The 131,146-nt window shown below is 37.3% G+C and overlaps 3 protein-coding genes across 3 annotated transcripts; 1 reads left to right on the top strand and 2 right to left on the bottom strand.

Annotated features, from left to right (window-relative positions):
• Nucleotides 1–815: 815 nt before the first annotated feature.
• Nucleotides 816–1,872, bottom strand: LOC149156799 (protein TRAUCO-like). The gene has a single exon (XM_089444872.1). The coding sequence runs from the start codon at nucleotides 1,848–1,850 to the stop codon at nucleotides 816–818; it is 1,035 nt and encodes a 344-aa protein (XP_089300998.1). The 5' UTR covers nucleotides 1,851–1,872.
• A 14,026-nt stretch (nucleotides 1,873–15,898) lies between these two features.
• LOC149156798 (protein TRAUCO-like) lies at nucleotides 15,899–76,127 on the bottom strand. The gene is made up of 4 exons (XM_089444871.1): nucleotides 75,884–76,127; nucleotides 75,125–75,844; nucleotides 60,926–61,223; nucleotides 15,899–16,034 (listed from the first exon to the last, which is right to left on the bottom strand). Exons 1-4 carry the CDS (start codon nucleotides 76,125–76,127, stop codon nucleotides 15,899–15,901), a joined length of 1,398 nt encoding a protein of 465 aa, XP_089300997.1.
• A 36,967-nt stretch (nucleotides 76,128–113,094) lies between these two features.
• LOC149156797 (zinc finger protein ZAT9-like) lies at nucleotides 113,095–114,009 on the top strand. Its single transcript, XM_089444870.1, has one exon. The coding sequence runs from the start codon at nucleotides 113,095–113,097 to the stop codon at nucleotides 114,007–114,009; it is 915 nt and encodes a 304-aa protein (XP_089300996.1).
• Nucleotides 114,010–131,146: the final 17,137 nt, after the last annotated feature.

Below are 131,146 nucleotides of genomic sequence, written 5' to 3'. Positions count from 1 at the left end.
AACAAATATTTAGGTTGACAATACGCAAGATAGTGAAGGCGGATATGCAAAACATAAAGAAATATGTAGTGGAAAGTACAAAGGTGGTGAATGTGAAATCATCCTAGGATAAAGGGGAAATGATTGTCCAAATAAACAACCATGAAGAGAACACGAGAAGAAACATAATTATTAAAGGGGTCAAGGACAATGAGAAAAATGAATGTTACTTGGACATATCGTTAGGGCATAGAGACAAAATTTTACCTCATAGAAACACATGACAAGAGGGTTCAAACACCTTGTTTGAAGGACACTGGAAGATGGCAGTGTGGAACGAGGCAGCAGGGAATGGCAAAGGCATGGGTATCATGGTTTTAATAAGGGAGAAAGAAAATAGTCTCATTCAATTAGGAAAAAAAACTCAAATAAACAATTCATTTAGTTTAAATTATTTTAAACTATATGAGCAAAATTACGCTCAATAAATGCAGATAACACTAAAATTGTTTTTATTTATTTCCATATTACGCCGGTCTTAACAACATTTTTTAATATTAAGCGGCAGATTTTATAGAAAGGGCGATGGAATTAACAGCAGTTAAATACGAGTGCTAGTGCATACACTGAAACAAAGGGCATTCTATATTTTCGCCATGAATTCTGAAGTCTTCATACCCAGGGTGGGAGGAGAAAAGTAAAGCAAATATATGTATAACAGCGGTAAAAAGAATAGAAGTGTGCGCAATTCAAAAAAATGACCGTCTATATATTTAGTGCATGAACTGCGAAACAGAAAAATATTTAGTGCATGAGCTGCATGGACTGAAATAAAGTCAAAGATATGGGAACTGGAACATACCAGGCACCACCTGTGGTGCTTCGTCTACTGCATTGCTGTGATGATCAAACTCACTGCCATTGGGCAAATTAATATAAAACCCAATAACGTCACCCTCCACGTAAGGTCCATCCCCATAGGGCTCTCTGATAGCCTTATGAACTTTAGTGCCATCAACATCTCTGTAGGCATAGCTATTCCCATCATAACCCAGAGGAGTGTCAACATCTCCTTTCTCTGTAGACCATCCCAATCTGGTATGCCCAGTTTGACCGAGGTAAACAACCGTGATCTCGAAATACCATGCCCCCTCCACCACACCCCTAGTAGCCCTCACCGTTCTGTATCCTTTAGAACTCCCTGCAATCAGTCTATCTTTACTCAGCTCAATCTTTTCTGCCTTGTGGATCTTTGACAGACAAATACTCATGTTTGGGTTGTCATCCTCATCATCAAGCAGCCTGGTGGCGGGAGTTATGAGAGTAGTATCTTTTGCTGCGGGATTGACATTAACCCTGTTCTTCTTACCCGACTTCCTGGATGCTGATCTGGTCCGGGCATTAGTGTTTCTCCTTTTGGGCTTTTTAATAACAGTATCTGCCCCCCCCATTGGAGCCCGTAATTTCCTCTTCTGTGCCGCCCTGCTTGATGTTCTGTGCCGCCCTGCCTGATGATCAAATGCCCGTGACTCTGAGGCGTTCTCCTTATGCCCACTTTCGTCGCTCTGCTCCTCTTCTCCTTTCATGCCTTCACTTTCGTCGCTCTGCTCCTCTTCTCCTTTCATGCCTTCGTGTTCACTTGGGCCATGGTCTTCCTCATTTGGGTATTCGAATTCTTCCTCTCCTCCAACACCGACTTGGCAATTGGTCCTGTCCCCAGAAGTATCATGATCAAGGGGATGTTTCTGCTGTTCTGTAGATACATCCAACCCCTCATCATACTCCTCTTCCTCCTCGTTGTCCGAGATCTCAATTGCATTCCAGTATGAACTTCCTTCATTGTTGTGATAGGATGGACGATGAGGATCCATTGAGCCGTGAGCTGAGTATGCAATCACGTAGCAATCCAGTAGCAATCAGCTATCAATCACGTAGCAATCCAACAGGGTTTATATTTCTATTGAGCCGTGAGCTAGAGTATGCAATCACGTAGCAATCCAACAGAGTTTATATTTCTATTGCCTTTCCCTGCCTTATATCTATCCGCGGCAAAATTAATTTGGGGGGAGAAAATGGCATTGCGGACCCACTTGGCCAAGGCTGGCCGACTTGACGAATATGTGATCAAACCTGACCTTTTAAAACGGCATGTGAAGGGCATTTCCGGCACACTGCCGTTGTAGTACAGGTTTACGGGATTGCGTTCACTTGTGGAGATGAACTAATTTGCTACATTCCAGATTTAGAGGTAAACTAATTGGGCTTTCTTTTTTATGAGTAGGGGTAATTTTGTAAGTGTTAAACATAATTGGTTTACCATGACCAAATCAATTGTAACTTGAAAAGGTGTAAGTGATAGAATAGAATCTAACTTACAAATATTTTGATTTTTAGTTCTCTAAATTAAATAATAAATCAATTAATAATTATTTTATTAATTTATATAAATTAAGTTGCTCTTTTGGAAATGGTGTATATTTATATAAATTAAGTTGCTCTTTTGGAAATGGTGTAAGTGATATATGTAAATTCTTAAGAGGTATAAAAATATAAATATTTTAATTTTATTAGTTTAAAATTAAAATAATTATTTTTGAAAATGGTGTAAAAATGGAGTATACCAGAAAATTGTTTTCATTTGGGTAAGAATTTACTCTATAACGATTTAAAATTTAGGAAGTATCTATAGAGGTTGAGGAATTGCCCAGACTGTAAAAGTGTTTGGAATCCGCGTAAAAAAAATTTAACAAATTCAAAAACCTCTAGGAACCCAAAATCTTGAAGTTTGACAGCTGTAACCTGGATTTACAAAAATCCCTTCTCGATTTTATCAAAATCTTACCAGGGAAAAAATAGTTTCGTTAGACTATGGCCAAAAGTTACACTTATTTTGGTAGGAGTAAAAATTTGTCTCCTTACTCTAGGTAACTCAAAATGGCGTGGTTTTCCTTTTTATAACCGTGTCAATCAATCTTAGAGAATACCATTCATAAATATGTTATATTGGGTTTTACCATTTTGTTAAAAAAAACACAACAATAATAATAATAAATTTAACAAGTTGTTGTGAAATGATTATAAATATTTTAATTTTATTAGTTTAAAATTAAAATTATTTATTGACCCAAGAGTGCTCTCCAATCCAATATGGTAGAGATATTGTCAACAAATGTCTTGTATAACATTTTGTCTAAGTCAAATTACATAAAAATAAAAAAATAAATTAAACTAAAAGATTAATATAATGTAATGTAAACATTTTACTTTGTCAAATTAAAGAAATAAATAATAAAAATAAAAATAAAAAAACTCATGGTATTAAGAACCTATGGTATTCATGTGGAATATAGCCCATTTAAAGGTTCGCATCTCAAGAGATTTGACCCCTCAGGGTCCTATGGTATTCATGTGGAATATAGCCCATTTAAAGGGGCGCATCTCAAGGGATTTGACCCCTCACGGTGTTTGGTAGATCGGAGTGAAGATGAACCTAGGTTGGTGTAATGTAATGTCCTGGGAACATTTACCTCGGTTAAAATAAAATAAAAATAATTCTATCTTAAAATAAAAATTCTACCTTATCATTTTTATTAATTTATGTTGGGTAGTTAAGGTAAACTTGATTTGGTGAGTTACTAGTGGGTTGGGTTTATGAGAACCCATGGTATTGATCCATGGTAATCACTTGGAATATATCATATTTAAAGGGCTGAATGAAACCAACCTAGATATTATCATTTTTATTAATTTATGTTGGGTAGTTAAGGTAAACTTGATTTGGTGAGTTACTAGTGGTTTGAGTTTATGAGAACCCATGGTATTGATCCATGGTAATCACATGGAATATATCATATTTAAAGGGTTGAATGAAACCAGCCTAGATATTATCATTTTTATTAATTTATGTTGGGTAGTTAAGGTAAACTTGATTTGGTCCACTTACTAGTGGTTTTCGAGCTTCGGGAAGGGTGAGTGGAGGAGCTCAGCTTATGTGTCAATGTCACGCCCCTACACCTGCGGTAGTCTTCCAACCGCTTGTAGCGAGGTGCGGCATCACCGAACGCTTTCTTTTTAACAATACTAACATTCGTGGACTACGCCTACTCCAACATTAACATACTTAGTTTGTGTTTCGCAACCAAGTAAAAGCATTATCCTTTATACTTAATGAAGCCCATACTCATTCATTATCCATATGCAATTAACCGAGAACATCAACAATTGCAAACAAGTATAAAGGGGAGGGCAACTCCCCGTAATGTGAGTCTACCTGACAATTTTATTAAGAATATCAGATTTACAACACAAGTGTGTCTTGGCCGAACCAAGTCTCACACTTAACCAAATTTTACAATAGATAGGCAACCTGCCTTTTACAATACATGTGCACCCTTGCACGAAGGGAGGTGCTCACCCGAGCCACCTATCTCTCTCTATCAAGTCCTGCACATAACTCTAACCTCGGCACGCTTGTCTCACCCAAACCGGCACCTAGAAGTCCAAAACTGCACCTTAGAAGTTCCACGCATGAGATATGCGTAGCCTTCTTTTACCCCTGCGCAGTTTTACCCCTTATGCGTATGAGTGAATGTTTGTTGTACGAAGTTGAGTTGTTGAAATGAGCCTTGCGCCCCCTATATATATACGCAAGTCTTGTTGGTAATGTGGGGTGTGCGGCCTCAAGGCCGACCCCCTAAAAGTCATAACAATGTGCCCACAATCCATATTGCAAGTCGGCTTGCAATCTTTTGTTGCAACGCATATAACTCAGTTTAGCATTCCAAGTGCTTCGCATTTGTTCCAACCTTCGTCGCATAGTGGCGCCCTTCCGTCGCATTTCTGCACGCCCGTCGCACCAACGCGCGCCCGTCGCTCCCGGCACCCAACCGTGCCAAGTTTGCGAAGGCTTTACAGTCAGGGTCGAGAGTGGAGGAAAATCATAGACTATTGTCCAATTCCTTTACAATATTATGCGTGCAAGTGGGTTGGTTGTTTGATTGTTTAGGTGTTGGGGAGGGGGGGGGTAGCTCATCAAAATGGAACTGGTGTAAGGGAGTGGAGCAATGAGTCTCGCAAATTTCTAATAGATGATTGTTTGGGGGGCAGGGGGCTCTTCAAAATGGGACTAGATGAAGCATATTAAGAGGTGGATAGTTTTTGCGCCAATGGATTTTTATGTACCTAGTTCATGGACGTTCTAAGTCGTTTGATCCTTTGTGATTTGTGTCGATCTCGGAGCACAACATATCACATTTAATGGTTTTTATATGAGGGAAAAGGAGAGGGTGGTGGAAGGTTCTAAAGTCACATAGAGCTTCAGCTATGGTGGTAGGGAACAATGTGTGGGTAGTTGAGGTCCTGACTCTCTTATAGAATGTTTGATTGGGAGGTTTGTAGCAAAAGTATTCAGTTTGGCATCTTTCAGGAGATGGATGGAGAATTATTGGGTTCTTGTTTTAGGTTATTCACCATTATTCTATATTCCCACTCGAGGAGAGTTCTACGTGGTATTACGTTTGGAGGAAGAGTTATTGAATATCCTTAATCGAGACTAGATATGGCGGAATTTTGGCCCTATTATGCAAAGGTGGCGCCTAGAATTTGATTTGCTTCATGAACCATTGTCGACACATAGAGTTTGGGTTATCTTGCCCCGATTTACCATGATTTTTTGGTCAACAAACGTGCTAGAAGCCATCAAGAATAGGTTGAGTCTTTTTGTTGGTATTGAGGAAGATTGTCTTACGAAGATTGATTGACATTGCACATGGATAAATATAGAGGTTGACCTTTGGGAAGGGTCAGTGGAGGAGCTTAATCTTATGTGTCAAGGTCGAGAGTGGAGGAAAATCATAAACTATTGTCCAATTCCTTTCCAATATTATGTGTGCAAGTGGGTTGGTTGTTGGATTGTTTGGTTGGGAGGTGGGCTCATCAAAATGGAACTGGTGTAAGGGAGTGGAGCAATGTGTTTCCCAAATTTCTAATAGATGATTGTTTGGGGGCGGGGGGGCTCTTTAAAATGGCACTGGATGAAGCATATTATGAGGTGGACATTTTGTGAGCCAATGGATTTTTTTGTACCATAGAAGACCTAGTTGATGCACGTTCTAAGACGTTTGATCCTTTGAGATTCGTGTTGATCCCGGAGCACACCATATCACATTTACTGGTTTTTATATGAGGGAAAAGGAGAGGGTGGTGAAAGGTTCTAAAGTCACGTAGAGCTTCAACTATGGTGGTAGGGAACAATATTGGGGTAGTTGAGGTCTTGACTCTCTTATAACATGGTTTGATTGGGAGGTTTGTAGCAAAAGTATTTAGTTTGGCATCTTTCAAGAGATGGATGGAGAATTATTGGGTTCTTTTTTTAGGTTATTCACCAATTTTCTATATTCTCACGGGGGGAGGGTTCTACGTGGTATTACATTTGGAGGAAGAGTTATTGAATATCCTTAATCAGGACTAGATATGGGAGAATTTTGGCCCTATTATGCAAAGGTGGAGCCTAGAATTTGATTTGCTTTGTGAACCATTGTCAACACATAGAGTTTGGGTTATCTTGCCCGATTTCCCATGATGTTTTGGTCAGTGAATGTGCTAGAAGCCATCAAGAATAGGTTGATTATTTTTGTTGGTCTTGAGGAAGTTTGTCTTACGAAGATTGATTGACATTGCACATGGATAAATATAGAGGTTGACCTCTAGGAAGGGTCAGTGGAGGAGCTCAATCTTATGTGTCAGGGTCGAGAGTGGAGGAAAATCATAGACTATTTGACGCAGAGATAAACCTGCAAACCCAGAATCTCAACTCTGTTTTCCATATACATTTTACATCTACAATCACTGCCTCAAATAACGCTCAAGCCAGGCAATTTCAACCCTCTCAATTGAGGAAGATTTTCAATTTTCACATTCACCCTCAAATAAGGATTTAAATAAATCCAATTAATTCGAATGAAAATTAATTACGAACCAAACTGAAATACCATTAACCTTCAACTCTGCATTGAGCGCTGCAGCTCAACATTTTACATTTCATAGAAATCAAACCAAATTATCATTCTAATGTTCCCAAAAAACTAAGGATCTGTTTCCGTCCTTCTCTTCAATGCGCCCAATGCATTCACACCACAATACTCACCTTGTGCTGATAGCGCTCAACCGGCGTCTGATGGATTCAATTCTCAATCAGATTCCGTTCACAATTCAACTTAGGACTCTTCTGTAGAGTCTAAATTCCCCACGATTTTCCTGTACAAAAATCGACCTTCAAAACCAATCTTTCTCAACCTTCAGATTATAAATCGACATTCAGATACCGATTTGAACAATTATATGAATTGTGTCAAATAGACAGAGTCCTTTTTGCAAAGCTTATATCCAGCAATCTCAAGCTGTGACACTTGCTTCTGCCCTTCAAGGAAACGCAGATTTCATCGATCCTAAAGTTGCCAACGCATTTGAATCTCCAGATCCGATTCGATGACTAACCTTCCGCTGAATTAAAACATTCCAACTCTGACATACACTGCTATAATATCAACTACTGTTCTACGCGCTCCAAGCTCTATTCGTCCACTGATATATCAATTCGGCGGTCCCGAATCTCAGTTATATAATAGATATATATATCTATTCACAATGCTTCTGACGCGATTTTAATACACTCATCACACTCCAATTACCATTCCTCTCACAGCTACTCCAAATCTGATCGATCCGATATAAAACACGCATCTATTGAACGCCACCTATTCAAACATGTTGACACTGTAATTAAATCCGATGCGATTCATTCACAATTGACAATCACATAATTTAATGCCACGATTCTTGACAATTCAGTTGCTCCGATCCGATTTATCGGAGATCATCAATCGGATCTTTTGCAAGGTGTTTTCACTTCCAGTGCCAAACTTCTGATCTGATCCAAATCGCATCGGAGATTTTCAGAGTTTAACATCACTTAACTGTTCCTCGACTCCACATCGCCAATGCGAATTCGCCGAGCCGATGCAAATTTCAAAGCCAACATATGTATTAATTCCAGTCTGGTCAGAAACCCCACATCCACCGCAAGTTTGATGTCCTATAGATGAATGGTTTCCTAAAAAAGAATGTCACCAAATGAAAACCTGATAAGACTTGTTCTTGTCTATGACAGGATTTGATGCCAAGACGCTAAATATTTGATTCGACAAATGCATTTCTTCCAACATGCAACGCAGATAGCAACACAAGTAAATGGGAATTCCGCTAAATTGTGAGCAGGCGCATGCTCACCTTTGAGTGGCTGCAACGATTATGGGCTGATGACTAATAGAATGGGGCTGATGCGTGATAGAATTATTTTGGAAATGGGGACCTATGGTCGACGAAGATGTGCAGTTTGCTAAGAACTGCACGGAGGAAAGTCGAGCAGTCCCGCCATGACCATCTAAAAAACAATCTGAAAACCTTCACATCAATTTATCAAATTCCACGACGCATCATATAAAAAGACACACGATATTTATTTTATGCACAATACACAAAAGAACAGAGTCTCGCAATCGCCTCTATTACATAAGAATGAACTCTGTATATAATTTAGCTTACACAGTCTCCTCTAAAATGAGCTTTTGCTCCACACCAACTCACACTCACTATCTGAAACTTAACTTTCACGAAGCAAAATCTCTTCGTTTATTACAACTTTCTCTCCTTAACTCTCTAACAAATCGGTACATAATCTTCTAATTTTAAAGATTCTAACAAATAAACTCTCCTATTTATTGGCGCTCACCCACACCTGTTATAACAAATCTTATCAATAAGATAGACACACTTATTACAATAATAACTAATTATTTGTGAAATCGACCTCCTCAGTAAACTGGATTTTAACACACAGTAATGTAATTCACCCTGTGAAGCCACAACATGTGACCATTCCATCACATTGCTGGCTGGGTCTAGATGCTCCTGCATCACTATTGTCTAATTTCTGTCCAATATTATGCGTGCAAGTGGGTTGGTTGTTTGATTGAAAAGTGCAACTATAATTCTCGGGATCTCAAAGCCACAAAAATATTTGGGTATGGAAATCTCTAGCTCTAGTGGTCATAGGTTTCTCATGAGGAGTCGAGTTTGGTCTTGAATCCATCAAACAAAGTGGATGCAAGCACCTCTCCATTAGCAACGTCAAATAATGGCATGAAGCTTGGAATCCTGTCAGGCTCTAAGATTGTCCTAATTTTTTCCACCTAACCCTATTTCATCCTCTGTTTTACAAGCAAAAAAAAGACCTTCGTGTACATAATTTGGGTTTTTATTGTTGTAATAATAAGGATATGGATATGGAATTGCGTATCTTTAAAAAAAGGTTAGTAGATTGATATTTTATGATTAAATGTTGCATTTGATGTTATCTTGTGGTCTTTTCATCTTTTATAAGCCTTTAATTTATTATGAACTGCATGTACTAAAATAGGAGACATGTATTCTGGTCATGGGATTACTGCACTAGGATTTGGAGCATGGACTATTGAGTAAAGAGTTAGATGCCAGTGAAGTAAGTTGTCAAGAGATTTTCATGGATTCTGAGAAAGACAAAGCATGCTCATCTCTCTTGGCCTTCAACAATGAAATCTCAAATTACAACCTCTTTTCCAAACGAACCCAGCTCAATTTGGAAATGAATCACAGTGATCAGTAGCAATTGTTCTAAGATCTATTGTTAGGAGGATTGTTATACTAGTTTTCTATTTTTTTCTCTCTTGTACAGGCTTGAATACAACCATGATAATAATTGAGAATGTCAATCACTTTGTATCGCCCAGATCTATTTGGAGCCAACTGACTGAACTCGTAATGTATTGAGACTAAGGTTTTATTAATACAAAGAGCATCAATGTCAAGTTCCTTTTCTATTTTGATTCGATCTTGTTAATTATTTGTGCAACTCTGTAGTTTAGCTTCTCTTCCACAAGGGCACGAGTGGGTTGGTCAGGGCCCGACCAATCTTGCTCGTTGACCCTTCGATAGTTAGCAATGTGTGGTTTGCCTTTCATTTTGATATGATATCGTGGTGTGCAAGCATATAGATCTTGTGGAGTGTCTTTTGGAAGACTGTTATGGTATCTGTGTGTCACTTAAAAAAAAAAAAACTTAATTTTCCTCAATTTATTAAGAGTGCGTGGTTTGAAGTATAGTTAACCCAGATTTGGTAAAAATACTATGTTTTCTAAATAATTCTCCAGCAATGCAGACATTTGAATTCCATTGCACATAATTTTTTTATTTTCTAACTCTTGATTTATACTTTAAATATCTGGTTATATCCTCTCTCTTTTTGGAACGTTAAGGCTTGGAGGTCTATACAAACTAGGGTTTGATTTTGGATCTAAAAACTTTGATACCTAAACCTGTGTTTTATTTATATACCCATATGTATTTTGTGCTATGAGAATCGAACATTCAAGTGGCTCTTACATGTTTTGAATGCTCTGATAAATTGAAGTAAATTGGTTCTTTGGGGTTTTGATTAAAAGCTTGAACGATTGGATATGAGTGTTTGGGTAGGGTTACTCTCTTAAAACTTCTTTGTTTGTCTTGAATATTTAACAAAGGGTAACTCGATCTAATGTTGTGCTAAAAAGAAAACAACATTGAAGCCATCAAATATCAGGGTTTTGTGTTGATGCGAGATATGTCAAACTTCACTATGTGTTAGTGCAGGATTAGGTCTTTGGTATCTTCTTTGCTTGAAGAATTGTTTACTGGTATTGTGTTGCATTGTTTTGAAACAAAACGGAGTCGTGATACAGGTGAATGTTTGAATGTCCCCATCACTAAAGATTAAAGAGTGCGATTCCACCTTTTATTTGGTATCATTAGAGGAACATGGCATGTTTTATATTGAGACTTGTTTAATTGATGCATGAGTGAAATTTTGTGTCATGGTATGAGTTGGTGTTAAAGGTCTTGGTTGAAGAAACAATATTTAGTTCATGATTATTTGTTTTCAAGAACTTGGTTTCCATTTCGATTAAATTGGTTTCTTTCATAGATATTGTTTTAAGCATAAGTTATGACTCTTTGATTTGGGTTATCCTTTTGGTTTGTGAAGGTGAAGCAAAGTGATGTTATCTGCCATGTGTGCTTCCTAAAACACATCAAGGTTGTTATATTTATGAATACACAATGCATGAAGGAGAAGTGTGAAAAGATTGGTAAGAACTGAGTGAAAATTCAGAAAATATAGGAATCAGAACAAAGAAAAAGCGAAACTTTAGGTAGTGCAGGAATGCTTTTGTAAGCCTGTATGAATCTTTTCAACCACTCATTTGATTTATTAAGTTAAGGCTTATGTTCTTTTGGATTCTTCTTGTTCATTTTGCAATCTTAGTTGTTTGAGGATCTTGTGAATGAAGTAAGTGGTATTCAGATTGACTAAGGTGTTTTCAATAAGGTTTCCATTGAAAGTAGTGTATGAATCACAAAATATAATTCTTATTTGTTTTCTTCAGGTCTTAGAATATTGGTGATTTGGTTTGGAGGTAGGATTGGTTTTCTTTTAGGTTTGGTCAGAGTCTCTTGGCATTAATTGTGTTGTGCCTCGATGTGTACGACCCTTGGTTTGACAAGTAAGTGTTGAGGCTTGTAGGAAACAATCTTAACACCCAACATTTTGGCATTGTTGTCATGGAGGCGCTTGGAGAGGTTGTAGTAAATTCTTGTTGAATTTCTTTTCATCAATAGAGGTGAGTTCTACATTGTTTTTGCTGTAAGTGCGTGCTCTTGTTGTTAAGTACTCAAGGAAGGGTAATTCTTTTTGGATTGTTATAGGTACATTTTTGAGATAGTTGCAGAATTGAAATTGGGCTTGATTTCTTTTGCTAACAAGTGCTTTTACAATTTTGAAATTTTGTGATTTTATTTTTCTTTTAAAAAAAACATGAATGGCTAGAAGGGGTAGAGGTCCAAAACCCAAGAAGGGTAGAGGAAATATTGATAATATGGAAAACTTTTCTTCTCACGGTGGGCCTTCTGTTGTAGGTAAAAACTCCAGGCATACGTAGACCAATGAGGCTGGTTCTTTACACCTAGAATTTGGTGACAATAGTTCACGGGTATCACAACCAGTGGCAGGGAAGAAGGTGATTTTTTCAACTGAAAGGTTAGATTTAAAACACATTCAACCTTCACATTTTATGAGGGATAGTTTGCTTGGAGGAAAGAGGATAGAAAATTGTGAGGATGTCAATGGTAAAGGAGTTGGTAAAAACCAGCCACAGGAAGGACAATCCACCCTTGGATTTCCAATTGTGGACCCTGATACAATGATGCAAATGAAGAATATCCCACCATTAGTTCTTCCTCATTTTCATGGTAAGGTACATGAAGACCCCAACGCTTTTCTCTTTGAATTTGACATATTATGTAGGAGTTATGCCTATTCATTAGATGTCCAAAAATTGAAGCTTTTCCCCGTTACCCTTAATGACTCAACTCTACGTTGGTTTATGGGGTTAGGGGGTGTTGCACCTATTTTGTCACAAGTCCAAGGAAGCAGTGGTACAATTTTTTTTCAAAGTTCAAGATCATCAGCCAACCATTTCTTATATCATTGTAAACCCAATTTCTGCAAGTTGTAATGTAAATCACGCTAGTATGATTGTTTAATTATGTAACAACCTTGGTAAGCCTATGTTTGGTGACAAATTTCATCCTAGGAGGTTTTTTAACCTCACTGATTACCTATGTTTCTAAACACGGGTAATCGAAATAGTTTTTCCCTCCAACTTAAACCACAAATCTAGTGTGAAATTTGTTGACAAGGTCTTAGGTGAGTCCTAGTGTTTAGTTGAGTCTTGTGTAAAAGTGATTTGGGAATAATTCAAGTTATTTAGATAAATTACTTTATTACAAATGACTTGGTCTACTACATCATATTGTGTCACAAAATTGGGTAATTATTTGAGGGTCTATAACGAGCAAGTACTCCCCCTTTGAGGGTTTCAATTGTAATATTTGATGTAAAAAATATTTAATGCATGGTCCTTCATACTTAGACACTATGGATAAAATATTTGAGGGTGGAAAATTAATTAATCCCCTCGTGTGTCAATTAATTGATTTTTCTAGAAAAAATTAAATAAAATCATAATCCAGAGAATTAATTAATTTAGAGTCAAAAATTAAATTTGAGAAATTAATTTCTTCAAGTGGAAAATGACCAAAAAGTTTGTGGGTCATGAAGACGTCAATTTTTGAAAATCCCCCGTAAGGCAAAAATGGAGTTTTTAAGAAAAATTAAGCCCTTGGACCTTGATGGTTAAGTCAAAGTCAAAATTTTGAGGGAATTAATCCAAAATATTTTTTGAATTAATAAAAAAATGTTTTAATGAGAAATTCAAAAATTCCTCAAAAATAAGTATTTTCGATGGCAGAGATTAAAATTTGATCAAATATGATTTGAATTTGAAACTACCTGTGATGCTTGACAAGGTATTCAATTCAGTAAACATACATGTTTAAGTGATGTACATGTCTTGTAATTAGAAACAAATGAGTTTTTCAGCTGTTTATGACACTTTTATGTGTAGTAGAATTAATTCATTTCTCTGTTTAACATACTAAAACAGATTTGTTCAGGAAAATAACTCAAACACAGGTGCAAAATAAGTTGATAATGCAGTTCACCCCTCTTGGGCTACATCTGTCGGGTCCAAGGCTCCCAAATGGGCATGTCCTTGATTTGATTAAAAGCTCAAAATGATTGTACAGATGAATACAAGCCTCTACAGATGAAATAGGCTGTAAAAATGGATTCAAAACACTCAAATACTTCAGGATTGACTACTGGTTCACCTCCAATGGGTACTTGCAACCCAATGCAGCTCTCACAATGCCGGGCCCTAGTGGCTCCGAAAACTTCCACGGAGAAAATACACCTGCAAACGACCTCTGATTGCCCTCTCACCTGTGACAATGGCTTTAGAATCCTCTGAATACTCAAAATCAAAAAAAAAAATCGTCCAAAAAGGACTTTCCTAGCCAAAGTTATGGCTCATTGAAGATTTCCTCCAGTTTGGCCTAGAATAACTCTAGCTAACTATAGTGGAAGTTTAGTTAGCAACGCCAATTATGGTGGGACCGCCCAAATTTGGCGATATGCCAAGAATCCCGCCAACAAACCGCGTGTTTGACTGACTGTTGAGTTATGGCGCATGTGACCGTTTGATGGTTTGGCGGTTTGTGCCTCGGATTCCGTGCAAGCTGTTTGGTTAACAGGCGGTGGTGCTGTTAACTCCGCATTTAAATAGAAAATGTGACCATGTATAACACAAGCCGTGACCGTTGATTGTTGTGCTGGCAGTTAGGAGTTTAGGCCTCGGTTCTGCGCGCTATGGTCATATCCGTGCGGGCTGGCCCTTAGGGGCAGGCCCCCTTGGGCTCCGCCCTTAACTAAATTCAAACTTTAACATAATTTTGTTCCGCACCTTAAACAAGCCCCGTGCTCATGGTTCAACGGTAAAGCGTGGGAGTGTTATAACGCAGATCGCATGTTCAAGCCTCTTCGTTGCGAAGATTTTAATGCATGCTCAAAAATTGAGCTGATGTCATGATGATGTCACAAGACCACGTAGTGGCCTCCGAGCCTGCCACGTGGTAGCCTTCCATTCGCTGCCCAAAATTCTAGTGTTATTGGGAAATTCTTCTTTTTGGCATAACTTCCTCATACAGAGATCGTTTTTCGAACCGTTCACGGCACCAGAATTAGGAGGATGAGATCTATCCAGTCGTTCAGGTTCGACACAGTTTTGAACACTTTGAAATTTGAGCTATCACTGAAGTCCTAGATCAATATCTGATCAAAATATTTATCGACTATTGAGATTATTTTGACTAGGATCTATCCAACTAGCCATTATTTTCCACTTGGAGGATTTATCTATAAATTAGAAGTCATTCACTTCTCAAATCACAATGATAGTAGCTATGATCTGATGTAATTTTGTAACGTTGGTGTGAAGTCACTATTCTATTGAGAACATTTGAAATTCATAATAAAAGACTTTGGGGTTCATTTCATGGTGTCTTTGACTCATTGATCTGTGGTACATGTTGGGTATGTGCTTTCCTATATCGTGCTTCAATATTACATGAATTGTTATTTCATTTGTAGATGACAAGAACATTTTATCAGTAAGTTTTGAGTTTATCTTAGGTGATCTAATTCATTGTATGATCTAAAAATTTTCTCTTAAGAAATATATAGAATTTTTAGGTTCCTTGGCCCTTGGGCTCCAAGTTCACAAACTGTGGGCACATGTCAACCTTCTTTGGGTTTCAAGAAATTTATATGGTTTTCTTACTTCACTAAGGTTGTTATTAACATTTATATTTCGAAATCCATCAAGGTGGTGTTATTATCATAAAAATTATTCTTCAAAAAACTTTCAACCATTGTCTATTTGTATATTTGTAAAATAATTTCTTCTAACTCTTATTTGCAGCTAATTGGGGTTTGGGGTTTATTTTTCAAATTTTCTATGTATTGGGATTTTGGGTACTTGTAATTTCATTTGTGCAGGTGAGATTCAAGAGGATTTGTGAGGTTGGAGATAGATCTAGGCCCTTGAGGGTAACATCCAATCTCTAGAGATTTTTGCAGGGCCAACATCAAAGGAAATTGGACAAAATTGCAGATCTAGCCTACTTACCCCTGCCACTGCCTTCTTCTTTCTTCCTCCCTGGGTCGTGGGACTGATTTGGCCTCTTCGGGCTAGCCCTGGCCCCTTCTTCCTCTGTAGTGGGAAATTTTGGGCCATGTGGACTTGGTCACAAGCCTAAATGATTCCCCTTCTCTTTCCCCAGAAGTATCGGACTAAGATGACTAGTGATCAAGGGGATGTTTCCCAAGTTGTTTCTATTGTTCTGCAGAATCATCCAACCTCTCATCATCCTCTTCTTCATACTCCTCTTCCTCGTCATCCGAGATCTCAATTACATTCCAGTATTCAACAGCCTCCTTTGGTTGGACACATTTCCATGGACTTAAGAACCTATGGTATTCATATGGAATATAGCCCATTTAAAGGGGGAAATTAAACGATCCTAGATCCATCTTAACTACAAATCTACCAAGTGCCTAGAGGGATCAAGTTTGTTGTCGAGATAGATAAAATATTTTTTCACTCTAAAAATGTTTGCATCTTAAGGGATTTAATCCCTCTAGGTGTTTGGTAGATCGCGAGTGAAGATGGACCTAGGTTGGTGTAATCTAATGTCGTGGAAACATTTACCTCGGTCAAAATAAAATAAAAATAATCCTATGTTAAAATAAAAATTATACCTTATCATTTTTATTAATTTATGTTGGGTAGTTAGTCAAAATTTTAGGAAGAAATTTTGCACAAAGGAAACGCTGGATGCTGCCGCTGTCCTATCCAACGCTGCCCCTGCTGACCTAGCTGCTGCTGCCCCTGTAGATCCTTCCCTCAGTAGCCTCCTGCTGCTGAGGCCAATCAGACCATGCAACCTTTTGAGGAGGGAGATCCCCACTCTTCTACGTAGCCAGGGATTGAAGAAAATGCAGAAGACTTTGCATCTCTGATCACAGAGAATGGAGCTCCAAGGAATAGACCATTAATCAATAGATTTGTAAAGAAACTCGAAAGTATCCCAGATATTTCTCTCCCTCCATCACTTCCAAGAAGAGCAACCATCTCTGTGGCAGAACGCGGACTTGTTGGATAGTTCACAGGGCTATGGCCTTCACCCAAATTAGTGCAAAAATGGGTGGAAAGAAACTAGAACACAAACACACAGGGGAAGATAGCAATTCAATTTTTTGGAAGGGGATACTACACCTTTCTCTTTGAAACAAAGGAGGATAGAGATTTGATATTTAGAAATGGACCTTACGTCATGGACTCCAGAGGTTTATACCTGAACAGATGGACACGAGAATTTGATCCGGAGATGGATGTCCCAAACGTTGTGCCTGTGTGGGTCAGGCTCCTGCATCTTCTTCTTCATTGCTGGGGAGACGAATCTGTGAAGGCTATAGGAAACACAATGGGCAAATATATTGACAGATGTGAGAGAAAAGACAACATGAATGCATGCACAATAATATGTGTGGAAGTAGATCTCGGAAAAGGCCTCCCAGAAGAAATAAAGATCAAGATTGACCAGTGAACACACATTTAACAGCTGGACTATGAGCAAATACCATTTAAATGCAAGGTATGTCACGAGTATGGTCATTTTGCAAATAGGTGTCTTAAAAAAGTAGAGCATGAAAATGTAGAAGAGTAAGAACCTACATGGGAACAAGTGAAAACGAAAAAACCTACCAATAAGCAGAAAAAATCAAATGTGTATTAGTCCCAAGAAGCAAATTAAACAACCTCTCAGCCTCCAGCGAAGGTTACTCCTCCTGATCACACAACTCCGAATCCTTTTGAGCCACTAGAAGACTCCTTTGATCCACCCTCTCCCAGATCCCCTCCCTCAAACCCTACCTCTTTAGCTCTCATATCCACCCCCAACCCTATATCCTCCCCACCTCCTCCCTCAGTGGACCGCATTCTAACTAGAAACAAAGCCAAAGAAATCCCCCAAGCTGGGGATAAGCGAAAAAAAGTGGGAAGGAAATCCAATAAAGAAATCAAAGATGAGGCAACAGCTAAAGAAATGGCCCTAGGAACGTAATAGCCAATGGATTCATTCCTTGGGAAACAAACATGAAGTCATGAAAAAACTCAGCAAAGAGGAAAGGGAGGATCACACCAACACAACAGTAAATAATGATAGTGGTCTCTTGGAATTGTCACAGCATTGACACCTTCTTCAAAGTCAATGCAGCTAGAGACATTTTAGTCAAGGAACAACCAAACATATATATGATCAAAGAGACCAAACTAAACAAGCAAGAAAATAAAAAAATGATTCAAAAACTAAAAAATTATGAAGAAGTAGCATTAGGAGCCACAAGAGCATCAGGAGGAATCAACACTATTTGGGATAAAAGAAAATGGGAACTAATGACCCAAAAAATCAGCAGACACTGGATTAGAACAGAGTTGAGGAATCTCAAAACAAAATAACAATATAGCATCTAAAATGTGTATTCTCCAAATCAATCTACAGAGAAAGAACGATGCTGGAAATTAGTTAAAGAAGAAATAGCAGAGAGACAAAGTGAGCACTTAATTCTGAGAGGAGACTTAAATCTGGTAAGGAATACAGAAGAAATATTTGGTGGAATCTTCCACAACGATCCATCAAGAGAAGCTCTTGAAGGAATAATAGAAGAACACAAATTAATAGACATTCCGCCAAGCAATGGAAAATACACTTGGAACAACAAAAGAATTGGAAAAAACAACATAAAAGAAAGGTTGGACAAAATTCTTATTCATGAAAGCATAGTAGCTGCTTACACTCTTTTGAAAACTAAAATTGTTCACAACTCAGCTTCAAATCACAAGCCGGTGGTGCTAACCTTGGGGAAACTGGAAAATCAAGGACCCCTTCCCTTTAGATATAATTCAATTTGGGACAGTAAGGAAGATTTTGACAAACAAATAAAGGACAACTAGAAACAAAGTGTCACAAGATCTCCCCAGTATGTTTGGGAAACTAAGCTAAAGAACCTAAGGATACACCTAAAAAATTGGGCAAGAGAAATGATATTTGAGACAAAGCCAGGAAAATCGAATTGCAAAAAAAATGGAATCTCCACCCTGATAAGGCAATAGGTCCAGATGGGTTCACAATGGCCTTTTACAAACAACATTGGGAAATTATAAAAAAGGACCTAATGAGAATGCTCAAAAATGCTTTCTAGAAAAAAAAAGATTGGAGGAAATACTAAATCCTCCTTCCTAGCCCTCATTCCCAAAGAACCCAATCCTACAACTTTTAACAGATATAGGGCAATCTCCCTTTACAACTCGTCTTATAAGATACTTACCAAAATCCTAGCAAATAGAATGAAAAAATTACTTCCGAAAATAATTTCAGAGAACCAAAGAAGATTTGTCCCCAAGAAAAAAATCACAGACAATGTGATAATTGTACAAGAGGATATCCACAACAGTATCCAAAGAAAGGAGAGAGGAATGATTGTTAAGTTAGATATGGCTAATGCTTTTGATAGAGTTAACCATAACTTTCTTGCAGCAGCTCTCACAAAGTTTGGATTTTCAATAAATTTCATAGAGATTATCCAGGCATGTATATCAAATCCTTGGATAGCTCCTTTAATCAATGGTCGGCCCAGTAAATTCTTCCAAAGCACACAAGGGCTAAGGAAATGCTATTAGATTTCTCCATTCTTGTACATCATCATGGCTGAATCGCCGAGCGCTATGTTAGAAAATCAGAGAAAAGAGAAAAAAATAACAGGGATCCAAATATCGAGAGGAGTCAAAGATATAAACCACTCCCTCTTTACAGATGATACCCTTCTCATAGGCGGGGCATCCTGCATTATTGCAACACGATTCAAAAACGTCTTGGATGAATTTCTCCTAGCCTCAGGAGGAAATTTAAACAACTTCAAATGCAAAATTTATTGTTGGAATACCCCAACAACAACAATGCAGTGTATCTCACAAATTTTGGAAATACCCCTACAAATAAATTGGAGGCACTTCACTTATCTTGGGCTGCCCTTAGCAAAGGAAGTGATAAAATCAGGAGTTTGGAACAGGCAAGTGGAGAGAATGAGGGGAAAAATTCAGAATTGGGGAGTGATGTGGCTCAACCTGGTAGGAAAAGTGTCACTGATTAAAGCACTTCTCTCGGCCTTGCCTATATATCAGTACGCAATAATTATGGCTCTGGCAAGCGCCCACAAGCAAATGGAACTGATAATTAGAAGCTTCCTCTGGCAAGGAGGAAAACAAGATAATAAAAAATTTAGCCTTGTTAAATGGGAGCAAGTTACTCTTCCCTATGAAAAAGGAGGTGTAGCAATAAGACTGGCAGGACTAATGAACATTTCCCTAGGGACAAAAATTATCTGGAGAATGATAAATGGGAAAGACCACTAGTGGGGAAAAGTACTAACAATGAAATACTTGAATGGTCATAGAACAAAGCTGCTCACTGATACTATTCTAGACAGGCCATACACCCAAATTTGGAAATTGGTTAAAAGGATAATTCCTCTTATTAGGGATCAAATATCCAAAAATCGAGGGAATGGAAAAACAATTTCTATTTGTGAGGATAGAATAATGGGGAAAAACCCCTTAAATCAGAAACAAAATTTAAGGGGCCTTCAGAGATGGATGGAAGAGCAAAGTTTTAACACACTTTATTCTATTTCGGATTGGGATCAAAATAACTGGGTTAGATGGAAAAAGTTGGCCACTCCACCAAGACTAAAAAGTCAGTGGGAAATTTTAAAAGTCCATTTTGCTTGGGCCGCGCCCATCAACATAGAAGAGCAGGATGACTTTGTTTGGGACCCAAATGGAGGGGATTACACAATGAAATCGGGGTACAATCTCCTCCAGAAACTTCACAATCAAAATGACTGGAGTCTTTGGAAGGCAGCTTGGAATTCAGAGAGTCTGCCCAAAATTAAATTCTTCAACTGGACCCTTCTCAAAGGTAAAATTGTTACCTCTAAAAATAAAAATAAAAATTAAAAAAATGAATACAAGGGCCCTCAAAATGATTCATGTGTCAAAAGGAGGAAGAAACTATCCACGAGAGAGTGCTAGAAATAGGCAACAAGTCCTTTGGAAATAAACATAAATCCAACAAACCACTTGACAATTCTTCATAAAAACTGGGATAAAAGCTACCCATATACAAAGAAAAAAAGGCAGCAACAAAAAGGATATGGAAATGTCTCCCTTCAATCCTATGTTGGCAAATTTGGTTAGCCCGAAACAAATGCATTTTCAAAGAACAAAAGCCAAATCTAGGCAAGATCTTAGCAAAAACTTGGAGCCAAGTTGCAGAGATAATTAGTACAAATGGAATCTAAAAAATGGACCAGAATAATTTACAACAAGAAGAGAAAGACTAGTACAGTAAAGAAATGTTAGAAAACAAAGCAAAAGTAGTAGTTACAACAAATAATAAAGAATTCCACACAAAAAAGACTTGAAAATTAAGATTGGAGGACAAAGAATTTGCAGAACGGATAAAAGAACAGAAGAGAAACATTCTCTTTTTTGATAGAGCTACAAAAAATAAGCTAGGAAAAGGAAGGGCAGGAGGAGTTATACTAGACCCAAATGGACAAAAAATAATAACCTATGAATGGAGCCTGGGAGAAATGACAAACAACAGGGCTGAAGCATACAAACTTCTCCTAGGCACAAGGCTTTCAAACAAAAATGCATTTAAGAACCCTATAATAATATGGGATTCTGCTATCATAATAGCCGCTCTGGATGCCAATAGAGACTTCAAAAGCATAGGCATCAATAAAATCTATCAAAGGATCAGAGCAAGTTTTGAAAGTCTGGGAAATATAACCTTAAAGCAAGTCCTGAGAAACCAAAATAAGGATGCTGATAGCCATGCCAACAAAGCAATTGAGACCAGTTGGCATAGTCAAAGAGAACAATGAAGTTTATCAAGAAATTATCCCTTGACCCCCTCACCTAGTATGAAGAACGAGAATGTATACCATGATCCACATGTATCTATGCAGGCTCCCTCGCAACCTGAGACAGTTTGGCAATCAACAGCAACAGGTTTCTTCACAACAGAGACCAATAATTCAAGACCAGAAACAACAAATCAATGAAGAAATTCCGCAAAGTAGGAGTGAGGAGACAGATGAAGAATCATCGCACAGGTACCGTGGGATTCTGGAGATCAATGGCTGAGGATTGACTTCATTTGCAGCGGAAGAGGATCTCGGAAATGCCGTCGCATCCGTCGATGGTGGCAGATCAATGGCCATCGGGCACTTTCTTGCACGAGACTTAAACAAAAAGAAAAGGCGGGATTTTAAACCGGAATGGTATTTCAAGCAGAGTTTCAGTGGTGAATGGTTTTAGGAGGGAACCGCCCGATTCCACTCATTGATGGACACGTATAATGAGGGTGGTGTGAGAATACCACCTCTTCGGGCGGGTACTCTTTGCGTGATTTGCCCACCCAAAATTCTTGCCAGCTCTTGGATCTATCATGTGTGGATCGACAATGGTAGTGTGACGTGCAAGTTGTTTGACTGGTCATATCTGATGGAGGATTTTCTACGATGGAGATCGAGTCTTATAAAGGTAAGCTTTTAAGGTCACGCGAAGGCTTCGGAAAAGAGGAAATCATTATTTACCGTGTATTGTGTATATGCCGACTTTTCAAGGACAATGGTTTTTGACTTTATCCGCCTTTTCAAAATTTAAGTGCAGGTTTGGTCCCCGCGCGAGGCTTTTGGAGTTCAAGTCATTTTTTGGAAAGTTAACCGACATCTTAGAACCACGATAACAGCTCATTAGTTTTTAATTTTATGGAGTCTGGGCGGAAAACGTAGTTGTGGGGACTGGGCTCCCATTTACGCACTACTTTTGAACCTGCCTTCCTCTAATTGTTCAAGGAATTAGCTTCTTTCCCTCTTTTTTGCAATATATAAAAAGTAACCGACTATGTTAAAAAAAAAATATGTTGGGTAGTTAAGGTAAACTCTATTTGGTCCAATTACTAGTGGTTTTCGAGCTTCGAGTTTATGAGAACCCATGGTATTGATCCATGGTAATTATGTGGAATATATCATATTTAAAGGGCAGAATTAAACCAACCTACATCTTATCATTTTTATTAATTTATGTTGGGTAGTTAAGGTAAACTTGATTTGGTCCAGTTACTAGTGGTTTTCGACCTTCAAGTTTATGAGAACCTATAGTATTGATCCATGGTAATCAAACCCTACATCTTATCATTTTTATTAATTTATGTTGGGTAGTTAAGGTAAACTTGATTTGGTCCACTTACTAGTGGTTTTTGAGCTTCATGTTTATGAGAACGCATTGTATTGATCCATGGTAATCACATGCAATATATCATATTTAAAAGGCGGAATTAAACCAACCTACATCCCTCTTAACTTCGAATCTACAAAGCGCCAAGAGGAGCCCTAGTGGTTTTCGAGCTTCCCTAGTGGTTTTCGAGCTTCGGGTTTATGAGAACCCATGGTATTGATCCATGGTAATCACGTGGAATATATCATATTTAAAAGGTTGAATTAAACTAACCTAGATCCATCTTAACTTCTAATCTACAAAGTGCCAAGAGGAACCAAACCTCTTTCTCAATAAATTTGATCCCTCTTGGGACTTGGTATCTTAATTATATAAATTATACAAAAATACGCGATTTCTTTTATTAGAATTATTTTAATTAAAGTATTTTAATTAGGCATTGTGTGTAAAGGAAACCTGAATAAAGCATTATGTGTAAGGGAGTGGAGCAACGAATCTCACAAATTTCTAATAGATGATTGTTTGGTTGGGGCCTCTTCAAAATGGAACTGGTGTAAGGGAGTGGAGCAACAAATGTCGCAAATTTCTAATAGATGATTGTTTGGGGGGGGGGGCTCTTCAAAATGGAACTAGATGAAGCATACTATTAAGTGGACAGTTTGTGCGCCAATGGATTTTTATGTACCTGTTGATGCCTCGAAAATCGCTGCAACAACATTGGGGATAACCACCCGGTCCGGACCTTAGTACAACTCCTTTTCCGTTTGGAATGGTGGCTCCGACTGGGGATAATGGGACCAGTTTCCCAGCAATGGATAAACGGGATGAATAGATAATTGATTGACTAATCTATTGATGGGCGGATAACTAAATATATCAACAAAAATATAAGAACTATTACTTATCCCGGGAACTTATTGAGCTTTGAAGTGTAGCGCTTGATGGTCTGTGTCTATGGATAGGCATATAGATGACTCCATCTAACAGACATAGACATTAATGCATTCAAGGATTACTTTACTTAAATAGTTAAGCAAAGCGATTAAAGCAACATTACTACACTTGTCATTTATATCATCAACACATATATGATTAAAAGGAAAGCACACCATAAACATCCAATAGTGGAAGGAATACAGAACTGCTGTTAAAACACATATATATAATTGATAATAGCAAAGATAATCAATTAACAATTTATATGAAAGGAATGAATTCAGACATAGATAGAAATACCATATGAGCTGCTGGACACTCCCAATATCAATCGCTACTTGTGATTCTTCCTTCAACGCAGAAAGACTTTCAAACAAAGACAATAGTGCACAATTGCATAAAAAGATTCCTCGTCAAATTAAGAACAACTGGTCCAGTTTCATAAAAGAATATGACTGAAGCACAATAGTGCAACTTCAGTCTTTAAGTCAGGTACAAAACTTTACAACCCTTTCCAAAACAATGAAAGGGTCTATAAATACTTAATTAATCTACCTATCTATAAAACATAAATCCTACTTAATTGGTATCAATAAATCTTGATCCTATTTTCTTCAGCAATCTGGCAGTCGGCGGCATGATTCATCAAGTAGGCTGCTTGCCTTTATATCTGAGCTGACTTATCGCAAGCATTGGCTCTACTTCAGGTGGTTTGTTGAGGCGCGAGCTGAGTTGGGCGGCATAGGTGGCATCCTGAATATCAGGGATAATATACCTGATTGCATTCGTTAGGCACTTGAGGGCGGCTCTCTGTGTGTGCGGCTTTACCAGGAAGAACCAATAGGTGTCCTAGGTTAAACTGTTAATCCCAGTGATTAATCATCCCTTTCCTTCTAGATCTGGATAACATGATTGCTCCAATGTTTTCATCATTGTCAACTTTCCTCGTGTGCATTGGGAAATCATGTTTGATAAGTAGAGAGTGTTATTGACTAATTCAACTAAATTGCTAGAAGTTGATTTACATCTTCAAACCACTCTCTCTGCTTTCATTAACTGGGACTTCCATTCTGTGAAGAGTATATCTTTATGTGATTCTAAGATCCTGGGTAAATTCGCCGCTTGTCCTTGATCAGAATCTTGCCAGTCGAGAAATGCAGCTATTGTCTCTTCAGCTTGATCCAATTCAGTTCTGGCCTTGTCTACTTGCTTAACTATGGATGCCGTTAATTCACATAGTGGCTCTGCCTGGGCGATTTGTTGACACAAAAGCTTAATTTGGGATATTAATGCAGTATTTATTTGTAATGCTTTTGCTCTAAATTCAGCCACTTGTGGAACGCCCTTTATTTTTTCGAGCTGTGATGATAATTGAGCAATTTGCTCATATTTTGTTTTCACCATTTGCTCATTTGCTGCCTTCAATTATGCTAATGCTTCTGATAATTATTTCTGCTTTTGGATTGCGCTTTGGTCAATCCTTTGTTTTTCTGCCTGCAATTGTTGAGTTAGTTGACTGTTTAATTGTTGTTGTGTCAACAATTGCTGCTCTGCCTGCTCCGCTTTCTGCTTTGTTTCAGTTAACTGTGCCTGTAATGAGAAAATCTCCTCATCCTTTGTTTTTAGTAAAAGGCTTACCTCCGACGCCTTATCTATTGTCGCTGCCGAATAAGCTCCTGCATACTGTGACAGTTTTGTCAGGTCATCAGAGGGGTCAAATTCCTCCTTCCAAACCACATTGCCTGTGACAGTTTGCTCTGGGAAAAGGGAAGGTTGATCAGTCCTTCTTCTTTTCCTTTATCGTTTAACCACCGCTTTATGCCTTGGGCTGTAGAAGACATCCAGGGGAGGAATATCTTCTACCTGTAAAATGATTTGGTCGGAGGGGTCCTTTGGTATTATCTCTACCTCTTTAGAAATGGGTGGGCCACTGGTTCCACTTAGAACCTGTGGTGAAGTGATTTCCTGTGTGTTCGTTACCTTTGAAGTGTCTGTGTCCTTTGAACATTCCAAACCACTGATAATGGAATCAAATTGCTGAATCCATTCCTGGAGCAATTTAGGGTCAATATGAGTATCCACATTGACATCAATGGTGGTCTGTTTTTCCTTTTCAACTTGGGTCTCTTCCCGCACTTTTTCCTGCTCTCTCTTCTGCTTTTCCTCCTGCTCTCTCCTCTGCTTTTCCTCTTGTTATAACTGGAGGTTCCTTTGACTGTTGCTAATCAGGCTCACTTGACGATGTCGCTGGGGTTGTCGCTAGTAGATCTAGAGGGAGAGTTTGCAACCTTTGTTTTCTAAGTTTATTAAATTCAGTCAACCCTTCATCATTATATTTCATTTTGGCCAATGCTTTAACCTGCATTATTGTCTCAGCTGAAGAGAACAGGTCGTCAAACATATCTTCTTTATGATCAAATTTTGACAATTTGGCCTGTCCCAGTGCATTATAGGCAACTTTGTTTGGATCAAATTGCCTATTTGGGAGAGTCGCCAGAGTTAATGATTTAATCTTCGTGGCTTCCTTTTATGCATGTTTGAGATCATGCAGAGTATAGACACCACATCTCAAGGGAAAAGAGGGCCAGCCCTGCTTCTTATTTTTCTTGAGAGTCTGTGTAACACTCTCAGCAATAATCTGGTAAGAGATTTCCCTTGCCAACAATTTATCCGGTATATATAAAGGGAGAACATGAGGTTCGGCTTGGCTACCGAAAACTCTTATATAAGTGAATTTCTCCTCTCCAAACCATCTCCCTACCGCTGTTAAATCAATCCCAGCTTGGTAGGAAATCTTGGGAATGGGTTTATCAAAAATAGAATAATAAATAGGCACCATAAAGCCATTGCAGACTTGGTACAGATGGTGCTTGTAAGAGGATTTCCATAATTTCTGATGGTATATGTGGATAGCTGTGGGGTCTTGTGGTGTCCACCTCCAGCCGAGCACGGGAAATTCAGAATTGAAACACAATGTATCTAAAATATATGCACTGTAATAGAATGGGGGAATTATCCTTTCAGAGATGCGAGTCTTATTCCTAAACTCAAGAACAACTTTGGCTAGTTTATCTGAGAGAATGGTGGCCCAATCCATTATTATACTATTGCATGCAGCTTCCATTAAGGGGACCATTTCTATAGTGAAATTAGAAGAGTCATGCAATCCCCACAATCTACACATCATTATTCCAGCGTAGCAATAAGGAGAAGCCAGGGAATCAACTGAGTACTTACCGGAAGACTCATATTTTTGCTGAGTACTTACCGGAAGACTCATGTTTTTGCTTTGCCGGATTTTGTCTCCAATCCCGGATGGGTTCGGATTCAACTTCGTTCTCGTTTGAGAATTTTTCCAGGAACGCCTTATTGTATATCTTCTCTGGCTCAGGCAAATGATACATTTGCCTCAGATCATCCGCTTTGAATGACCCGAAAATTCTCCCGTCTCTAGTGCTGAAGGTTCTATCCAGGATTGGGATTTCTTCAATTGCCCACCGCACTACATCTGTGTATGGGAGAATTTGTTCTCTAGCTGCTATCCGGTGAAGGAAGGAGTCAGCTAAGTCCTTAAGAGTACCCTCAGATTTCCGAGTAGAATCTGCAGTAGCTTCTACTGTTGTCACTTTAGGTTCTTCGATTTCGATCAAGTTGTAGGTACTCTGCCAAGTAGTTATGCCGAGACCAGAACATATGGTATCTGAAATCAATCCTTTCTTTTTGTCAGCGACAGCTTGTCCTGCAGATGGCACAGCGGAAGCGCCTGTGGTCTTCTTGGATTTCTTGCCCATTTTTCTTGAGCTTTCTCCTTTGGATGAATTCTGCACAGAGGCGATAATAAACGTAACACAGAGAATTGGCAATGAAAACTTCAATGTGATGAGATATATTGACTGATGCGTGATAAGGGATTAGCTTTTAAAATGGGCGCAGATACAATCCATGGGAGGATTTTAGGACTTACAATTACATTAAATGGCCGTTGAAAACCTGCCAATCCTTAAATGCCCATTATATCATTAATCGACCGAATGATTCATTTAAGCGTGCTATAGATGTTTTGGTGGTTGAGTGTATGGCCTGTCTAGAATAGTATCAGTGAGCAAGATTGGGAGGATTTTAGGACTTAAAATTAGGAAATGAAGCATGAACTCAAGTATACATGAAATAATTTGTTACACTAGATGGAAATGAATTAGTAAACAAATTTAAAGTTTGCAAGAAATTAAAATGCTTGCATGTGGAGTAGATTTCTCAAAGCAAAATATTGACTTATAGCTCAAAGCAACATGAAATAGATTCATGCAAGTCTCAAATGAAATTGTAGCAAACTTTAGAAAGTGAAGTGTGATAGTGTGGTTGTGTTAATTCCCAATTAGAGAATGCATGTAATTTGGAAATAAAGTTAACAGACATGGAAATGCAAAGAGTTAATCCACACATATATTTCTCTTCCTAAATGGGGAGAAAGGATGCCATGGGTATAACCCACACTACCACAAGAAAATAAATATTTTATTAGTTTTTCTAAAATGAGTAGAAGGCCTCTTAATGGGCTGCCTAAAAGATGAATGAGAAAATTACAAGATAGAGATCTTTCAAGAAGCGGTAACCACAACGACTAATGAAAAACTCTTGAAATATGAAAATTATAAGTTCCTTAAGGTCCACGGCCAAGTCAATCTACTGTTGTCCAAGATTGCCCACAGCCTCTCTAAAGGTGATGCTAAAGTGCCCTTGGGGTCCTACAACAAATAGTTAGAGTCTCAAACTTTAGCTTCCTCAATCTTGTCAACACAAAGGGTGAGCATAGTCCATAAACAAATATAAATTTTCTGCAAAATCAACACTCAAACTTAGTGTAAAGGAGAGAGAAATGTTAGCAAATGTAATCTACAAATATTCTACAAAAAATTAGTCCAAGGAATTGGAGCAAGACTCATTTCCTTGCCTAATCTTCAACATGCTCTCTAATAACAAATAAAACCAATAATAGCACAATAATTTGAGATAAATATTATAAATATGATTAACTTTTCTTGTGTACAATCTATGTCAAAGTGAATCTCTGCAAGAACACTTCTTCATAAGATGAATTATGAAAGCTCCAAATAAAAAATGATAGTTCCTTTGAAAATGTTTCAAGAGTGGGTTGGTTTCTCCAAAGACTTCCCCTCACGCTTGATCCAACAAAAAAATTCTTCTACAATACTTCAATCACACATTAGTCCAGATAGATTTAGAGAAGTAAACAATGAAAAGAAACTCTAGAAATTTATTTGAAAATAACTAGAGTTTTCTATATCTAGAGCCTACTTCCAAAACAAATGCTAATGCAAGATAGCTTAACACTAACAAGTCTACAAGAGTATATGGAAAATGAAATAACTCATAGCATAAATAGAAGAAATTATAACAATAGTTCACAACGCACCATACTCCAAAGGAAGAACACCCATGAACGAAACCCCCAAAGTCTTTTTATTGCAATTTATGAAAAAGTGTACAAAGCAAGAGAATTTTCGCAAGAAAAATAGCTAGTGACAATGGTTACAAAATAGAATCTCAATGGATCAATTTATAGAAGACTTGGAGCATTTCCCAATGAGAGATGGTAAACCAAGTGGCATGTTGATGATGATCCAACGGAAATTCAAATTTGCTTAGTGGTTGTGATATTTGACCAAGTATCTAATGAATCTCTGAGTGTAGTAGTGAAAATATCTTCTCTAGCTGAGCATAGATCCCTGTGGAGAAACTGTGTAACAAGTGTGAAGAAACTAAAGTAAATTGGAGACAAATCATCCACCAAATATGGAAATAACAACCACCCAAATTTGTGAACAAATTGTTGTGCTTGTTCCTTCCTCCTGCTTGTACATATCTCTTTAACTGCTGGTGGGTATGAAAGTTTTCAACCATGTGTAGTCTAAGTGGAGTGAATGGAGGAAATCTCCTACCTAATTCTCAACCAAAACACTTGCACCAAGTGTCACCTTTGTTGTTGTTGCGTAATCCTCTTAAGCTGGTGTGTATCCTTTTTCCTGGACCTGTGTAGAGTTATTTCGTGGTATATGCATACATTTCTTCATGAACATACATGGAGCACCAAATAAAGAGGGAGTGAGGTGGGATCCTCCACTCATTTCCCTTTAACATTAGATTTTAACTTTTTCACTTAAATAATTTTATGGGCCTCAACATTTGCTTCTGCATGCTTTTGCAACTTGTGGTATTTGAATGTTGACTTTTCATTAGTTTGACCTCCAAAATGGTTGCCATGTCATTCCTCTTGTCCCCTTCTAATGTGCAACACTTTGTTTTCAACATGTTGAATTAAATAAAGTTATTTTAACTATATGGGATTTTCAACATTAACACTTAAACTCATCATTGGACCATTTGACTTGCCACTTGGATCTTTGACTTTGACTTGTGCTTCATGTGGTGGGCCCCACATAGTTTCCACATCACCTTTGACCTTCACTGGAATCTGCCATGTCAAAATTTGACTTTGGAAAAATTTCAGTTTTTCCAATTATTCATTTTTTTGAAAAATTTCTTCATTTTTTGCCACTAACATTGGAAAAACCGGCTTTTGAGTGACTATAAATTGTTTTTTGACCCTCAAAGTGGGTCCTAGAGTAATGTTGGGCATCTGAGGAAGAATTGTAAGTAGTCACGCACTCTAGACTTTTCCGAAGGCCACTTATTTACATCATTACATAAAAATTAATTAAAAAAATTTCGTTTTGCAGGAAATTTTTAATTATTAAAAAATCCTACTTAAACCTAGTCAAATTTCGCAAAATTTCAGAGATGACCTAGCATGGTAATATACATTGACTCTAGACACTAATATGCATTAGGGGCTTAACCTTCAAGCCGTCACCCCAACTTTGGTGTAATGCAATGAGTGAAAAAACCTAGAAAATTATTTGTCGCTAAAAAGTAGGAATAATTAACTAAGTAAAAAAAACACTCCAAGGTATACTAGCTTGTTGATCGAGTCTCAACACCCTCGACTTGTTTGATGGATTTATTTATCATGTTAGTGACATTTGTACAATATTCCCATAGGGTTAGGGAATCTGAGGTTTGAAAAAGAAAATGAGAAGAAGCTAGAGTTTAAAAACTCTGATGATAATAAGAACCCTGATGGTACATTGAAGCCTCTGACATATCCTCGGGCATGGAGTCTTCAAAAGAAATTCAAGTGCAACTTTAGTGGTCAACAAGAACCATGATTGTCAACCACCTCATATTACATATGAGGTCATATTATGTTGATTTCATCTTATCAATATGTCGAAGAGTTCAAGGCACATTGTCTACATGCCTTCATGAATCATTCTAATGGAAGAAATCCTTCTTCTTTGATCATGCTCATGGGATAGAACATTCAACTATGCTATCTACAACTATATGATGACATGACTTTATCTATCAAATATATACATACATTTTCTTTCTTTTGGTCATCTAGACTTCCTTCTAGCAACTTCCTTTTCCTGTATGAAGATGAAAGTACTTCAAACAACTTCAACATGTTGCACATCTTCGTCATCATACCTTAACAAAGGATCCCACACAAGGTGGACCATAGACTATCAGCGAGACACTTGCTTCTTCTAAGTAGAGGTGAACCTTCTTATAAAGATTCTAGTGGAGGATCTTGATGATCCCTATTCTGCAAAGGATCCTTTCTAATGATGATGATGTGTGATGATTTCTTTATATTTTATCATGCTATATGATTTTCTTCTAAGCATATATATTGCTACTTCAATTGTCATAATATTCTTCAAATGGAGATGTTATGAGCTACTTTCTTTATATCATGATTACTACTACAACCATGTAGACTTTTACTTCAACTATCCTTCCAAGCTTCTATGACAATGCCATCTCTATTTCAATTCTAATGCATCATGATGCTCGTGATGATTTCCATCATGATTGTTATATTCTACAAAATTGAAAAGAACTCAAGTATATTTTAGTCATAGTAGAGGTCTTTGACCTCCTCCTTCTTTGTCTTCTCCTTTTCAGGTTCTTCCACTTCTTCGGTGACATGGGATTCATTTATTTCTTTTCTCTTATTGTTTCCTTCTTAAGTTTAGGAAAATTCCTTTTAAAGCACCCATATTCGTTACACTCATGAAATTGTATCTTGAACCTATAGATCATCTTATTTTTCCAAGGATCAAACTTTCCAAACTTTCCTTTTCTCCTGGCCATGGTAGCATATGCTTGAACTTATTCATTTGATCCAACATCTCTCTTTGCCTTCAACCTAGTTTCTTCAATCTTACATAATGACCAAAGTTCGTTGAATGGAGTGGCTTCCTTCTTTCCATAGATACTTGATATAAAGTTACCTCATTCATCAAGAAGTGCATTGAGCACAACAGTGGTCATTTCTTTATCGAACATTATTTCCCCTAGCTCTTGTAGTTGGTCTCTTATTTGTGACACCCTCATAAGGTATGAGGTTATCCCTTCTTCCTTTGATACCTTCATCTTGTATAGCTTGGTTCTCAAAGATATAGCTTCTCTTGCAGTGCTTATAGAAAACAATTCTACCAACTTATCATAGATTTCTTTCGGTTTCTCCAACTTTTCTACATAAGGGATGAGGGAATCCTTGATTGATTTTATGAGGATTATTTGAGCCCTTATTTCCCCTTTAATATACTTTGATAGAGCTTGAGATTCATATTGTGATGGTTTGGAGATTTAACCCTTAACATGTCCAAAAACTTCATTCTGTATAAGGATCAAATCTATCCTCTTCTTCCATTCAAGGAAATTTAATGACTTAGCTAGTTTGTCGCTTTCGTTGCAAAATGAAGTCATTTTGATAGTAGATTCAGACATAAATATAAAGATACTTACTTGTCAAGTGAAGATGCTTCTTTTGAAGATGATATCTTCAAATTGAGACCTTCTTAATAATGTTGCTTTCTTGATGATCTTCTTCAGGGATGTTTGAGATGTGATCTTTGCTTCAGTGTGATAAATATCACCTTGATTTGTTTGATGATGAACGCTTCTTCTTCTTCTTCCTTGGTGTGGAGTACCAAAAAAGGTATGTTTTTTATGATTATTCCAGTATCTTTCATTAGAACTTGCAAACCTTTTTGCATCATGAACTCGGAAAATAATAAAGAATTATAATCAAACATGCGAGATTAATATGCAAGACTAAAACGCTGACAATTGTCACTTCCTGATGCAGGGAGGAGTGAAAACGAGAAGTCGTCGTTCCAAAGGAAAGGACAAAAACGGGTTAACCGCTGTCCCTTTGACGGGAGACCGAATGCAAACATGACAAAGAAAATCAAAGCGAATCAGCCCAGAAAAGGAGGTGGAGATATCAGCTCGGCGTAGGAGAGAAAATAAATGATTGAGGACTAACGGTTCGGAAAATCCCTCAGGATCCTTGATCCTGAGGGATCGTTGTTTTATCTATTTTTGCACTTAGACATCTCCGTCGTCACCCTTATAAAAGGGATAGCACTGTTAGCTCGGAAGGGAGTTAGACATGGTTATGCTTTTATGTAATTTATTTTAAGATCAAAACTTTGATCATCGAGTCTCACTAAGAACTGGTTTATTGTAATTTTGCTTTATGCATTAATACAAACTTGGTGATTACTTCATCTCGGAGTTCGGATTAACTTCAAGCGGTGTACCCCTAGAGGCTAAGGGCTTGGCCCTAGAGGAAACTTGCTCCTGTATCATTACATTGGCTTATGCTTGGTTTTCCTATCGTCATTATTTGGTAATCTGATGTGTTTTATAAGTTTACATCACATGCTCTGTTATGTTTAATTCATTAAGGTTTCCACAGACAGAACTATTGTATTGACTATGCATCATATTATTGTTCTTTTAAGAGTTGATCTAATATTTCTAAGTCTTAACAGAATACCGTTACTATTCCATTACAGAGCTTTTGTACTGTGCACCTGTTCATTCACATCTTGGGAGTTATGTTCTTTACGATTGTTGGATTTATGAACAATGTCGTTCTATTTTGAAACACAATCGTATTCCTTCTAACTAAGATTGATACTTGGATCAGATTACTATTTAAGTGTGATGTGTGTGTATATGGTTTTCAAGCGTTGTTCCATAGTTTATCAGTAATCGGTGTTGTTCCATTGGTGTGTGATGTTCGATTCGCCCTTGAGAGTGAAAAAATGTCATTTGATTACGATTAATGCATTTGATTTGATAGATTAAGATTGTTACTGCTTGTGAAACTTAGCCGCTATTCCATTTAAGAATTGTTGTTCCATTTCGGATTTGCGGTTCCATTACAGACTTGTTGTTCGATTTATTAATTGTTGTTCCATTTCTTAGCTGTTGTTCCATTTCCTGTCATTTGTTATTTTTGCGTGAGGAACGATCTAAAGCTGTAGTGACCATTGGCATTTACTGTCTGGCTCCCAGATCCACATTTTGTTCTCTGATTTCCTTTTCCATTAGTTTCCAAAGGGATGGGTTATTTCTATTGAACCCTTGACTGATAAGTTGCTTAGTCTTTGTGTGATTTACTCTTTTGAAGAAGTTAAGCTGTAGACAAGCATCCATTTACTCTTGCATTTCTGAACACTGTACTACTAGCATTACTCTGGCAAATGATAGCCTCAGACTGAGACAATCTTTGAAATAACAAAACGCTCCCGGATTGACAAATTAATGTGAGGTAATTAGAGGTGAAAGAGACTCTTTTTATAGCTCTACATTTTGGCGCCGTTTCCAGGGAAAGAGTGTAGCCATTTGTTCTTTTTTCAGAGTAGTGTACGGACCTGCTAGGGAAGAGTTGGATTTTAAAAACGGAAGGTAAGAACCTATGTGCGGAGCATGTAAAAGCCCTACTCCTTTTTCCTCTTTCCTACAAATTTGTTGTTGTTTTGTTTGAATAAAATTTAGTAGTTAATTTGAGTGCATGACTAAGCAGAAAAAACCAAAAAAAAATACAAAACCTCTACCCAAGCCATAAAAAGCTAAGGGGCCGGTGACCCTTGGCTGAACAACCTTCATAGACGAAATCTACAAGAAAGCAGAATCTCAGCCCTCAGTAGGACCAAGGAAAGTCATTTCTAAACAACCTACTAGTTCCCTTCAGGCCACAGGATCACCATATGTAGCCTTTACTGAGGTGCATAGTCAAACTGAAGAGCAGGACTTTCAAGAAATTGAAAATTCTACTCCAGAACTATTGCAGGAAGGGAATTTCAGCAATCTTTGTGAAGTAGAAGGAGAAACAGGGGAAACTGAGGAACCAAGATCTCCTATTGGAACAACTCAGCCATTAAACAACCCAAACAAGGGAAGTGCTGCAAAAATCATTGTTGAAGAAACTCAATCTCCTCAGACATTAGGCACTCTTATTATCCCAGATAGAGGAAGTGTTATTAAAATTGTCCCTGTTAAAGCCATTCCCTCTCAGCCTAGGAATACCCTCCTAGATATCTCAGAAGGTTATTGGCATATATTTGACCCAGTGGCTCAAAATCAGCCAAACACCCAAACCTCTACATTACAATACCCTATAATGGATTATGCAGCAAATGAGCCTATGAAAGAAATCCCTCTTCAACATATCCCTACATTTCACGGTCTTACATCAGAAGATCCGGATGCATTTTTATTTGAATTTGATGTGTTGTGTAGGGGATATGATTACACCACCGACCCCCAGAAACTAAAACTATTTCCCTCTACATTAAAAGGGGCTGCTTTAAGATGGTTTATGGGATTAGGTGGCGGGGTTATAAATAACTGGGATCAAATGAAAGAATCTTTTCTAAAAAAATATCAGGATTATTGCAGGTCTAGAGAACTAAAGGACGGAATATTCCAGATGACAGATAGACCGAATGAAACATTAGAGGAGTATGTGGAACGTTTCTAATATAATCTACAAAGATCTCCTTATGCATCACTACCTTTACCTGATAATGTGTTAAAAATAGCATTGATAAGGGGCATGAAGGAACAATGGATTGAAACATTAAACATTATGGGAAAAGGGGATATTTATCAAGAAAATTTTGCTGACATAATTGATTTATGTATCAGGAGCTCGAGAGGCAGCACAAGAGTAAAACCGGCAAAACATGATCGGTTTGTAAGAGATAACAAAATTTCGACAGAAGGAGTAACACATGTAGAAATTGGAAATTTATTGGAAAATTTTAAGACTGATATACTAGGGACATTGAATACACAAATTGATATTATACAAGCCAAACAAAAGCAAATGGAGGCAGAATAGAATTTGGCGATCTTCTGTCCCCGATGCAGGAAAAAGCATAGCCACAAGGAGTGTCCACTAGATACAGTCCAAACATGCGCCATCTGTACAAAATATCACCTTATGCAGAGCTGCCCCTCACTTCCTGGATTGAAAGTGTTATATAAGGAAGTGGAAGAAGAACCAGAATCGGTGTATTTGCTCAACTAGCGCCGTTAGTGGCAGCCGAGACAATCTGGTATGTTTCCAGACCAAACTTCTTCTTTTCAGCCTCTGCAGTATAATGCTCAACAATATAATATGTGGCAAAGTCAATCCCAACCCTTGTTTCCAAACTGCTCACCACAATCGTTTCCTTCTTCAAACCCGTGGATGAATCAGGAAAACCAATCTGGTTGGTCGAATTTTCCTTATACTCCACCATATTGGCGAGGTAACTCATATCCTCCACAATGGACTCCCCCTACTTCACAAAATTCAGCCTGGCAGACAAACTGGTAGAGACCGATGCATCAGCCAGTAGGAACTATTCCACTCCCTCAACCTACACTACCAGCCTTACAACAAAATCCCAGTCTAATCTGAGACCGCAACTCCCAGCCCAACCCAACCCCATTCCAAATAACAGACCGGTCCAATCTCTCCAAATTATAGAAACACCAGACCGGTCAATTAAGATCTGGACGTATTATTGAAACCGAGGGAGATAAGACAGTTCAGATTGAAGAGCAGTTACCCAGAGAACATCTGTCACAACAATAGGATGTGAATAAACAACAAACTCATAATCAAGCAACCACATTCTCTCCTCCGTTCCCAGAACGATTAGTCATACCTAGACCTATACAATATCCTGATTTTGACATTCTGGGAGAATTACAAAATCTGTACATAAAAATTCCATTCCTCCAAGCCATTCAAGACATCCCGATATATGCAAAAACTATAAAAAAAATGTGCATAAAAAAACCAAGAAGGAATATAACAAATAATCTAAGAGTCCAAGTAGTCGGAACTTTATCTGGCTTACTATTAGGGAAAGAAACACCCATTAAATATGAAGACCCAGGAAATCCAATTGTAACTGTCCAAATTTAAGGTCAGACCCTGTCCAATGCCTTAGTTGATCTAGGAGCTGCAATTAATATCTTAACAACCACTACTTGCCAAAAGCTAGGCATTACATCTGTAGAACCCACCTCTACTTTGCTAGAATTGGCTGACCGATTTGTGGTTGGGCCGGAGGGTACTCTACATGATGTCATGGTCTCTGTTGATTCCTGGGAATATCCAACCGATTTCCTGATAATAAATCCTAAAACCCGACTTGATGGACATCCATTGATTTTAGGTAGACCTTGGCTTACCACTACCGATGCTTATATCGGCTGCCGGCAAGGAAATATGACCATAACCAGAGGACCAAATATCAAGAACTTAGTTCTATATCCTCCAGCGCAGCCAAGTGTCACAATAATCAAAACTAATAAGCACCCTGTATCATACCTTACTGATAACATTAGATCTCCATTAACTATACAAGAGGCACTTGATTTCAAAGACCAAATAGTAGATGATGCCATTAATAATTTCATTAGTCAAACTGAATCTAGATCCTGCACACAGTGTCACATGATAGAAGCAGCATTTGATAATGAATTAGAAGAAGATCCTTTGAAAGATACACATGATCAAACAATACCTGTTACTTCTGTTGCAAATAGTAAAATTGTGGAAATTGAACCGAGAAAAACCTTTAATATTAATGCCAACCTCACACCTGAACAAGAAATGTAGCTCATCCATTTGTTAAGGAAATATAAAGAAGCATTTGCATGGGATTACCCTGATATGAAAGGAATTGACCCCCAATTATGTACACACCACATTTATATAGAAAAGGATGCCAGACCTATTCGTCAAACTAAAGGAGACTTAATCCTCATCTAAAAGATGTGGTAAAAGCTGAACTTCAAAAACTTTTATATATCAATTTTATCTATCCTATCTCTGATAGTAAATGGGTCTCTCTGCTTGTGGTGGTACCAAAAAAGAATGGAAAATGGAGAATCTGTGTGGACTACAAGGAGCTAAATAAAGCAACACAAAAAGACCACTTTCCTCTCCCATTCATTGACCAAGTATTAGATACTTTAACAGGAAATAAATTATTTTCTTTCCTGGATGGCTTTAGTGGATACAATCAGATTCAGATTGCCCCTGAAGACCAAGACAAAACTACTTTTACTTGTCCTTGGGGAACATTTGCCTACTGAGTTCTACCTTTTGGCTTATGCAATGCTCCTGCCACATTCCAAAGGGCTATCCTTATCATTTTCGCAGATTTAATAAATGACGGTCTTGAAGTATACATGGATGACTTTACACCATATGGAGATGATTTCGATCTAGCATTGGATACCCTAGAAAAATTCCTACAACGCTGCATTGCTACCAGGCTTTGTTTAAGCCACGAAAAATGTTATATGATGATGACTGAAGGACTCATCCTAGGACACTATATTACAGTAGCTAGCATTCAGGTAGACCCAACCAAAATCCAAATACTTCTGCTTATTCCCACTCCTACCACTCAAACAGAGGTACACAGTTTTCTTGGATTTTCTGGTTATTATAGAAGATTTATAGAACATTATTCGCACATTGCTGCACCTCTATATGCACTAATTGGTAACGTTGATTTTCTTTGGACAGAAAAATGTGAATGTGCTTTCAAGGATCCGAAGAAGCTCGTATCCACAGCCGCAGTCCTTCGAGGACCAAATTGGGATTTTCCATTCCAGATATCATCTGATGCCTCGGATACAGCCATTGGAGCGGTCCTTGGGCAGGAGGAGGATAAAAAACCATATGCAATTTATTACATCAGCAAAAATTTATCCCCTGCTGAATTAAATTACACTATTACTGAAAAAGAATTCCTAGCTGTAATACATGCTGTCAATAAGTTTAGACATTACATTACTGGATATCCTATTATCTTGTATACAGATCATTCTGCCATAAAATATCTAGAAAATAAGCCTATCACAAATGGCAGAATAACTAGATGGCTGATTTTATTGCAGGAATTTGATATTACAATCAAGGATCGACCGGGTAAAGAAAATCGTGTAGCCGATTTTCTCTCAAGAATGCCGAAGCCAATCGATGCAGTAGCAGTTGAAGATCAATTTCCGGACGAGCGTCTGTTTGCTGTTGCTGTTCAAACACCCTAGTATGCTGATGTTGCCAATTACCTAGCAGTAGGTAAACTACTGAAACATCTAACCCCTAATGAGCGGAAACATATTGTTCAGAAGAGTGCTCGATTCTCGTGGATTGGCGGCTATTTGTTTCACACAGGGGCAGACATGCATATCAGGAGATGTGTTCAAGAAGATGAAATCTTTGACATTTTAAAAGCCTGTCATGATGGACCATGTGGTGGAAATTTCGCTGAGCGCAGAACTGGACATAAAGTGCTGCAGATAGGGTATTATTGGCCCACGATTTTCAAAGACGCAAAGAAATTTTTCCAAGCCTGTGACAGTTGCCAGCGAGCAGGACGCCCTGGTCAGTCTGATGAGATGCCTCTAAAACCACAGTTAGTCATTGAACCATTCGAGCGATGGGCTCTTGATTTCGTTGGACCAATTAACCCATCATCAAACCAGAAAACATATATTTTGGTGGCAACAGAATATGTCACCAAGTGGGTTGAAGCAGAAGCATTGCCCAGAGCTACAGAGGACTCTGTCATACAGTTCTTGTTGCATCTATTTGTACATTATGGCCTTCCAAGGGAAATAATTACAGACGGTGGACCACAGTTTGCTGGGAACAGAATAGCTGCAACACTCAACAACTATCATGTCCAGCATAAAATCACTACTCCATACCACCCAGAGGCGAATGGACAAGTAGAAAGCAGCAATAAAATAATAGAATAAATTCTAACAAAAACCATTGTGTCACATAGACGTGATTGGGCTGCCAGACTACCTGAAGTACTGTGGGCTTACAGAACAATATGGAGAAGCACCACTGGTTACTCACCTTATCAATTAGTGTTTGGAAAACAACCCATTTTCTCCATAGAATTCGAAATCCAAACATTACGAACATCACAGGAAGTTGGCTTAGATCTAACTGAGGCACATATTAATCGATTACAGTAGATCAATGAGCTGGATGAAATCAGGCTCTCTGCACTTCAAAACACTGCCCTGATCCAACAACAACGAGATAAATGGCATGATGCTCTCATTAAAAATAAAGTCTTCCATGAGGGCTACTGGGCTCTTTTGTATGACTCCAGGGTTCAGGACTTCTCCGGGAAACTCCAGACTTGTTGGTTGGGACCATACGGAATCCAGACGGTACATGACAATGGGACCCTTACTCTAATCACTATTGACGGTTCTGGATATGCCTTCAAGGCAAATGGCCACCGAGTTCGTCTCTATCGCAAACCACTCACTCGGGAGTCCTTGTGCTAGCAGCTACGCCGAGACTCAGATATGGAGATTTTGGGGGAGGAAGAGAAGTCTTCCTCACCTGTAATTCATTAAGGAATTCATTTCTTTTTACAGTTTGTACATAAGTTATTTTCTTGAATCATTTTTGTACATATTTTTGAATTAATGTTTTTCTGTCATTTTTTGCTGTTACTTTTTCAAAAGAACAACATTTTCTTCTGGTTGTTCCTTTTTCAAAAGAGAAAATCCCTTTGGATCAGTCGTCATCTCGTTGTAATTTGGATCTTTTTCTTTATTTTTGTGTGTTTTGCTGTTCCTTTTCCAAAGGAACAACATTTTCGATTTTTGCCGTTCCTTTTCCAAAGGAATGGCATTTGTGTGTTTTTGTTGTTCCTTTTCCAAAGGAACAACATTCTTGATTTTTGCTGTTCATTTTCCAAAGGAACGACATTTGCTTGTTTTGCTGTTCCTTTTCTAAAGGAACAACATTTCGATTTCTGCTGTTCCTTTTTCAAAGGAACGACATATCTGCGTGTTTTTTTGTTCCTTTGGAAAAGGAACAACATTTTCGATTTCCGCTGTTCCTTTTCCAAAGGAACAACATTTTTGCATGTTTTGCTGTTCTTTTTCCAAAGGAACAACATTTTTTATTTCTGCTGTTCCTTTTTCAAAGGAACAGCATTTCCGTGTGTTTGCTATTCCTTTTCCAAAGGAACAACATTTTTTATTTTTGTTGTTCCTTTTTTAAAGGAACAGCATTGGAATGTTCTGCTGTTCATTTTCCAAAGGAACAACATCTGTGTGTTTTGCTGTCCCTTTTCAAAGGAACGGCATTTGCATTTTCTGCTATTTTAGGTCTCTCGTTGGCCCTTTTTGCAAAAGAAACACTTCTTGCATGCTTTTGCTCTCCTTGTGAAAAAGCTTGTTCCTTTTTCTGATCTAAATGGAGGATTCTTATTGCTCCTGTTCTTTCAAGTCTTTTAGAATACAACTATGCACTTATGCAATGGATACAAAATCACAACATACTGAAATCAACCAATCATAAAGCGCTATCTTTATAAGGCTCTGCATTGGTAAGAGGACAAAAGGAAGGACACACTTATTTATCATCTTTTGTTGTCATTGTTCTACTAATTCTGCTATGATTGTTCATCTTTATCATGACGACCCCTTTTTAATCCTCTTTGATTATTATTTAGGAATAGGAGCAAAGGGTTTATATCTTCCTATTGAGATGTTAAGACTTCTTCCACCATTCCTACTCTTAAGGAGTGTTGAACCACCCCTTGTGTATAAATAAGGGAAAGTACTTTATGAAAAAGAAAGAAAAAAGTAAACATGACTTATAAGTTGTCAAATGCAGGATAGGGGGTCTCATCAAGAGCCAACCTACCATGATCATGAGGACGAAAGCAAAGTGGCATTCCTACTATGGCCACCACACCAGGGATATGGTCCAAAAGGTATATCAAATAAATATCATGTGGAACAGGAGGTCTCATCACGAGCCGGCCTGCCCACTTTTCGCTCCTTCCTCGTGAATGACATTATGGTCAACTAGTCACCAAGCCAGCATAATGGCCTACATTTTGACATCACACAACATTCCCTAAGTATACAGAAAGGATCATGGTTCCATGGGTGAAATAAACAACTTTTCCAAGGTTATGGACACCTGTCGGCAGCAGAGCATTGTTAATGGTATTCAAGTCACATTATTTACACCAATAGGTAAGCTACTAATACCCTTATGTTTCTTATACCTTAGTAATTAATCATATATCATTTCTCGAATTATATAGCACATGTAAATTTATTAGCACCAATCATGGCAGAGTAATTGACAATGACCGCATGAGATTTGGAAAGTACGACAGATGTCCTATCCTCCCAGCCTCACATCATATCATAGTATCCTCTTACGTAATAAGCGATCTAACTCTACGCCTTGATTTCAGTAATTCATTGTTTTTGTAAACATGGCATATTTCCATACGCTATTCCTTTATGACTCTGTTTCAGAGTGGGCGTTGCTCCTTTATTTGACGGCTGGGACAACCTATCACATTGCCGGGGGAGGTTAACCTCATTATTCCCTGGATTACATGTTAGCTCACTATTCGAGAAAGTTGTGTACTATGGTATGGCACAACTCAACGACATACTATTTTTATTTTTATTATTTGCACGAATTTCTATTCATAAACTATTTCTATTGTATACTCTGTTTTTCGAACAAGTTTTGCGTCTATTAGCCTCTCTGTGTTTCAACAGCACGAACAAGTGCCGTTCCATTGAGAGCTTACAGTGAAACCATGGGAGGAAGATCGATTTGGAGGGAACCGCAGGTGTTGACAGTCTCTGCTGCTACCCGGGAAATCCTGACAAGAGTAGGGTGGCTGACTTATCTCAATCGCTTGCAGGAGTCTAACGAGACGGTGGCAATTGAATTCCTGTAGAATTTGCAAGAGGATTACTCCACAGTGAGGGGGAGACATATAGCAGTCACCGATGACATAATTGCAGAAGTCTCGAGACTACTAGCCACCGGACCTGTATGGACGTTAAAAAATGAGAGACTACAGAAGATTATAGAAATCTTCTGGGATGAAGGCCAGAGCCTGGCAATTAGAGGAAAGGGAGTTCTGCCAGCAACGCTAAGAGAGCCCTGGGCAGAATTGGCAAGGACTGTTCAAAGCTACATCACCTGTGAAGGCAGAAAAGACGTGGTAAGACCACGACATCTTAAACTATTAGCTGTACTAAGGCAGAAATGCTCTGTAAATTTACCTACATTTTTGAATTCGTTACTTCATGATGTTGCACGAGCATAAAAAAGGCACAACATGTAGAGTCAGTTTTTAGTCATCATGGGTTGTTTCAGTTAATTGTCAGTCATAGCCTCACCCAGCAGCAGAGCAGCTGGGAAGAGCTAATTGCCATGATAAATGGGGGGTTGACAGCACCATCCCCAAAATGTAAGCATGCCACCAGTACAACAAAGCGTCTAGAAAAACACAGGGAATTAGCAAAATAGAAACATGCCACCAGTACATTCGAGCGTCCAGAAAAACGCAAGGAATTGGCAAAGTGTAAACATACCACCGGTACACCCGAACGACCAGAAAAACGCAGGAAATCGGTCCGGCTAGCACGAATACGAGGGAGGCTGGAGAAGCTCTAGGAAAACACCAGCCGGCTGGTAGAAATTGAAGATGAGCAACCCTCACGGCCAGAAGAGGAGGCCGAGCAATTTGAAGAAGAAGAAAAAGAAGAGGCCAAGCAATCTGAAGAAGAAGAAGAAGAAGAGGCTAAGCAATCTGAAGAAGAAGAAGAAGAGGATGAGCAATCTAAAGAAGAAAAAGAAAATGAAGAAGGAGCCGAGCATTCTAAAGAAGAAGCCGAGAAATCTGAGCAGGAGGAGGAAATGGAACAACAGGAAGGTAGCCCATTACAGGACCCAGTGGGAGAAGATGAATTGGCCGAAGTATTGGCCAATATGGGCGAATATGGCCAACCTTCCAGTCCATCAGACCTCCATGACAAAAAGAAACCCCAGGAAGAAAATGCACCTGAAGAATCACATGCAAAGGAGGCAGAAGAAGAGAATCTGCCTATTCATGATAAAGAGATGATAGGAGATACTGAACAGGAACAATCCATTCCTAACCAGAAGACACCAGAAGAAATTTCGGAGGAAGCAGGGGTAGAAAGAGAAGTCGCCCAAGAAATGACAGAACCAGTTAGGGTTCCTGCCCCAGAACAACAAGAGTAGAACAATGAATAAACACCCCAGAAGGAAGATTAGGGAACTAGTCACAGTCCAGGCCGCAGTGAAGAGCCTTCTGTTCCTTCTAAGTAAATTTTGGAGATTAAAGAATTGTGAAAGGAACAACAAAGATTATTGAATATAATAGTCCAGCTCCACCAGCAGATTAGGATCCTGAAAGCAAGGCAAAGGGTAAAAAGGACTTTAGGAGGGAAAAAGGTGACCACTCCAGCAAAACCACGCAAGGGAAAGGGGCGGAGGACCAGAATTCATCTTGCTGTTCAAGACCTTGTTGAGAACCAGGCTGCTGTTCCAAATGATGCTGAGGAACAGACTGCTATTCCAATTGAAAAGGAACAACAACAAAATGATATTCACGTTAAAATAGAAATGGATGAAATGATGACCTATGATAAGGAAATTCAGACGGAGGCACCACTTTCAGGAGTGATAAGGGTTCTGAACTCAAAGCAACGCAATAGGAAAGTTCAGGTAAAACTCCCGGCCTCCACCGCTGCATGGAGAATAGATCCAAAAACAGTAACCCTGCGAAAGGGGTTGAAGTAAGCTCAACAAGAAGCAGAAAAGCTTAGAGAGCAAACGGTCCCTCGCGAAAAGTATGAAGAGCTACAACAGCAGCTTAGGAACGTCAATCAATCCGAAAGCCAGGGCTTTGAAGGTTGGTGGAAGGAACAAGAGAAAGTCGCAAAGGTAACTCGTAGGTTAGATATCATTATCAAGAAGATGGATACCTTGTGTTCTTTAAACAATGAAATCTTAGCATTTAGAGCCCCTGCCAAGAATTATGCCCTGTTTCTACTGGAACGGTATTTACAATTAAAAATAAAAGTTTTTAAAGCAGGTGCTCCCATACAAATTAACACTGTTAATGATTTTATAGATTGCTATAAGCACTACGGAGTAAAAGTTCAGAGACTGCTGTGTGAGTTCTATTTACCTAACCTTGTATTAGACCAGGAGACCGAGCTAAACCCTGGCCCTTTTGTTGGAGACATCCAATTGCAGGCGTTCATCTCATTTGGGTTCAATCAAATTAAATGGCATAAAGCCTATAATACTTTCCAGAGGCAAGAAAACGGCTTAGATTTGTGGGTAAGGGCTGAGCCTAGGAACCCAGTACAGTTGTGGAAAGCACATAGAAACTTCATGAAGACTCCGGGTGTAATTGAAACATTAGGACCCATGCATGAGGCACTCATTCGACAGGGATTAGAATACTTTCTTTCTATCAAAGAGCTTGCCATTGATGCAGCTAAATTTCGGTATCAAATCTCTAATCTGAATATCCAGCTCAGGGAACCATTTAAGTATGAGAATTTTAAATTAGCTGCCAACCGCTTGCACCTCTATGGCGAAATCGTTTTGAGGGCAGGGCCATCCTGGTTAGGATATAGGTTCCAGAGTCCAATTATTTGGCACCCTGCACCCGGATACCAAGCCATGTATGAGATGCCCGAGGGTCAGAAAGGCCATTTCTTTGACTACCTAGTTACTCATCATGGCTGTAGGCCTCCACACGAGATTCCATCTCCAGCCTATTCTCTCACTGCCTTGCATGTCAAATACAATGTTTTCATGAGGGCATGAAACATGGTAAGCAGGGGGGTGTGTGGAGTACTAAAAAAGGTATGTTTTTGATGATTATTTCAGTATCTTTCATTAGAACTTGCAAACCTTTTTGCATCATGAACTCGGAAAATAATAAAGAATTACAATAAAACATGTGAGATTAATATGCAAGACTAAAACGCTAACAATTGTCACTTCCTTATGCAAGGAGGAGTGAAAACGAGAAGTTGTCGTTCCAAAGGAAATGACAAGGACGGGTTAACCACTGTCCCTTTGACGGGAGACCGAATGCAAACAAGGCAAAGCAAATCAAAGTGAATCAGCCCAGAAAAGGAGGTGGAGATATCAGCTCGGCGCAGGAGAGAAAAGAAATGACCGAGGACTAACGGTTCGGTGAATCCCTCAGGATCCTTGATCCTGAGGGATCGCTATTTTATCTATTTTTGCACTTAGACATCTCCGCCGTCACCCTTATAAAAGGGTCAACACTGTTAGCTCGGAAGGGAGTTAGACATGGTTATGCTTTTATGTAATTTCTTTTAAGATCAAAACTTTGATCATCGAGTCTCGCTAAGAACTGGTTTATTGTAATTTTGCTTTGTGCATTAATACAAACTTGGTGATTACTTCATCTCGGAGTCTAGATTAACTTCAAGCGGTGTACCCCTTGAGGCTAAGGGCCCGACCCTGGAGGACACTTGCTCTTGTATCATTACGTTGGTTTATGCGTGGTTTGCCTATCATTGTTATTTGGTAATCTGATGTGTTTTATAAGTTTACATCACATGCTCTGTTATGTTTAATTCATTAAGGTTTCCATAGACAAAACTATTGTATTGAATCTGCATCATATTACTGTTCTTTTAAGAGTTAATCTAATATTGTTAAGTCTTAACAGAATTTTGTTACTATTCCATTACAGAGCTTTTGTGCTGTGCACCTGTTCATTCACATCTTGGGAGTTATGTTCTTTACGATTGTTGGATTTATGAACAATGCCGTTCTATTTTGAAACACAGTCGTATTCCTTCTAACTGAGATTGATACTTGGATCAGATTACTATTTAAGTGTGCTGTGTGTGTATATGGTTTTCAAGCGCTGTTCCATAGCTTATCAGTAATCAGTGCTGTTCCATTGGTGTGTGCTGTTCGATTCACCCTTAAGAGTGAAAGATTTCCATTTGATTACGATTAATGCATTTGATTTGATAGATTAAGATCGTTACTGCTTGTGAGAGTTAGCTGCTGTTCCATTTCGGATTTGCGGTTCCATTACAAACTTGTTGTTCGATTTCTTAATTGTTGTTCCATTTCTTATATGCCGTTCCATTTCCTGTCATTTGTTATTTTGGCGTGAGGAACGATCTAAGGCTGTAGTGAGCATTGGCATTTACTGTCTGGCTCCCAGATCCATGATCTGTTCTCTGATTTCCTTTTCCATCAGTTTCCAAATGGATAGGTTATTGCTACTGAACCCTTGATTGATAAGTTGCTTAGTCTTTGTGTGATTTACTCTTTTGAAGAAGCTAAGATGTAGACAAGCATCCATTTACTCTTGCATTTTTGAACACTGTACTACTAGCATTACTCTGGCAAATGATAGCCCTAGACTGAGACACTCTTTGAAATAAAAAAGCGCTCCTGGATTGACATATTAATGTGAGGTAATTAGAGGTGAAAGAGACCCTTTTTATAGCTCTACACTTGGATGATGATTGTAGAACGTGGAGGCTTCCCCAGGTGCTTCAAATGTAAAGTCCTTCTTCGAATGGAGGTAGGGTTTTTGAGTTCTTCTTCTTCCAATAGTTTCTTCCTTCAAGATGATGTGTAGAATATATCATCTCCTTGAGCTTGGGCCTTGTGTATCCTTCTTGAATTGGATGATATTCAAGCTGCCTTTTCTTGTTGTTGTTGTCACCTTAGCTCTAATTCCATGTTGAGAAATATAGGGTCAGTTAGATTAGGGGATTTCTATTACTTTGATAAATGCTTGTGATGTATTTTTACTTAAACTTGATTAGCTTCTTTTCTATCATCAAACAACTACCAAACAATGAAGATAAATGTGACAAGGAGACACAAAATGTAGGTTATCAGCCAGGGCCAAAACCTGTCCTCTTGAGAAGAAAACCCACAAGAACTATTTTATTCCTATGGAACTTCAAATGATGAATTCCAAGACCTAAAACCCTTGTCAAAGACCCCTCCAAGACCAAATCAAACCTTCCTTTGATGAGCTTCTCTTTCCATCAATTTCGACCCCAACAACTTCTCTAGCAACTTCTCCAACAACTTCGACTTGGCCAACAACTTTCTAGAATCTCCTAATTGCCCAACAACTTTATAGCAACTTCAACTTGCTCAGCAAATTTCTAGGAACTTCAACTTTCCAACAATTTTGACTTTCCATCAACAAAACTTGCCCAACAACATTCTAGAAACTTGAATTTGTTGTAGTAAGGTTTTCCTAATATTTGCACATGAGGAGAAGATAGCCCAAAAACAATATTCAAAGATTTCGTTCCTTTAGTCCTCCTCTTCTTTGCTCTCTTCTTCCTTGATCGAATTTTGTGTGTGGAGTAAGTTCTCTTCAAGTGAGTTCAATGTCTCTTATATATAGACTTCTTTGAAGGTCAAATTGTTTTTGATGAGGCCAACTTGATCCTTCTTGTAGGCCGACTTGTTTAACAAGGCCTTCGAGGGTCTTTATGACATTTTTGACTTTACAAAAAAATTCTTTACATGATACAATATGCCCAAAGGGGTCTTACTTGTATGATCATGACTCTCTTGACTTCATAATTCTATGACAAACCTAGAAGCACTCAATGGGTGCTTGACCTACAAATAAATTTACCTTGAGCATGAAACCCATGCATCAAGAATGAGAATAATAAATTTATTTTTCTTATTTACATCAAATACATAAAATCATGATTACATATGTCATTACGCAGACCAAACCTAGTTACATATTTTAACACCTTTGATCAGGAATATATATTCCAAATGCTTTAGAAGTTTCACAATATCCAATAAGCATACCTTTTCTTCTCGTGCCTTCCAGCTTGTTTCTTTTCTCTAGAACACAGAAATATACAGGGATACCAAAGATATGAATATGGCCAACATCGGGCTTGACACTTGTGAACACTTCTTCGGGGGTCTTGTTGTCCAATGCTTGATGAGACACCCTATTTTGAACATATACGACAACATTCATTGCTTCTTCCCAAACGAACTTCAACAACTTTTGATCATAGAGCATGGCACGAGCTCCTTCTACAATAGACATGTTCTTTCTTTTAGCTACTCTATTTTGTTCGGGATTATAAGGCACAATTGTCTCTTTCTTGATACCTTCCTTCTTGCAAAAATCCATGATCTCATTCAAAATGTATTATCCACCATTGTCGGACCTGAACATTTTAATTTTCTTCCCTGTAAGATTTTCAACCAAATCTTTGAACTCCTTGAACATTTCAAAGGCTTCATCCTTATGCTTCAAGTAATATATCCATGTATTCCTTGAGAAATCTTCAATGAAGGTGATGTAGTAGAGATGACCACCAATAGATGTATGTGCATTAGACCACATATATCAGAATGAATGAGATGGAGAATGTCATTTGAGTTATTCTCACTAGAGGGGATAGTCCCCTTGTCTTCTTTCATCTGGCACAACCTAGACATACTCCCTCATGTTGGGCTTGAACATCGAGAATACCAGAGACCAATTTCTTCAATTTGGAAGAGAATCATAATGTAGATGAGCCAATCTTCGATGGCATAGTTCACTTATATGATTAGTATGATCAACCAATGATAGAAGAGGTCTTCTACTGACTCTATAGAGTCCTTCAAATCTTGATCCCAATGTAAATGCATCTCTCAGAAGTTCCAACAGGCCAAGTAAGAACCTTTCCCTTGATGAAGGGAACCCTCATCCCTTTGTCTTCCAAAGATAATATTGATACCAAATTATTTTTCAATCCTCACACATACATCACATCGTGGAGCAAAACAAATTCCATGAAGTCCAAATGAAATTTGACGGACCCAAAGCCTTTAACAGGATGAGTGGAGTTGCCTCCAAGAATAACTTTCAAATTTGACTCCTTCTCTACCAAATTAGAGACAACTTCCTTATACCTAGAGAAATGATTAGTGGCCCCACTATAAACCAGCAAACTGTCCCACGAATCTAGAGAGGAACTAGTGAGAGAAAATAAAAGAATATATTTAGATTGATTGGCAACATTACTTTCATGCCTGGAGTATCTTGACTTCTTTTGAGGACGATGATCTCTTCATGATCACTTTGAGCATCTCTTCTTCTTCTTTCATCTCTTTCATTACGATCATTCCTTTGGTAACCTTTTCTTCTTTGATCATTAAACCTGGTATTGTTGCTTCTAGTGTTGTAGCGTGGACCATTGTTCTTCTCAGTGAAATATCGGGCATAATGACCTTTCTTGTGACAATTATAACATTCAATGTGTGATGATTCTCTATTATTCGTTTTCTTTGGATTTGGAGGAGGAGGCTTCCTTGCATTTGATGGACCTACATTTCCTTTCTTCTTGTTGTTTTGAGTGACGAATGCAGCGGGTTCTCCTTCTTCATGCTTTTGAATCATACCCCCTGAAATCATCCTCGATTCTTGTTGAGTGAAATTTCCAACAATAGCATGAAATGAAAAAAAAAATGTTGTTATTAATTATAGTAGTTATGAAGGTTTCGCCAATGGGAGGGAGGCCCCTAAGAGTTACAACCACCAATTCCATGTCAGACATAGTTTCCCCAACTCTTTGCAATTTATCTTTAAGACGAGATATCCTCATAATGAAGGATTGCACAAACTCCTTTTTGAGTGAGCTTTCCAATAATCTCATCAAATGACATAAAATTGTTGTTATTAATTATAGTAGGTATGAAGGTTTCCCCAATGGGAGGGAGGCCCCTAAGAGTTACAATCACCAATTCCTGTCAGACATAGTTTCCCCAACTCCATGCAATTTATCTTTAAGACGAGATATCCTCATAATGTAGGATTGCACAGATTCTCCTTTATTCATCTTCATATCTTTGAGTTGGTCTTTCAAGGAGAGGATTTCATTCAAATTGTTGACTTCATACATGCCAACTATCTTATCATACATGTCCTTAGACTTCTTCAAATTTCCAACATATGCAAGTAAATTATCTTGTAAACCATCTACTATAATTTTCTTAGCCTTCAAATCATATTTCTTGTGCTTGTTCTTGGAAGCAGTGGAAGCATTCTATGGAGGCTCAAGTACCTTTCCTTGAATGAATTCCAAAACATCATTGTTACAAGCTATGATCTCCAACCTAATCTTCCAAGCGGAAAACTTAGATGAGTCACTCAACTTCTCATGATCCTTGAAGAATGACTTGATTAGATAGGCTCCTTCAACTTTCCAAACATGATTACAATTCTTGTCTCCTTTTGGGTTTGTCCTTCACCTTAGCTCTAATACCATGTTAAATTTGACACTGCTCTTCGTTGTTTCAATTACTTTATCCCAATTCAATTCTTCAATTAGAAATCTTTTAATAACAATCAACAATATTTGAAGATAGAACAATAAATGCAATGACAAAAGAGACAATCATAACATCAACAAGAAACCAAATTTTCAGTCAATGACCAAGGAAAAGCCCACTATGGGGAAAACCCTTTGAAATTATTCTTTTATTAGATTGTCATAAAATGTTCAACAAAGAGTACAATGAGCCAATACAAAACAATACAAAAAAATTAACCCAACAACATTCACAAATATGTTTCCAGCATCAATATTGATCAGAGTCAACTTGTCTTGTATGCGGTCAATTGCGATCAAATGTCAATTTGCAACCCTAGAGCCCAACTGCATGGAGGTAGAGTTATACATGAATTTGAGAGATTCCAACTGCACTAATGAGCCTGTATGCCTACAGTTATAGCCGAAAATTTCCTATGTCAAGCCCGTGGTTGGAAACGAAAACCCTAACACATGTGAGCTTCGGACACTGCAATCTCAAACCAATACAAACCAATCTTCATGACCCAACCTCAGACCTTTGCAAACCAATCAATGAAGAAGAGAAGAAGATGATTCTTGGTGATATCCAAATGAGCTTGAAGTCACTTGAATTATAGGCTTCCAAGGGTGTCCAATTTGCTTTAGGGCTAACCTAATCAAATGTGCATATGTGGATTTTTCTTCATAAATACACTTTCCCTTCTCCAAATTGAGTGCTTCAATAGTCAAAATTGGTCCTCTCGAAAAGAGAAATCTTGTCCCATGGTTGGAATTTGTCACTTAGCTGCCAAATTAACATGGAAAAAAGAGAAAATGTCCTACCCACCTTTAGGAAGAGGCCTAATCAATCAATTTAAGAGGAAACTGTAGGAACCCCAATTAAAGAACCAATTAGGGTGAGTAGAGATGGACAATCGATTATTGGTCAACACTTCACATTTTGGAAAAGAGAAAATGCCCTACCTAACGATAGGAAAAGGTGCAATCAATCAATTCAAGAAGATCATGTAGGAAGCTTAGTTAAAGAACCAATAAGGTTGGATAACCTCAAGAAATATTTCACATCAATTAATCCAAAGCTACGGAACTTTGATGAAAATACAATCCTTATTACAATCAACTATTTGACATAACACTTGCCGAAAGTATGTTCAAGATATGAAGAAAAAAGGAAAGAACCAAAAACCCCAAGGACTAACCTAGAGTTTACAAGTTAGAAGCAATTTCCACCATGGGAGAAAGGGAAAAGGAAGGTTAAGAGGAATGGGACATTAGCCTCAAACAAAATACAAGGCAATCAAGAAGGAAGATCTAAAGGACATCAAGTGCCTGGCAAGAGAAGATGGGAAAAGAGGTTTGCAATCATGAGGCATCAAGAGTCTAAATGTTAATGCCTCCAAGACTCATACCCAAATCTTATGACTCCCAACAAGAAGCATTGAAGGGAGAAGGTGAGTAGGATTCAAACCCAACTAAGCAAAGACCCTCATTGAATAAGGGGAATGAACCCATGGTGTGATCAGGCTCTCATGCAACAATATTAATTCCAAAAATCATGGAAAGTATAATGAATAAGGTGGAGCAACTTAAAAACGACCGTTAATCATTGAAACCTTATTAACTGAAAATGGTGGTCAACTCCCTAGCATATAGAACATCTCAAGAAGCTTCATCTAATGCCTTCATAGGAAATTGTACCTTTGGAACTTACATCCTCAAGTCCTGGGAAAGGCACACTAAACAAACAAAGGAAGACGCCCCAGGCAAAGGTTTACAAAAGGAATACACAGGTGGACCTGACTTCCCCTAAAACAATGCTCTGAGCCCTCCTCTAACAAATGCACAAACCAATCATAGCTTCCTCACTAGATCAAAGAGCAAGAGAGGAAGGAAAACCCTTTGAATCATTGAAAGAGGAATAGGAGCAACCTTAGACTATAAAGAAAGAAAGAAACCACTTGCAAGGAATTCTTATGCAATAGTGGTGATAGCAAATATAGACAAGGAAGTAGAGGAAATGAGACATATGAGCACTGACATGGTTCTTATATCAAATCTAAACCCATCCATACTCCCCAATGATCCTACACACAATTAATAACAGGAGTTTGGGCATCACCTAAAAGCTACATTTCCTCAAAAGTCTATTGACCATTCACAAGCCTTCAATTATTTTTATGCAAGAAACCTTTACTGAGGCATCTTTACACTAAGGAAGCACTTCCTCGACTAGTAATCTGAGGTCTCATGCTCAAGGAAACTCGAGAAATTGGTTAAATGGTTGGAAGTAAGATTTTCATAAGGGATGTGTTCTAAAATATGACCATCTACTATTAGTTTCGATGTTCTTTAGGGAACCAAACTAGGACCTAGTTTTGTTAAATATATATGGATCTTTAAAGCAGAGGGATTTTTGGAGAATATAAGGGAGAGCGTCTGCAATCTGCTTGATTATAGGGGTAGACCTCATTATAACCTTGAGTAATAAAGAGAGACGGGAGACCAAGGCCAAAAGTAACCTCCTATCAAAATTATTTCATGATTGAATGGAAGATCCAAGGTTTTAATAGTTAACAAACAAAACATCAAGAAAAGTATTTTCTTTGAAACCATATTGCACAAAAAACCAATTGATAACTAAATAAGAGAAAACTTTCCAAATGATCTTGTGAAGATCAAAACCACTTTCTAAATGATTACTAAAATAGATCAAACACGATCCAACATATTTTCTTGCTTCATCCAATTCTCTTTGTTTGTCAAAACCATCGTAAAGAAACATGGGCCATTCTCTCAATTCTTAAAATGCCAAGGTGTTTGCAAGCATGTATAATGCATTGTTGATGACATCATGAAAACAATCCCCCTCTTAATGGGAAAAAATAAAAAGTGCACTCTTGCCAAACAAGTTCCCCCATGTAGTTGATCTTGGAAGTAAGAGCACAATAACTCACAAATTAAGCACAGCCAAACCATACCATAATTTCTGTGCCACCATATTTTGCTTTTTTATTTACTTGAGAACTCACATCTTGAACACAGTAGGAGAAATTAGTGATCAAGTCACCAAATCACAATAGTCTCAAGTTCATCCCCCAAGACTTTGCAATAATTAGAGTTCTTTTGGCATCCTCTTTCGTTTTCTTTTCATAGTTCTAGTTGACCTTTCTACTTAAACTTCCATTTCATTGTAATAACATCAAAGTTCCAGAGATTTGTGCCATGGTATTTGAATCATTTGGAATGTAAAATAAGTAAGATTTTGACTTGAGATCCTTATGGAATTGGTTGAATGGTATAGTTATTTAAGTTCCTAACAATTTTGCACCAAGTTTTGGGGACTATTGTCGAAGAGACGCACAAACAAGGTTGGTAGAAGCACACACATGGATGTGGTTGGTAGAAACACACACTCATATCTTTGTGAGAGATATATAGAAGTTGAGATCTTTAAATAACATGTCTAAAATACATTATCACTAATGCAATGAAATCACGCTCCTAAAAAAATTGTGGATATAAAGTAGATGAACTTACCAAACATAGGAGTCAAAACCAATGTTACTAATATTGAGCCAGTGACCAAACCTAAGTCACCTGACACAGAGACACGAAACACACAGGACACGCAAATTTGAGTGTCTGACACAGGCACGGAGACCCCTCAAAACAGGACATGTTATATATATATATATATATATATCTTAAATAGACATTTCTTACGCAAATTCCCAGCCATGATACAAATTCAGACATAGATCTATATTCTACATTGTAAATTTAAAATTTGTAAGTTGTACAATGTAACATTATGCATACAAATACAATTGTGACAAATTCATCATGATCCAATAGGAGAAAGACATGAAACTATAATCTTATCATTAAGTCATCAAAATCAAAATGTGTTACATAAGTAGTAACAATGCCAATGGCAAATATAAATAGCAAATACAAAACAACTACAAGGTAGTAGGTAGCTCATCAATCATCATCACTGTCATGGTCACCACTGCTCTCCTCTATTGCATCCTCCTCCTTTGTATCCAACGTAATTTTGCATCTGTCAGTGTGGAGGATGACCCCTCAAGAGTAACACCATCATCAAAAGTGACAGGCTCTAGCACTGGATCATTAAGATCCAAGTTGGTTAATGGCAACTCAACATTTCTGTCCCAACCCATATCATCAGGAAAGACATCCCACATCTTTGTCTTATGTTCAACCACTCATCCCTCTACCTATAAATAAGACAAAGGTTGGTGTGCACATACACCATTGTCTCTACCCTAGACTGCTCAAGCCTTCTCTTCTTGACACTATACAAATTCCCATATGTTCTCCAATTCCTCTCGCAACCAGAGGATGAAGTCACCTGAGAGAGGAGCCTCATGGCTAACTGCTGTAGAGGAGGGTTTGTTGCTCCATGATTTTCTCACCAAGAATAGAGCTTCTTAGCCCCCTTGTCTCTAATCACATCATAGCCTGCAAATCGCTCAGTGCCAATGGAAAACTCTGCAAAGGCATCCTCCACCTCATCAAGGGATTCTCTATCCTGAAATATCTACCTCAGTGCATTCTTCCTCCCCTATGAAATTTCACCATCCATGTGAGGAGGGCAGCTGCAGGTCCACCATTCAACCATTCATAATTGTAGTATTTTGGGTTCAATGAGTGAGCGAAAAAATGAAAAAGTGTGCATTTCTTGTCCCATTTGCTGACAAGAATATCCTATATGGTGGTGAAGAAGGTATTTGATGATGTCTCATACTCAGGGCACTCACTTTGTAGAATAATTGTCCTCACAGACTCAATCATGGAATCCCATTCCTCATAAACATCTCGTAGGATGGGTTTGTCTGTATCTACAAATCGTAGCAAAGCAATGATAGGGTCCATGATCTTAATAGTGAGATCTACCCTCTCCCACCAAGCATCATCTAACATTGTGTCCTTGACTCTTTTTGAGGCTGCTTGATCTGTGTTTCTCCAAAAAGACCAAAACTCTGGAATAACAATGGCCCCAAGAGTGGTCTTGACCTCCCTCAATCTCTTCAACGTGATGAATGAAGAGGTAAACCGTGTATCTACAATATTCAACAATGATAGATGGGTGTACTTCTTGTATATTGTGAGAACATTTGTATGATTTCATACAAAGTTGCGAATATGTCGTGCATCCTCAATAATACTTACAATCCAAGGCACGTCATAAAAAATAGATTTAAGTGCTAAATTCAAGGAATGGACAATGCAAGGTGTCCAAAATACTTGTGGATATTTAGCTTCCAAAATCATGCCAACAGCCTTGCAAACAATTGCATTGTCTGTAATTATTTGCACACAATAACCAACACCTACATCTTTAGTAACTTTAATGAATGACTCACCAACATATTGTGCATCCTTGTATTGTTCAAGTGCATCCACTAATTTCAAGAAAACTAGTCCATTTAAGGAAGACACCATGAAGTTGATGAGTGGGTGGCATGTTGGATCTGTCCATCCATAAAAAACAATACTAACCCCAAATGTTGGCCTTGCTGATTTAATAGGCTCAAGCATTTGTCCACCCGTTTATTTGCCTTAATCAACAATGTGGTTCTAAGCTTCTCTAACCCAAGAGAAACATTCCTTGATGGAACCCATTGAGTTAGAGCTCAACACATCTCAAGAAATAACGGTGAGTGTGCAACATTAAAGTATATGAAGTTCTAATAGAAAAAGAATGCAATGGTGAGATCAAGCTCTTCTTGTATCTCTTTTTAAAAAATCTTGTCCATTGGACCACATGCCATTGTCTTTCTTTTTGCTGCTTGACTCACACCCCCACCAAAACTCTCAAATGGAAATTTGTTGTTTTTTTCCCTCAAGAATGGAAGGGGGTCATCATTCTTGTTTTTTAGATGATGCAACCACCCTTGCCACACCAACATTGGCCTCTTTTTCCATTTCTTTCCTCTTAGTTAAAGACACCTGTATACATGCTCCAATTCCGCAACCTGGTAAGGCCAACAAATGAGCTTTCACACGGTAATAAGTGCTCTTGAAATGATTGTTAAATTTCCAAGCAACATAGCCTCCTCCCTTCAACTTGTTGCTTGACACTTGATCTCTTGTGGCATACTTCCATAAGGAATATTTGTTTTCTTGAGCTTGTTGTCTTTCTAAATCCATTTTCCCTCAACATTTGAAGTTGTTGTTGTAGCCTCACTTCCAATACAGGGAACACTTGCAAACCCTAATGAAATTGGAACAGAAGGGGCATCACCAATGGGAACATTTTGCCCCTCCCTTTGCCCTTGATTGAACCATATGTGCTATAAAAAAATATAGAAAAAAATGCATAAACTTGTAAAAAGGTGGACATGCAAACTACTATAGCAAAAATGCAAAAAAAATAGAAGCAAAATGCACTTGTTGCTTAAATCACCTCCAAAATGCTCCCAAACCCTTTGCTAATTTCTCCCACACACCCACAACAAGAGAGAGACTCAAGAATGAGTGAGAACTCTGCCCAAATTGGGCTTTAAAGGCCACGCGACACACTTTTCAGAGGGACACGTGTCCCTAATTCGGGATTCACGCGCCCTTGGAATCTGACCCATGTGCCCATTGAATGCCACGTGTCAAGGCATGTTGGACACAAGAATCAGACGTGTCCTAGAGAATCGTGTCTGATTCGTGGGATTAGGGACACGAGGGGGGGAGGACAAACCCGGTTTCTTAGAACCAAACCAATCAACCCTCAAAACCAAAAGCAAATCCCCTAAGGTTTTGCTAGGGATGAAATATAAACCATGCAAATTCAAACAATAGGAGACAAATTATGCAATGTTGACACATAAAAGTAGCAATTTTTAAATAATAACTTCAAGAGACATTGTCTTTGGTGAAATTAAACTGTCATAACCCACTAAAAAATGTAGATATAGAGTACAAGATCCTACTAAACACGGGAATCAAAAACAATGTTATCATGTCAAACCAATGACTGAATCAGCCAAACCCAAAAGAGGAACTGAACTGCGTATTGTTTTCCTTTGGAAAAAGAAAAATCGATGCAAATCCAAACCATTAGACACAAACTATACAACAACAACAAAAAGCATATATAAACATGTGAAGATGAATATAGCAAAATTGCATCCATTGAAATCCACATCTAAACCAAAATAGATAAACATAGACGCTGTAAAGGATCTCTATAGTCCAAAAACAAGCATACTATAATTCTCCAATCTAAGCATGCTACAAAATAATTCTAATACCGTACATCCTTTGCATGTTTAGACTCTGGATCATAAATCCATGAACTTGAAGGAACAAAATCAATACCAATTCCTATTCCTATTGTGGTGGAAATCGCTGCAAATAATCCAGGATAAGTCCATCAATAGAGCAGGGCATCATTTAATAGACAATTGACAGGTTTTAGCATTTAGGGTAGTCGTAGGGTTTTCATATTTTGCGTTTTTTTGCTTTTTGGTTTTTTAAGGGTAGTCGTACGGTTTTCATAAAAACATACCACATATTTTCGCACGTGCTGTGTAAATAATAGCTTCATGGTCTAAAAGTTTGAACCAATGCATGGATATTTTTCTTGCAGAAGTGATGCCACATGGACGTCAATTTGGATAGAGCGCATCCAAATGTACTCAAAAACATCGAGGGTCATCTCCATACCTCTCTGTTTTCTGCAGTAGCATCTAGGGGACATCGTGAAGCCACCCACAAACTTAGGGACATGCCCTTCCAAACAAGCACTTCCGCTCACAGTACCCAAGTCCTCAGGGATGGTAGATGTAAGGGATGGTTCCCATGCAACATTAGTTGCTACTTATCACAGCATATCTATCAATGTATCATAAACTCAACTGTGGAGATTTCTAAAGTCTCCATTGCCCCAAAATAAGAAATTTGTTAATAAACACAAGAAAGCTCCTAGCTTTTAGTTAATAAAATTTCATATCAGAAAGAATCATTCTGGTTCTCTTAGTCTAAAGCACAACAACAAATCTGATTGAAGAACATAATAGAAACAATAAATCTCATTGAAGAACATGATAAAAAACTATCTGCTGTGGCACATGTAAAAGAAACAACTCTCCCTGTTCCTTGAACAACCAAGGGAAGAATTCTTGAGAAAGAATGAGGGATGTTCTCTAGAATTGGACCAGTTACAAATTTCCGTTTTCCATGTTAACCATGTATCTCTACACACTTCTATCATACATTTAAGAAATAGTACTGTTCATGGAAGTGTGCCATGCAAAAGCCATTGACCCTTGTCTGCGAAGAAACAGTTACAAATCACACTAGATTGTGGCACACTGGATTTTGGTGGGCGGATCGTAGTAATTGGATTAGCATAACAATTACAATTTTTAGAATGATTGAGAGAAAAATAAGATCTAGCCCATTCCAGAAAGTTTTATACATGAACGACTTTGAGTTATGAAAATTGAAACCTACCAATATAACATAAAACTCATTTTTAATGTATCCAAAATAGAGTCTACAGCCTAGACACTTCAAATGCTAAACACAATGTTCAACAAATAATAAACCTGTAGAAAAGAATAATTTTATAATCAATCCACTCGTGGAAGTCATAAATATGAATAATAATGCAACACTCTGCACAGCATCAACTGTAAGAGAGTACTTTTGTTGTCTTACAAGCATAGATAAGAATGAGCTCCAAATCCTGGTTGAGATCCTAATCATCTGCTATCTGATACAGTCTGCATGTAAAGCGCAATTAATCAAACAAAACAGATTCAAGATCTGCACAGCAGTTTTAGATTCTAGACACAAGACTTTGTCAGGATGAGAGAAAAAATCATGGTCAAGCACATTAGGAACATGATGTGCAGGAAAACCTATAATTGTAATAATCAATTCAGTGCATGGAACAGTGAAGTTGACAAAAGCCACGTTCAAAATGTCCTTTGCCCTAAAATAAATAAACTTTCTTACAATTTATCCATATTTCTGACCTAAAAATAAATTCTTCCCCCCATTCACTTTGATTAAATAGTTATAGCTAGACAAATGCACCAAACACATTTCCAAAACATGGGTAGGATGTCTAATCTGCATTTTCACTTTTTTCAATATCCTGATGAAAATTCCAACATGAATTACTTGGTAACGTTCACAATGCAACCCATTGCAAGGACATCAGTTGCATGATTGTCCACTTTCACCTGAGAGACATGTGCAAGGTTTCATTCAACATAACAGAAATTTTTTTCATACTAATTATTACGAAATCTAGACTGTTATAAAATAATTGCCACCACTGCACCACATAGATCATGATTTTATGCAAAGGTAAGCAACACCAACAGCAAACATATACTAAGTTCTAAAATGAAACAATATACCAAAAAAGTCGTTCTTTCTTTTCTGAAGATTGACCACTTTCAACAAGAAGTTCTCCATGGTGGACTGCTTGTCTATCAATTCCACAATAAGAAGCCTCAGACATGGCCTTAGGCAGGGGTCGATTGCCAAAGTCCTCGGGAAAGCAATCAAATTCTAGTCCAAAATTAAACTGCACTGTACAGTTAGGTTGATTTGGAAGGGTGTAAAAGGAAGCTGCAGGGTAATATCTGCCACCATTTATATCCTTGAAAGCAGCACCTTGACATATCCCATTTATAAAGAATGATATCTCGCTTCCTGCACACATTTCAAAGAGGTGAGGTTAATGACTACAAGAGTTTAAGAAAATGTTATAACCAAGCTTCTAACATAGGCAAGGCTGAGAAACAAATTCAATAAAATGCAGCCAGTAAAAAGATTAACACAAACTAAAACCCTGTTATTTTCCGTGTTGTAACATCTTCTTGGCCAAAAAAAAACTAAAATATTTAAGATTTTTAATTTTTTGCGTTTCCAAAGAGGGCATGGGTATGAAACTTGACTCCCCAAATTTTGGAAACAGGGAAACTCGATATATATATATAATATATATATATATATATATATATATATATATATATTAGAATTTAGGACATTTAAGAAATGTTATGTGCGATCATAAAGTATATATGATACATTATAATTTATTACATTTAAAGTTTAACCATTATGATTAAATTTATATCACATTTACTCATGAATGATCACATAATAAAAATAGCAATATCGGAATATCCAAAATCAACCTTTAATATATATCCAAATCTCAAAATCAGCCTTTATGATATATATGAGGCTACAAGTACAATAAAGACTATGAGGCTGCAAGAACTATAAAGACAAAAGACTAATCCTCATCAAAAATAAAAGCAGAAGCATGCTCAACAGTGGATGGTGGTGCTGAAGAAGATGATGGGCCAATTCTACTTCGAGGCTGCACCTCAATATTTAGGGCAACAAGAGAGAGATCCAAAACAGGACTTTCTGCATTCACATACCATTCTTTAGAAGGACCATTGTTTTATTCTGGACCCCTATGAGATGCAAGGCAAAGGTTGGAGTGCACATAAACAAGATCCTCTGCCTTTTGTGAGCCAACCTATTGCGCTTCAAAGAATGAATAAAACCATAGGTGCTCCAATTCCTTTTTGCTGATGAAGATCTTGCCACTTGTGAAAGAACATGAATGGCAAGGTTTTGCAAATGTAAATCATTTGCTCCATGACAAATCCAACACTTAACTGGATTCATGGTGCTTCTCTCCTCCAAAATTGATATATCTGCATAATCATCTAATCCTGTAGCAAAACTGGCAAATTCTTCCTTTACCTCCTTGTATAGATGAGATGGAAATATTCTGATAAGGGTTTTTTTACCCCATTAGCCACCTCTCTATCCTTTTGGGGTGCCTTCCTTTTCCCATTGCTTTGAGAAATAAGCTTCTCATCATAAAATTTTGGGTTCAAGGCATGTGCTAAAGTGTGCAATGGAGTGTTGAAATTGTTCCACCTATCAACAATGATTTTCTTGACTAAATCAGCAAAATGATCATCAACAAACAAAAGTTGTGGAGACTCTTGTGAAATGATTTCCATAGTTTTCTCAACCATGGAATCCATTCCACCATATACCTCTCCTAAGAAAGGTTGGTCAGTGTCAGCATTCCGAAGAAGTTCAAATGTAGGGGTTTGAACTTTAGCAATAAATCTATCTTTCTCCACCAATCCTCACCAAGAAACAATCTACGCACCATATATCCTTGCTCTGGATCTGCTTGTCTCCACTCAACCCAAAGTTGACTCACCACCATAGAAACTAATGCATGCTTAACCTCAACAAGGAGGCACAACATCAGGAAGTTTGAGGCATATCCTATCTCAATAACTTTTAACAACTCCAATTTGGAGTACTCTCGAAATATTGCCTGAGATTGGTGGTGGTTGGTGATGAATTTAACAATCTCCTTTGCTTCCCCTATGATTTCCTTTATCCATGGAACTTTGTTTTCGATCTCCTCTAAGATTAGATTCAGATTATGGACAATGCAAGGTGTCCAAAAGATGTGGTCAAACCTCCCCTCAATAATTAAACCTACAACTTTGAAAACTGGTGCATTATCCGTGATAACTTGCACCATCCTGTTAGGTCCTATTTGTTCAATAGATTTTATAATAACATCAACAATGAACTGTACACCTTTTACCTCTCCTGAGCAGTCTTTCGCCTTTATAAACATTGTTCCTTTGGGGTAAGTGGCAATGATATTTATCAATGGTCTGCGCCTTGTATCTGTCCATCCATCTAAGACTATGGTAACCCTAGAGCTACTCCAAGAAGAATGAATTGGCGATAAGATATCCTCCACAAGCTCCTTCTCATTTTTGAGAAGCTGAGTTCTGACTTTCTCATAGTTGGGCCCCTTGTACCCTTGAGGAGCTTTGTTAATTGCCCTTATCATATCTTGCCAATAAAGAGAGCGAATAACATTGAATGGGATACCACATGCATAAATGCACCTAGCCACTCTGGAACCAATTTCTTCTCTTGCTTCCACATTCACCAATTTAGCAATTCTGCTATCATGTATTGAGGGGGATGCCCCTTTGGTATTTTTGGATGCTTGTTGTTCATGTTGTTGAGTGGCACTAGCTCTCCTCTTCCTTGCTTCAACTACAATCCTTGGCTCAATGTTAGATGGAGCTTGAGGAGTAGCTTGACTAAGCTCATCATGCCTTCTCTTAATTCCATCTGCCTCATCTTGCTCTCTTTGATATGCCCTCCTTGCCAATGGGTCTATTGTTTTTGTGCAACCTACAATCCCCTGTCCTCCTCCATGCAAAAGATGTGCCTTCACTCTTGGGTAGGAGCCCTTGTACAAATTATTGCAAATATTACATTGCCATTCCCATAAGCCACCACCTCCACATTTTTTAAGCTTCTGAACATGCCTCCAAAGAGGATAATATTCAACGCTTGGGCTGGACCTGGGGCTTGAACATGCAACTGCACTTTGGTTGGAAGCCATTTCTACAAAAGAAAAATTTAAATTAAAAAAATAAATAAATAAAAAATAAAATAAAATTTTGTAAAGAAAAAACGTTTTTCATATTTTTGGCAACATAAACCCTCGAAAAATTGAAGAAATAGTAGGAAAAAAACTAAGAAAATGAATGCTTCTTATCCAAATTAATTTTATGTAGTTGAAGCTACCCAAAAATGCCAGAAAAGACAAGAGAAATATGGTTGTAGCTGAGCCAAAAGCCAAGAATGTCGTAGGCAGAAACTCTGCACTCCAAATCTGTTGCTAAAATCTCCTTTGCTCACTGTTGAAAACACCCTAGCTGAAACCATTGCTCTCTTCCTCTCTTCTCCTTTGCTAAAATCATCTGTCTCCAAGAAAAACAACTTGCTTAATTGTGTGATGAGAGAATGAGGTAAGAGTCTTTTTTATAACTTGAGAGAGGCATCTAGAAAATATTTTAGTCGCCCAAAAAAAATTAGAAGTAAAGAAAAAAAAAACAGACACACAAAACAAAACAAATAAACAAACAAAAACAAAACAAAATGAAACAAAACAAAAACAGAAACAAAAAAACAAAACAAAACAAAAAACAAACAAATAAACAAAACAAAAAACAAAACAAAAAAAAACAAAAAACAAAAACAAAAACAAAACAAAACAAAACAAAAAAGGTCAAGTTTTAAGTGGAAACTCTGCCGTACTAGCCACGTTTCCTCAGCGTGAAACGTGCTAGTACGACCTAAAAATAGTTTCGAGGCTGTATGCTATAAGTTTCCTCATTTTTGTTTCGTTGCGGGCTGGAAACAGACCCCTGGGCAACATTTCCTGCAACTTAGTTTAAAACACTATTATAAATCATTTTGAAATATAGTGCTATTATAAAGTTTGTTGATTAAAGGTTGAATGAAGTGCTTTGATCATTCAGAGTTTAATGGGGGGGGGGGGTCTGCAATTCATGGTTTTCCCGAAACAACTCTTGAGGTACGTGGCATTCGCTTGTAAATAGCGGACCGTCCCCCCGCCCCCTGCTATTCCATCATGGTTTAAGGTCAAATCAACTTGCGTCATGCTCAGTGGAGAGACCTGTTACCGCTCAAACTAGCAGGGGTCCTAGGAGGGGATCTTATAGAGAAACTACTAGGTCAAGTAGCAACAATGGACAATAGCCCACTGTCACTTTAGCTGAAGCTCCCTGCTCTTTACAACCCTTCACCGATGGGAGGATACCCGGTATGAAGGGAATCACAAGGATGGATAGATCAATGATGGGATGAGGAGAGATTCCTAAAGCCTGTTCACAAGAGAGGCTCAAATAATTGGTTTACTTTCTTTCTAAGCAATGTGATTGGCTCTCTAGGAAGGGCTGAGGGGAAACCTAAGGCTAGGTTTCGAGAATATCTCTTAACAAGAGGTATCCTAGACTTAAGGATCCCAAAGGAGAAATGACTTCTATGTAATCTTTGTGGAATTTGAGCCACAAAGTTGTGGGACCACAAAGAAACCAAGTGGGCCCAAACTAGGTCAAGGGTATGAAGTTGATCAACAATAGATGGACTTGACCAGGTTAGGGAGAAGAATAGGATCAAAGGAGAGCTTTTCTCTTGAAATTTAGGTACATTGATCCAAATCAAGACACTAACCCAAGGGGACCTAAGGAGAATATTAATTTTAAATAACAATGGTATAACACATATTTCATTAAATTTGGAAATAAATAATGGATCTAGAATTTCAAAATAGCCTAAATACACAATTCTAGTGATTTCCTTGTAATAAAAAAATCCCAATTTTAACGAAATATGTGTTGTATGTTCTATGCTTAGCACAATTTACTTCAATGTTCCTTAGTAGCCCAATAACAATTTCCAATTTCCAATAGCAATCACAATAATGACATTGACAGTAAAAGCAGATAGAACATGAAACAAAATGCAGAAGACAAGAGGACACCAGATTTGGCGGATGCCAGGGAAAAACCCCAATGTGGCTAAAACCCTTTGATCAATTCTTCTTATTATTAAATCAAAAGTTTAGCAGAGAGAGAGAGAGTACAAAAGTCAAATTGAATTGCCCAATACAAAGTCAAAACAACCCTATAAATTTATGCAGTCAACTGCAATCAAACTTCAGCCCTAACCAAAAAGTCAACATTGGTAAAAAAAACAACAAATCTTCCTCAAAGAAACTTGGTCTTCCTTGGTCAAACTTGTCCTGATCAGGAGGTCAATTTCAGCCCAAAACAACTCGGTCAAAGGAGAGAGAAAAATGCTGTAATTTTTCTGTGGTCAAACAACAATCAACCCTTAGGTCTGAAATTTGGCTTGCAATTTCTGCTCAGAAAATCTGTCCTCCTTGCCACACGTGTGAGAGAGACACGCTGCCCAATTTTGTACAAACCAATCAAATCAAGAAAGAGAGGAATGTGTTGAGTGATGAATGTGCCAAATGAGGAGTGAGGTCTCTTGTATTTATACAATTCGTTGTTGGTGAAGAGACAACCATTGGGCTTCTTGAGCCTACATGATGATGAGACAGACCTGAAAATTTTTGACGTGGGTGGGCATAAATTCAAAATCACACTTTTGCATGTCTAAATGAGATGATGTGTATATCAATCTTGGACCTCTCGAAAATAGGAATCCAATGCAATCATCATATCCAACAAGTGAGTTGTCCCAAGGTCGAATTTGGCCCTAGTTATCAATTTTAACAAAGGAGAATGGTCTTCAAGCTAGGGCGTGCAATATCTTGGGATTTCACCTTCAGATTGAGCTCAAAATTGGAGGACCCCTTGAGAAGACCCGAACACAATTCTAGATTGATTTTCAAGGACTTTGGATGGCTACAAAATATTTCTCTTGATACCCTAGGATACCTTCTAGGGCTAGGCCTAGAATTGGAAGAGATGAAGAAAAGAGAGGTTATTTTGACCACCAAAGTGATGCCAGGATCAGTGCCTTGCTTCTTGGGCTTAATGGAGTCAAGATACACCAAGATAAAAGATTTTCTTATGCTAAGGAGCCATAATTGACCTTCACTAGCCTTTCTAAGTGCAACAACTAGGTTATTAGGGATTTATACTTCAAAATTGAAAAGGAGATGAAGTTTCGAGGTCTTTTAACCTATGAGGTTCCTCCAGAAACATTCAGCCACTCCCTCAAAGAGAAACACATGCATTAAATCACTTATTCCAGTTTTGAAGAGGAATTTCGCATTATTTATGCCCATACAAGAACAATGATAACAATACCATGCATTAGACAAATAAGACAACAAGAATAACATTAAATTTTACTTACAAGAGAGAGAGATATTATATCCATTCATCAACTTCGCATTAGAAAGAAGCTCCAAAGGCAATAGTGAAAATTCAAACATCATAGTGCATCAAGAATCTCCAAAAAATTCGTCCAAGAAAGCAATGTGAAAATTTCTCAAGAGATACTAATCTAGTCCAAGTGATGATGAGATGAATGAATGAGCCTCTCATTTATTTATAAAATCCATAAAGGGGTTCGAATAGTCATAATGGCCTAATTAGGCTCCAAATAATAAAATAATGTGCAATAATAACATGACTTGGTGACTTGTTGACCCTGCCATTGTCAACACTACATACATACTACAACTCCCTTTGAATTTATGCATCTATGTTGCTGTTAGCACTACCACTACACTGCAAACTGTTGTTGTTACTCCACCAACAACGGAAAAACATCCCAAATTACTGAACTAACTGTGTTCAGTATGATACCATGTGAATGTTGGAACTTGACTATTGTTATTCTCTGTGTTGACCCTCTGAATCTTCTGCACTCATGCTGACCTCTGCACTGTTTCCAACTCTGCTCTGTGTTATTCAGTCTCTGGTGCTCCTAGCCACTGCAACTGTCTCTCTAACACTCCTCAGCACCATCTGACACTAGTCCATCTTACTACTTATGATCTAGGCTCCCGTAGCAAGGTATTGATCTAAGAGGTGGGCTCCTCAAGGATTCTACCCATCTGTAGCTCCTTCAAACTACAACTCCAAATCAGCCCACCTCCCTCTTGGAGGTATCTCGACTATCATGGCGAACTCCTCTTCCTCGATCTTCACAAGTGCAACCTTCAGATCATGCTTCTCTTCTTTCATCTTTGTCCTTCTTCCTGAGAGGACATTGAGTTGCATAGTGACCCATCTCACCACACCTGAAACATTTTATCTTTGAGACATCCTTCTTACATCTTTGTTGTTCGTGTTGTTCCTTCGGTGCAAGGGTTGCATTATCCTCCTACTCCAATTCGACCCACTACTGCTGCTTCTGTCAAGCTTACACTTGACCAAGTCTCTCCTCAGCTCCTCTTACTTGAGAGCTGCCCACATCTCATCCCAATTCGACAAAGTTGCCCTGCCTAGGATACTCTAGACTTGCCACTCATCTGACACAGAATTGAGGGCCAGTCTAACCAACTTTAAGTCTTGAGGTATAGACCCCACATCAGATAACTCATCACCGAGCTCCTAAAGCTTCGTGAGGAATGGATCCACACACTCCCCCTTCTGCATCTGAACAAATATCAGTTTTTTCTCAAGGTACATCTTCCACTGCTCGGAATATCCCGGATATAGCGTAGCCAATGCATCCCACATCTCCTCAGTAGTCCCTCTGCTAGCGATGTGACAAACGACATGATCCTTCACTCCATCGAGGATCATTCGCTTTGCCTTCGCCATTTCAACCTTGTATTTCTTCAACGGATCTGCATCTACAGGCACAACCACCACACTGTCGACATATGTCTTGAGAGCATTCTCATCTAGAATGAATGACATCCTTGCCTTCCAGATGACATAGTTGGATGCTCTGTCCAACCTATCCTAATCCCTCAATCCACTGGTTGCCATCTCTGCCACAAATGTCAAAAATATCCTCTCTGGTTCTTACTGCTACTGCTCAGCCAATAAGAAAACAAACTTCTTGGTGGGAAGTCTTACTGAGGAAAAGTTCCCTCAATCGTGCTCCTTCCTTCTCTTTTGATGCTTTTCTACCTAGCAAAATCGTCTGCAAAAAAACTGCGTCCTACCAGTGCCTCACGCTGAGGCTTCAGCGTTGCTCCCTCTGCCACGACAAGGTTTCGATAGGGAAACCCTTCTCTCTATCGCCTCACTCAAGGAGAGACTGTCTCGAAATTCAACCCTCTGACTAGAACTGCACAAACCCTTTGGGGTTTTGAACTGTTGCCTCCTGTAGTTTTTTCGATCTCCCTCTTCTGCTCAGCATTGGGTTCTCTGGCACTGTTCTTATTTCTTTACCTGCACTAGCTCCGATACCATGTGAAAATTAGAGAATCCCACTCAAATCAACTACTGCGGCAACTGATAAAACTTCTCCTATTTGTTAATTTTGAAACAACATATTTACTGCTTCCTACAGCAAATATCGAAGCTGATACAACTGCAACCTTCACTTAATTAATTAATTTGCCCAAAACAAGAACAAAACAATAGAGAAAAATCCACACAAGTGACAGTATTTTTTGGACAAATGCCCCCGAAAAAACCCAATGCCGGAAAAATACATACAAGCTATGTCAAAGAAAATCCTTGCAAAATCACTTCGTAAGATAAACTATGGAATTCAAAGAACCAATGAGAGTTCCTTGGAGAATGTGTCAAGAGTGGGTTGGTCTCTCCGAAGACTTCCCTCACGCTTGATATTTGATCCAACAAAATTATCCCTACAAAATTTTAATCAAACATTAGTCCCATATAGATCTAACAAATAAGCAATGATAAGAAAACTCTAGAAATTTATTGGAAAATAGCTAGAGATTTCTACACCTAGAGCATACTCCTAAATCAATTGTCAATGTAAGATAGCTTTACATTAACAAATCTACAAGAGTATATGAAAATAACATAAATCAAAGCATGAGCAAAAGGAATTATACCAATAGTTAGTCAATCATCATACTCCAATGGAACAACAACTCATGAATGAACACCAGAGTCTTTTATTGCAATTGAGAACAAGTGTACATAAGAACAGAGATTTCCTAAGCACAACAACTCGTAACAATGGATGCATGGTGAGAGCTCATAGCTCTATTATTTAGAAGTTTGGGAGTCAATCACAAGACAAATAAGTGACAATCCCAAGGCTCTTTCATGCAAATTCGAATTTCCCAAGTGGCAACTCGATTTCTCTCTTAGAGGTCCATGCAATCCCTGATGAGGGAGATCGAATTAGATGAGAGGACATGTGGGAGATTGAAGTGGAGTGGTAGGATACCACTCTCCACCTCACTCAAGTAAACTCTAATCCAATCTCAAGTCAAATCATGATATCTCCTTGAAGCTCGAGTTAACTTCAAATTGTGGATCTTGTCATTATAACTCATAGTCTTCTCCACAAAAAAATTGATTTGTTTGATTTGTAGCTTATGTTGAGTCTACATCAATTTGTAACTCAACTTTGACCCTTAGATTATTTTTCACCTCATTTCTACATCATTTGAGCATGTGTGGATATTTATTTTTCTCCATTTATTTAATTATTTGGCTAATTTATTGCCACATTTTTCATAAAACTTAGGAAAAGTGGATTTTGAGGGTCTAGAACTTATTTTTTACCCCTCAAAGTGTGTCATAGTAGAAAGTTGAGGGTGAGAGGTGTAATTTTGAGCACACATACCCCATACAACTTCTCTAGACATCACTTATTACATATTACATTCAGATTTTATTCAAATTTCCCTCATGCGGAAAATTTTAAAAATTTAAAAAATGACTCCTAAACCTAATCAAATTCCACGAAATTTTATGAGTGATCTAGTATGGTAATATACAATGACTATACACTAGGACTCACCCAAGGCCTTGTCATCAAGCCGTACTCTGGCTTTGGGGTTATGCTTGGAGGAAAAAACTCAATTAATTATTAAATCCTCGTAAGGACCTAATAATTAACCAAGTGAAAAAAACCTCCCAGAGTAAACTCACTCGATGACAAGGTCCCAAGTTACCTAGGTCTTTTACATGACTCAACTCATCATAATAGCATCACTTCTACATTGTCTCTGCAGGGCTTGTGGGATTTGTGTACAACAAAAAAAGATGAGAAGAAGTATAGTTGAAAAAATCTGATGACAGTGAAATTTGATGGTACATGAAGCCTCTGATACATCCTTGGGCATGGAGTCTACAAAAAATCTTCAGATGCCATTCCAGTGGTCAACAGTCCCTAAGAAAGATATCTAAAGGAAGATTTGTTTGACATAACAAGTTCTAGGAGATAAAGGACAAGGCAATTACCATTCAATGTAACTTGATTATAAATTAGAGATTAATTTTTGCAAATATGAATGTTTATGAGCATGTAAATAACAATAATATAGATTTAATGAAATCAACAAGACATCCAACAAGATAAAATATGAGAGACTAGTGCCTTTAGATAATGCTCAAAGATAAATTGTTATACTTGCAAATGAGATGATCTTTCAAGTTACGAGAATAAAAATGCTACAAGAAAAGCATTAGTGAAATGATATCACAAGAGATTAAGTACAATATTGAAATATGAGCAATAGAAAGACTTGCAAGATAAATAAAACATATACATGTAGTTTTAAGAGAGATGCTCCAATGAGATAGAATGATATCAAAGAACAATGAGCATATAATTTAAATAACAAGTAGAAGACCAATGAAATGCAATATACTTGCAAGTCAATGAAATGCTTACAACTCAACTCATACAATAACCAATTGTAAAATGAAACAATGTTATGTGTGTGTGATGCAAAGTGTTCTTGATAAATTTTATTATATGCCTAATCTATAGTGTAACTTCCCCTCAATTTCTCAAAACTTGGTAAAGAATGTGGTGAATTGCAAGAAGGCTAGGAAGAAGAAGCACTTCTCCTTCATTAACGATACCCACCTAGACTTCAAGACAACCCACGTGCCTTCATTCCTACAAGGGCTTAGTCACAAGAGAATGCGAGGTCACATGTTTTAACCTTTGTTCAAGACTCAAGTTTATCAAATTGAATGAGAGTTAGGGAAGTGTCCTAAATGTCTATCAACCAAGCTTATGCTTGGAGGTAAATTTTAGAAGATGCAATACTAAATCTAAGGAGCAAATTAGGAACGAGATTTAAACAAATGCTTCAATGAGATTAACACTTAGGGTGAGAGGCTTCAAAAGTGAAATGTATTAAAATTCACCCACAACAAGTACCATTCCACTTATATGATTAAATTAGCAATTAGCACTTTAAGCACAATTTATTATATTATGTCAATGACTAAAGAAGCAAATGAAATATTTTTCTCAAAAACTAGTTGTTTAATATAGCGGTTACTTATTATTATTTGTTTTTGATAAAGTAATAAACTAATATCACAATTTAAATATTATTTTTCAAAAACTAATAATATTTGGTTTTAATAAAGTAATTTAAATATTATTTTTCAAAAACAATCCGTTACATAACAAACTAATATCATTATTTAAATATTATTTTTCGAAAACTAGTAATATTTGATTTTAATAAATAAATAATTTTTTTTTTTCAAAAACTAGCTGTTTAATATAGCCGCTACCTATTAATATTTTTAATAAATTAATGAAATAATATCATTATTTAAATATTTTTTCAAAAACTAGCCATTTAATATAGCCGTTAGTGAATAATATTTGTTTTTAATATATTAATTTTATTAATATCATAATTTAAATATTATTGTTCAAATATAGTAGTTACTTGAAATTATGTCTCTACATTGCTCTCTATTTAAGCCTTTGCTATGGTATGCCTCTTCATCTAGTCGTGATGATGAACCACACTTGTTGGTTCGAAACAGGTCTGCCAAAAATTTCCCTTATGTGATTTCTACCAAAAGATTTTGCTTAACAAAAATAATTTTGTCAAATTTATTATGTTTGCTAGAATTTCTCAATTTCTAGTATTTTTTTTCCGCAGTATTTTTATGGTGAAAGTTGCAGGTGTGATTTTATTCGTTATTTGTCGTAGCAGATAAACTGCATAATTAATATTTGAGTTAGAAGAATAATTTCCTATAGATGCAATAGATAAAATTTCACATTCAGAAGGCACATGATTTGAAGCATCCTTGGAGCAGGTCTTGTAGGCCTCTTTTGATGTATATTTGAAACTTATTTTGGAGACAGCTTGTAGAAGTTTTGAAGTCTATATGGAAAAGGTTGGAGCCTAGGAGGATTGGAGTCCTTATTTTGACCAAGTTGGTGCTTAGATTTGTTGAGAGGAATGAAGTCTTCATTTTGACCATGTTGGCGCTTGGATTTGATCAAGGATGGGGCATTGAAGGAGTCGGAGATTTGGTTGTACAAGTTGGAGCTTGTGATTTGTTTTAGAGGATTGGAATCCTCACTATATTCATCAATAATAATAAAAAATTGTTCACTTTCTTGTGTTCTGGTTTAACTTGTTATAAAAATCTTAACTAGCATAATAAAACAATTGAAAAAAATATTCATTCACCCCCTCACAGTGTTTCCAACAAAATTCTACAATCTCATTTCCTATGGTCTCTCAAACCCAAAAACTGATTGAAAAAATTCTCTCTTTTGCCACCGCTGTTTTTAAATTATTCTTTCAATATTTGGGCTTCCACATTGAGACTAATGATTCCAGAATAGCAGATTAGAAGTGATTGACAGAGAATATAGAGAAAGATCTCTTTATGAAGGCATACGTGGTTGTCCTTGGGAGGTTGACTGGTATTAGTGTTTTTGAGGGTAACCTCGTGTAGTGGATGCCATAACCCCTCAACCAAAAAATGATCACTGGAGAACTCACATTCAGATGCCTTTGGTCTAGCAACATCGAATTTCCAGGAATTCTAGTAATTTAGTGGGAAAAAATCTTCAATCCCAAGTCTGTGGGTGAGTAGGGTTTGAAAACTTTCGTTTTCATCTCATGGGCTCTAGCTGCAAAAAGGGTTTGGAGAATCATCACTGATCAACGCCTTTCAAAACATGCACTATTTAGGAAGTATATTCATCCTCTTAAGTTGATGAATAGGATATCCTGCCAGAAGAAAACGGGTTACATGATGTGGAAAACTTTAGTGGATCATTTGATATAGTTGAAAATAGTGTTGTAAATATTTCAATTTTATCATAAAAGATTCTGAGATCACTATCTTAGACAGATGGTCTGTGCGTAAGCAAAGTGGGAAGAATTATAGCTTGATGGACCACTACTACAGGAATGGAACTTTCACAAAGAGCACCGTATCTTCTTCGCCACACAGAGCACCGTATCTTCTTCGTCACCATCAGCAACTGCAGCGGCGTCCAACAGCCGGAGCAATTCACCAGCATCCGCATCGCCATGAATACTTAGCACACAGTGAATTTTGATATGATCATTGGTATCAAGCCCCTAGAGGAAACGGTGGCTCTAAGATGGGTAAAATAACGGGGTTTTGTTGTGTTTTATTTTTTTGGTTTTGTTTTGTTGTGTTTTGTTTTTTTTTTGGCAGTGTGAGCATAGTAGAGTGAGCGGTGTGAGAGCATGAAGCTTTTACGCAGCAAAAGCAACGAGCCAGGAGAAATGAGAGCATGAAGCTTTTATGCAGCAAAAGCAAGTAGCAGAACAAGTTGCAGTGCGAACCACTCTTAACATTTTGATTTTATAGACTTACATATTTCTCAAACAAGTTGGACGACCAATATATTCAAACATGACAAAGAAATAAGAAATTTCAAGGGCGAGAGAATTAACAGCAGTTAAAAACACATTAACCGCAGTTAAAAACACTGAAACAAAGGGCGTTCTATATTTTCGCCCTCAATTCTAAAGTTTTCATACGGAGGGTGGGAAGACAAAATTAAAGCAAATATATGCATATATATTGAAAATTAACAGTTATTGTAAAAATTAGAAGCGTGGTTTTGGAAGTGTGCGCAATTCAAAAAAATGACCGTATACGTCTATATATTTAGTGCATGAACTGTGAAACAGAGTGTATACATAAAAAAATAAGTATTTTTCTGGAAGTGTGTCTATATTTACTGCATGGAATGGACACTCCAGGTTGGAAGTCACAAATTTAAAGCATTTAAGAAAATAAGTCAAAGATATGGGAACTGGAACATACCAGGCACCACCTGTGGTGCTTCGTCTACTGCAGTGCTGTGATGATAAAACTCACTGCCATTGGGAAAATTAATATAAAACCCAATAACGTCACCCTCCACGTAAGGTCCATCCCCATAGGGCTCTCTGATAGCCTTATGAACTTTAGTGCCATCAACATCTCTGTAGGCATAGCTATTCCCATCATAACCCACAGGAGTGTCAACATCTCCTTTCTCTGTAGACCATCCCAATCTGGTATGCCCAGTTTGACCGAGGTAAACAACCGTGATCTCAAAATACCATGCCCCCTCCACCACACCCCTAGTAGCCCTCACCGTTCTGTATCCTTTAGAACTCCCTGCAATCAGTCTATCTTTACTCAGCTCAATCTTTTCTGCCTTGTGGATCTTTGACAGACAAATCCTCATGTTTGGGTTGTCATCCTCATCCTCATCATCAAGCAGCCTGGTGGCGGGAGTTATGAGAGTAGTATCTTTTGCTGCGGGATTGACATTAACCCTGTTCTTCTTACCCGACCTCCTGGATGCTGATGCTGATCTGGTCCGGGCATTAGTGTTTCTCCTTTTGGGCTTTTTAATAACAGTATCTGCCCCCCCCATTGGAGCCCGTAATTTCCTCTTCTGTGCCGCCCTGCCTGATGTTTCTTCAAATGCCCGTGACTCTGAGGCGTTCTCCTTATGCCCACTTTCGTCGCTCTGCTCCTCTTCTCCTTTCATGCCTTCACTTTCGTCGCTCTGCTCCTCTTCTCCTTGCATGCCTTCGTGTTCACTTGGGCCATGGTCTTCCTCATTTGGGTATTCGAATTCTTCCTCTCCTCCAACACCGACTTGGCAATTGGTCCTGTCCCCAGAAGTATCATGATCAAGGGGATGTTTCTGTTGTTCTGTAGATACATCCAACCCCTCATCATACTCCTCTTTCTCCTCGTCGTCCGAGATCTCAATTGCATTCCAGTATGAACTTCCTTCATAGTTGTGATAGGATGGACGATGAGGATCCATTGAGCCGTGAGCTGAGTATGCAATCACGTAGCAATCCAACAGGGTTTATATTTCTATTGAGCGGCCTTGAGCTAGAGTATGCAATCACGTAGCAATCCAACAGAGTTTATATTTCTATTGCCTTTCCCTTTCTCTTTCCCTGCCTTATATCTATCCGCGGCAAAATTAATTTGGGGGAGAAAATGGCATTGCGGACCCACTTGGCCAAGGCTGGCTGACTTGACGAATATGTGATCAAACCTGACCTTTTAAAACGGAATTTGAAGGGCATTTCCGGCACACTGCCGTTGTAGTACAGGTTTACGGGATTGCGTTCACTTGTGGAGGTAAACTAATTGGGCTTTCTTTTATGAGTAGGGGTAATTTTGTAAGTGTTAAACATAATTGCTTTACCATGACCAAATCAATTGTAACTTGAAAAAGGTGTAAGTGATAGAATAGAATCTAACTTATAAATATTTTGATTTTTAATTATGTAAATTAAAAATTAAATCAATTAATAATTATTTTATTAATTTATATAAATTAAGTTGCTTTTTTGGAAATGGTGTAAGTGATAAATGTAAATTCAAGAGGTATAAAAATATAAATATTCTAATTTTATTAGTTTAAAATTAAAATAATTATTTTTGAAAATGGTGTAAGTGATAAATGTAAATTTAAGAGGTATAAAAATACAAATATTTTAATTTTATTAGTTTAAAATTAAAATAATTATTTTTGAAAATGGTGTCAAAATGGAGTATACCAGAAAATTGTTTTTATTTGGGTAAGAATTTACTTTATAATGACCTAAAATTTAGGAAAGGAACCCAAAATCTTGAAGTTTTACAACTGTAACTTGGATTTACAAAAATCTCTTCTGGGTTTTATCGAAATACAGCCAAAAGTTACACTTATTTTGGTAGGAGTAAAAATTTGTCTACTTACTCTAGGTAACTCAAAATGGCGTGGTTTTCCTTTTTATAACATTATGTGTCAATCAATCTTAGTGGATACCATTCAGAAATATGTTATATTGGGTTTTACCATTTTGTTAAAAAAAAACACAACAATAATAATAATAAATTTAACAAGTTGTTGTGAAATGATTATAAATATTTTAATTTTGTTAGTTTAAAATTAAAATCATTTATTGAGCCAAGAGTGCTCTCCAATCCAATATGGTAGAGATATTGTCAGCTAATGTCTTGTATAACATTTTGTCTAAGTCAAATTACATAAAAATAAAAAAAATAAAAATTAAATTAAAGGATTAATATAATGTAATGTAAACATAGTAGAATTTAGGCTTCTATGATCCATATCAAGTTTACAAAAGATTTTTCGGCGAAGATCACATGAGACATCATTTGTCGACGCGTTTCTAACCAACCAGTGTGGTTCATCCTCAGGACAAGTTGAAGAAACAGATCCAGCTTACCAGGTTAAATAGATAGAGCAAAGCCTCCAACGGCTAAAAAGACTAACAACTACTTTTTTATTTATTTATTTATTTATTTATTTACTTATTTAATTATTTTATTTATTTATTTATTTTATATATATATATATTTTATTGTTTACTCGGAAGTATTTTTAATTACTAATTTAACAAAAAAAATTAATTTTTAACTAAATATTATCATTAAATTATTTTATTTTAAGGGGTTGGTGCCCTAGGGTAATATAATTTTAATTATTAAAACATAATTTTAATATAATTTTAATATAATTTTAATTTTAATTATATTTTAATTTAATTTTAATATAATATAATTTTAATTATGTTTAATAATTAAATATAATTTTAATTATTTATGTTTAACTAACTATTATCATGTATTATTACTAACTATTATCATATATTTTTATTAATAAAAAAGTTTTTTTTTTTTCACATAATTATTGTATTTATTTTATTCTAAGGGATTGGTCCCTCTATGAGAAATATAAATATAAATATATATATATATATATATATATATATATATATATATATATATATATATATATATATATATATATATATATTCCTTAGATATAATTTTTTAATTATTTATCTCTAACTAGCTATTTTCATGAATTATTGTTTATTTATTTTTAAATTTTAATTATTTATTAATATTTTTATCTAATATTATTTTTATTTGAAGGACTGGTCCCCCTCTAGGGTAATTTTTCCCTTAGATATAATTTTTTATTTATTTGTCTTTAACTAACTATTAACATGAATTATTTTTAGGTAATAATTGAACATAACTGTTTAATTATTTTTAATATTTTTTTATCATAATATTATTTTTATTTATAGGACTAGTCCCCTAGGGTAACATTTTTATAAAATATGGTTTTGATCCCGGTTCCTAGTCGGCTTTGCTCTGTCTATTTAACCTGCTAACCTGGATGCCTAGACAAATGATGTTTCATGTGATCTTCGCCGAATAATCTTTTGTAATGTAAACATTTTGTTTTGTCAAATTAAAGAAATAAAAAATAAAAATAAAAAAACTCATGGTATTCATGGGAAATATAGCCCATTTAAAGGGGGAAATTAAACGAGCCTAGATCCATCTTTAAATACAAATCTACCAAGCGTGTAGTCTTTTGTAATGTAAACATTTTGTTTTGTCAAATTAAAGAAATAAAAAATAAAAATAAAAAAACTCATGGTATTCATGGGAAATATACCCCATTTAAAGGGGGAAATTAAACGAGCCTAGATCCATATTTAACTACAAATCTACCAAGCGCATAGAGGGATCAAGTTTGTTGTCGAGATAGATCAAATATTTTTTCACTTTAAAAAATGTTTGCATCTCAAGAGATTTGATCCCTCTAGGTGTTTGGTAGATTGGGAGCAAAGATGGACCAAGGTTGGTGTAATGTAATGTCGTGGAAACATTTAGCTCGGTCAAAATAAAATAAAAACAATCCTATGTTAAAATAAAAATTGTACCTTATCATTTTTATTAATTTATGTTTGGTAGTTAGTCAAAATTTTATGAAGGAAATTTTACACAAAGGAAGCTGCCCCTGCAAATCCTTCCCTTGGCAACCTCCTACTATTGAGGCCAACCAGACCATGCAGCTCTCTGAGGAGGGAGATCCCCACTCTTCTACGTAGCCAGGGATTGAAGAAAATGCAAAAGACTTCGCATCTCTAATCACAGAGAATGGAGCTCCATAGTTGGTTTACCATGACCAAATCAATTGTAACTTGAAAAAGGTGTAAGTGGTAGAATAGAATCTAACTTATAAATATTTTGATTTTTGGTTATGTAAATTAAAAATTAAATCAATTAAAAATTATTTTATTAATTTATATAAATTAAGTTGCTTTTTTGGAAATGGTGTGAGTGATAAATGTAAATTCAAGAGGTATAAAAATAAAAATATTTTAATTTTATTAGTTTCAAATTAAAATAATTATTTTTGAAAATGGTGTAAAAATGGAGTATATTGGAAAATTGTTTTCATTTGTGTAAGAATTTACTCTATAACAACTTAAAATTTAGGAAGTGTCTATAGAGGTTGAGGAATTGCCCAGACTGTAAAAGTGTTTGGAATCCGCGTAAAAAAAATTCAACAAATTCAAAAACCTCTAGGAAACGAAAATCTTGAAGTTTGACCGCTGTAACCTCGATTTACAAAAATCCCTTCTCGATTGTATCAAAATCTTACCAGGACAAAGTTACACTTATTTTGGTAGGAGTAAAAATTTGGCGTAGTTTTCCTTTTTATAACCGCGTCAATCAAGATTGTCCTAATTTTTTCCACCTAACCCTATTTCATCCTCTATTTTACAAGCCAAAAAAAGACCTTCGTGTACATAATTTGGGTTTTTATTGTTGTAATGATAAGGATATGGATATGGAATTGGGTATCTTTAAAAAAAGGTGAGTAGATTGATATTTTATGATTAAATGTTGCATTTGATGTTATCTTGTGGTCTTTTCATCTTTTATAAGCCTTTAATTTATTATGAACTGCATGTACTAAAATAGGAGACATGTATTCTGGTCATGGGATTACTGCACTAGGATTTGGAGCATGGACTATTGAGTAAAGAGTTAGATGCCAGTGAAGTGAGCTGTCAAGAGATTTTCATGGATCCTGAGAAAGACAAAGCGTGCTCATCTCTCTTGGCCTTCAGTAATGAAATCTCAAATTACAACCTTTTTTCCAAACGAACCCAGCTCAATTTGGAAATGAATCACAACTTTTCTATTTTTTCCTCTCTTGTACAGGCTTCACTACAACCATGATAATAATTGAGAATGTATATATATTTTACGCTATGGGATGTAATAAATTGAGAATGTATATATATTTTACGCTATGGGATGTAATAGGTTAGCGATATTGTTATCTAGTATATTGTTAAATTCAATCACTTTGTATTGCCCAGATCTATTTGGAGCCAACTCACTGAACTCGTAATGTATTGAGACTAAGGTTTTATTAATACAAAGAGCATCAATGTCAAGTTCCTTTTCTATTTTGATTCGATCTTGTTAACTATTTGTGCAACTCTGTAGTTTAGCTTCTCTTCCACAAGGGCACGAGTGGGTTGGTCAGGGCCCGACCAATCTTGCTCGTTGACCCTTCGATAGTTAGCACTGTGTGGTTTGCCTTTTATTTTGATATGATATCGTGGTGTGCAAGCATATAGATCTTGTGGAGTGGAGTGTCTTTTGGAAGACTGTTATGGTATCTGTGTGTCACTTAAAAAAAAACTTAATTTTTCTCAATTTATTAAGAGTGCGTGGTTTGAAGTATAGTTAACCCAGATTTGGTAAAAATACTACGTTTTCTAAATAATTCTCAAGCAATGCAGACATTTGAATTCCATTGCACATAAATTTTTTATTTTCTAACTCTTGATTTATACTTTAAAGATCTGGTTATATCCTCTCTCTTTTTAGAACGTTAAGGCTTGGAGGTCTATACAAACCAGGGTTTGATTTTGGATCTAAAGAACTTTGATACCTAAACCCGTGTTTTATTTATATACCCATATGTATTTTGCGCTATGAGAATCGAACTTCTAAGTGGCTCTTACATGTTTTGAATGCTCTGATAAATTGAAGTAAATTGGTTCTTTGGGGTTTTGATTAAAAGCTTGAACGATTGGATATGAGTGTTTGGGTAGGGTTACTCTCTTAAAACTCCTTTGTTTGTCTTGAATATTTAACAAAGGATAACTCGATCTAATGTTGTGCTACAAAGAAAACAACATTGAAGCCATCAAATCTCAGGGTTTTGTGTTGATGCGAGATATGTCAAACTTCACTATGTGTTAGTGCAGGAATAGGTCTTTGGTATCTTCTTTGCTTGAAGAATTGTTTACTGATATTGTGTTGCATTGTTTTGAAACAAAACGGAGTCGTGATACAGGTGAATGTTTGAATGTCCCCATCGCTAAAGATTAAAGAGTGTGATTCCACCTTTTATTTGGTATGATTAGAGGAACATGGCATGTTTTATATTGAGACTTGTTTAATTGATGCATGAGTGAAATTTTGTGTCATGGTATGAGTTGGTGTTAAAGGTCTTGGTTGAAGAAACAATATTTAGTTCATGATTATTTGTTTTCAAGAACTTGGTTTCCATTTCGATTAAATTGGTTTCCTTCATAGATATTGTTTTAAGCATAAGTTATGACTCTTTGATTTGGGTTATCCTTTTGGTTTGTGAAGGTGAAGCAGAGTGATGTTATCTGCCATGTGTGCTTCCGAAAACACATCAAGGTTGTTATATTTATGAATACACAATGCATGAAGGAGAAGTGTGAAAAGATTGGTAAGAACTGAGTGAAAATTCAGACAATATAGGAATCAAAACAAAGAAAGAGCAAAACTTTAGGTAGTGCAGGAATGCTTTTGTAAGCCTATATGAATCTTTTCAACCACTCATTTGATTTATTAAGTTAAGGCTTATGTTCTTTTGGATTCTTCTTGTTCATTTTGCAATCTTAGTTGTTTGATGATCTTGTGAATGAAGTAAGTGGTATTCAGATTGACTAAGGTGTTTTCAATAAGGTTTCCATTGAAAGTAGTGTATGAATCACAAAATATAATTCTTATTTGTTTTCTTCAGGTCTTAGAATATTGGTGATTTGTTTTGGAGGTAGGATTGGTTTTCTTTCAGGTTTGGTCAGAGTCTCTTGGCATTAATTGTGTTGTGCTCGATGTGTACGACCCTTGGTTTGACAAGTAAGTGTTGAGGCTTGTAGGAAACAATCTTAACACCCAACATTTTGACATTGTTGTCAACGAGGCGCTTGGAGAGGTTCTAGTAAATTCTTGTTGAATTTCTTTTCATCAATAGAGGTGAGTTCTACATTGTTTTTGCTAGTAGGTGCGTGCTCTTGTTGCTAAGTACTCAAGGAAGGGTAATTCTTTTTGGGTTGTTATAGGTACATTTTTTGAGATAGTTGCAGAATTGAAATTGGGCTTGATTTCTTTTGCTAACAAGTGCTTTTACAATTTTGAAATTTTGTGATTTTATTTTTCTTTTAAAAAAAACATGAATGGCTAGAAGGGGTAGAGGTCCAAAACCCAAGAAGGGTAGAGGAAATATTGATAATATGGAAAACTTTTCTTCTCACGGTGGGCCTTCTGTTGTAGGTAAAAACTCCAGGCATACGTAGACTAATGAGGCTGGTTCTTTACACCTAGAATTTGGTGACAATAGTTCACAGGTATCACAACCAGTGGCAGGGAAGAAGGTGAATTTTGCAACTGAAAGGTTAGATTTAAAACACATTCAACCTTCACATTTTATGAGGGATAGTTTGCTTGGAGGAAAGAGGATAGAAAATCGTGAGGATGTCAATGGTAAAGGAGTTGGTAAAAACCAGTCACAGGAACGACAATCCACCCTTGGATTTCCAATTGTGGACCCTGATACAATGATGCAAATGAAGAATATCCCACCATCGGTTCTTCCTCATTTTCATGGTAAGGTACATGAAGACCCCAACACTTTTCTCTTTGAATTTGACATATTATGTAGGAGTTATGCCTATTCTTTAGATGTCCAAAAATTGAAGCTTTTCCCCGCTACCCTTAAAGACTCAACTCTACGCTGGTTTATGGGGTTAGGGGGTGTTGCACCTATTTTGTCACAAGTCCAAGGAAGCAGTGGTACAATTTTTTTTCAAAGTTCAAGATCATCAGCCAACCATTTCTTATATCATTGTAAACCCAATTTCTGCAAGTTGTAATGTAAATCACGCTAGTATGATTGTTTAATTATGTAACAACCTTGGTAAGGCTATGTTTGGTGACAAATTTCATCCTAGGAGGTTTTTAACCTCACTGATTATTCTAAACACGGTAATTGAAATAGTTTTTCCCTCCAACTTAAACCACAAAGCTAGGGTGAAATTTGTTGACAAGGTCTTAGGTGAGTCCTAGTGTTTAGTTGAGTCTTTTGTAAAAGTGATTTGGGAATAATTCAAGTTATTTAGATAAATTACTTTATTACAAATGACTTGGTCTACTAAATCATATTGTGTCGCAAAATTGGGTAATTATTTGAGGGTATATAACGAGCAAGTACTCCCCCTTTGAGGGTTTCAATTGTAATATTTGATGTAAAAAATATTTAATGCATGGTCCTTCATACTTAGACACCATGGGTAAAATATTTGAGGGTGGAAAATTAATTAATCCCCTTGTGTGTCAATTAACTGATTTTTCTAGAAAAAATTAAATAAAATCCTAATCTAGAGAATTAATTAATTTAGAGTCAAAAATTAAATTTGAGAACTTAATTTCTTCAAGTGGAAAATGACCAAAAAGTTTGTGGGTCATGAAGACGTCAATTTTTGAAAATCCCCCCGTAAGGCAAAAATGGATTTTTAAAGAAAAATTAAACCCTTGGACCTTGATGGTTAAGTCAAAGTCAATATTTTGAGGGAATTAATCCAAAATATTTTTTGAATTAATAAAAAATGTTTTAATGAGAAATTCAAAAATTCCTCAAAAATAGGCATTTTCGATGGCAGAGATTAAAATTTGATCAAATATGATTTGAATTTGAAACTACTTGTAAATGCTTAGCAAGGTATTCAATTCAGTAAACATACATGTTTAAGTGATGTACATGTCTTGTAATTAGAAACAAATGAGTTTTTCAGCTGTTTATGACCCTTTTATGTGTAGTAGAATTAATTCATTTCTCTGTTTAACATACTAAAACAGATTTTTTCAGGAAAATAACTCAAACACAGGTGCAAAATAAGTTGATAATGCAGTTCACCCCTCTTGGGCTACATCTGCCGGGTCCAAGGCTCCCAAATGGGCATGTCCTTGATTTGATTAAAAGCTCAAAATGATTGTATAGCTGAATACAAGCCTCTACAGGTGAAATAGACTGTAAAAATGGATTCAAAACACTCAAATACTTCAAGGATTGACTACTGGTTCACCACCAATGGGTACCTGCAACCCAATACAGCTCTCACAATGTCGGGCCCTAGTGGCTCCTAGAACTTCCACAGAGAAAATACACCTGCAAACGACCTCTGATTGCCCTCTCACCTGTGCCAATGGCTTCAGAATCATCTAGATACTCAAAATCAAAAAAAAAAATTGTCCAAGAAGGACTTTCCTAGCCAAAGTTATGGCTCATTGAAGATTTCATCCAGTTTGGCCTAGAATCACTCCAGCTAACTGTAGTGGAAGTTCAGTTAGCTCCGCCAATTATGGCGGGACCGCCCAAATTTGGTGGTATGCCAAGAATCCCGCCAACAAACCGCGTGTTTGACTGACTGTTGAGTTATGGCGCATGTGACCATTTGATGGTTTGGCGGTTTGTGCCTCGAATTCTGTGCAAGCTGTTTGGTTAACAGGTGGTGGCACTGTTAACTCCGCATTTAAATAGAAAATGTGACCACGTATAACACAAGGCGTGACCATTGATTGTTGTGTTGGCAGTTAGGAGTTTAGGCCTCGGTTCTGCGCGCTATGGTCATATCCGTGCGGGCTGGCCCTTAGGGGCAGGCCCCCTTGGGCCCCGCCCTTAACTAAATTCAAACTTTAACATAATTTTGTTCTGCACCTTAAACAAGCCCCGTGCTCATGGTTCAACGGTAAAGCGTGGGAGTGATATAACATAGATCGTGTGTTTAAGCCTCTCCATTTCCAAGATTTTAATGCATGCTCAAAAACTGAGTTGACGTCATGATGATGTCACAAGGCCACGTAGTGGCCTCCGGGCCTGCCACGTGGCAACCTGCCATTCGCTGCCCAAAATTACAGTGTTATTGGGAAATTCTTCTTTTTGGCATAACTTCCTCATACAGAGACCGTTTTTCGAACCGTTCACAGCGCCGGAATCAGGAGGATGAGATCTATCTGGTCGTTTAGGTTCGACACACTTTTGAACACTTTGAAATTTGAGCTATCACTGAAGTTCTGGATCAATATCTGATCAAAATATTTATCGACTATTGAGATTATTTTGACTAGGATCAATCCAACTAGCTATTATTTTCCACTTGGAGGATTTATCTATAAATTAGAAGTCATTCACTTCTCAAATCACAATGATAGTAGCTTTGATCTGATGTAATTTTGTAGCGTTGGTGTGAAGTCACTATTCTATTGGGAACATTTGAAGTTCATAATAAAAGACTTTGGGGTTCATTTCATGGTGTCTTTGACTCATTGATTTGTGGTACATGCTGGGTATGTGCTTTCCTATATCGTGCTTCAATATTACGTGAATTGTTATTTCATTTGTAGATGAAAAGAACATTTTATCAGTATGTTTTGAGTTTATCTTAGGTGATCTAATTCATTGTATGATCTAACAATTTTCTCTTAAGAAATATATAGAATTTGTAGGTTCCTTGGCCCTTGGGCTCCAAGTTCACAAACTGTGGGCACATGTCAACCTTCTTTGGGTTTCAGGAAATTTATATGGTTTTCTTACTTCACTAAGGTTGTTATTAACATTTATATTTCGAAATCCATCAAGGTGGTGTTATTATCATAAAAAATATTCTTCAAAAAATCTTTCAACCATTGTCTATTGGTATATTTGTAAAATAATTTCTTCTAACCCTTGTTTGCAGCTAATTGGGGTTTGGGGTTTATTTTTCAAATTTTCTATGTCTTGGGATTTTGGGTACTTGTAATTTCATTTGTGCAGGTGAGATTCAAGAGGATTTGTTAGGTTGGAGCTAGATCTAGGCCCTTGAGGGTAGCATCCAATCTCTAGAGATTTTTGCAGGGCCAACATAAAATGAAATTGGACAAAATTGCAGATCTAGCTTACTTACCCCTGCCACTGCCTTCTTCTTTCTTCCTCCCTAGGTCGTGGGCCTGATTTGGCCTCTTCGGGCTAGCCATGGCCCTTTCTTCCTCTATAGTGGGAAATTTTGGGCCATGTGGACTTGGTCACAAGCCTAAATGATTCCCCTTCTCTTTCCCCAGAAGTATCAGACTGAGATGACCAGTGATCAAGGAGATGTTTCCCAATTTGTTTCTGTTGTTCTGCAGAATCATCCAACCTCTCATCATCCTCTTCTTCATACTCCTCTTCCTCGTCATCCGAGATCTCAATTACATTCCAGTATTCAGCAGCCTCCTTTGGTTGGACACATTTCCATGGACTTAAGAACCTATGGTATTCATATGGAATATATCCCATTTAAAGGGGGAAATTAAACGATCCTAGATCCATCTTAACTACAAATCTACCAAGTGCCTAGAGGGATCAAGTTTGTTGTCAAGATAGATAAAATATTTTTTCACTCTAAAAATTGTTTGCATCTTAAGGGATTTAATCCCTTTAGGTGTTTGGTAGATCGGGAGTGAAGATGGACCTAGGTTGGTGTAATGTAATGTCATGGAAACATTTACCTCGGTCAAAACAAAATAAAAATAATCCTATGTTAAAATAAAAATTATACCTTATCATTTTTATTAATTTATGTTGGGTAGTTAGTCAAAATTTTATGAAGAAAATTTTACACAAAGGAAACGCTGGATGCTGCTGCTGTCCTAGCCAACGTTGCCCCTGCAGATCCTTCCCTCGGCAGCCTCCTACTGCTGAGGCCAACCAGACCATGCAGCCCTTTGAGGAGGGAGATCCCCACTCTTCTACGTAGCCAGGGATTGAAGAAAACGCAGAAGACTTCGCATCTCTGATCGCAGAGAATGGAGCTCCAAGGAATAGACCATTAATCAATAAATTTGTAAAGAAACTCGAAAGTATCCTAGATATTTCTCTCCCTCCAGCACTTCCAAGAAGAGCAACCATCTCTCTGGCAGAACGTGGACTTGTTGGATAGTTCACAGGGCTATGGCCTTCACCCAAATCAGTGCAAAAATGGGTGGAAAGAAACTACAACACAAACACACAGGGGAAGATAGCAATTCAATTTTTTGGAAGGGGATACTACACATTTCTCTTTGAAACAAAGGAGGATAGAGATTTGATATTTAGAAATGGACCTTACGTCATGGACTTCAGAGGTTTATACCTGAACAGATGGACGCGAGACTTTGATCCGGAGATGGTGTCCCAAACATTGTGCCTGTGTGGGTCAGGCTCCCGCATCTTCTTCTTCATTGCTGGGGAGATGAATCTGTGAAGGCTATAGGAAACGCAGTGGGCAAATATATTGACATATGTGAGCCAAAAGACAACATGAATGCTTGCGCAAGAATATGTGTGGAAGTAGATCTTGGAAAAGGCCTCCCAGAAGCAAATAAAGATCAAGATCGACCAGTGAACACACATTCAACAGCTGGACTATGAGCAAATACATTTAAATGCAAGGTATGTCATGAGTATGGTCATTTTGCAAATAGGTGTCTTAAAAAAGTAGAGCATGAAAATGTAGAAGAGTAAGAACCTACATGGGAACAAGTGAAAAGGAAAAAACCTACCAATAAGCAGACAAAATCAAATATGTATCAGTCCCAAGAAGCAAATGAAACAACCTCTCAGCCTCCAGTGAAGGTTACTCCTCCTGATGACACAACTCCGAATCCTTTTGAGCCACTAGAAGACTCCTTTGATCCACCCTATCCCAGATCCCCTCCCTCAAACCCTACCTCTTTAGCTCTCATATCCACCCCCAACCCTATATCCTCCCCACCTCCTCCCTCAGTGGACCGCATTCTAATTAGAAACAAAGCCAAAGAAATCCCCCAAGGTGGGGATCAACAAAAAAAAGTGGGAAAGAAATCCAATAAAGAAATCAAAGATGAGGCAACAGCTAAAGAAATGGCCCTAGGAACGCAATAGCCAATGGATTCATTTCTTGGGAAACAAACATGAAGTCATGAAAAAACTCAGCAAAGAGGAAAGGGAGGATCACACCAACACAACAGTAAATAATGATAGTGGTCTCTTGGAATTTTCACAGCATTGACAACTTCTTCAAAGTCAATGCATCTAGAGACATTTTAGTCAAGGAACAACCATACATATATATGATCAAAGAGACCAAACTAAATAAGAAAGAAAATAAAAAAATGATTCAAAAACTAAAAAATTATGAAGAAGTAGCATTAGAAGCCACATGAGCATCAGGAGGAATCAACACTATTTGGGATAAAAGAAAATGGGAACTAATGACCCAAAAAATCAGTAGACACTGGATTAGAACAGAGTTGAGGAATCTCAAAACAAAAGAACAGTATAGCATCTAAAATGTGTATTCTCCAAATCAATCTAGAGAGAAAGAACGATGGTGGAAATCAGTTAAAGAAGAAATAGCAGAGAGACAAAGTGGGCACTTAATTCTGGGAGGAGACTTAAATTTGGTAAGGAATACAGAAGAAATATTTGGCGGAATCTTCCACAACGATCCATCAAGAGAAGCTCTTGAAGGAATAATAGAAGAACATAAATTAATAGACATTCCGCCAAGCAATGGAAAATACATTTGGAACAACAAAAGAATTGGAAAAAACAACATAAAAGAAAGGTTGGACAAAATTCTTATTCAAGAAAGCATAGTAGCTGCTTACACTCTTTTGAAAAGTAAAATTGTTCACAACTCAGCTTCAGATCACAAGCCGGTGGTGCTAACCTTGGGGAAACTGGAAAACCAAGGACCCCTTCCCTTTAGATATAATTCAATTTGGGACAGTAAGGAAGATTTTGACAAACAAATAAAGGACAACTAGAAACAAAGTGTCACAAGATCTCCCCAGTATGTTTGGGAAACTAAGCTAAAGAACCTAAGGATACACCTAAAAAATTGGGCAAGAGAAATGATCTTTGAGACAAAGCCAGAAAAATCGAATTGCAAAAAAAATGGAATCTCCACCCTGACAAGGCAATAGGTCCAGATGGGTTCACAATGGCCTTTTACAAACAACATTGGGAAATTATAAAAGAGGACCTAATGAGAATGCTCAAAAATGCTTTCTAGAAAAAAAAAGATTGGAGGAAATACTAAATCCTCCTTCCTAGCCCTCATTCCCAAAGAACCCAATCCTACAAATTTTAACAGATATAGGCCAATATCCCTTTGCAACTCGTCTTATAAGATACTTACCAAAATCCTAACAAATAGAATGAAAAAATTACTTCTGAAAAAAATTTCAGAGAACCAAAAAAGATTTGTCCCCAAGAGACAAATCACAGACAATGTGATAATTGTACAGGAGGATATCCACAACAGTATCCAAAGAAAGGAGTGAGGAATGATTGTTAAGTTAGATATGGCTAACGCTTTTGATAGAGTTAACCATAACTTTCTTGCAACAACTCTCACAAGGTTTGGATTTTCAATAAATTTCATAGGGATTATCCAGGCATGTATATCAAATCCTTGGATAACTCCTTTAATCAATGGTCAGCCCAGTAAATTCTTCCAAAGCACACAAGGGCTAAGGCAAGGCTATCAGATTTCTCCATTCTTGTACATCATCATGGCTGAATCGACAAGTGCTATGTTAGAAAATCAGAGAAAAGAGAAAAAAATAACAGGGATCCAAATATCGAGAGGAGTCAAAGATATAAACCACTCTCTCTTTGCAGATGATACACTTCTCATAGGCGGGGCATCCTGCATTATTGCAAAACGATTCAAAAATGTCTTGGATGAATTTCTCCTAGCCTCAGGAGGAACTTTAAACAACTTCAAATGCAAAATTTATTGTTGGAATACCCCAACATCAACAATGCAGCGTATCTCACAAATTTTGGAAATACCCCTACAAATAAATTGGAGCCACTTCACTTATATTGGGCTGCCCTTAGCAAAGGAAGTGATAAAATCAGGAGTCTGGAACAGGAAAGTGGAGAGAATGAGGGGAAAAATTCATAATTGGGGAGTGATGTGGCTCAACCTCGCAGGAAAAGTGTCACTGATTAAAGCACTTCTCTCGGCCTTGCCTATATATCAATATGCAATCATTATGACTCTGGCAAGCGCCCACAAGCAAATGGAACTGATAATTAGAAGCTTCCTCTGGGAAGGAGGAAAACAAGATAATAAAAAATTTTAGCCTTGTTAAATGGGAGCAAGTTACTCTTCCCTATGAAAAAGGAGGTGTAGCAATAAGACTGGCAAGACTAATGAACATTTCCCTAGGGACAAAAATTATCTGGAGAATGATAAATGGGAACGACCACTGGTGGGGAAAAGTACTAACAATGAAATACTTGAATGGTCATAGAACAAAGCTGCTCACTGATACTATTCTAGACAGGCCATGCACCCAAATTTGGAAATTGGTTAAAAGGATAATTCCTCTTATTAGGGATCAAATATCCAAAAATCGAGGGAATGACAAAACAATTTCTATCTGAGAGGATAGAATAATGGGGAAAAACCCCTTAAATCGGCAACAAAATTTAAGGGGCCTTCAGAGATGGATGGAAGAGCAAAGTTTTAACACACTTTATTCTATTTCGGATTGGGGTCAAAATAACTGGGTTAGATGGAAAAAGTTGGCCACTCCACCAAGACTAAAAAGTCAGTGGGAAATTTTAAAAGTCCATTTTGCTGGGGCCGTGCCCATCAACATAGAAGAGCAGGATGACTTTGTTTGGGACCAAAATGGAGGGGATTACACAGTGAAATTGGGGTACAACCTCCTCCAGAAACTTCACAATCAAAATGACTGGAGTCTTTGGAAGGCAGCTTGGAATTTAGAGAGTCTGCCCAAAATTAAATTCTTCACCTGGACCCTTCTCAAAGGTAAAATTGTTACCTCTAAAAATAAAAATAAAAATTAAAAAAATGAATACAAGGGCCCTCAAAATGATTCATGTGTCAAAAGGAGGAAGAAACTATCCAACACCTCTTTGTTAACTGTATGGTGGCGAGAGAGTGCTGGAAATAGGCAACAAGTCCTTTGGAAATAAAAATAAAACCAACAATCCACTTGACAATTCTTCATAAAAACTAGGATAAAAGCTACCCATATACAAAGGAAAAAAAGGTAGCAATAAAAAGGTATGGAAATGTCTCCCTTCAATCCTATGTTGGCAAATTTGGTTAGCCCGAAACAAATGCATTTTCAAAGAACAAAAGCCAAATCTAGGCAAGATCTTAGCAACAACTTGGAGCCAAGTTGCAGAGATAATCAGTACAAATGGAATCTAAAAAATGGACCAGAATAATTTACAACAAGAAGAGAAAGACTAGTACAGTAAAGAAATTTTAGAAAACAAAGCAAAAGTAGCAGTTACAACAAATAATAAAGAATTCCACACAAACAAGAATTGGAAATTAAGATTGGAGGACAAAGAATTTGCAGAATGGATAAAAGAATAGAAGAGACACATTCTCTTTTTTGATGGAGCTGCAAAAAATAAGCCAGGAAATGCAGGGGCAGGAGGAGTTATACTAGACCCAAATGGACAAAAAATAATAACCTATGAATGGAGCCTAGGAGAAATGACAAACAACAGGGCTGAAGCATACAACCATCTCCTAGGCACAAGGCTTTTAAACAAAAATGCATTTAAGAACCCTATAATAATATGGGATTCTACTATCATAATAGCCGCTCTGGATGCCAATAGACACTTCAAAAGCATAGGCATCAATAAAATCTATCAAAGGATCAGAGCAAGTTTTGAAAGTCTGGGAAATATAACCTTAAAGCAAGTCCTGAGAAACCAAAATAAGGACACTGATAGCCATGCCAACAAAGCAATTGACAGACCAATTGGCATATTCAAAGAGAACAATGAAGTTTATGAAGAAAGTATCCCTTGACCCCCTCACCCAGTATGAAGAACGAGAATGTATACCATGATCCACATGTATTTGTGCAGGCTCCCTCGCAACCTAAGACAGTTTGGCAATCAACAACAGCAGGTTTCTTCACAACAGAGACCAATAATTCAAGACCAGAAACCACAAATCAATGAAGAAATTCCGCAAAGTAGGAGTGAGGAGACAGATGTAGAATCATCGCACAGGTACCGTGGGATTCTAGAGATCAATGGCTAAGGATTGAATTCATTTGCAGCGGAAGAGGATCTCAGAAATGTCGTCGCAGCCGTCGATGGTGGCAGATCAATGGCCATCGGGCACTTTCTTGCACAAGACTTAGACAAAAAGAAAAGGCAGGATTTTAAACCGGAATGGTATTTCAAGCAGAGTCTCAGTGGTGAGTGGTTTTAGGAGGGAACCGCCCGATTCCACTCATTGATGGACACGTATAATGAGGGCAGTGTGAGAATACCACCTCTTTGGGCGGGTACTATCTGCGCGATTTGCCCACCCGAAATTCTTGCCAGCTCTTGGATCTATCATGTGTGGATCAACAATGGTAGTGTGACGTGCAAGTTGTTTGACTAGTCATATCTGATGGAGGATTTTCTACAATGGAGATCGAGTCTTATAAAGGTAAGCTTTGAAGATCGTGCCAAGGCTTTAGAAAAGAGGAAATCATTATTTACCGTGTATTGTGTATATGCCGACTTTTCAAGGATAATGGTTTTTGACTTTATCCGCCTTTTCAAAATTTAAGTGCAGGTTTGGTCTCCGCGCGAGGCTTTTGGAGTTCAAGTCATTTTCTGGAAAGTTAACCCACATCTTAGAACCACGATAACAGCTCATTAGTTTTTAATTTTATGGATTCTGGGCGGAAAAAGTAGTTGTGGGTACTGGGCTCCCATTTACGCACTACTTTTGAACCTGCCTTCCTCTGATTTTTCAAGGAACTAGCTTCTTTCCCTCTTTTTTGCAATATATAAAAATTAACCGACTATGTTAAAAAAAAATTATGTTGGGTAGTTAAGGTAAACTTGATTTGGTCCAGTTACTAGTGGTTTTCGAGCTTCGAGTTTATGAGAACCCATGGTATTGATCCATGGTAATTATGTGGAACATATCATATTTAAAGGGCGGAATTAAACCAACCTACATCTTATCATTTTTATTAATTTATGTTGGGTAGTTAAGGTAAACTTGATTTGGTCCAGTTACTAGTGGTTTTCGACCTTCAATTTTATGAGAACCTATGGTATTGATCCATGGTAATCACAACCTACATCTTATCATTTTTATTAATTTATGTTGGGTAGTTAAGGTAAACTTGATTTGGTCCACTTACTAGTGGTTTTTGAGCTTCAAGTTTATGAGAATGCATTGTATTGATCCATGGTAATCACATGGAATATATCATATTTAAAAGGTAGAATTAAACCAACCTACATCCATCTTAACTTCGAATCTACAAAGCGCCAAGAGGAACCCTAGTGGTTTTCGAGCTTTGGGTTTATGAGAACCCATGGTATTGATCCATGGTAATCACGTGGAATATATCATATTTAAAAGGTTGAATTAAACCAGCCTAGATCCATCTTAGCTTCTAATCTACAAAGCGCCAAGAGGAACCAAACCTCTTTCTCAATAAATTTGATCCCTCTTGGGACTTGGTATCTTAATTATATAAATTATACAAAAATACGCAATTTCTTTTATTTAGAATTATTTTAATTAAAGTATTTTAATTAGGCATTGTGTGTAAAGGAAACCTGAATAAAGCATTATGTGTAAGGGAGTGGAGCAATGAATCTCACAAATTTCTAATAGATGATTGTTTGGTTGGGGCCTCTTCAAAATGGAACTGGATGAAGCATACTATTAAATGGACAGTTTGTGCGCCAATGGATTTTTATGTACCATAGAAGACCTAGTTCATGGATGTTCCTTTGTGATTCGTGTCAATCCCAGAGCACAAAATATCACATTTACTGGTTTTTATATGAGGGAAAAGGAGAGGGTGGAGGAAGGTTTTAAATTCACGTAGAGCTTCAGCTATAGTGGTAGGGAACAATGTTGGGGTAGTTGAGGTCTTGACTGTCTTATAGCATGGTTTGATTGGGAAGTTTGTAGAAAAAGTATTCAGTTTGGTATCTTTCAGGGGATGGATGGAGAATTATTGGGTTATTGTTTTAGGTTATTCACCAGTTTTCTATATTCTCACTCAGGGAGGGTTCTATGTGGTATTACGTTCAGAGGAATAGTTATTGAATATCCTTAATCGGGACTAGATATGGGAGAATTTTAGCCCTATTATGAAAAGGTGGCGCCTATAATTTGATTTGCTTCATGAACCATTGTTGACACATAGAGTTTGGGTTATATAACCCCGATTTCCCATGATGTTTTGGTTAGCGAACGTGCTAGAAGCCATCAAGAATAGGTTGAGTCCTTTTGTTGGTCTTGAGGAAGAATGTCTTACAAATATTGATTGACATTTCACATGGATAAATATAGAGGTTGACCTCTCGGAAGGGTCCGTGGAGGAGCTCAATCTTATGTGTCAAGGTCGAGAGTGGAGGAAAATCATAGACTATTGTCCAATTCCTTTCCAGTATTATGCGTGCAAGTGGGTTGGTTGTTTGATTGTTTGGTTGGGGGGGGGCGGGAGGGGAGGGGCCTCATCAAAATGGAACTGGTGTAAGGGAGTGGAGCAACGAGTCTCACAAATTTCTAATAGATGATTGTTTGGGGAGTGGGGGGGCAGCACGGGGGCTATTCAAAATAGAACTGGATGAAGCATACTATGAGTTGGGCAATTTGTGCGCCAATGAATTTTTATGTACCATAGAAGGCCTATTTCATGGATGTTCTAAGACGTTTGATCCTTTGTGATTCGTGTCGATCCCAGAGCACAACACATCACATTTACTGGTTTTTATATGAGGGAAAAGAAGAGGGTGGTGGAAGGTTCCAAAGTCATGTTGATCTTTAGCTATGGTGGTAGGGAACAATGTTGGGGTAGTTGAGGTCCTGACTCTCTTATAGCATGGTTTGATTGGGAGGTTTGTAGCAAAAGTATTCAGTTTGGCATCTTTCAGGAGATGAATGGAGAATCATTGGGTTCTTGTTTTAGGTTATTCACCAGTTTTCTATATTCTCACTCGAGGAGGGTTCTACGTGGTATTACGTACGGAGGAAGAGTTATTGAATATCCTTAATTAGGACTAGATATGGGAGAATTTTGGCCCTATTATGCAAAGGTGGTGCCTAGAATTTGATTTTCTTCGTGAACCATTGTAAACACATAGAGTTTGGGTTATCTTGCCTTGATTTCCCATGATGTTTTGGTCAGTGAACGTGCTAGAAGCCATAAAGAATAGGTTAAGTATTTTTTTTGGTCTTGAGGAAGATTGTCTTACGAATATTGAATGACATTGCACATGGATAAATATAGAGGTTGACCTCTAGGAAGGGTCAGTGGAGGATCTCAATCTTATGTGTCAGGGTCGATAGTGGACGAAAATCATAGGCTATTCTCCAATTCCTTTCCAATATTATGCATGCAAGTGGGTTGGTTATTTGATTGAAAAGTGAAACTATAATTCTCGGGGTCTCAAAGCCACAAAAAATATTTGGGTATGGAAATATCTAGCTCTAGTGGTTGTAGGTTTCTCATGAAGAGTCGATTTTGGTCTTGAATCCATCAAACAAAGTGGATTCAAGCACCTCTCCATTAGCAACGTCAAATAATGGTATGAAACTTGGAATCCTGTCAGGCTCTAACATTGTCCCAATTTTTACCACCTAATCCTATTTCATCCTCTGTTTTACAAGCAGAAAAAAGACCTTCATGTACATAATTTGGGTTTTAATTGTTGTATTCATAAGGATATGGATATGGAATTGTGTATCTTTAAAAAAGGGTTGGTAGATTAATATTTTATGATTAAATGTTGCATTTGATGTTATCTTGTTGTGTTTTCATCTTTTATAAGCCTTTAATCTATTATGAAGTGCATCTACTAAAATAGGAGACATGTATTCTGGTCACGGGATTACTACACTAGGATTCAGAGCATGGATTGATGAACAAAGAGTTAGCTAGCAGTGAAGTGAGTTGTCAAGAGATTTTCATGGATTCTGAGAAAGACAAAGCACGCTCATCTCTCTTGGACTTCAACAACGAAATCTCAAATTACAACCTCTTTTCCAAACGAACCCAACTCGATTTGGAAATGAATCTATGTGATCAGTAGCAGTTGTTCTAAGATCTATTGTTAGGAGGATTGTTAGACTAGTTTTCTATTTTTTTCTCTCTTGCACAGGCTTGACTACAACCATGATAATAATTGAAAATGTATATATATTTTAGGCTATGGGATGTAATAGGTTAGGGATATTGTTATTTGGTATATATTGTTGAATTCAATCACTTTGTATCACCCAAATCTATTTGGAGCCAACTTACTGAACTCGTAATGTATTGAGACTAAGGTTTTATTAATACAAAGAGCATCAATGTCAAGTTCCTTTTCTATTTTGATTCGATCTTGTTAATTATTTGTGTAACTCTGTATTTTGGCTTCTCTTCCACAAGGGCATGAGTTGGTTGGTTAGGGCCCGACTAATCTTGTTCGTTGACCCTTCGATAGTTAGCACTGTGTGGTTTGCCTTTTATTTTGATATGATATCGTGGTGTGAAAGCATATAGATCTTGTGGAGTATCTTTTGGAAGACTATTATGGTATCTGTGTGTCACTTTAAAAAAATAAAAAAATAAAAAAATAATAAAAATAAAAAATTCCTCAATTTATTAAGAGTGCGGTTTGAAGTATAGTTAACCCAGATTTGGGAAAAATACTATGTTTTCTAAATAATTCTCCAGCAATGCGAACATTTGAATTCCATTGCGCATAAATTTTTTATTTTCTAACTCTTGATTTATACTTTAAAGATCTGGTTATATCCTCTCTATTTTTAAAACTTTGAGGCTCGGAGATCTATACAAAATAGGGTTTGATTTTGGATCTAAAGAACTTTTATACCTGAACCCATGTTTTATTTATATACCCATATGTAATTTGCGCTATGAGAAGCGAACTTTGAAGTGGCTCTTACATGTTTTGAATGCTTTGATAAATTGAAGTAAATTGGTTTCTTTGGGGTTTTGATTAAAAGCTTGAACAATTGGATATGAGTGTTTGGGTAGGGTTACTCTCTTAAAACTTTTTTGTTTTGTCTTGAATATTTAACAAAGGGTAACTCGACTTAATCTTGTTCTACAAAGAAAACAACATTGAAGCCATCAAATCTCAGGGTTTTGTGATGATGTGAGATATGTCCAACCTTACTGTGTGTTAGTGCAGGAATAGGTATCTGGTATCTTCTTTGCTTGAAGAATTGTTTACTGATGTTGTTTTGCATCGTTTTGAAACAAAACGGAGTCGTGATACAGGTGAATGTTTGAATGTCCCCATCACTAAAGATTAAAAAGTGTGATTCCACATTTTATTCGGTATGCTTAGAGGAACATGGCATGTTTATATTGAGACTTGTTTAATTGATGTATGAGTGAAATTTTGTGTCATGGTATGAGTTGGTGTGAAAGGTCTTGGTTGAAGAAACAATATTTAGTTCATGATTATTTGTTTTCAAGAACTTGGTTTCCATTTCGATTAAATTGGTTTCTTTCATAGATCTTGTTTTAAGCATAAGTTATGACTCTTTGATTTGGGTTATCCTTTTGGTTTGTGAAGGTGAAATAGAGTGAGGTTATCTGCCATGTGTGCTTCCTAAAACACATTAAGGTTGTTATATTTATGAATACGCAGTGCATGAAGGAGAAGTGTGAAAAGATTGGTAAGAACTGAGTCAAAATTCACACAATATAGGAATCAGAATGAAGAAAGAGTGAAACTTTAGGTAGGGCAGGAATGCTTTTGTAAGCCTGTATGAATCTTTTCAACCACTCATTTGATTTATTAAGTTAAGGCTTGTGTTCTTTTGGATCCTTCTTGTTCATTTTGCAATCTTAGTTGTTTGAGGAACTTGTGAGTGAAGCAAGTGGTATTTAGATTGACTGAGGTGTTTTCAATAAGGTTGCCATTGAAAGTAGTGCATGAATCACAAAATAAAATTCTTATTTGTTTTCTTCAAGTCTTAGAATATTGGTGATTTGGTTTGGAGGTAGGGTTGGTTTTCTTTCAGGTTTGGTCAGAGTCTCTTGGCATTAATTGTGTTGTGCACGGAAGTGTACGACCCTTGGTTTGACAAGTGTTGAGGCGTGTAGGAAACAATCTTAACACCCAACGTTTTGGCATTGTTTTCAAGGAGGCGCTTGGAGAGGTTGTAGTAAATTCTTGTTGAATTTCTTTTCATCAATAGAGGTGAGTTCTACATTGATTTTGCTAGTAGGTGCATGCTCTTGTTCTTAAGTGCTTAAGGAAGGGTAATTTCTTTTGGATTGTTGTAGGTACATTTTTTTTAAATAGTTGCAGAATTGAAATTGGGCTTGATTTCTTTTGCTAACAAGTGTTTTTAATGATTTTGAAATTTTGTGGTTTGATTTTTCTTTTAAAAAAAACATGAATGAATAGAAGGGGTAGAGGTCCAAAACCCAAGAAGGGTAGAGGAAATATTGATAATTTGGAAATCTTTTCTTCTCACGGTGGGCCTTCTATTGTAGGTAAAAAAATCTAGGCATACACAGACCACTGAGACTAGTACTTTACACCTAGACTTTGGTGACAATAATTTAGGGGTATCACAACTAGTGGCAGGGAAGAAGGTGAATTTTGCAGCTGAAAGATTAGTTTTAAAACACATTCAACCTTCACATTTTATGAGGGATAGTTTTCTTGGAGGAAAGAGGATGGAAAATCGTGAGGATGTCAATGGTGAAGGAGTTGGTAAAAACCAGCCACAAGAAGAACAATCCATCCTTGGATTTGCAATTGTGGACCCTAATACAATGATGCAAATGAAGAATATCCCACGATTAGTTTTTCCTCATTTTCATGGTAAGGTACATGAAGACCCCGACACTTTTCTCTTTGAATTTGACATATTATATAGGAGTTATGACTATTCATTGAATGTCCAAAAATTGAAGCTTTTCCCCGCTACCTTTAAAGACTTAGATCTACACTGGTTTATGGGGTTAGGGGGTGTTGCACCTATTTTGTCACAATTCCAAGGAAGCAGTGGTACATTTTTTTTTCAAAGTTCAAGGTCATCAACCAACCATTTCTTATATCATTGTAAACCCAATTTCTACAAGTTGTAATGTAAATGACGCTAGTATGACTGTTTAATTATGTAACAACCTTGGTAAGCCTATGTTTGGCGACAAATCCTAGGAGGGGTTTTAACCTCACTTATAACCTGTGTTTATAAACACGGGTAATCGAAAGAGTTTTTCCCTCCAGCTTAAACCACAAAGCTAGGGTGAAATTCGTTGACAAGGTCTTAGGTGAGTCCTAGTGCTTAGTTGAGTCTTTTGTAAAAATGATTTGGGAATAATTCAAGTTATTTAGATAAATTACTTTACTGCAAATGACTTGGTTTACTAAATCATATTGTGTTGCAAAATTGGGTAATTATTTGAGGGTCTATAACGAGCGGGTATTCCCCCTTTGAGGGTTGCAAGTGTAGTATTTGATGTAAAAAATATTTAATGCATGGTCCTTCATACTTAGACACCATGGGTAAAATATTTGAGGGTGGAATATTAATTAATCCCCTCGTGTGTCAATTAATTTATTTTTATATCAAAAATTAAATAAAGTCATAATCCAGAGAATTAATTAATTTAGAGTCAAAAATTAATTTCTTCAAGTTGAAAATAACCAAAAAATTTGTGGGTCATGAAGAAGTCAATTTTTGGAGATCCCCCAGCAAGGCAAAAATGGATTTTTTAAGAAAAATTTCGCCCTTGGACCTTGATGGTTAGGTTGAGCGAATTAATCCAAAATATTTTTTTTGAATTAATAAAAAATGTTTTAATAAGAAATTCAAAAATTCCTCAAAAATAAGTATTTTCGATGGAAGAAATTAAAATTTGATCAAATATTTATCGACTATTGAGATTATTTTGATGAGGATCAAGCCAACTAGTCGTTATTTTCCACTTGGAGGATTTATCTATAAATTAGAAGTCATTTGCTTCTCAAATCACAATGATAGTAACTTTGATCTGATGTAATTTTGTAACGTTGGTGTCAAGTCACTATTCTATTGGGACCGTTTGAAATTCATAATAAAAGAATTTGGGGTTCATTTAATGCCGTCTTTGACTCATTGATCTGTGGTACGTGATGGGTATGTGCTTTCCTATATCGTGCTTCAATATCACATGAATTGTTATTTCATTTGTAGATGACAACATTTTATTGGTAAGTTTTGAGTTTATCTTAGGTGATCTGATTCATTGTATGATCTAACAATTTTCTCTTAAGAAATATATAGAATTTTTAGGTTCCTCGGCCCTTGGGCTCCAAGTTCACAAACGGAGGGCACACACCGACCTTCTTTGGGCTTCGGGAAATTTATATGGTTTTATTACTTTGCTAAGGTTGTTATTAACATTTATATTTCGAAATCCATCAAGTTCGTGTTATTATCATAAAAACTATTCTTCAAAAAAACTTTCAACCATTGTCTATTTGTATATTTGTAAAATAATTTCTTCTGACCCTTGTTTGTAGCTAATTAGGGTTTGGGGTTTATTTTTAAAATTTTCTATATATTGGGGTTTCAGGTACTTGTAATTTCATTTGTGCAGGTGAGATTCAAGAGGATTTGTTGGGTTGCAAGGCCAACATCAAATGAAATTAGACAAAATTGCAGATCTAGCCTAACTAGCCCTGCTGTTGCCGTCTCCTTTCTTCCTCCCTTGGTCATGGGCCTGATTTGGCCTCTTCGGGCTAGCCATGACCCCTTCTTCCTCTATAGTGGGCAATTCAAGGCCATGCGGACTTGGTCACAATCCTAAACAATTCATTACTCCCTCAACCTGCCCTATATACCCTTCGACCTCCTCTCTTAGGCCTGTTGCAAGCCTTTTGTTCCCTTGGACACCATTTCCCTCCCTCGGCATCCTTCTTTCCTCCTCCTCGACCCTCATTCTCCCCTCCACTCAGCCTCTGTATCCCTTTTTCCTCCTTCACTGCCATCCTATTCCTGTTGCAGCCTCTTGGTAGCCCTGTTCTCCCTTGCCATGACCTTTTGAGGGCTCATACAAGAAGAAGCAATCCTAAATAGGTATTTTTCCCTCTATAATAGGCCCAATCAAGGGAATTTATCCCTTCACAACAACCCCTTATGGGGTCTTTCTCCTCTTGGAAATCCTAAAGGGCCTCATTTCCCTTAGCTGCAGCCTTTCTTAGGCTCATAGTTAGCCTTCTAGCCCTCTTCCTTTGCCCTCATTTTCCCTGTTTTCCTTTGTGGGTGATTTATCAATTTCTGGACTAAGTATTGGTGTATTTTACAAAGGTGTTGGGCATAATATTTGGTGTTGTGGGTTTTCCAACACTAGAGAAAATTTTGGGCAATTGTGTAAGTTTTTTCTAGGCCTAGAGTGTAAGGGTTTGATTAAACCCTAAGTGCCCTCATTTTTTTGCTTCAACAAGAGACTTAATTCATGACAATAGTAAAAAAATAAATTTGAATGTCCTAAACACACATACAAGTTTCCTAAATATATAAAGGAATTCATTGCACCAATTTACTAGTCATTTTGTGAACTGGGTAATGCACAATTGGTGTTTTTTTCAATGATCTACTATTGATTGTCATAATATCATTAAAGTGTGATATAAACAGTGATATAGACACCAATTTGCTAGTTTTCATCTTCACTTAATAAATTCTAATCTAACTCAAGAAGATGTAACAAATTTTGGCATTTGATATTGATATACTTAGTGTTGTCATAAGGCTCTAATTGTGACTCATTAAAATTCCTTAAACTATATTGGGCATAGCTGGCATTGATAACATTAAATATTTAACTAAAATTGTGATTGGTTTCTAATTGTTTCAAGTGCACTAACATATTTGTTGGTATGAGTTGATTAAAGTTTTTTTAAGTTCACATCTAATAGACTTACTCTCTGAAAGCACTTTAAATCTAAAGTTGTGCCTTTTTTCATGAATGGTTACATCATTTGTCTGTGAGATCTAATTGCTTCAATTATTATAACCTGCATAAGAGCTTTGGCAAATATTTTTTTCATTATTGTTATCAATAATTTGTGAATGATAACTTTACATTGATAATAAGAGGATTTGTTAAAATATCTCATTTTAAATCATTGGCATTGAGGAATCTAATTGGCATTATTTTGTTGGGCTTCTAATCGTCTAAGAACATTGCTAATCTTATAAAAGGAATCATTGGATAATTATTCTAGGTAGATAAGTGATCTTGCTCTCTTTCGCCATCATTTGTTTGTGATTATTGAGAATCTTTGTGATTATTGAGCAATTTTATCATGGGCATTTTTTATCTCTTGTTGGCACTATTGAATTTAACACTTGTCTTGTGGTTGAGATTACCTTTTCTAAGCATTGTTAAGTACTTGATATATTAGCTTGAAGTAAATCATAACTAAGTACTTAAGGAAACATTTAAGTAATCTCACCTTAAGAATCACACATTCACCTTGCATATCATTATAAGCTAGTCTTGCATTTAATAAATTACCACCAAGAATAAGCTTGGTTGATAGAAAATAAGATCACCTTTCTCACCAAGATTGAGGAGGCTAGCACCTCTTTAGTGGTTAACACAGTGACCTTACAATCATTAGATCCATAGTCTCTATAGTGCTGGAGGCATCGGGTGGTTAGTACTTGAGGGGAGGTATCATTAATCAAGCCTCTTCTTGCCTCCCCTTGGACTCTTTATCACAACCTACTCTAGAGACTAGATTCAAAATAGATAAGAGGAATGATACACCTAGAATAGACATATAATTAAAAGTAACGAAGATTCTTGCATCACACCTAGGTCTTAGGATTTGCATAACATATAGGATAGTGAAGCATTTAAGCAACAGTTGTTCATCAGGTCATTTGGTCTTTAATTTATATAGAGCAAGTAAGTTGACTCCATTAGGCACTAGTCTCATTAAGAATTTAACCTGATCTTTAAAATCTTGCTAAATCAACCAAGTGGCTAGTCCATTCAACCGTGTCTCCCGGACTTGTTAGTTTCCAATGAGTCTTGCATTTCTATCTTTCATGGGGAATACCCCGCATAGCTTGTTGTTGGGAGACAGTTGGAACGAACAGGTTGGGGATCAAAGTGACAACCCCAACCTATGTTGTTTTCACATTGTCCCTATACAATTTGAGTGACAACATTTTCTAGTGTTGTTGCTGGGGATAGATTTTTCTCTTCTCGTTTTCACTACGTTCTTCTTTTTAAATCATTTTATGATCTTTTAATCCTTCGTTCTAGCTGGAAACACCACAAAATTTTATGGCGTCATTGTTGGGGAGGATTTTATCTCATTTTCAGTGCTTTAGTCTTTCATCATTCCTTATCCCATTAACGCCACATTTTCTAGCGCCACTGTGACATTATCTCTTCGTCTTCTCATCACCTTCTCTTTTGTCCTCTCTATTTTCATCTTCTCTATCTTCACCTCTAGCGCTTGGACAAATATTATTGGTTTCATGTTTGGGTGGCGACTTCACTTGTTCATCCATTCATAAAAGCTTACTCTAGAAGAAATCTTGGTAGCTTGGTTAAACCCGCTCCCAACCCTAAAAGGGCTCTAAGAGCTCGGTTAAACAAATTACATTCTAGAAGGAATGTAATCTTTCTCGGATGGGAATCCATCCCTAATATCCATTTTCTTTTCCTTGATCCAATAAATCAAGACTTCATGGATTACTATAGTCCTTGCAGCTTTGCCAACATTCAGGGGTATCCGCATGATCTTCTAGATGACTCCACCATAAACAAGATTCCAACTTTCCGAGGTAACAATGCTATTAATGTCTAGGCACACATAAAGAAGTTCAATATGTTCTTGGAAATATATGCTCATGCGACTGCATAAAATCACGAGGATGTTAAGATTAAGCTATTCGTCCTTTCATTAGAAGATGTTTCATTAGATTAGTTCCATGACAAGCCTAATAATGTATTTGATTCATTACAATCTCTCACCAATGCTTTCAAGGATAAGTTTGGGGACAAAAGAGAAGGAAATATTTGGTTAAGGAACTCAGCTCTAGAAAGAAGAGAGAAAGTCAAACAGTTGAAGAATTCAACCAAAGATTTAATGATCTTCTAAAGGATATGACTCAAGACTACAAGCCTCATGATAAAACAATATTAGAATAATATCTTGAGGTTGTTGGCATTATGAATAATGTGTTGTCCTTGATGGCAACCTACTTGATAAAGATGTTAACATGATGGTTATGTAGATGCTACAGGTGAGATAGAAAAAGTAATATCAGTTCAGAGACAGAGGGATGATAAAGGTGAAGTTTAGGAAAGTATACGCGGGTCCTGTGAAGAAAATTCATGTACATATGCAGATATGGTGAAGCAAAGGTGTGTACATATTCTACACCATGGTAGTTAAAATACTAGGGGTCTTTATCATGGTATGGCCCATAGTATTGAGCGCGACAATGGATAGTTATCCCGTCAAAGAATACCATTGACATTACTAATGGATTGACCTAAGGTATTGGCTAAGGCTTATACTATATAAGGAAATGGAGATCAAGTGTTAGAGTGTGCATGTGATGAATTATTTATGAATGAATTGATCTAAAATAGGTGTGCACCAAGGAGCATGGAGATGGATCATATTTTTTTATATCTAAAATGAATACATATTGGATAATTTGTTTAGGGTTTGATAAATTTGTGATGTGTGTCTCTAACAGTTTGTATGCCAAGATTTGGGTTTGACAGATGTTGTGTTGTGCAACGAAGGTATGACTCATTGATTACAGATTTGTACGTTGGTTTTCCATTAAGAAGTCACGTACATACATGAATCTACCTCTCGATAGTCGCATATACATTCTACGAAAAGTTCAGAATATGTACACAGGTGTAAATTATGAAAAGTTCATACATACAAAAAAGTGCGTTATAAGAGTTGTGTACATCTTCTAGGGTTTTGTAGTATGAATTATTAATGATGTATGATTAGTTATATTATATTTGTAGTTGTCTGTCGATGATGTCTCTCTCATGATAGTGTATGTTTGATAGTTATGGTTGGGTTGAATTGTTTATGGAATGATATGTTGACTAGGGATGATGCTACTATGTGATGATCTTGTTATGCAACAACTCACAAAATAGAAGAAAAGAGAGATCAACGACTTCAAAATCAACTTCTTCGAGGGGGAAACCTACTTTAAATTACACAAATGAATAATTATTGGATGAATCAAATGAAGAACCTCCTTTCTATATATAGGAGCCTAAAGGGTCACAATATAATCAGAGTTGACATAACAATAATAATGTAAGGGCACAACAATAACAATAGTGGGCTTCTATGGGCCACAATAATAACAATATGGGGACAACATGGGCACAACAATAACAATAAGGGATTATTATGACAATAATAATAAAAGGAGACACTAGTATTATAGGGACCTAACAGATATGTACCTGATTCAATGATCTATGATGGGTTCAGTAATTGATTCAGTATGACAATAATTTAGACTTAGTTGTTCAGTATTTTGAAATTTGTACATAGGTCCTCTTAAGGCGAAGCGCGTACATACACAGTTATACTGAAGAACAATACCATATATATTCTCACATATGGTTGATTAGGGTTTGTAGTAGCAACAATTGGTTTCTGTGATGGGTAACAATGTTTGGCTTCGTATATTGATGAGTAGTTGTGCATTGATATGATCTATCCTGGTTTAGTTTGATCTAGTTGTATTGATTGATTAATATTCATTGATTTCTTTGATGATTCAGTTGGTTTAGTGATTGAGTGATTTGATATAGTGATTAGTTTCAAAATTGTTATTTGATATTGGACTTAAATGATGGAAGTGGGTCTAGTTTGAAAATATGATTAAAGGTGGCCTACAGGTTTGATGTTGTTGAGTCAGGTGGATCTAGTATGAAACATTATGAAACGTGGTCCACAAAGGTGCTGAGGGTTGGAGCCTTCAATGAGGGAGTCGTAGCTTCCTTCTAGTGGTAGCTGGTAAATCTGATTAGGGGGTTGGAACTCCCTTCTAGTGGGTACTGGTAAACGAGATCACGGGGTTGGAGCTCCCTTCGAGTGGGTGTTGGAAAACGAGAGAAGGTTTTAGCCTTCTATAGGTGGGTGCCTATGTACTTCTATGAGTTTTCTCTAGTATAAGATTGTAAAATGTTTTCCTTTATAATAAAGGACAAAGACAAAGACAATGACAACAATGGTTTTATCCCACATTGGGTTTCCACCTTAAAATCACGGTGTCCTCATGTGTTGTTGTGTTTCTTATGTGCAATGGTTTATTTTGTTCTTACTGATCATGGTTATTGTTTAATTAAAGGCTAATGACGTAATGATACACTGGTTAAAGTAGAACAAATGATGAAATATATGAAAAGTTAGTTAACTATATATACGTTGTTTACCTTCATTATAGTCATGCACATACACTAGTTTACTTAATGACAGTAGTGTACAGAAATATGAATAAGAAATTTAAATATTTAAGTCAATTTTAAAATAATAATCTCAATATTTTTCCCAACAATTGGTATCAGAGCAGGTCACTTTTGTTAAAGCTTAACTGCTTGGAGTGGATCAAGGATGATGGGTGTCAGGCCAAGAGGTAACCCCTCGAATCAAAATGTGTTATTGAATTAATATGGATCATAGATATATACATGGAGAGAGAGACTATTGGGTTTCATCTCCTGTTACACAGTAATTTGTCACTCTCTTGTCACTCCCCATTCCTGATCCCGGAGAACCCTAGTAGTGACTACTGTGTTATACTTTCACCATGAAACCTATGCTTTTGCATCCCCTAAACTTTGAAGAAAGTAGTCCCCACTCCCTTCAGAATATTTCGAGAGAATCCTTCTTAAAACCTAGTTTTTAAGATAAACGCTCTTTCCCAATGTCTTACCTGTGCCGATGGCAGAGTTTTTACACTGTGACCCGTGCCGATCAGCTTTACTGTTAGCCCAATACCTGCTTCGGTCTACTTTTGGAATTTTTTTAAAATAGGAAACGGAGTTTCACGTCTAGAAACTTCTAGTGATGATGTGTTGGATGTTCGTTTGGTTGGATAAGGGTCGAGAACTCCATATAAGGTTCTTCCCCCTTAAAAGTGGACCTTCCAAGGAGATAAGACCTTCTTCACCCTTGAGTGGATCTCATTCTTATCCTCGTATCCCTATATAAACCACTTTCTCTTACCCTTTTTGGTTACACAAGACAATACAACACATAGTGAAAGTGCTGGAGAGATAGAACCAGCTGCAAAATTTTGAAATCTTTAGTTTTTGATATAAGAAGATTAATCTTAGATGACAAAAGACTAGTCTTTGGTAGCTAAAGCATGAGGAGAGAGAGTTAGAGCTTGGAAGCCATTTCATGTCAAGCTAGAGGAGGAAAAGAGTGTTGAAAATGCGTGTAGCAGGACTTGGATACCGCAAAGGAGATCTCCAACGTCAAGGCTTCAGTTGTATTTCCCTTTGAAGTTTATTTTAATACAACTAATCATTTATTTCCTATGTCGGGTGTAATATTACATTTGATATCTTAGAACGCCTTGACCTTTTAAGTAGATTGGATTCAATTTTATGCTATCATGTTTGTTGTTGTTTCTTGCATGTTTGTTTCAGGTACTTGAACGAAAGGAACGAAAGGAAGCTGGAGCAAGGAAGCAATATCACCATCAAGTGGATTAGTGTGTAGAAATTCCCATTGTAGATCAACATATTATGCAATATACTAAAACACAATACAATATCTACTTCTACAACACTTTGCGGAAGCTTAATCGAATTGAGAAAGATCAAGAGAACACATATGACTGAGAATGACAAATCAATCACACATAACACAGAAGAAATATCATGGGGAAAGCCTCAGCCTAAAACCCCAACTCTGTATTATCATACAAGTGGAAAATAGTCACAGAATTACACAAAGCCTTAGCTTGGAAGCCAACCAGCTCTCAGTATAATCCCTCTGCTACTCATAGATAGTCAAAGGCCTCTCTCAAACCTTCTCCTCTGCCCTCCAAGCCTCCTATTTCTTTGCGCAATTTTCCTTGGGGTCCAGTGCAGCCACTTGTGTGAATTCCCACCTCACACTGGTCACTTGGCCTAGTAGTAACTGGGCAATCTTGAATGAGATAAATCCTTCTCCATGGATGAGTTCCCTTTATAGGAAAAATCCATCCAACTGAGAGTACATTGTCCCTCCTCTGATCTCAACTGGGTTTTTGATTGAACTGACATGCATGAGTTATTTATGAGAGAATATTTAGTTATCTGAAGTGCAGCAATTACATGCATGCAAGCATTAACTAACTGAACTCACAACTAATTCAACAAACTGTTTGAATTAATCTAACTAGACTTGACTCATTTAACTGAGCCAACTAATTACAACTCATCCTTATCTATTTAACTGATGGATAAATTCCTCAATCAATGGAGAAATTGTTGCATGTCCTCACATAGACTTCATGTTTGATTTTTCACAACTAATTAACTCATGGTGAATTAGTTAATTATTTTTCAAACAGCTGGTAAGATCAAATTCGAATTTTACTTCACTCTTTTAGTTTAGGGACTAACTAAAATAGGAATCCATCCCGAACTGCTATTTTTAGCACTTCCATTTTTCATTCCCTGTTGCTCAATCCAGCACTGGTACCCAAACTGGTATTTATAACAGTGCTATTTTTAGCACTTCTATTTTTAGCATTTCTTGTTGCTATTTTCAACATAGCGTTATAAGAGGTAGGCCCTCTTATTTGATTCTAATCAAAGGAAATTTACATTAGATTTTCTTGTTTGTGGTTAGACCCACTCTCTTGGGCTAGAGGGATTGTCTCTGTCTACAGAGAGAATTTTCCTACACCACTGTAGCGTACAGAAATAGGAATAAGAAATTGTAAGATTTAAGTCAGTTTCAAAATACTGATTCACCACACCCCCCCCCCCAAACTTCTCAGTATTTTCCCCAACAATCGGTATCAAAGCAAGTCACTTTTGTTAAAGCTTAACTGCTTGGAGTGGATCAAGGATGATAGGTGTCAGGCCAGGAGGTAACTCCTCAAATCAAATTGTGTTATTGAATTAATATGGATCATAGATATATACATGGAGAGAGAGACTCTTGGGTTTCATCTCCCTGTGTCTGTTCTTCCTGTAATTCTCCTTATTTTCGATTTACGATATTTACATGGATTTACCTAATCCCAAAGATTAAGTGTCAACATTCCCCACCTTAATCTGAAGGGATGTTGGTGAGTCCAAGCATCATTATGAATCTTTCAAACTTTTCTCTTCCAAGTGCTTTGGTGAAGATTTCTACAATCTGCTCATTTGTGGAACAATGGTGTAGGTGGATTCTCTTGGCCTCAACGTGATGTCGAATCAAATGGTATTTTGTATTGATGTGCTTCGTTCGATCATGGAACTTTGGGTTCTTGGCCAAGTTTATTGCAGAAGTTTTGTCAATCATGAGAGGAGTTGAATAAACTTGTTTCTCCTGCAATTCTTCTATTATCTTCTTGAGCCACACAATTTCCTTTGTTGCTTCAGCTGCTACCACATATTCTACCTCAGTTGTGGAATATGTTGGAACTGATTGTTTGTGTGACCTCTAGGAGATAACTCCCGATCCAAGACTCATAACATAACCTGAAGTAGATACCCTAGTTTCTTTATCTCCATCGAAGTCTGAATCAGAGTATCCAATCAAGCTAAAGTCGACCACCTATGTATACTTTAGTCCAAAGTCTTGAGTTCCCTTCAAGTACTTTAGAACTCTTTTTGTAGCAAACCAGTGACCCTCACAAGGATTTTTCATAAACCTGGAGAGGATTCCAACAATAAATGAAATTTTTGGTCTCGTAGTAGTCAAGTAGTTGAGACTTCCTACGAGTTGTCTATACTTGGTTGCATCCTCAAATTATTTTCCTCCAGTGGATGTGAGCTTTCAGTTCTATTCCATTGGATTAGTCAAAGGATTGCACTCATCCATGCCAAACCTATTCAACACATCTCCAATGTACTTCTTTTGAGAGAGGAATATAAAATTTGGATGTCAAGTTACTTCAATACCAAGATAGTAGTGAACATAGCCCAAGTATGTCATTTCAAAATCTTTCCTCAATTCCTTCTTTATGGATGCAATGTAGCTATCATTGTTCCATGTCATCAAAATATCATCTACATACACCACAAGATATACAATTGTTTTTCCAACTTTCTTGACAAACAAATTTGCATCATCAAGATCATAATGTTTGAAGTTGAGTTTCAGAAGATACTCAGTTAACTTCTCATACCAGGCTCACGGAGCTTGCTTGAGGCCATAAAAGTATTTTACAAGCTTGCATATTTTATGTTCATGGCCCTTCACAACAAATCCTTCTAGTTGGGACATAAAAACATTCTCTTTCAGATCTCCATTCAAGAAAGTAGTTTTTACATCCATTTGATGGACTTTCCAACCGTTCTGTGCTGCCAAGGAAAAGAGTGTCCAGATGGTAGTCCATTTTGATGTGGGAGCAAAAGTCTCCTCATAGTCGACCCCTTCCTTTTGTGCAAAAATTTTTGCCACAAGCCTAGCTTTGTGCTTTTCAAGTGAGCCATCTGCTTTATACTTGTTCTTGAAGACCCACTTGCAGCCTATTGGTTGGGTTCTCAATGGAGGATAAACCAGCTTCCAGGTGCCATTTTTTATCAAGGCATCATATTCTTTCTGCATCGCTTCTTTCCACTCATCATGAGAAGCGGCTTCTTTGAAGGAAGTTGGTTCAAAATTTGTAGACACGCTCAGTTCACAATCATAAGAAACATCCATATCAATAGGTGAATCAGAATCATCTACATCACCTCCATTATTTCTGGTTGAGCTTCTTGTTCATGTCTTTCCAACCTCATGAGGACGCACACTTTCAAGTGTCTTTGTCGGCCATTTTGGAGGACCTTTCTGAGATGGCCCAAGCTACTCAGTTGACTAAGTTGGGGCTGAATCAAGATTTAGTCTCCCAATTCTATTAATCACATCACTCAAAGTGTCATCAGTGGCTAGAGCTTCATGTGGGGGAGAAAGTGCTTCAGAAGAAGATTCCACAAATTGATCCAGTATAGGAATCCCCCCTTCAATATGTGGAATCTCATTATCAAATTCTTGAAAAGACTTTGCATGTGTGAATCTATCCAAGTGATCAAGTTGTTACTCAACAACATCGTCAATCTTGGAAGATTCAAGAAATATCACATCTATATATATTATAAACTTCTTATTAACTTCATCATAGAGATGGTATGCTTTGGAGGTATTTGAGTACCCCAAGAAGATTCACTTGCAACTCCTTTCACCGAGTTTGTTTCTTTGTTCCTTAGGTATCAATGCATAACATGTGGAAACAAAACCCTTGAGATGCCTCACTGAAGGAATGTGGCCATACCACATGTTAGGACTTAGAAATGTCACTTTTTCATCCACCTTCCCCTTCACTATTCCTTACATTCCCTCATCCTATTAAACCCTTCATCATATCATTTTCATAAATTCATTTAGGTTTCATATTATTATTTTCCAATTTATTCATTTTAGTATTAAGAGAGAATTTATGATTAATATTAGAAAATATACATGTTTTCATATATATCTCAAATATGGGTGAGCTTTGTAATATGTAGGAATATGAGAATGATCAATTCAAAGAGACTTCTCGAATATCTCCTCCACCATTTCAAGGAGATAGTTATTCAAGCCTATTGTTAAGAAAAAGACCATGGAATATTTGGTTGGCATATCTTATTTAAGATATGTGAAAGATGTGTGGATGATTTGAAGGAACTATATCCTGTAATAATGGGAAAGTGGTTAAGAGTAGTTGAGAGAATAGTGGGTATGTAATTAATGCATTCTTATCTTATCTTCAAATACTCTCATGTATAAAGGAGAGTGCTCCCTCTCCATAGGGAGGGGAGGACAGTTGGAAATTGTAAGAAGATTGATTAGTCTTAGATTATTTCATTGTTCTGCTTTCATGTTTGTCATTTGATTATTGTAATATTGATTTATGGATGTGAGCTCACATATGTCATTTGTTGTAACTCTTCACATGTTGTAATGATTTTCCTTCATGCAAATCTCCATTCATAGATTAAGTTGATTTCAGCAATGTAGATCAGACTAGATTAGTTCTACTTCAGTCCTGCATATATAGTGCACATGTTTTGTCAGCTTAGTACCCCAGATTGACAAGTAAATAGTTGGGCAACTGTACTACAATGCTATTATTACGACATATATTTCGCCTAACATTTTGGCGCCTTTGCTGGGGAAACACAAGGGATTGAGTTATTAATTTCTTTTTCATGCAAATATGATTAATCATGCTCCTATCTCTGAGGTGACATATGGGTAAGGGCATGTAGGGTAGTGTAATTTTCAATTTCTGCAAGTGTTTCTGCATGTGTTGCTTTCTAATGGAAGCTCCTTTCAGGGGGCAGGAAATCTTGATGGATCCCAAGGAACTGCTGCATACTCTGCTACATCAGGATCTATGGACTTTAAGCTTCCCAGTACTAAAGAAGATATTGCATCTGAGATTCAGAAAAGTAGCACCAGCAGAGTCAAGGTGAAGGGAGTTAGAATTGATGGTGTTGGGAAGCTTGAATCTGAAGCTGATGTCAAGGATGCAAGTAAGAAAATACCCAAATTCGAGTGCAAAACTTGTAGGAAGTGTTTCCATACATATCAAACTTTAGGTGGTCACAGAGCAAGCCATAAGAAAGTAAAAGGTTGCTTCACAAGGATAACTGTGCATGAAGAGAACAAGACATTGGAAGAGGAAATTATGGATGAGGAACTATTTTCTGGAGCTGATCATCATTTATCTTATGATTTCTGCAAGCCTCCCCGTAAAGGTCAGGTGAGGGAATCCAGTAATGAAAGGAAAGAAGAAATTGCCGAAACCCTATCTGCTACTAAAAAGCTACGCAGGGTATATGAATGCTCTATTTGTCACAAGGTTTTTACATCTGGTCAAGCTCTTGGAGGACACAAGAGGTGTCATTTGGTAGTTTCTGAAACTTCTAGTACTGTCACTAGCACTAAGAAGCAAGCAGAGCTGAGGCCTACTGTAAAAGAAGAGATGCTAGATTTGAATATGCCTCCACCGGTAGAAGATGATAATGGTAGTCAGTTTAGAAATAACATTCACCCCGCTGTTCTCAATAGCAGTATTGTTAATTCACTTAGACCGATTGATGTTGATCCTGTCAACAAAGTTAGCCCTTCTTACATTCAACCTTGGTGGATAGCACGAAACCAAAAACAGGGATTGTTTATGTATAAAGGCCACACTAATCATTTGACTCAAGAGGATGAAGCGGAGAGCAAGCTTGGTAGCAAAAATGGAATTGATAATGTGCAAGATCTAATCCAGAACAGGGCTAGACCTTGGTTGGAAGCGTGAACTACAAATCTTGTGAGATGGATGGGATCTTTATTTCCTTATTTTTTTAATAGTTTTCATGTATTGTACACAGGGTCACGACTTTCTATAAAAGAAATAAATAAATAAATAAATTAATTAATAAATTAATTAATTAAAAAAAAAAAATACTTTCTGTCTTTAGTTATTTCAGAATCAACTGTCCACTTGAGATTTTCTAAGTCTTTCCAGCAGAGAATATCTTCATATTGATGGGGGCCCAAGAAATGGTAAAATAGTTGATGATCAAAATTGATATTCGTTTCTGTTTCTTCATGGCACCATCGACACTAGTTCTACATGGATCGAGGAACAGTAATTAGAATCCTATGCCCCCACACATGGGCAGAGGACTACACTCACCACAAATAGCGTAGTTGATGGTTTAATGGGATGCCTCTATCACCCATTTTATTTGACCTTAGATGGAGTCTCTGCTTAGAATCAGAAAGAGATTCAAGAAAACATTGATTTTATTAAGTAGGCGGCAAGAAACACTTATAATCTAAAAAAGGCTGTAATGATTCACTTATAAATCATTATAATCATTACTTTAAACATAGCCCAAGTCTTAAGTTGCTTCACTTCCCTAATTTGAAACTCATGACAACTGTGAAACTCTTAGCAACGATGCAATTTGTTTTATGTAAGAGCATGGAGAATAGCCCACAGACCAAACTCATTGTTTCTTTCTATTGCTAGGAGTAACTCAATCTTCGGGCTTTCCTACTAGGGCATGAGTACAACCTTATTTTTGTCCTAGTATATTTGAATTTTGGAATTTCTCTTGTAACATGGACAACTCGTAGCTAGATAATAAATAATGTTCAAAGCATTGTAAATGGACATTTTCTCAACACAATCTCCAACATGTTTTTACACCTTATGATGATTTTTTTCTCTCAAATCTCCTCAAGCTGCAAGACGGTGAAACACAAGTGCACAATGGGAATAGGTACAAACACATTTTATTTTCTTTCCATATTCGTACTTATTCTCTGGAAATGTTATGTTATGTTTTTTTTTTTTTTTTTTTTTTCCGATTTTCTCACAAGTTTTCATGCAGGATCTGTACTAAGCTTTTTCAGGTGCACAGACGATCAATTCTTATGCCAAAGAGATTCTTTCGAATCATAAAGTTTTTCAGTGAAAAAATAAATAAAAACATGACTTGTTGACAACTTGAAGGAGTTGATTCTCACGCATGTCATGACATTTTCCACTACACGAAAAAAAAACTTCTGCGTCATGATTTGTTACCCACATTTCTCCTTCCAAGCATATTGATCATCCCCGTGTTGAAGCCCATCTTCCATTACCTAATCCATCATGACTTCACATATGCCTATTTTTCTGAGCAGCATACATCATTTCCTTTATCTTTTTCAGTTCATCTTTGCCTTTCCAGTTTTCCTTTTGAATAAAACAAACTCCCTTTCCATGATTCCATTGCCTCGATTTCCTTTCCATAAACTATGTTGCTACTGAGATCTTTCTTATAGTCCTACCAACTCTTTTTATAATAACTCGCGTTGACTGATGTGGGATTCCTTAAGGCCCACCTTTCAACCAGTCTTGCCCCATCGACCTCAGCACCTTATCTGGGATATAGACTAGAGTCCATTTTGAGTACCTAGAGGCTTGCATGCCTTAATGGAAAGTTCTCTCGCTGATAATCATGGGAATACATCAATGTCCCTTGATCCTCAGATCTTGCAAGTGGCTCGACCTCAGCACATCCATTCACACTTCGCAAGATGTACTCAGGTACCTTGGCACTCATTGACATCAATGGTGAGTTGCCTCGCATTGGTTAACGACATCCATCAATGGTCGGTAATCCAATGATTTCTATTCATGCTCGACATCGACACATTCATTCGCATGATTAGAATTGTACCATCGGGTTTGTAGCGGGTGAAGACTATACACTTTTTCCTGACTCCCTCAGCAGTTCTAGTAGTTGCAGTTACAACAGTATGACTTTATATATGAGAGTACTCTAGTCCACTTTCATACTCCCTCTTTTCCCTGATTCATTAGCAGTAGTTCAGATCCCTCCACTTCACATTCTCGGATACAACAGTTCCAGCAGTTGCAGTTACAGCAGTAACAACAGTTGCTATTACAGCAGTCCCAGTAGTTGCAGTTACAGCAGTTGCTATTATAGCAGTTACAACAGTTGCTATTATAGAAGTCCTAGTAGTTGCAGTTACAGCAGTAACAACAGTTGCTATTCCAACAGTCCCAACAGTTGCAGTTACAGCAGTTACCGCAGTGGCTATTGCAGCAGTTACAGTAGTTACCGCAGTGGCTATTGCAGCAGTTACAGTAGTTACCGCAGTGGCTATTGCAGCAATTACAGCAATTGCTATTACAGCAGTCCCAACAGTTGCAGTTACAGTAGTTTCTATTATAGCAGTTCCAGCAGTTGCAGTTACAGCAGTGCAGTTGCAGCTCCCGCACCAGTCACGTTTTCTTGATCCAACAGTTGCAACAAATCCATTCCTATTGCATAGTTCATCTACTTTTTGGGTGAGTGGAGGTTTGTTATTTTCTAAGCTTTAATCACGCAATTCCTTATATGCTGACTTGAATATTTTGGAAAATTTCCTCCCCATACTCCATTTCCTTTTCCCTTCCATGACCTACACTATGTTGCATGAGGACATGCAACAACTTCAGTTGGGGGAGAGGGGGAACTATATTCATAGTCACCACATATTTACTACCAATTTTCATCCCATTCACCATTCACCAAAATTTCTTTTCCAACGATCACCTCTTGCACTTTGCTTCGCATGCATTGATATACATATTGGCATGATTCATAAAAGACAGAGAAACGAATTTCTTACACTCAATGATGTTTTCTCATGCACATTGATAGCTTATGATTTCCAATGAAGTTTGTGGTTACATTATTATTCTAGCAAGAAAAATAACGAAATGAATGTTGTTAACACAAGAACCAACATTGTTATATTCATGGTTGTTACACAAGAACCAACCATAGGAAAGTGCCAGCTGTTACTCACAATCTGTTACTCACATCTTTCACATATCCTGGAAACATTCATTATTAAAAAGACATCATCAATCAAAGCCAAAGTTCAGATGCCAAAAATTCCTCATACGATCCATGCATGGTTGCATGAGGACATGCAACAACTTCAGTTGGGGGGGATGTTAGGACTTAGAAATGTCACTTTTTCATCCACCTTTCCCTTCACTATTCCTTACATTCCATCGTCCTATTAAACCCTTCATCATATCATTTTCATAAATTCATTTGGGTTTCATATTATTATTTTCCAATTTATTCATTTTAGTATTAAGAGTGAATTTATGATTAATATTAGAAAATATACATGTTTTCATATATATCTCAAATATGGGTGAGCTTTGTAATATGTAGGAATATGAGAATGATTAATTCAAAGAGACTTCTCGAATATCTCCTCCACCATTTCAAGGAGATAGTTATTCAAGCCTATTGTTAAGAAGAAGACCATGGAATATTTGGTTGGCATATCTTATTTAAGATATTTGAAAGATGTGTGGAGGATTTGAAGGAACTATATTTTGTAATAATGGGAAAGTGGTTAACAATAGTTGAGAGAATAGTGGGTATGTAATAATGCATTCTTATCTTATCTTCAAATACTCATGTATAAAGGAGAGTGCTCCCTCTCCATAGGGAGGGGAGGACAGTTGGAAATTGTAAGAAGATTGATTAGTCTTAGACTCTTTCATTGTTATGCTTTCATGTTTGTTATTTGATTATTGTAATATTGATTTATGGATGTGAGCTCACATATGTCATTTGTTGTTAACTCTTCACATGTTGTAATGATTTTCCTTCATGCAAATCTCCATTCATAGATTAAGTTGATTTCAGCAATGTAGATCAGACTAGATTAGTTCTACTTCAGTCTTGCATATATAGTGCACGTGTTTCGTCATCTTATATACCCCAGATTGACAAGTAAATAGTTGGGCAACTATACTACAATGCTATTATTATGACATATACTTCACCTAACACCACATTTCATAGGGAGTATTGTTTTTTATAACATTAGATGGACACATATTATTTATATACACAACACATATAACTGCATTAGCCAAAAACATCAGTTTAAAATTCTTTAAAAACATCATGGAACGTACCATATTTAAGATTTGCTTATTCATTCTTTCAGCTACTCAGTTCTTTTGGGGATTATAAGGCACAATTATTTGATGTTTGATCCCATGCCGGCGAAGATAGTTTTCAAATTCATTTGAAGTGTATTATTTTCCATTACCAGTGCAAATAGAGCCAATATGAGATTGTGCATTATTTTCAATCCATGCATGAAAGTTCTTGAATGTTTAAAAAGCTTCAGATTTGTTCTTCAATAAATAAACCCAACACATTCTGGTGTAGTCATCAATAAATGTCATCATATATTTATTACCATTTCAAAAGGAACAACCACTCGGCCACATAAATCAAAATGAATGGGTTCAAGTTTTCTATGTGCTTTGGAATGAGAATCATGAAAAGATTGTTTGTTGTGCTTTCCTAGAATACAAGCACCACATTGCTTAAGTTTCCTAGGAATTGTAGGAAAACCAATAACACCATTTTTCTTCAAGAAACGAAGATTGTCATAGTTCAAGTGTCCAAATATAGCATGCCATAAAAGGCTCAATGGAAATGTACCTTCATCATAGTGAGAATTGTATGGGAATTTTTGTGCACGAGCAGAGGTTCCTTGCAGCTTCAGAAGTATTTATTCTTCTATCCCCATCATGACAAGTGAGTGATCTGATTCATTTCATACCTCGATATTTCCATCAAATATATGAATGGAGTGTCCTTGTTGGCGGATTTGGACCAAAGACAACAAGTTTCTCCTCAGCTCCGAGAGGTATAGAACATCATGTAGAAAAATGTTTGGAAGACTAGGAAGTTTGAGCCTGATGGTGTCAAGCCTTGATGGATTGAGTTTGGACTTGTTTGCAAATTATACTACCCCATCAACATTGTCAATGAATTCTTCAAAGAAATCTCTCCTGAAATTCATGTGGCAAGTTGCTTCTGAATCAAGCAACCAATCATGTTTCCATGAAGCAAGTGAACCATTGAATAAGTCTTCATTTACTCCCATATTGTAGTGTGCCACAACATTATGAGTGGACTCAAGTGCTTTACCTTTCCCTTTGTTAGTTATTTTTCCTTTCCCTTCATTTATTTCCTTCTCAATTCAGTGCCAAAGAAACTTACAAGTGGAAGCATCATGTCCATATCAATTGCATCGTATGCAATGAAGATAAAACCTTTCTCCTTGGAACTGTTTGCCCCTTGCCTCTAAAATCACTCCTTCCTCTTTCTCTTTGGCCACCTCTTCCTCTAGGAGAATCTTGTGCATGATTCTTCTCTTTATGTGCAAGACACACAACTTCGCCAGAATACTAAGGAGCAGTGTTCTTCCAAAATCCTTCTCTCTCAACAAACTTCTTTTCAAGGGAGTTAAAGGTAATCTCCTTAAGGTTTCCACTTGCTTGCAATGACTCAAGATATTTTGAATAGGTGGGATATAATGCCTTGGAATAAGATATGAGAGGAATATCTATATCAGCACCATTGGATTTTATATCATGCATAATGGATCTTACTTCTAATTCTAAGGAAAGAGGGTCATAATTTTTCAATTCAAGACTGAACAAATTAAGCATCAATTGCAATTGTGAAATTGGACTAACCATTTGAAATGAAAACACGTCATGAACCTGTCGATTATGCAAATTTTTCGTATGTACCTAAAGAAATTGATCACTTTTCTTTGAACACACTTACGTTTGTTGCAATGTTAGTGCCAAGTTTATTTTCAAGTTCCAGGGAAATCGGAGAATTGAAGGAAGCCAATTTATGCATGATTGGTTTTCTACGACCAATTTCAAGAAACATGAACCAATTGAATCCATTTCTATCATCCATAAATGCCATCATTTTTCCTCTCCAAAATCACAAGCTATCCAAGCATTTTCGCTAAGCATCGTCATCACCATTTTCCTTGCAAAGAGTTACATGTTTCCTTCAAATTTTCCATAATTTCCATTCATTGACCCATTAATAGAGACATTCATCTCACTTACATACTTACATGCTGATTTTTCATTTTGCTTTATGTTCGCTTGTTTACCCTCTTGTCATTTTCCTTTCCATTAAATAAACCTTGATCCACTATAAAAATTTCATTCATAGTCCTTCCAAAATCATCATTTCATACTCGCATTAGATGATGGAGGATTTGTTAAGGCCTTCCTTCTAACATGTCTTGGCCTATCAACATCAACACATTATCTAGGTTCAAGGCTAAAGTCCTTATTAGTACCTTGAGGCTTGTATGCATCAATGACAAGTTCTCTTGCTGACAATCATGGGAATACATTAATGTCCCTTGATCATTGGATCTTACAAGTGGTTCGACATCAGCTCACCTATTTGCACTTTGCAAGATGTACTTAAGTACTTTAGCACTCATTGACATTAATGACGAGTTTTCCTCGCATTGGTTAACGACATTCATCAATGGTCGGTAATCCAATGAATTATCTTCATGCTTGACAACAACACATTCATTCGCATGACTAGAATTGTACCATCGGGTTTTGTAGCAAGTGAAGACTGTATCATTTCAACATTTTGCAGTAGATACATTAGATTAAATAGCAGAAATAAAGAATATACTTTCACCACCTCATCCACCATTTATGCAACCAAGAAGTAGATGAAATCCTACATTCTATTCCATGATCCAGCAACATTTACAACTTCTTTACATATGCACAATTTTTCCATTTCCTAGGTAAGTAAAGGTATGTTCATTTCTATGTTTTAATCATAGAATTCCTTAAATACTGAAATTATAATTTTTGGAAAACATTTCACCATATTTCCTTTCTCATTTGAAAAAAAATTGTAAACACATTTAGTTGGGGGAGGAAGGGACACCCATTTATTATCACATCCATATCACTTCATTTCATTTCACTTCATTTCATCCTAACATACTTGTCCTAATCAATTATGATTGCATTATGGTTCAAAAATTATGTGCTTTGCAAATAAATGCCTAAATGATGAGCATATTATATGGTCGATTCAAAGATGCATTCTTAAATATGTTCAATGAATCACACTGCAATAAAAAGGAACAAGGTATTGAAACAAAAGAACCAATACTGATCAAGATTTGGTTGTCACACGAGAACCAACCAAACATGTTGCAATTCAATGTATGACAAGAAATACTTTGCAAAATGAAATAAAATTGTCAAATACTACCAAATGCAAAGTTTAAGGACATATGATATAAGCAAAGCTCATTCAAAAGAAAACCATGATTAAAAAATGAAGTAGATTGCATGGGGACATGCAATAACGTCAGTTGGGGGGTATGTAGAGTCTCCAAAATGTCTTCAAAATATCATCCACTCTCACCTTTATCACCACCATTTCACTCACATGTCACAACTCCATAGCCATATAATCTTTCATTAGCCTCCATTTTCATAATTATATGGGTTACCTTTGTGTTTTCCAAAAGCTAATGATTTCTAGTATTATAAGTGAATTAAATGGTTAAAACTTAGAAAAATGACATATACTTGCTAATTCTTGAAAGTGGCTTGAGTTTCATGACATGTGTAGGTCTTTTGGAAGGTTCCAAGGCACCCTTATGTGGCCTCTAGTGATCAAATTCGAATTCCCTTCAAGATATGGAAGAAAATTTGGATAAAGGTCAAAGAGGATATGTGTCTCATCATTACCTATTTGAGTTGTAACTCTATGAGATTTTTTAGGGATCTAGGGAGAGAATAATGGACCTCCATTAATGAGGTAGATTCTTATGTTTTTGCATAAATAGTAGAGCCTTCTCCTTTCAAAGGCATGTGTAAAGTTGGGGAAATGCTCATGTTTTAATATAGAATTTGGATTTGGCACCATGCTCATAAGTGATGTTCACTTTGATTTGGTTATGCTTGCATTTGGAGCCTATCAACTTTCCATCTCTCATGCTTTTGGATTGGCCACCACCAATGTGTGAGATTTATTGTTTTTCATAGATTTAGATTTATTGCTATCATAGATTAAGATTTATTTTTTTCATATCTTTTCTTGTCTAAGAGGTTAAGAGTGACTGTTTCTATTGCTTTCTACCTAGAAGCTAAGAGCAATTGTTTTTATTTTCTTTCATATCTGTTCCTGTGTGAGAGGTTAAGAGTGATTGTTTCTATTTGCTTTCTACCTTGAAGTTAAGAGAATTTTTTTTTATTTTCTTTCATATCTTTTCCTGTGTGAGAGGTTAAGAATGATTTTTTTTGCTTTCATTTCTGAAAGAGTGGTGTGATTTTCAATTCCTGCAAGATTTAAAGATTAAGATTTCAATTCCGCATGTTGTACTATAATTTCTCTTGAGTTGATTGTTGAATTAGAATAGCATAATTTGGTTTGTCGTTATTTGGTTTTGTAGTTAGATTGATCTAAATTGAAAGTTAATTTCTAGCATATATAGTGCATGCATGTTTCGCAAGTTTTACGAAACCCCTGGGTTGACAATTAAATGATAGGTAATTAATTTTCCTCAACACAGAGAATGTTGAATTGAGGACACTTCTACGAGAAGAAAAAGAGGATAAACAGAGATTGCAGCATCAATTACGAGGCATAAAAGAGGCCTTGGAAAAATTGAAGCGCAAGGAAGGCTTAGCGAAGCCATCATCATCTGCTTCAAAGCCGACAACTGAGGTAAACAGTGTTGATCATTCTTCAATTTCATTTTCACATGACACTATTTTTGTTGGAAGCCTTGAGGTACCCATTTCAAGAACCAACCTGAGACTCCTTACCAAGATGGCATACACTGAAGGAGAATGCTCAAAGGTAGAAGAAGCTTCCAAGGCATTATCAAAACCATCAAGGAAAGAGGATGATGGGAACACATCACAATGCTCCCATGACAGTGCACATTGTAGAGGAAGAGCTAAGGCGAGATCTCATTGTCAAGATTGCACCAAAGAGAGCCGAGAGAGGTATAAAAAGTCTCAATAAGTTCTAAAGTTCATTTGATTACAAGCATATTTTTAATGATGAGCATAAAGCATGGCGTATAAAACCATGTAGCTTTTGTGGCTTACATAACCACGTGGTTTCCCAGTGCTGGAAGAGAATGACAGTAAGAAAGGGGACAAGACGTGAAAGACCTTCTCCACATTAGGGAGGGAAGAAGGTTAAGAAAGTTTAGAGGAAGAAGAATTTTTGCAATCATTGCAATAGAGGTGGACATCAAAGAGCTACATGTTGGAGGCTCCATCAAAAGCAGTGTCTCAAGGACAAAGCACCCATGCAAGAACCAGTTGGTGAAGATTTTCAACAAGTGAATCCGCCACAAGGAGGTGACCCATTCACTTTGATGAGTGAGAGATGGTTTTACTAGATATGTTAGCTTTTCATGGCCATATTTTATAAATCATGTGTTGCAACATAATTGTAAAAGTGATGATGTGTTTTCCATTGCTGATTAAAGCAACAATGATGTTTTTGGACTTTTTTTTTTATAGATGGCGTATTGGTTTCTATTATGATGTAAACTTGACCAAAGAGTGCCTTATAAAATCTTGGCAAGTATGGGGATGCTTGGGTCATGATCGGTCATGTAATTGAACATGTAGTTTGCAAAGATTGTACTACAAGTTGGCAGAGGATGCAAGTTTTGGTTCATCACTTATGGCTCCGAAGAACAAGGGTGAAGCAGAAGGAAGTGTGGCCTATCATGACACTTGGTGTGCAGACAATGTAAGACAACAGATGCATATTATGTTCATGCTTTTGGAGGACCAAAAGATCCTTAGTGGCAAGGAATGATTCAGGTGGCTCCAAAAACACTCAGGATTCAGAAGTGGCTTTGGAAAAGCTCAAAAATCAAAGTCACTAGATTGAAGTGGAAACAAGATCAGATTGAAGATCTCGATGAAAGCTTTCCAACGGTGCGAACAACACCTCAAACTGAGTCGTGGGTGAAAGTTATGGCTGGCCAAAGTTTTGGTCAAACTAGGCCAAGTGGCAGCGACTAACGAGGCAACAATTTGGCATTTATAGGAGCATGTATTATAGCTGCTGCAATGAGTGAATTTGTCGCCTCTTTAATTTGTCCAGAGATCCCTTAAAAATCGGTCGACAAAATTTGAAGGGTTGGTTTAAAATATGTAAAACAAAATTAAAAAATAAATAATATATGGGGTGGCGGGCCACCATCCCCGCTAACCCTCAAAATTTGGTATATATATATATATATGTGGGTCGAGGTTGCGAGTGACCTGGACCCCGCCCAACCACATTCAACCAATGCATAATACGCGGGGTCAGCGGGGCTTGAACCCACACCGGCTGGAGGCCGACCCGCCCCACTCGGTGACCCCACAACAAAGTACAAACGATTAACGATAACGCACCACCCAACTTAAAACAATACACCAACGAAAAAACACCAAAAGAAACTATCACGTATCCAAAATGACAACCACAAGGGAACCCAACCCAAGTGGGGTACATTTTTCGAGACAAAATCTTGTAGGAATATTCTTTGATTCTTGAGGAATCTTTAGATTCTCTAAGAGGCTGATTTTTTATAGAGGCAGAATGATGTCGAATTCATAGTCATTTTTCTTAGAATTTCACAAGCAGTGCAGTGGTGTGCTCAAATTTTTTATCTAAGCTGCAGATTTTTCGCCCATCTCCAGGAAGGAATCTTCAAGATTCCCAAGGGTCTAGATTTTGATGATTTCGCGCCACAAATTCAATGGTGATGTCCGTTTTTGCGACTGAGCTTTGCATTTTCAGATCATTCCGAAAAATGGAGGTATATGAAGAAGTGATGCCATGTATTTCTTTTGATTTGTTGAGATGATGATTTTTTTGTTGAGATCCTTGTTACTATTTTTTGAAGGATACTTGTATGCCACATCATGTGAAAAATTATTATCTTATCATGCTAAAGGAGGGCCCATATGAGTGAGATTTCCTAGATGAGAATGTCTCGTGGAGAGACATGCCACTCTGGTTGAGGGAATTTATCCTTGTAATGAGAAATAGTGAACCGTGTACTCATCATCATCTTGCAGCATTTAATGAAGCGACCTCCCCACTCCTGACACCGGGTCCAGAGACGTAACCCACACTGGGTGAACTTCGTTATCAATGTGTGTGTGTCCTTTGATTTGATGGTCGTCATTATGTTTCATCTTCTTTAAAGTATGCACATGTGGTCTTTTCATACTCTTTCACATGAAATTATGCTAACATCACAAAAGTAAAAGATCTTGGTTAATTTGGGTAGTTGAGAGATCTTGATTATGCACATGTATGAATCCATCTCCAAGACATTCAATGCCAAGGGTCTCCTTTCTTTATAGACTTTATCAAGGTCTTCATACCTTCTCCATGGAGATGTCATAGCCAATCCTTCTAGGTATCGGATGTTGATCACTTTTCTTATCTTCCCATGAAATATTCTTTCAACTTCTTCGCATATTGCTTTCCTCAGGATTTTCTTTACATGGTTCTTTCAACATAGGAACTATTGTTGCCTATCACACACCCCTAAGTTAGTGAGAAAAGCCCTTAACCCCACAAGGTATGCTTGGTGGAAAAACTAAGAGATGGGGCTTCCACCTGTTCCCAACTCTCTCCGTTTAAGCTCTCTCCTAAGCAAGCTAAGGGGGGTGGTCCCTAAAAGAAAAGATAATTTAAAAAAAGGTGATGTAAGTTTTCTAGAAGATGGCAAGGTTAATTTGGATTACTTGAGATTATGAGCAAATATGATGAGCAATATAAAATGAAATATACTTCAATAACCATCAACACATAAATCAATGATAAGCATATACAAGGTGAAACACAAGTAACCTGTCAATCAAAAAGATGTTAGAAAGATTTGAAATTGCTTCCAAAGAAATGTTTTCAAAATATAATCATTCACAATGCTAGAGCATGTAAGGAGGCAAATAAAATAACTTGCAACATGAAACAAGCTAAAACTTCACTTTGCAAAATGAACAATATGGTACATGCCCAAGAGAGATAATCAATTCAAAATATTTTGATCGTGACAAGTATATAAATAATTTGCAAGTAAAATAGCTTGAAAAGTAAAGTTTGTTAATATGAAACACACTTAACTAAGTTTAGATGCAATTATCTTGGTAAATTTTAAGCTATATGCTTGATCTAAGTGAGAGATCTTCTTTTTGAACTCTTGCCAAAGGGTAAAAATGGGGTGACTGTAAGAAAGAGGGGCTGAGGACATGGTGGTATCGTTACCGATACTCGTCCCCTAAATCTTACAAGACAACATGTGCCTACGTTTCCATAAGGGGACAGGCCACCTCCATCACTGCAGGGTCACACACTCTTTATATTCTTTTTTCTGGTCAAGTAAGAGTGGAGCCTTCTATTAATCGCAAGAAAATTTACATATCTTACATGTCTCTACAAGTGTAAAGACCAACAAGGGCTAACCCAATGAAGATTAACCCGAAACCTTATGCCTTAGTTTTACATCTAAACCTCCGCCCATTATCCAACCCGACGGCCATTCGATAAGACCTCCCATGATCTAACGGTCTTTAAAGAAATCACTTCAGAGATATGCGCGACCTTTACCAGCTTTATGGAGCCGACAGGATAAATAAATTGTCAAAGTATAAAAATTTGGGTCTGTTCTTGGCCTTAACCTCCTCCCATGTTTAAACCCAATGTCCCTTCGATTTGAATCCCGTAAGATCCTACAGTCACGAACACTATCACCTCGGAAACAAGCGCCCCTTTTACATAGTTCACGGACTTGATAAAGATTATGAGCCATTGATTTATAAATGTTCGGGTCCGGTCTGAGACTTAACCTTCGATTAATTTTAAAACCCGAAATCCATACGATTAGGTCCTAGTTGATCTGACGGTCCTCAGTAATATCAGATCAGAAACTTGCATGGTATACTTTTTACGAACTCGATGAAGATTATAAACCGCTAATCTAAAATCTTCAGGTCGGCTTGATTAGTTAACCTTTGATCACTTTCCCACCCAATATCCAGACGATGGCAAAGGTTATCAAGATCTGTGTTTGGTGACCTACTAAGAAGCCTGTTGTTTACCAAGTGCCCCTTCCCTATAGAGAGCTCTGTTTTACACATTTTTGAGAGATCAACGGTTAAGAAAGACTTTTGCTTCCACTCACGCCTGCTTCCACTGGTATTCTTTCTTGTTCATTCCTGATATTCTGGAAGTTCTCCATGTCTTTGGCCGCCTGTGTTTGATAATCCTCATGCAATTTTCCGGAGGGTGTCAAATCCCAAGCATACCTATTGTAACTTTCTTTGCATAACACTGCTTCATTCGCCAGATGATTAGCTAGTATATTGGCTTTCCTTCGCACATGAACCAAGCTAACCGTTCTCAGGGTTTGTAGGTGGGTATGAATGCGCTAAAATACCTGAAAAGGCCACCAATGTTTTCAAACTTTTCCCAGTGATTTTCCATTACAAATCTTCTTGATCGCATTAATAATCAATTCAGAGACTGCTTCAATGATGGCATTATGTAAATTTGACTTGATCAGTATTTCGAGGCATTGCTCTAAGGCCATGAGCTCTGCCATGTTATTAGTGGAAATCCCCAAATGACTGTGAAAGATAACCTTAATGAACCCCTACTCATCTCTGATGACCCCTCCAAAGCCAGCCATCCATGGGTTGTCTTTAGAGGCTCCATCTATATTGAATTTCAAGAAACCATGAGGAGGAGGTTGGCAGATGTCTTTACTAGTATTTATTTGTCTCACACCCTTGTTTACACTCTGGGGAACTAGTGAATTGAGACCCAATTGTAGCAGTACACGAGCGTCCTGGGGCAGAGTATGGTCCTCAGGAGGTATTCCTAAAAGGGCTCCAACAGTGTCTTTGAGTTGTCTTAATATTTGTGCAATAATGTTCTGGGTTGAGCTAGTTTTATTCTTGAAAATCCTGCCATTGCGTTCTTTCCAGACATCCCAGACTAAGAAGCCTGGAACCAGAGTCCAATCTTTGTTGATGATTTCATTGCCTAAGAAGTCTTTTCTCCAATTCTTCAAGGTGTTGGTAATATTGAGTCTGACCCTGTCAGTCTGCCTGAATATTGAGGCCACCCAATCCCACAAGGAAGAGGTAAAAGGGCAGAGGTTGAGTAAGTGTTCCATCGTCTCCTCTTGTGAACCACATAGATGGAATTTGGATAAGCCAACAAAACCCCTTTTCAGAATATTTTCCCAAGTTAGAATTTTCTTTTGTTCAACCAACACATAAACAACTTTATTTTCATCCAATGCTGGTGCTACCACAGGTCCTTCCATACCTTATCAAGGTTTTGATAATCAAACCCTAGGACTATTCGTTTAGCTTCTTTGAGGTTAAAGTTACCTTCGGTGTTTCTTCCCCATCTCAGTTGGTCATACAATGATGCTACCAAAATCTTCCTCTGTTCCAAGTCCCGAACAAGAGAGCCTACCTGAGCTTTCAAAGGTCTCTCTTCATTGTAGCCCAGATCCTTCCATATTCTCCATTTACCATTGTTCCTTGCTTGATCCCAGAAGTCACTTACCATGCATAAGCCTTTGTTGTAAGTGTCATTCTTGAGAGTGGTTAGTTCTGCCCTAAACAAATTTGGTTCCTACGGCCAGTTGTCCTCCCAGAATCTTGTCAACTTCCCATATCAGATCTCCCAGAAGCTGTGCTGCTCGACAATGGCTCTATTTTCCCAAGCCAGATTCCAAATGTGGGAGCCCTTGATAAGCCTAGACATTCGAATATGATCCCTCTCTTGCCAATTATTTGCGTATTTCTATCTCCAAAGCTTGGCCCAGGGGGTTGCCGATTCCTGAAGCCACCTCCACCAAAGTTTAGCACCCGAAACTCTACTGAGGGTTTCAGGGTCACGAAGCCCCAAAACTCCATGGGCCTTAGGTTTGCAGATCTTGCCCCATGCTACCAAAGCCCATTTATTTTTCTCTTTCCCATTGTTCCAAAGAAAATACCTTTGAATGTTCCTGATCTGTTGCATAACTCCTTTAGGAGCAGGAAGAGCTGACATCATAAAAATGGTTATGGCCTGCGGGACAGCCTTTGTAAGCGCAAGGCGCCCTGCCAAATTCAAAGATCTGCATGTCCATTTCCTGATCCTATCCCGAAGTTTGTTAATTACTGGCTCCCACACTCCCCTACTTAGAGGTTAGTCCGTAAGAGGGATTCCAAGGTACTTAGAAGGTAACTGATCCCTTTGAAACCCTAGAATTCTGGTGAGGTTTCTCTGAATCACAATGTCAGTGTTAAAAAAGAAAACTTTTGATTTGTGAAGGCTTACCTCTGTACCAGTGGCCATAGCAAATTCGTTCAATATTGGTTTAAAATCTTTGGCTTCCTTGACCATGGGAATGCCCTACAACATAGTGTCATCCACAAATTGTTGGTGAGTTGAAGCAACTCCATCTATGGTCAGTTTCATTCCCTGGATTCTTCCTTAACACTTGCCTAGTCCTTCCATCATGAGCACAAAGAGGAAGGGGGAAAGTGGATCTCCTTGTCTGATACCCCTAGAAGGCAGAAATGTTTTGGAGGGCAAGCCATTAAGCAGGATTGAAAAGCTAGCTGTGGATACCAGGGCCATAACTAATCTAATCCAGTTGTGGTCAAAACCATAAGCTCTCAGCATTGCCCTAATGTAAGATCGGCTTAGCTTGTCATAAGCTTTCGCTAGGTCAAGCTATATAATCATACTAGCTTGCTTATTTCTTTTAAGGGAGTGTACCATCTCATGACCTTGTATGATGTTATTGAGAATCTGTCTTCCCTCCACATAACCTATTTTCTCCTCTGAGACAAGAGCTGGAAGAAGTGGCTTGACTCTGTTAGTGATCACTTTGGAAATAATCTTGTACACCACATTACATAAAGCTATGGGTCTGAATCTGTCCAGTGTCATAGCTTTTTCCTGCTTTGGAATCAAAGCCATGAAAGAAGCATTGAGAGTCTTCAAAACCATTCTGGATCTTCTGGAGTCTTCCACTACATCAAGGATGTCTTGTTTTACTATTTTCCAACATGCCTTGAAGAAGTCCGCATTGAATCCATCCAGGCCCGAAGCTTTCCCATTTTGCATCTCATTGATAACTTCACTGACCTCATCTTCAGATACTAGCCTGCGAAGATTGTGTTTGTCTTCCCTTGTTACAAGCTTGGGAATGTACTTCGTGAAATAGTTAATGAACCATGACCTGTCTAAGAGAAGTTCCTTTGCTATGCTAAGGAAGTGTTGTACTAGGACAGATTCCATTTCTTTGTGGGAGACAAGCTCTTTCCCTTGAAAATATCTGAGTTTTGAAATTCTGTTGTTTGACCTATGATCCAAAGTTGATTTATGAAAAAAATTTGTGTTTTTTTCCTCTTCTCTAATTCACTGCACTCTAGATTTCTGCCTCCATAATATCTCCTCTTCGATGCACCTATCTTCCCATTCCTTCTTAAAAGAGTCAGCTTGAATTTTCCTTTCCTCAGTAAAACCATTTGTGATTATGATATGATATAATTTTTCCCCTGGACTTTCTGTTCAACTTCTCTTTTGGCTTTAAAAATATTACCAAACTCTTTTTTGTTCCAATCTTTGAGTATGGATTTGACGTGTTTAAGTCTTTGTTGCAGCATAAACATTTTAGTGCCTTGAATGGGCAAATGTTCCATCCACCATATGTCAATATTGCTGGTGAAGTCTGGGTGAGAGAGCCAGACATTTTCAAACCTAAAAGGTCTGTTCCTTGGTGTACTTATAAATGTGGCTTCAAGTTGGACAGGCTAGTGGTCCGAGCCTCCAAAGGAAAGGATTAGAGTTGTCATGTCAGAGCCTGTGAGAAGGAGGTCCTCTAAGATTAAGAATCTATCTAGTTTAGAGGCAACTTTAGAAGCCCCTCCTCTCTTATTGTTCCAGGTGAAAGTGCCATTTATTGTTTCAGCATCCACTAGTCTCATTTTATTTCTGAAG

Source organism: Pinus tabuliformis, chromosome 9 (assembly GCF_031772625.1).
Source record: "Pinus tabuliformis cultivar Carrire ecotype Pingquan chromosome 9, CPIR1, whole genome shotgun sequence".
Taxonomy (NCBI): Eukaryota; Viridiplantae; Streptophyta; class Pinopsida; order Pinales; family Pinaceae; genus Pinus; species Pinus tabuliformis.
This window is presented reverse-complemented; position numbering and strand designations above follow the sequence as displayed.

What these genes read in the sequence shown, in the direction of transcription:
- LOC149156798 (XM_089444871.1), bottom strand. Translation starts at nt 76,127, where the DNA reads ATGGATCCTCATCGTCCATCCTATCACAACTATGAAGGAAGTTCATAC. An exon ending in TGGCCCAAGTGAACACGAAG is followed by an intron (nt 75,845 to 75,883) that starts GCATGCAAGGAG and finishes ACGAAAGTGAAG; the next exon opens with GCATGAAAGGAGAAGAGGAG. An exon ending in AGCACCACAGGTGGTGCCTG is followed by an intron (nt 61,224 to 75,124) that starts GTATGTTCCAGT and finishes AAATGTGTGCAG; the next exon opens with GAAGCGAGATATCATTCTTT.
- LOC149156799 (XM_089444872.1), bottom strand. Translation starts at nt 1,850, where the DNA reads ATGGATCCTCATCGTCCATCCTATCACAACAATGAAGGAAGTTCATAC.
- LOC149156797 (XM_089444870.1), top strand. Translation starts at nt 113,095, where the DNA reads ATGGACTTTAAGCTTCCCAGTACTAAAGAAGATATTGCATCTGAGATT.